Here is a 134003-nt window from a genome sequence, read left to right as displayed (position 1 = left end):
TTAGAGGTAAATTGAAATAGAACTTACACAATGCTGTTCAATAGAAATATGAAAAATAAGGCAACCAGTTGGTTTTATCTATTTTAAGGTTCTCTAACTTTAGTATGCACAGAAACTCCTAGGGAGCTTAAAAAAAAAAAAAAAAATCCCCACCAAAGACTATGATTCAATAGATAGGTTGCTTGAGGGCAGAATAAGTAATCTGAATCTCTTAAGATTTTTATGCTGGATTCTGGATATTTTATTTAGGAGAAACATGATAAAACAATTCAGTACTCCAGCGACTAAACCCGCTGAGGCAGGAGCATTGCAAGTTTGAGACCTGTCTAAACAACTCAGCAAGATCCTGTCTCAAAAAAAAAAAAAAAAGAATTGGAGATGTAACTCAATGGTAAAGCTTCCCCTGAGTTCAATCCCAGTGCACCAAAATAACCAGTGCTAAGAAAAGAAAGTCTTATTTATTTAGCTATTTTTCCTAAATTTAGCTACATAATCTTCAACTAAACTGACATTTGTACCACGCATACATAACTAATGCAGATGTCATAACATTCAGCCTAGTGTGAAGAGACCTTGTTGGAAATAGGGAAAGTTCCTAGGAAATGATGTAAATAGAACCTTTTGGGTAGTGGCCACCATCCTCCTAATTGAAATGTGGGAACAACAGCCTATAAACTTGATTAAAAAGATCCCAGGTCAAGTATGTTGGTATACCTGTAATCCCAGCTAATAGGAGGCTAATGCAAGAGGATTGTGAATTTGAGGCCAGCCTGGACAATTTAGCAAGACCCTGTCTCAAAAGGGAATCATGTGCGGTGGCCTACTCCTGTAATCCCAGGGGCTCTGAAGGTTGAGGTAGGGGAATCAAAGTTCAAAGCCAGCCTTCGCAAAAGCAAGGCGCTAAGCAACTCAGTGAGACCCTGTCTCTAAAATACAAGGGACTGGGGATGTGGCTCGCCTGGCGTGCGTGCGGCCCAGGTTCGATCCTCAGCACCACATACAAAGATGTTGTGTCCGCCAAAAACTAAAAAATAAATACTAAAAATTCTCTCTCTCTCTCTCTCTCTTTAATAAATAAATAAATAAATAAATAAATAAATAAATAAATGGTGATGTGGCTCAGTGGTCGAGTGCCCCTGATTTCAATCCTTGTACTGTCCCTAAAAATAGGTGGGTGGCTAGAAATGTAGCTCAATGATAAAGCACCCAGGGATGTGAGCTGGGCATGGTGGAACACACCTATAATCCCAGCAACTCCAGAGGCTGAGGCAGGAGGCAAATTTGAGGCCAGCTTCAGCAATTTAGCGAGACCCTCAGGAACTTAGTGAGAGCCTGTCTCAAGATAAAAAGGAGATGAAACAGTGGTAGAGCACCTCTGGGTGCTGGGAGCCATTAGCCAAGTAGGTATGACAATTTCCTTGCCAGCGTACCCCATGTTGCAGTGACATTGAATGTAGGTGACCTTGGATTAGGGCGTTCCCGGTTTAGGTTCCAGGTTTAAGGTTTAAGATTATTCCTGCTGGGAATAGGGCGTATCCTGCTGCCTGAGTTCCCCTTGAGTTCTCACGGGATTTAGACAGTATATTTTGGAGATAGAAGCCCAGTGGAGGTGGATTTGGGCAGAGAATGTGGACTTGGGAAGAGAACGTGGATTTCCCCAGAACGTGATTGTAGATGGCTGGTGTGAGTTCGGGAATAAAGAGTTGCTGTTTGAATCTACAAGCTGTGTGGTGGCTCGTGATTGTGTGCCCAGCCAGACTGCTGCATCTGGGTTCAATCCCTGGTACTTAAGAAAAAGGTACCAAAAAGAACTAAAAAACAAGTTGGCTTGCCTCTTCTAGGGCCTTCAAAAAAAATGTTTAAATGTGTGATTTATTTTTTATTTTTATTTATATATTTTTTAAGGGCCTTCAGTTTTGAAAACCGAGAGATCAGGTTCTCTTTGTGGGAAAAGGGCTGAACAGGAGAACTCTAGCCCTATTCTGGGATCCAGAGAGGCAAAGGGGTGGGACCTTCTGTGCCTTAAGACTCCATTGTACCAGGACATAGCTCTGATAGCTCTTAAAGGAAGCCATGCAGGCTGCATTCTTCCCTGACTGTCTGGCAGCAGATGGCAGGGGCAGGAAGTTATTTAGAGAACAGTCTGAGTTTTTCTCCACCCCAGCTTCTATTTGGGGCCATGCTCAGAATCCTTAGGCTCTTGAGTCCTCTTGCACACAGGAGACATGGAGCCCCTCTTAGATTTGCCAGGGTCTCACTCTGCCTTTCTCCTTGAAGAAGCACTGCCTTGACCTTTCTGATTACCAGGGGACAGGGCATAATTTTTGCGCATCATTTCATGTGCACATTTCATGTGCTCAGCTGGGCAAAATAGGGAGCAGGTTCCCTACTCGTTTTCTCTCACACACAAAATCTTACATAAGGGAAACCTTAGTTTTCACCAGGCACTTAACCAAGCATTCTTGAGTGTTGGATTCTGGCTCTGGTGCTTGGCCTTTCTTTCTGCTGCCTTCCCTCAGTCAATCATCAGGCATTTCCTGAATACCTGCCTGTGGGGGGCTGGCATGGCATGAAGGAAAATGGCAGATATCTGTCCAGGTACCTTGGAAGGAAAAAGGAGATGGTTTTCTAAAAGCATGGTGCCGGGGCTGGGGATGTGGCTCAAGCTGTAGCGCGCTCGCCTGGCATGCGAGGGACCAGGGTTCGATCCTCGGCACCACATACAAACAAAGATATTGTGTTTACTGAAAACTAAAAAATAAAAAAAATAAAAGCATGGTGCCTTTTCTACAATGGTCACTACAGCTAGATTTTTTTTTTTTTTTTTTGCTGGTGCCAGGTATTGAACCCAGGGCCTTGTGCATGTGAGGCAAGCACTGCACCAACTGAGCTATATCCCCAGCCCTGCAGCCAAATCTTGAAAACTACAAAGTGATTAAGTGGAAGGTGGTGAAAGGACATTCCAGGCAAATGGACCAGCAAAGACAGAGACAGAAAGATCATGCTGTGATTTGGAGGTTGGTAGAGCTCATTGCCTAAAGATGGACCAGGTAGAGTGTATTAGATGGAGGCAAGACTGCACAGCATACTGGGCTTGGTGGCCAACACGCCTGTAATCCAAGCGACTTGAGAGACTGAGAAACGAGGGCCGCTAGTTTAAGGCCAGCCCTAGCAACTTAGTGAGGCTGTAAGCAGAATGCACAGACTTGCATTGTCAACTTAGTTTATACTTGGACCTCTGAGAGTCTGTCTTGTTCATTCATCATCCTCCATGGCTCCCTTCTCTATGAGAGTCTCTGCTTGATTTCCAGTGACAAAGAACCTGTCCTTTGAAAGCCCTTTTTAAATTTTTTAAGATTTTGAGACAGGTTCTAAGTTGCTGACGCTGGCCTTGAATTTACAAGCCTACTGTCTCAGCCTCCATAGTCTCTAGTATCTAGTTAGCTATACCCTTTCTTCTCTCTCTCTCTCTCTCTCTCTCTCTCTCTCTCTCTCTCTCTCTCTCTCTCTCTTTTTGTGTGTGTATGTGGTACTGGAGATTGAGATTGAATCAGGTGCTCTACTACTGAGTCACATCCCCACTCTTTTTCATTGTTATTTATTGTGGTTTGGGGAATCAAACCCAGAACTTCATTCTTGAAATTTTGAGATGGGGTCCTAAGTAGCCCAGGCTGGCCTTGAACTTGTGATCCTCCCACCTCAGCTTTCTGAATTACAGGCCTGTTCCACTGTGCCTGGCAGCACATACCCTTTTTGTTCCTTTTTTTTTTTTTTAATAGTAGATGGACACAACACCTTTATTTTTATGTGGTGCTAAGGATTGAACCCAGTGCCTCCCACGTGCTAGGAAAGTGCTTTACCAACTGAGCTATAACCCCAGCCCCACATACCCTTTCTTGACTGGGGGACTCCCTAAGATTTTCTTCTTTTTGAGGTCCTCTCTGATTCCTGATGCCTCCACAGGGGCATGTCACCCTCCTCCAACATTGGCCCACTTATGCCTCTTACATATATGTGGTAGAGACCAGGCCTGCCCATCAGCCCTCCTTTCCAAGCCTGGCAGGACTCTGCTGCAGAAAGAAATGGGCACAAATATTACAGCTGGATGCAGGGAGCTATAATATCAGCGCCCAGCAGACGAAGCACCTGACACCAGAACCAGGCAGTCAGTCTCCCAGAGCCTCAAAATAGCAGTTCAAAATATCCACAGGTGAAGCTTTATTTTGCTGAGTCTCTTTTCTCTCTTGGCTTCCTCTTGCAAGCCCTTGGCAGCTCCTCTGAGTCTCATGTTGATCACAACATTCAATCTGATGCAATGGAATGTTCCTTCTTTGCAAAAGGAAGGTGTGGGGGAGGAAGATGACCTAGTCAACTACTTCTTGGGTTACAAGGTTTCAGGTGTGGGGTGACCACAGCTGAGGAGGGGCCCTAGGAGCTCAAAATGCAGCTGGGTGTTTCTTGGCCTAGGCACTGACTGTCACACACATCAGTGGCTTCCCTGATGACCACCAGCTGTTTACAACCACTTTTTTTTTTAATATTTATTTTTTAGTTGTAGTTGGACACAATACCTTTATTTCACTTATTTATTTTTATGTGGTGCTGAAGATCGAACCCAGGGTCTCGAACGTGCGAGGTGAGTGCTCTACCGCTGAGCCACAACCCCAGCCCAACAACCATTTTTTATATGGGAGCTGCCCATGGCTAGTCCCTGCCCTGACCCCAGACCACAGTTGTCCTACTTGAGTTCAGGCAGGCCCATGAGAACTTAGAAACAAACAGGGCTGACCTGCTCAGATTCCAGGAAGTACAAGTTAGTAAACAAATCCTTCTGGCTACCTTGCCTCTGGTCAGCCCGCCAGACTCTTAGGACTCTACCTAAACAACTGTGTCCTGCCCTCCTCTAACACCTTCACACTGGCATCCATGCTGACCCTCTCAGCTCCCCTGCATGATCACCCAGCAGGGGCTCACATCCCTATTTCACAAATGAAGAAACTGAGGCCCAGAAAGGACCAGAATGCAGGTCGCCAGTTCACTGTGACCCCAAGGCCCACAGAATTTCATTTCTAGTCACTTATTCTTTTGTGGCACGTTCATGTATGGATGGATACTCCAGACCTGAATGGCCATATATTGCTTAAAATTAACTGAGGAAGAAGGGAAGGACGAAGGGGATCATTCACTGAATACAAGCCTCTGGAATTTTGTTACCCAGAGCACAGGGCACAGACCCACCTGAGAGGTGAAAGTGCATACTTAAGCCTAGAAACAGATGTCTCACCTTCTCGTCTTGCGCCTCTGGGTCCTGCTCTGTGCTCCACCCTGTCACTGCCCTAGCCAGACCGGGCTATATATATATTTTTTTTCAATCCTTACACAGGCTAAACATGGGGACTGAGCTACATCCCCAGTCTCCCAGACTTGGCATTTAATTCCATGACCACCTCCATACTGATTCTGTGCTCCTAATAGTCCCCTCACCTGGTGACCGAATACCGGTGAACTGAGAACCAAGCCTTCAACACATGAGCTTTTAGGGGATATTTCAGATCCAAGCCATAACAGAATTGTTCATTTTCATCTTGGTTATTGTCATTAATCTCTTACTCATCCTAATCTGTAAATTTCACTTAAAATTTTTTTTTTTTAGTTATAGATGGATCTAATACTTTTATTTTATTTTTTCATGCAGAGCTAAGGATTGAATCCAGTACCTCACACATGCTAGATAAGTGCTCTACCACTGAGCTACAGCCCAGTCCTGTATATTAAATTTTACCAGGGACTCAAGAGGCTGAGGCAGGGGGGTTGTGAGTTCAAAGCCAGCCTCAGTAACAGCAAGGCACTGAGCAACTCACTGAGACCCTGTCTTTAAATAAAACGCAAAATAGGCCTGGGAATGTGGCTCAATGGAGTGCCCCTGAATTCAATCCCCAGTACCAAAAAAAAAAAAAAAAAAATTGTGGATGTAGCTCAGTGGGCAAAGCACGTCTGGGTTCAATCCCCAGTACCTAAATAAACAAATAAATAAACATAAACTTTATCATAGGGTGTGGTATTATTTGCAGTTTCAGGTATCCACTGGGGGTCTTGGAACACACTTATCTGAAGATAAGGGGGAACTATTATACCACAACTTCTTCATCCATTCATCTCAGTGGAATTTTGGTTGCTTGAGAATAGCTAGGGATATAGCTCAGTTGGTAGAGTATTTGCCTCAACTGCACAAGGCCCTGGATTCAATCCCCAGCCTAAAAAAAAAAAAAAGAGAGAGAGAGAGAGAAAGAGAAAATAGTGTTGTAGCCAATGCAAACTCTTTATATGTTGAGCTGAGATGGCAAATTTACTGGGTTCTGGGGAACAGGCTCCCTTCAGGACACTTCAGAGCTTCAATTCCGTCTTGGGTTGGGATGTGAGAGGCATTGGAAGTCATGCTGCAGCCAAGATGGGCACAGCTGGGTTCCCTGTGTCCTGGGCTGCAGCCCCTTCACATGGCTCCTCGCACACTATAGGCTGAGGGTGTCAGCAGATCTGTTCCAGTTTATAAAACTGTGAGACATTGGGCTGGGGATGTGGCTCAAGCGGTAGTGCGCTCGCCTGGCATGCGTGCGGCCCGGGTTCAATCCTCAGCACCACATACAAACAAAGATGTTGTGTCCGCCGAAAACTAAAAAAAAATAAATATTAAAATTATCTCTCTCTCTCTCTCTCTCTCTTTAAAAAAACAAAACAAAACAAAACTGTGAGACATCATTCACCTGCATCAGCCCCCTGCCTGGGACACCATGTAGCAAAAGACAAAACTTCCTACTAGGATTGCCAGGTGAGATGCAGGGTACAATATTCAGATCATACTGACATTAAAGAACTATTCATTGTTTGTTTGAAATTCTAATTTAACGTGTATGTACTGTATTTTTTTTAATTAGAGTATTCCTGTGTTTTTATTTGTTAAATCTGGAAGCCCTCCTTCCTATCCACCTGGTCTTCCTCTCTAGCTAGTAACCAGGACCTCTGTCATTACTCAGGTTCCTGCAGAAAGGGTGGCGGGGATGCTTCTGAACTCAAGCCTGACTTGGATCACTGATGTCCAGCGCCCCACTGCTACAGTAAGCTTGTTCTACAGGTTCCCAGAGGGGTCCCAGGAGGAAGCCACTGTGGCCAGCAGGAGTTGTGGGGTGGCTGACTGGGGACCCCAGGAGCGCCTGGCAGCCCAGAGCCATGAAATCATGATGCTGCAGCGTGTGCTGCGCAGAGACAGTAGCAAAGGGCTGATGAATTTAACAGGACAGCATGGCTCCTCCTTTCTGGAAGTGGGGAAACCAAAGCAGGGTGGGCTCAGGGCAAGGTCAGGTGAGAGGGGCTGTCGGCAAACTTCCTTTCCTTCTTCCCTTGACTCGTAGCAGGGAGTCTTCCTGAACCTCTAAAATCCATATTTCATGATTGACTCTTCTTCTATCAGGCAAACCCTAAATGGTGGTCATGATGCCTCATGTCCCTTTGCCTGAGTCTCTTGTGGGGTCAGACACACACAGGGGTAGCTGGGGGCTGGTTGTAAGGTCCTTGCTTAGCATCTGGACGGCCATCTTAAGTGACAGCTGCCATTTTAAGAAAAATTTCACTTGTCCCACCCAAGAGCATTTCTGAGAAAGGCTCACCACTCCCTCATACTCACCCCACCCTTAACCACCCAGCTCTAATCCCTCAGCCTGCCCCAAACCTGTATTGCCTCTCTTGTCCAAGGAGAGATGGCCTTTCTTTGTCAGCTTGACAAATAAACTCTCGTGTATATGTCTGCCTCACTTTCCTTTCAGCTGGGTCTTCACAGTGCAGAGCAGTTGGCCCTGGCACATGCCTTCGGAAGCCTGGCCACCTGCTTGGGAAACTCAGTGAGATACTGTCTCAAAATTTTAAAAATAAATAAGTAAGTGCTGGAGGTAAACTCACAGGCAGAGCTCTTTTTGGTTCAATCCCCAGTACTGCAAAAAAAACAACACCAATAACAACAACAAAAACCTGGCCATGTGAGGCCAAAATGTGGGGGGTTTCTGTGAAGAGAGAGACAATGAGGAGACCACTTTTGAGCAGCGTGCATTTCCCACCATGGGTAAGGAGCACCTCTGCAAGTCCTGAAACCTGGTCTCCAAGAAAAGGAAACTTTGCTGCCTCCTCTGGTTGCTCTAGACACCTAGAGCTACAATAAAAGGGACAGTGCCCAGGCTGAAGGCTTCCTGTTTAACTCACTGTTGATCCGCTGCCTTGGCAATGGCGAGTCTCTTTGGCCTCCTCACCCTACCCAGGGCTGGGCACCCAGCAGACCTCAATCAATCCCTTTTTCTCCCAAGGCCTCTCATTCCTTAACAGCCTGTTCCTGTAGATGGATGGAGAAGATCCTTTTCTGGCCCTGCTGGCAAAGGGCAGTGGTGTGCAGGACCCTTAGGAAGGACAGGCAGCTCTGCAACTGGGAATGTGTCCTGGCCCTGTGTCCTTGGGACCTGCAGCTGATAGCATCTAGGCTGGGTCCAGGTGATTGGCAAGTGGCACCCGGATCCTACTCCAGGAATTTAGAGAAATAACGGAATTCGGGCCAGGCGCAGCGGAACATGCCTATGATCCCAGCGGCTTGGGAGGTGGAGACAGGAGAATTGTGAGTTCAAAGCCAGCCTCAGCAACAGCAAGACGCTAAGCAACTCAGTGAGACCCTGTCTCTAAATAAAATACAAAGTAGAGCTGGGAATGTGGCTCAGTGATCAAGTGCCCCTGAGTTCAATCCCAGTTCCAAAAAAAAAAAAGAGAATCAGGGAGGGGCTGTGTCATGTTGATGCTCTCCATCAGCACAGTCTCAGTATGTAACGGCACTGGTTTGCCGTTGTCTCATGGACATGTCTCCCACACTGGCCTGGTCTCTCAGGAAGAAGCATATGGTCACTACCATGTCCTAGAGCCCTGCAGCAGGTGCTCAATCAGTGCATACTGAATGAAGAGTAGATGAGTGACATCCAGATTTCCCCCCAACCCTGCCTCCTCTCAGACCCCTGTGTCTTCCAGCTGTGAGAACTGGCTGGAAGGAAATGACTCACCATGGAGAGATGCCACCAGGTCAGCCTCACACTTGTGCTCTTTTGTCCTAGGGGTCCCTTCTCAGGAAACAGGGACAGCACAGGTAACCACAGGGGAGGCCTAGGAGCACAGATAAGATGTGATGCTTGTCTTAAGGATTCTGCCTGACTGGGGACTCAAGGGCGCAGAGCTAGAGGTCCTTATGGAAGTGAGTCATGTGTTATTCTTGGACTGGAGTTGTGGCTCAGAGGTAGAGTGCTTGCCTAGCCTGCATGAGGCACTAGGTTCGATCCTCAGCACCACATGAGAATAAAATAAAGATATTGTGTCCGCCTATAACTAAAAAATAAGAGTTATTCTAAATCTGGGCATGGTGGCACTTGCCTGTAATCCAAGTGACTTGGGAGCCTGAGGCAGGAGGATCGTGAGTTCAAAGCCAGCTTCAGCAATTTAGCAAGGCCCTGAACAACTTGGCAAGAACCTGCCTCAAAATTAAAACAAAACAAAACAAACAAACAGGAAACATAAAAAGGGCTGGGAATGTGGTTAAGTGCCCCTAGGTTCAATCCCTGGTACCAATAAAAAAGAGTTATTCTAAGGGTATGATAGTATATTCCTATAATCCTAGTGGCTCAGGAGGCTGAGGCAGGAGGATCACAAGTTCGAGGCTAGCTTCAGCAATTTAGTAAGGTTCTCAGAGACTTTAACCCTGTCTCAAAATAAAAAATAAAAAGGGCTGGGGATGTGGCTCAGTGATAAAGTACCCCTGGGTTCAATCTCCAGTACTAAACAAAACAAGTTATTCTAGCCGGGTATGGTGGCACACACTTATAATCCCTGCTACTTGGCAGGCTGAGGTAGGAAGGTCTCAAGTTTGAGACTAGTCTGAGCAAGTTAATGAGACCAACTCCCTGACCCAAAATAAAAAAAAAAAATTAAAAAGGGCTGGGAATGTAGCGAAGCGGTAGAGCCCTTGTTAGCATGTGCAAGGCCCTGGGTTTGATTTCTATCACCACACATAAAAAAGTTTTTATTATGTTTAAATAATCATGTTTTAGATAAAATGGGTTAAATAAATTATTAAAATTCCTTTTACTAGCTTTTTACTTTTTAAAAATGTGGCTACTGCTGGGTGTGGTGGTGCACACCTGTAATCCCAGCAGTTTGGAGGCTAAGACAAGAGGATTGTGAGTTCAAAGCCAGCCTCAGCAATTTAGTGAGGCCCTGAGCAACTCATCGAGACCCTGTCTCTAAATAAAATACAAAAAGGGCTGGGAATGTGGCTCAGTGGTTAAGCACTCCTGCGTTCAATCCCTGGTACCAAAATAAATAAATAAAAATAAAAATGTGAGCTGGGCACACTGGCATACACCTGTAATCCCAGTGGCTCAGGAGGTTGAGACAGGAGGATCAGGAGTTCAAAGCCAGCCTCAGCAGAAACAAGGTGCTAAGCAACTCAGAGAGACCCTGTCTCTAAATAAATTACAAAATAAGGCTGGGGATGTGGCTCAGTGGTCGAGTGCCTCTAAGTTTGATTCCTGGTACCCTCCCAAATAAACAAATAAATAAAATAAAAATGTGGCTACTAAGCCAGGTGCATGGTGCATGTCTATAATCCTAGCTATGTGGGAGGCTGAGGCAGGAGGATCCACGTTCAAAGCCAGTCTCAACAAATCAGAGAGACCCTAAGCAACTTAATGGAACCCTGTCTCAATCTTCCAATTTAGATCCTGTCTTAAAATAAAAAATAAAGCTGGGCACAGTGGCTCATCCTTGTAATCCCCGAGGCTTGAGAAGCTGAGGCAGGAGGATCACTAATTTGAAGCCAGCCTCAGCCACTTATTGGGGCCCCTAAGCAACTTAGTGAGATCCTATCTCTCACTTTATTTATTTGTATAAAAAATGAAGGGGGGGCTGGGGATGTGGCTCAAGCAGTAGCGCGCTCGCCTGGCATGCGTGTGGCCTGGGTTCGATCCTTAGCACCACATACAAACAAAGATGTTGTGTCCGCCGAAAACTAAAAAATAAATATTAAAAATTCTCTCTCTCTCTCTCTCTCTCTCTCTCTCTCCCTCTCCCTCTCTCTTTAAAAAATAAAAAAAAAAATAAAAAATAAATAAAGAGGGCTGGGGATGTGGCTTAGTGGTTAAATGTCCTTGGGTTCAATCCACAGAACCAAAATGAATAAATTAATAATATGTGACTACTAGAATAACATTGTGTGGCTGACTGTATTCCTATTGAACAGCGTTGCCTTGACCCTCTGGTGCCTTTGGCTCTGCTGCCCCACACTCGTCAGCTGGGGCAGGTGCACAGGTATTGTTCTTATAATGGGGCTGCAGCGTTGTTCTTCTGGACTGCTGTGGTCAAGTGGTCCCACAGTGGGCCTCGTTTAAGGGAGTCTGTTAGAGGACAGAGAGGCCAAGGTACTGACAGCTCCTTATCCTGTTAGGTGGACTGTCCACCCAGGATCCCTCTTAGCCCCAACACCAGTGTTAAGACCCCTATGCCCTTCCCACTCCCAGCTAAGCTGCTGGGTTCTGGGGTTTGGTGCCCCGAGAACTCTCCAGCAGAAATGAGCCCTCCACAGGCCTTCAGGGCACATTCATAGTCCATCCCAGGCTTATTTCCAATGCCTTCAGTGTTGCAGACACCCAGGATCTGGGTTCTGGAGGCACCCTTAGGGACCTGCTGCCTATTGTGGTGAGGAAAGGGGGCTTTCTCTGTGACAAGTGACTAGGTCAGTGGCCTTAGAAGCTAGATTCTTGGAGTCCCAATGATATCGCCAGTTATCGATGACGAGTTCTGCTTCCTCACATGATGAAGTTTGAGCATTAGAGAAGCACACCGAGGCAAGCATATTCCATAGCTGAAATCCTGGTATCCCAAGAAGCAAGGTGTTCTGCCCTTTTTGTATGTCCTAGGATTCCTTTGTTCTTCTGCCCTCTTCCCCTTATCTCTCTCCTTCCTGCATACGTGTCTAGCCCAGGAATGCTCATGGTCGGCCAAAAGGTGGGACACAGGTGGGCTGAAGGGGGAAGAAGACCAGGATGGAGCAGCCCAGGATGCATTAATTAACAACCTTATAGCTCCCTGTAGTGGAGGGCAATTCCTGGGACAGGTTACCTTAGTAACATGTTGAGCAGGGGCAGGTTCTTCTTCTTTTTTTTTAAATCGTCATAAATGTATTTTGTATAATGATGACCATCACATCAGGGGTAGGTTCTTGATAAGGGTGGAGGAAGGGCTCCGAAAGAATTGACATTTCAATCCCTCAGGCGGCAGCCTCCAACTTCCCGGACTCATTCAAAATTGATCCAACCTGACTTGATTTACCTACTGGCTGCCTATCTAATTCTGGATTCACCAATTCAATCTCTTTTCTGCACAGCCTTCCCCTGGGCCTGCACTCCAAGACCTCTGCTGAGCTCTCTGCTGGGAATGCCCCTTCACCAGCTCCACAGAATCCCGTGAGTTAGCAATTATTGATCCCTGTGGTCTCCATTGCCTGGAGGCTGTGGGCACAATCACATAAGCCAGCATACTGGCAGTGAGGCGGATGTATGGTCAATAGACCAATTGCTGAATGAACAAAGGAACGGTGTCATTTCCTCTGAACTGTGAGCTGACCCAGAGCAGGGAGGGCAGCTATATTCCTCACTCTTTCCAAAACAAACCCAGGCAAACTGAACAGAGAAACCTCCCAAATTCTCCCGCTGTACCAGGCAGGTGTCTGGAGGTGGTGAAATCATGCAGCAGTACTGCCTTTGATGTAGAACTGTCTCTTACCAGAGGTGTGGCTTTGGGCATATTCTGCAACCTCTCTGATTTCCAGGGACTGTACTGTGAAGATCAGTTGAAACGGTGCCCTTAGACTCTGGCCCTGGTGTGTATTTAACATCCACTGGTTAAATACACTCACTGGTTAAACCACTCTCATGGTTCTTGTTTTTTTGGGTTTTTTTTTTTTTTGGTACCGGGGATTGAACTTGGGGGCACTTGACCACTGAGTCACATCCCGAGCCCCATTTTGTATTTTTTATTTAGAGACAGGGTCTCACTGGCTTAGCACCTCGCTTTTGCTGAGGCTGGCTTTGAACTCACGATCCTCCTGCCTCAGCCTCCTGAGCCACTGGGATTACAGGCGTGCACCACTACATGGCACCACATAGTTCTTTAGGAGTTTGCAGTAGGTCTCTTGGGATTCAGGGAACTCTTGCTAAGACCACTGTTGGGTGTGTGCAGTGTAAGGGCCTCAGGTCCCCTACCCACCCAACTCAATGGAGCCTCACACCAGCCAGCACAGAAAACATTGCTTTATTAACTGCATTTGCCAACACACGAGGAGTGCAGAGGGCTCCATAAGACACAGGCCCTGGTGGGGGCCGGGGTCTGGAACCCCCATGAGTGAGCAGGACAGGATGGGGTTGGGAGCTATGCAGCAGCAGCAACACAGAATCATGCAGGGCACAGCGGGCATTGGCCACACCGAGGTGACCATACATTCTATTGCTCATTAAGGGTTGCGAACATGGACAATGTACAAAAAGGAGAAATAGGTCTTTGCGGTAATGAAAAATACATTTTTTTCTCTACAAAGGAATCTTTTCTAATACAAGAAAATAAATATTGCAACATAAGCCAAAAATAATTTAAAATTGCTCTTTTCAATATATTTTCAATATTTCTCTTGTATATTAACAAATGGCACATCACTTTCTTTGAAACAAAGACAGAAGGTGTCTCCTCCTGTGACATTCATATCACCCCCCCCACCGCCACCCCCCAAATGATTTGGAGCACACAGTGTGCATCTGAGGGAGAAAGCGGAAGGAAGTGCCTTAAAGAACAACCAAAGGTCCCAGACTCCAGCCCTGGCTCTTTGGCCAATGTGGCCAGCAGGGCCAGGGACATTGGAGAGTGGCCTCCCCAAGGGCCTTGCTACAGGAATCCAGATCATTCTGCAGAGTTTTGAGTACAGCCAGAGGTTGGCCACATCTGGCAGTGAGCAAGGAAATGCCAAATCCAGCTGCTGCCAGGGTTTGTTAGCATCGGCCAGTTGAATCTCTAGGAATTGCCCCAGCAAGTCCCATGGTGCGACTCTCTGCAATGCACCCAGATGTGCATGTACGGAGACACAAGACATACTCTGGCACACATGCACACCACTAAGGTCCAATGCCCACGTCTGGAAACCTGGGTGGCCTCTCCAAAGAAGCTGAGTCCCTTACATTGCAAAAACTCATATACCGTCACAAAATCAGAGCTCATTTAAGAAAGTAAATGAGCATTCTACCTTTCTTCTCCTTATTTGTTTCAAAATACATTTATAATACATAAAAATACTTTCCTTGCACATTATCCTTTGTCACATAATGAGAGGGAAGGAGGTGGAAGGCAGCGGGACTGTGAGAATGGGGGACTATATAGCCAGAATGAGTTTACGGAGCAGCTTCTGCCTCCCTGTGGAGGAACTATGAATGTGGGCAGATGTGGTCAAGAAAAAGATCTGCCTCTGGTCTGGAAAAGGAACCTTCTTGGTCTCAGAGGGCAACACAGCCCTGTCCATTGTGGATAGTGGGTTAGAAAGAATGAATGAAGGGGCTGTGGCTAATGGGGAAAACTGGGAGCCACTGGGGGTAGGAGGGAGGAGAGACTGGCATCTTTGTCCTCCCTGGAGCCTGGTGGACATCCTGGAGGTGGAGTCAGCTGCCTGGTAAAGACTGCTCTAGGGCCTGGCCTGGGAGCGACTGGCCCAGAGACCCCTGGGCTTTCCAGGACACAGACTGCAGGAACAGTCTAGTCCAAAGCAAAAGCCAACAGAGAAGAGGGGCCAGAATCCAGAGGCCGTCACTAGCAGAGGCTTCCTGAAGAAATGCCAGCCACCCCATCTGCATGCCCAGCCTAGGTCCTGGCTTAGAGGCAAGGCCAGCCCCAGGGCGAGAGGCTAGATTTTTCTAAAATTCACTCACCCCTTGATTCTCCATTCAGAGCCCAGACCCTGCCCCGAGATGGAGTGAACGGGTCGGGGCAAGTGTCAAGACTGCTGAACCCTGAGCCTGACTGGCGCTCCACCCCTGGCAGAGTTTGGTTGTTCTTTAAGCTCACCCCTTTGTTCACCCCAGGGCCAGACCAGGCAGTCCGGCACAGAGAAGGTTGCGACCCGAAGTGACCCGAAGCACGGGGAAGGAAGGTCTGTTCAAAGGCAGTAAACAGAGACTGGGGTTGGGATGCCCATGCTAACAATGCACTGTCACTACTACCAAGGCGGGCAGGCAGACTAAGTCTACGTGGTAGCTCATGCCATCCCAACGCCCAGGATCCTTGGAGCCCACCCACTCCCTCAAGAGTCCACTCGGACTGGACAAATTTGCCCGATCCTCTGAACTGAAGTCATTCTCTTTGTTTCTGGTTTTGCTAAAATTCACGAGATTGAGTGTTGATGACAATGCCACTGTCGTACCTTGTTAAGTTTGGAGTCAGGGGAGGGGTGAAGGTTAAGTTGTTCCCCATCCCGCTTGTTTGCTCTTTGTGTATTCGTGCGGGGGGGGGCGGTGGGAGGGTCCACATGGTAAAGACGGTTTCCACGCTGGTTTCACAGTCAGGATTTCCCCTGGGAGTCTCAGAGTTTAGGAATGCTCACAGTGGCCCAGCCCAGGGTCTGAAATCCAACACCCAGGTACAGAGCAGCAGCAGCAGCAGCAGCAGCAGCAGCAGCAAAGCATCCTGCTCCAAGGACCTTGGGCTCTCCGTGGGTGTGCGCAATGAACGTGTTTCTGTACTTTGTTGCTAAAGAACTCCATTTAAAAAAAAGTCCCAGTGACAAGTTGTCAGGTTCAGACTGTGCTGTATTATGGTCAAAATATTCTTTGGCATCCATAGAATGATTCGACTGATTCACTGGACTTTTGCAAGGTTCTTGTTGGAGAAGTTCTGGCTTTACCAGTGGTGGAAGTGACCCAGGAGTAATTCGTTAAGAGGAAAAAAAAAAAAAAAGTTTTCACGGAATTCCTTTTATGTTTGTTCCCTGAGCTATCACCCTGGGGCCACTCCACGGAAAACTCTTCAGAGCAACTATCTGGGACCTAGAGGTCAGGAAAGGTGGGGTGAGGCAGGGTGGGGTGGGATGGGGGTACAAGGAACAGGATTAAGGCGCCAAGGGACACAGGAACAGGAGAACATCCAGCAAGACTTCAACCAGCCCCAGCAGGCCGACACTGGCCTGCTCTGGCCCCGGGATCCCACTGCTTGTTGGAAGGAGGTGTTTCCAAAAGGAAACCGAGGAAGAAGCTCATCTTTTAGCAGGACTAAGAAACTTGAAAAGGCAAACGGTCTGGTCTGGCCAGCTCCACGTGGGAGTGACCAGACTTTAGCCGAGACTGGCCCCGAAGGAAGGAAGTTGGAGCCCCAGAGTGATTCTCTGCAGTGGGCTGGTCTGAGCCCCACGCCCCTGGCTGGGCACTGGCCCTCCCTTGGAGCCCTCCACCGGCACTGGTGGCTGGCTGTTTGGGAGTCCCCTGAGTAAATGAACAGCTCAGGAAGGATTCTGGGAACCCCTTCCCAGAGCTGCTGGGCTGGGCACTGGCAGGGGCAGAGCATCAAGGGAGGGGAGGGTGGTGGGGTAGGCGGGCAGGCCTCAGATGATGTGGGTTGGTCAGGAACCAGTGGGCCCCCTGCGCCCCCTCAGTGCTTTCTCTTATAAACTCGTTGTGCTTGTGACAGTGAGTAGACTCTGGCTGGGTTAACATTTATTATACTTCCTTGGGGATCAGTGGAGTGCAGCAGGACCCCCCCCCCCCCCTTATGGGCCCCAGTGTGATCTGAGGGCAAGGTGGGGAAGGCCCTGGGCTGGCCCATCTGCCATGAAATAATGCCCAAACGACAGTCTGTCACCCAGTGGCAGCGGGCTTGAGTCCTGAGCGCTTCTTCACCTTGCCTACATCTAACCAGAAGCCCAGCAATGCTGCGTGGGCCGGGACAGAGGTGGCACACAGGACCTGGTATGGTCCTTGTGGCCAGAACCATGGAAGGAATCCTAATGTCCTAGGCCAGCACAGAGGAAAGACAACAGTGTGGAATTCAAAACTCTCTATATTAAAAATAAAACCACAACAGAGTGGCAGCCTCAAGGGTCTGGGACACTCAGCAGAGATTGGAAATGGCAGTTGTGACTGGGCTGAGGCCTTATCAGGGACCAGGGCAGGACCTGGGACAGGGGTAGGGTGAATTAGGAGGCCAGTACACCCATGCGGACCACCTCCTCAGCCCCTGCCTCTCGGGAACCCCGCTGTATCCCGCTGTCCTCGGCCTCTACATCCGAGTCGCTCATCTCCCCATCAGAGAAGTAGCCATCAGTCTCAGTGTCAAAGTGTAGGCTGACCTTTGGCCTCTCGGCCACAGCAGAAGGCGGTCCTGTCCCAGCATCAGGCCTGGCACCCAGTGATCTCCGGGTGGCTTTGCTCTCACGGGGTGGCCGGAGCCGACCCAAGGGCTTGGGGCTCACCATAGGGCCAGGCACTTGCACATTCGAGTCAGCAGCCATGGGGACTGCCTCGACTGGGGTCTCAGGAGCCAGTGGAGGGGGGCTTTTGGGGGCCACTGGGATGGGACAGTCCCCAGCTGTAGGGCTGGACGGCAAGTGAGAAGACGTCCGCCGTGGTGGTTTCCTGGCAGGTGGACCCTGCCCACCCTTGCCACTGCCTGCCTCCTGGCCCCAGGGCTTCTTGGGGGCTTTGTCTGGAGTTGTCCGCGAACCATCCTGCAGCGGTGGTGGTTTCTTCTTGGCAGGCAGGCGGGTGCGGCCCCGGGCTTTCCTGGCAGGGTCGCCAGGTCGCAGGGAGGGGTCCCGCATGAAGCTGAGCAGTGTCTCCTCGTCCTGCAGCAGCTCTTCTGACAGCAGCCCCGGAACGGGGTCCTCACGGTGCCCATTGTTCAGCGACCACTCGCTCATGGCCATGTCCTCTGCTGTGATCTGCACTGACTGTGCCAGCCAGCTGTTGAAGAAGGTGCCGTCGATGGGGAATGAGGTGGACAGCCCTGACCAAGGGAGAGAGAGGGCAGGTAAGATGCAGCGGGGACACGTCCTGCCCTTTCAGGAGCCCTTGCCCACCCTCCTTCACGACTGACCCAGGTGAGCTATCTTGTTGGGCCCATCCCTCGCCACTACTTTCTCCTGAGAAAGATAGCCTACCCCCAGAGTTGGCTTCATAAATTTTGGAGTAGAAATGGTACTTGCCCAAATCACTAAGAATCTCAAGGTGGCAAAAGCAAAGAATAAACCAATGGTAGCGGCCCTGTTTAATCAGGTTTTCAGGGAAGGAAGAACGGAGAAAAACGACCTCTAGCCACCAGGGGGCGCTGCCTCACCATGTGGGCTCTCTTTGAGCACTTGCAGCAAAACACCCAGCACAGTCAGGGTAGGAAGGTATCAGGGCCTCCCTTTAGAGATCATTCAAGTGTCCCCATCTTGATGTGCAGGGACATAAAAGATGACCTGGGGCTTCTGTGCTGAGGTGAGGTCTGGAAGGGAGCTCTACCCTGCTGTCTGAGAAGAACTCTTAAGTGTGTGACATCCCAGAGTCAGAGCCCGTGAGGGCTGCTCCGCCCAATGGGGCAGGAAGAAGGCCTGTGACAGTGACATAAAGGCAGACTGCCACTCCTCTGGATCTCTCTGGGTGATAGTTCCATTAAGGTTTGCTGGAGTTGAAGGATGAGCCCATTTAAGGGACAGGCAGGAAGAGAAGGGGGCAAGGATTTCCGGCAATTCTCCCTGCTTAGCCTGGTGCTGGCCTATGGCCCTCTGTGACAATCTAGCACCCTGGACCCCAGCATGGCAAATGAATGGGTAGTCCCTGAATTCCACAGCCTCTATCCATATCTACAGAAGGGAATTTCTCAGGATGCCAAGTGGGGCCCTGAGACCCATCTCCTTTGTGGCTGGAAGTTGTAAGCACTTGGTCTTATGTGGGAGTGTGGCTGCAAGCAGGTGACAGTGTGAGCTTGTGTCTGTGGGGTCAGTGCGGCCCCTCACTCACCCAGCTGCCCCAGCACGGAGTCTGGCCCAGCCTTCACTTTCTCTTTCTTCTCAGGGCTACTGCCCTTAGGGCCTTCGTGACCTTTCTTTTTTGAGTCGCTCTTCTTGCCCTTTGCTCTCCTCCCAGACCGCTCTGTGTCAGGAAAATGAGAGGAAGGAGATGATTACCCAGGTAGCCTTGGTCTGGACCACCATCACTGAGTGGCAGCCTAAGAATCATCAGCCCATGCACAGCCTCCACTGTACCAAGGTCAAAGCCAGGAGCCTCTGAGCACTGTCAGGGGACAGCTGGTGTGGGACCAAGGGCTAACTGAACACTGCTGCCATTTGGGGTCTTGAGGTGGGCACGAGGCCAAGAGGAAAGGCTCTTGCAGAATGTTAACTTCAGTCTGACCTGAACAACTTAAACCTTGGGAGAGTCCTGGACAGTGGGAAGGACGGCTGGACACAAGGGGGAAAGAACATCATCTTAGGGGCAAGAGGCTTGGATTCCAGTCCTAACAATCCGGTCAGCCCCCTTGAGCAAGTCTCCTGCCTTGATCCCTGGTCTGCATCTCAGGTCAGGCAGCAGATGGGAGATTCAGGCTGCACACCTGGCTCTCTTATCCTTTCAGTCCATGATCACCTTGCAAGTCTAGGGGAAGAACATGGAGGAGGGGTGGAGCTGCCCCGAATCCTCCTAGCTTCTTGGCCACAGGCAGGATGGATTGCTGCACAAGGTTCAGAGTAAGTGGAGGGATGTGGCCCCAGCTCTTCTGCTGGTTCCCAGAGCAACCTCAGGCCTCAGTCTCCTCACCTGTAACATGGACCCCATGTCCGACACTTTGCAGGAGGCTGTCCACTGCCCTTGGACAGTTGAGACTCCTTCCCCTAGACCACAAGACCTGCCTATCTCACTCTGGCTAGCCCACAGCCTCCTACCTTTCCCCAACCTGCAGTCACGTCAGAGTCATTCCAGGTTCTCTACCAACACAGGTTCTGCCTCAGTCTCCAAATACGCTACTTACTTGTCCTTCACCCAGTTCAGATCCAGGTCTCCACTGGGAGGCCCTCCCAGCCCACAGGGACAGACAGGACTCAGCAACTTATGTCCCACCCTGGAGGTCATGGGTCACAAATGTCACACTAGTATGGGTATCAACTTCAGGCAGGGGCAAACCAGTCTTCCGTCCAAATGTCCTGCCTATTATCAGGAAAAGGAGCTGCTGTAAATGTTCCCAGACCCAAGGACCCAAGGAAGGGATGCAAATTCTCCAGTTTCTTGTTTTCTTTCTTTCTTTTCTTTTCGGTAGTGGGGGTTGAACCCAGGACACTTTACCAGTGAACTGCATCCCCAACCCTTTTTGAATTTTTACTTTTTTTGAGATAGGGTCTCATTAGGCTGATCTCAAACTTACAATCCTCTTGCCTCAGTCTCCTGAGTAACTGGGATTACAGGTTTGTATCCTGGCCAGACCCTCCAGTTTCTAGGATCCTATGCCCCAGGGCACTGTCCCTGCCTTGCCAACCTCAGCTTCTTTGGCTGTCGGAGTCTTGTGTGGGTGTCTTTGCAGCCAGATGTGTGGCCATAGTCAAGTGCTAGGGAGTATCAGTGTCACCACTGATACCTCTGTCCCTATACTGCCACTGACTACAGCTTTGGGATACCATTGTCTTTTCTCCAGATGGTGAGGCCTATGGGGACAGGAACCCTGGGCTTCTGAATGATTAAAGAGAAGACAAGGAGCCTGGAAGGAGGCTACCAGCCAGCCTTTGTTCACAGTGAGCTCAGCATGGCATGACCCACCCTGACCCAGCACCTGGAGCTGTCGATGGCAGTTTCTTAAGCCAGAGTGGGTGGCGATCCCAAAGCACATGGAGGCAATTCAGCTTTTGGCAGGGATGTGGGGAGGACCAGTGCTCAGTCGCCTGCTCAGAGGGTAGCCTAGCAGCTCCCCTCCCTCCTCTTCACTCTGGGCCCAGCCTGACCTTAAGGCTGAGCTGGCAGTGGCAGCCGGTGGCTGGCTCAAAAATCTCTCTCCACTCAGCTATTTCTGCTGTGTGCGAGTTCAACGTTAGGGCACAACTGCTTTAGGTTAAGCCCTGCCCTTCTTAACACGTCCACACTCCAGGAAGGGCCCCATGTCTGGCAATATCCACAATTAACCCATAAGATCAAGGTCAAAGCTTCTTTGCTTTCCAGAGCTGTTTGATACATGCAACAGAATACAGAATAAGAATGCAACAGGGAAAATGCTGCTAACTAACACAGGGCCTGAATCTGGTTACATGGGGTCAGAAAGAAGGAATACAAGGGCTCTGACCCAGCTCAGCTGCCTTTCTTGTACTAACTCCCAGGAACATGGGGGTTCAAAGAAGCTCACAAGTTTCCTGCTTGTCCTGCCTCAATTCAGCAGAGAGCTCCTAGGACTTTGGGTTTGTACCTGCTGCTAAGCTGTGGTGACTCAGTGAAACAGTAAAGCCCCCAGCGGGCAGGTCTTGTGCCCACATTTTAAACTCTGGCTCCTTGCCCACCACTACAAGCTGGACCTTGGCAAGGACCTATCTGGGCCTAGTAACTGGATAATGGAAAGAGAGGGGCTAATGCCCCTGGCTTTACACACATGCCCCCCAAACACACCCTCCTTGGGATCCAGCCCTACACCCGAGTGCACACAGAGGTGGCGGGTGGCCAATAGAGAAGCTCCTACCTCGACACAGATCCTGTTCAATAAGTTTCATCTGCAGGTGGAATATCTGCTCCTGGAGCTTGCAGATGGCGTGTTTTGTTCTCTCGCGCCTTGTCACCATGTAGCACAGATTTCTAACCTGAGGAAACACAAGCGAGATCTCCCACCTTACTCATAGCAACCACCCCAGATCTCCCACCTCTGGGGGTCACTGATGAAGAAGGAAGCCACCTGGGATAGAGGTTACTGCTGCTACCCTGCACAGGACATCTGGAAATCAATTCCCAGTCAGTGAGTGCATCCCCGGCCATGTGATCCAGAATATGGAGTCAAGAGGAGCCTAGGCCCTAAGGCCCTGGCTGAGCCAGAGCCAGCAGGGGCTACCTGGTTAGCTCAGCCCAGCAACTGTACCTTCCTCCCCTGGTCTTAACCTTCAGGCCTAGGGCTTGGGATGTGGCTTAGTGGTAGAGCACTTGTCTAGCATGTGCAAGGGCTGTGTTCTATCCCCAGCAATGCAAAAAAACCACCACCACCACCACCAACAACAACAACAATAAAACACATAAAGAAATGAACTTCTTGGGCTGGGGTTGTGGCTCAGCAGTAGAGCACTTGCCTAGCATGTGTGAGGCCCTAGGTTCCAACCTCAGCGCCACATAAAAATAAATAAAATTAAGATATTGTGTCCAACTACAACTAAAAGAAAAATATATTAAAAAAAATTTAAAAGATTAAAAAAAAAAAAAGAAATTAACTTCTAGGCTGAGCCACTCATTCTGTCTCCCAAGGCCCTTCCAACATGGTTGTTGTCCTTTAAGTCCACAGTGACCCAAGGCTCATCAGGGCCTCTCCAGGTAAGTCAAGTTTATCCTTCACCTCCTGTCCCAGCAAAGAAACTCCTCAGACACAAGGACTGTGGCAGACACCAATACTTGTCCTAAGGCACACATGGCCCTATAAATTTGGAGCTAGAGATTAGGCAGAATGGCTTTGAAAGTAGACAGGCAGTCCTAACCCACCTGTGCCCAGGTTGCAGCTGCCCCACATCTACCTGCTGCACTGGGACCTGAGCCAGGTCTGTGCTACTCTGACCAAGGTTCCCACACTGACATGGCCATAGTCACTCAGCCATATGGCAGACTTCCTTAGCAGAAAGTTGCAGAGGTCTCTCTGATTTCCTTAGGCCAGCTGGGAAGAGTCCCTAAAGGGCTTTGAAGGCATCCTACTTATTAGCCCACGGGACATGGACACATCCTTCAGGTGATCTGGAAGCACATGAAAGATGGACCACATCACACTTGCCCTCTTGGCACCTCACCCAGCTTGCCACCATCCCTCACTAGCTGCTCTCTCACAACTTCCTGGGGCACAGATTTGGGTTCCACCCCCGTGAGACCCTTCCATGGTCTGCCATCACCTTCTGCTCAGAATGGAGTCTCCAAGGAGCAACGGCAGTGGCAAAGCTGCTCAGCTAAGTCCTGGGTCCTAGCAGGGTCTTTCCAGCTGAGGCATCTTGGTCCCTAGCTGGGTTTGTCCTCTTCAAGGCAGAGGTCAACCTGATTCTGAACCCGTTTGTTTGGCATGACCACCACTTCTCTGGGGCCTGAGGGTAGCTGTGATCAGACTTCTCTGTGGGGTCTAAGCATCCCTCTTTCCCTCCTGAGCCTAGTCTTGAAGGAGATCCTAGAACAAGGCTTGCACTAGTTCCAAGCCTCTGCAGGACGGGCTCTGTAAGGACTTTCCATGGCATTACAAGGTGGTGTGTCCATCCCCAGCCTACACCATGAATACCAGATCTTGTGGAGTGGAGCCCCAGGTCTACTATTCACATGGCCACCACCTCCTTAAGGGACGGCCTGGGGCTGCAACTACTTAGGAATAGCCTGTAAGTTCTTCTCTCTGGAGTGCTGGCATGGCCTGCCTTCTTCAAATCCTGAGCTTCCTCAGGACTGCATTCTACCCAAAATCCTCCCCATAGCCCTAAGTACCAGCTGAAGCTCTTCTTTCTTGTGTGGGGCCCTGGGCTTTGTAGTTAGCAATGCCATGGGGAGTCCCTTTCTTCCTAGGGCCTGCCACCCAGGAGGGCAGATAAATGCTGACCAAGTATCGGAGAGCCCTGACCCAGAGCTGGGGAGAGGAGCCAGGCTTCCTGGAAAAAGGGACAGCTAGGCCTAGCAGAAGTTGATCACACACACAGCCTGGTGACAAGGGATCCACAGTAAGGCCAAACAGTGAAGGGGCATGGCCAGGCCCAGCATCGAGGGAGCAGCGAGGACAGGTAAGCCCAGAATGGGGAAGGGCAGGCTCTGAGCTCTGACTGAGCCAGGCCAAGGGAAGCTGTGGAGGGATTCTGCAGAGGGGTGAGCTGAAACCTCAGAGTCGTCCTGGATGACCTGCTCTCTTCATCTGCATCCATCACCCCCCATCAGTTATATCCATTGTCTTTCCTTGTGACCCTAAGTCCCTATAGCTCCTAATCCTCCCTCATCATCTATCATGTGAATAAGAAGCCATCAGACTCATCTGCTATCCCATAGAAATCTTGACAAAAATCAGACCACTTCCTTCCTTCCCTTACAACCTCCCATGGCTTCTATACCAGGTGGAATGGTGTCCCCCCAAATTCATGTCTGCCGGGAACCTCAGAATGGGCTTTCTCTGAAACTGGGTCTCTGTGGTTGTCATTGGTTAAGATGAGGCCACACTGAATTAAGATGGGCCCTTAATCTGACTGATGCCCTTATAAAAGACCATGTGACGATACAGGGACATAGAGACAGTCAGGGAGACTATGGCATGAGAGTAGAGGCACAGACTGCAGTGATGCACCCAGGAGTCCAACAATTCCAAGGCTTCCCAGGACCACCAGAAGCTAGGAGTGGAGAGTGGAACAGACTCTCCCTTGGAGCCTGCAGGAGGAACCAGCCCACTGACACTTTGACTTTGGACTTCCAGCCTCCAGAACCGTGAGGACAAATTTCTGTTGCTTTAAAGTCATCTAGCTGATGCTACCTTGATGGACAAAACTAGGATACAAATAGAACTTCCCTCATGTCTCATCTCATGGCTTATGTCCCACAGCCTAGCAGGTCTCTTCTCTCCCTGTCCTGCCCACTTCCACTCTGGGACCCTAGTACACATTCACCCTTGGCCTGGGAGGCTCATCACCCACCTATTCATGGCTGGCCCCTGTCCTTTAGCTTTGGGCTCAAATATCACCTCCAGAAGGTCATCCCTGGCTCGAGCATCTAAGCAACCCAATATTATTCTCCTTCTCACAGCCTGGCCCATTCCTCTCTAATAGCCATATGGACTCGGAGGTGAGGGGGTAGACTTGGAAAGGGAAATGGATCATGGTTGTTTTGTTGTTCCCAGCCCAATCAGGGCTATTTTGGAGCTTAAAATATAAGCTAGTCATATCTAATCTAAAGAGAAATTCATCAAGGTCTAACTTTCAAAACATTTCTAGAACACGCCACCCTGGAGTTTAATCCACTCTTAGACCTAACATCCAAAGGTGAGGAACCACCTTTGAAGTAAGGTCCTATGTTGCAATTTCCCCCCCAAAATCACTGAGGGCCATACTTGATTTCCTTGTAAGATGTAGATATAGTTTGTCTCTGATCTGAAACTCTTTTTATTTATTTATCTATTTATTCATTCATTTATTTATTGTTGCTATTAGCAGTACAGGGAATTGAACTCAGGGCCTCATGCATGCTAAGCAAATGCTCAACCACTCAACCACAGCCACATTCCCTTCTGAAACTATAAAGCAAGGCTTCTTAAGACAAGCCCAGGGGGCTGGGGATGTGGCTCAAGCGGTAGCGGGCTCGCCTGGCATGCGTGTGGCCTGGGCTCGATCCTCAGCACCACATACAAACAAAGATGTTGTGTCCGCCGAAAACTAAAAAATAAATATTATCTCTCACTCTCTCTTAAAAAAAAAAAAAAAAAAAAGACAAGCCCAAATGAATCCCTGGCTTCAAAGTCACTGCAGTGGGTAGTGGATTCTCAGGCTGAGGGGACACCTAACTCTAGGGGTGAAGCCTTAAATACACATTTTAGACAGAACTGCAGACTCAAAGAACTACTTGCCTCAGGTCAGGGCCCTCTATAGCAAAGTGCAAAGGAAACGAGTTAAACAATGCACTGTGGCATGAGAGAAAAGATAGCAGAACTTCTGCTGGTGTTTTATTATTATTTTTGGAACCTATTAAAAAGTCTAGTTATGCTATTCTATAATATGCAGTGGTAGCGAAGAATGAGATACTTAAAATACAACATCCTGCAGTATCAGCTCAAACTCTTTTACTGATAAAGACCAAACTGCCTGGGGATTCAACTCCAGAGACAAGAATGCTTCCTTCTGTAGAATCCCAATGTTCTTTGATTGGTACTTTGGTCACACTTTGACCACCAGATCCACCAGTTGAAGGGGGCTTACAGAGATGGATCCTTTAGCATCTACTTCACCCTGAAATCACCTATTAGTTTTCTAATTTCTTAGTAACATAATAATCTCAGTAACACGGCAACACTTTACTGCATGTAAATACTGAATTCCTTTACCCTATGGCTTCTGGGAGACGAAGTATTATCTCACTTTAGAAGCTTGCATAGACCCATAGGCTCCTTACACTGTCATTTTTTTTTTTTTTTTACTACAAAGTTAAAACATTCTCATTTTAAAGATAGCAGTACAAAAATGAATCAAGAAGAAAACTAGGAAAGTTCCAATAACTAGGGCAGGGAGTGGTAATAAACACAGGTTTTATTTATTTATTTATTTATTTATTGCTACTAGGGATTGAACTGAGGAGCGCTTAAATACTAAGCTACACCCCCACCCTCCCCACTGAGCTCCAGCCCCAGCCGCTTTGGGCCTTGTTATGTCCCACAGTTTTACTGTTTTTTTTTTTTTGTTTTGTTTTGGTACTGGGTGTGGAACCCAGTGCAAAGCACAATACAAGCCCCCGGTGGTTTTTTTTGTTGTTTATGTTTTGTTTTGGTAGCAGGGATTGAACCCAGGGAGCACTTAATCCCAGAGCCACATCCCCAGCCTTTTTTTATAGTTTACTTAGAGATAGGAACTCTGAGTTACTTAGGGTGCTAAATTACTGAGGCTGGCTTTGAACTTGCTGAGCAACATCTCCAGCTCTGTTTTATTTTGGAACAAGGTCTTGATCAACTGCCCAGCCTGGCCTTGAATTGGTGATCCTCCTGCCTCAGCCTGCTGAGCTGCTGGAATTCCAGGTGTGTTCCACTGCGTTGGGCCCAGTCCCAGGTTTTACATTTAAAAAAAACCAAAAAACAAAACACTTTTTTTTTGAGATAGGGTCCTAATTGCCCAGGCTGGCCTAGAACTTGCATACCCCCGACCCCCCCAACTTTTCACTCCTTCAAAGGTACAGATAGATTTATTTAAGAAAGTAGATACAGATTCAAGAGAGAATGGGAGAAATCTCAAGGAAGGGAACCGCTGGGCTAGAGCAAGGAATAAATCTCATGGGGGCTCTCTCCAGAGCCCTCTGGAAAGAGAGCTGAACTTGCCATCCTTCTGCCTCAGCCTTGGATTAAATAGCTTGGATTAAAGCTCACACTGTTGCACTTGGCCAGGTTTATTTATTTTAAATATATTAATTTCTATATATTATTATATTTAATGTAAACTAAATACTTTTAGTTGTAGATGGCACAATACCTTTATTTATTTCTTTATATATATGTGGTGCTGAGATTGAATCCAGTGCCTTACACATGCTAGGCAAGTGCTCTACCACTGAACTTAGACCCCAGCCCCCAGGTTTTATATCTTGATGAAGTTGTACTGTTAATCAATGAGTTTTAGAGAGAGCCTGGGTGTGGGGCTGAGGAGCAGGGAGGACTCAAAGCTGGATGTTGAGCTAGAATGGACCAGTGTTGGGGTGCTCCCAGAGAAGTGGAGGCCAGGAAGGAGCAGGCATCTTTAGTGTGAGATGTTTGAAGGGGATTTACAGAGCTAGAGTTCAGGAGGGAGATATGGGTTGACACCAGTTCTCTGTTACAGGAAAAGCTGTGGAATGGATACTTCAGACAGAGGAGCCAGGGAAGAAGCAGGACCTTAAGGCTGACCTGGTCAGAGCATCCATGATGAAAAGATTAAGGCCAAGGTCAAGCTTGAAAGCACTGACAACCAATGCTTCGGGTGAGGGATGAGGACGGACAGTGGGAGGTGGAGGCTGCTGGTGACCAACACAGAAGGCTCTAAGATGCAGTAGTGGTGAAGAGCCTGGCCACAGGAAGCAAATCCCATGAGGGATGACAGGAAAGGAGAAATGGGGAGGGCAGTGGAGTATCCCACGACCCCAGGGAGGTGGAAGGCAGGACTGATTGAGTCCAGTGCTGGTGGAAAAGGTCCTGAGGAGGGGATAATAAAGGGCAGAGTTGGGTCCCTGCAGGTGTAAACTGGATAGAGGTTTTTTGAGGGGAGGAAGGAAGGCAGCAAGGACAGAGATGGGGTCCAGGGGCTCACTGGCAGGAAGTGGAGGTCTCTGGGCTGAGGAAGAGATGAGCTATCTGTTAATGGACAGGGAGAGCCACAGGGGAGGTGGCAAGGTTGGGAAAACCCACCACACTGCTGGACAAGGCCGCTGGCAGGTGTCTCGGGAATCCTTTGCTCACTGCTATGGGCAGAGAGTATCTTGCATGCATGAGGCTCTTCCAGGGGTGTGGCCCAGCACAGGGGGCAAGGGTACGGGCACCCAGCTAATACCAGAGCCAGGGGTAGGAGTTTGGGGAGTTCTGTGTCACTGACCTGGGAGCAGCTGGAGGTAGTGACTAGGTTTGGGGGGAGGGACAGGGGCAGTAGGTGCTGAAGAAGTCCTGGAGGCTGAAGACGCAAAGATCTGGATAAGGTAGGCTTTGGTAGTGGGAAGTAGAGATGAGGGGACTATAATGTAGGCAGTGAAGACAGTAAACAGAGTGATTAAATGACAAGGAGGAAGGTGGCAAATGTCAGGAAAGGGCAGGACCCATTTCATACTCAGCCCTTCTCTCCCTGGGAGGGCAGCAGTAATGAGGCTGTGAGGGGGGCAGTGGTGTCCATCTTCAGGGCAGATGTGTGTCTAATAGGTACCTCTACCCTCCCGGCCTCTTCCCCAGGACAGGTCCTCAAATAAACTCCTGGGAGTGAGATCCATAGCCATAGGGAGCAACACAGAGCCTGACCACCAGCGTGGTTGCTAGGGGACACTAGCTGGTGTTTGTAAGGCTGATGTTCAGTGCTGCAATTTTTCTGTCAGCCGTGAATAACTCCGGGAGGCGGTGCTGGTCTTATTTTCCTGAGCTGCCCACCAGGGCCAAGGCCTATGGCTGAAATGTTTAGGAAAGTGCATCTTCTGGGATGACCATAAATAAGGGATTTCATGCTGTGGCAGTCCCAGATTCTGCTTCTCTCAGCAACCCCCTGCCTGACTGCAGAGGGACAAATCAATCAGGAAGGCTGCTTCCCACCCCCGGCACCAGGCCTGCCTCTTCAGTTGTTTGTGGGGCCCACCCTTGCAGCCCTAGGCTTGGCTTCCCTGCTAAGAGCTGAACACTGTTCGGGGCGAGAGCATTGACAAGAATCGCAGCCAGCACCGGAGGGCACTGTGATTAACCTCTGTCCCTGGTCTTCACGGTAACCAAGATCAGTTTGATTTTTATTCCCATTTTATAGACACAGAAACCAAAACTCAGATAACATGGAAACTGAAACAAAGAAGGTGCAGAGCTGGGAAGTACTGGACTAGACACAGACCCAGGCCACCCAGGGCTTCGATCTCAAGCCCTGCCCTACACCTCCCCGATGGATCCAGGCCAAGGTGGCCCAGTGCCCAGTCACAGGCTGGATACTCTTGGCTCTTGGCACTGGGCCATGGTAAGAGGCTGGGCCCACTGGCCAGGCCACCACCACCATGGGACTTTGCAGAAAGCCTCCGCAGCAGCAGAGTTCTATGCGTGGCCATGAGAGGCCTTGGTGCAGGAGCACCGAGGGGGTGACCTGGCTCACTGCTATCTCTAATGGTCTTCCTCCTCAGCCTGCCAAGGCTGGCCTCACCTTGCCCTGCTCCCAGCTGGTGCCCACCATCCTAGCCCTGTGGCTGCTGTGGAAGTCACAAGACAAGACCCACATGAGCCACAAGAGCTGCACAGACATCAAAAGTTGCCCTGACTCCTCTTTCTGGAGAGGACACCTGCCTTGGAAGGGGTCTGTGGAAGTCCTACTTGCCCTGGGTCCCCGGGAGCCTGCTCAGCCGGTTTGCTGGCAACTTAGCCTCAAACCCTGGCTCCACCTGTACCAGCTGGACACAGGAGTTGGGAGGTTGGGGCACTGATATGGGGATGCTTTTGCCCGGGGAAATTTACAGAATAGAGAATGAGCCAACGTTGCATTTCCTGACTCAAGCCCTCCCGCAGTTCAGCTCTGAAGTCTCTAGGAAACAAGCTCCTCTAAGGCTTCCTGTCACCTCATCTCTCTGAGCCCCCGTTTCTTCACTTGCTCGGTACAGCTGGGAGGATAATCTTCTTTTCCAGTATGATGATTACAGAAGTGAGACGATTCCTGGACCTTCACATATAGCCTAGCCAGGGTCAGGGCTAGGCTGGAGGGCTGCTGCTCAGCACGACCAGGGAGGTCAGATTTGATGGGTCATTTGGGAACAGCAGGAGCAAAGCAGCTGTTTATACAAGAGACCCTGGGAATGGGAACTTGGGGGTGGCCTCAGGACAACTCTGGAAGTGTCTTGGTCTCAGAGGGCTAGTATCATGCCCTCGCCCTGTGTGACAGAAGGCCAGGCTGCCCAGGAGGTGGTGACTCCAAGGCAGGTGGCCTTGCCCTCTGCCCTGGCTATAGCAAGAAACATGTGACCCCTCCCACCCTCTCCTCTTCCTTTTGACCTGGTTGTAGGCTGGGAACTGCCAGGCAGTAAGTCCTCTCTCAGGCCACTAAGGTCACTTCCCCTTTTGTCTGGGCCCCAGGGCAGATAAATGGGGTGAAGAGGAATGGGGAAATGGGGTCCAGATACCTCTGCACAGCAAAACACTTGCCGAGATGCTTGACCCATTTTATAGATTGCTCACCGAGTTGTGGGTAATAAAAGCAGATACCTCAGATTACACAAAAGCTTCCCTGATGCTTCCACCCAGGGTTGTTTCCTGGAGCATGCCAACTCATTCACGGCAGTCCTGCGACTCCTCCTCCCTGGGGAGGATTTGGAAATTCCAGGTGCAGTGAGACCATCCTTATTTATTTATTTATTTATTTTAGTGCCGGGGATTAAGCTCAGGGGCACTCGACCCCAGCCTTATTTTATATTTTATTTAGAGATAAGGTCTCATCAAGTTGCTTAGTGCCTTGCTTTTGCTGAGGCTAGTTTTGAACTCATGATCCTCCTGTCTCAGCCTCCCGAGCCACTGGGATTATAGGCATGCGGCGAGACCATCTCTATTTAAATCTTGCCTATGCAGCTTGCAGACATTGCGGTCCACCAGCCCAGCCTCACAGGATCTACTGGCCACTCTAGGCTTATCCCTCCACTCCATGCAGGCTGCAGACCCTCAATGCCTGCACCCATGCTTTGTGCCTCAGTTCTGTCTGCGAGGTACCCACTGGGAGCCACATTGACACCTGTATACCCAGACCCACACAGCATAGGTCAGTGGGGCAGCTTGGGAAGTTTCAGTCCCTCTCCTGCCTGATTCTAAAGCTCACATGTTAGGACCAGGTAGTGCCATGGAGGCCAGAAGTGGGGCAGAAGTGATTAGGAGCCAGGCACCTGGACCTCTGACTCAACTCTGACACTTCCCAGCCTCCCTTCCTTGGTAAGGTTACCTTTACCAGAGCCCGAGAAAGCTCTAGGACTAAAGGTATTCAAAGAAGCAAGAGCTGAATCCTTCTGTGTTCTGTAAAGTATCAGTCCCCCCCCCAACCCCGTACTGTCCACAACTTGGAAGCCCTCAGCCCCTTAGCTGATCTTAGAGCCCACAGCTGCCAGGTGAGTCCTGGATGGCTGTCCCAGGGCAGTGAGCCAGAGCAGAAAGGCCTCCTGAGGTGGCCTACCAGGGCTACTCACCCTCTCCAGGTCCTGCCTCAGGTGTGTGAAGAGCTTCAGGCGGCGGTAGAGGACGTCCTGCTCCTGCTGGGCCAAGTTGTCCACCTCGTCAGTCTTGGGCGTCAGCAGCGGCTGGTTGGCATTGGCTTTCCTCTTCAGCTTCCAGTACTGGTAGATGAAGTCGACCAGCGCCTCAGCCAGGTCCAGCCGCTCGGCCACCTCAGCCGGCTCCACCAGCTCGTAGAAGTCTTCTTCCAGCTGCTGCAGCCTCTGCTTGCGCAGAGTCACCTTTTCCATGTCCTCGATGGCCTGGCTGGGCTCCGTGGGCTCGGATGTAGGCTCGCACCGCGGGCCCCCATCACTGTGCTCCTGGCAGAATGACTTGAACTTGACCTCATCGTTGTCTGCTAATATAGTCCGCATTTCTAGGCCATGATCAAAGGCGCAAGTGACATGGAATGCAGTGACACAGGAAGGCATTGAACACTGGAGGGAGAGAAAGGCAGCATGAAAGGAGCCCTGGTGAGAAGGAAAAGGATATGGGACTTGCCACAAAGCTCCACTAACAATGCTGAATGCCTGGGAGTCCTACATAAAATGGCACGGGCTCCCAACGCCCTGCCTGGGATGGAAGGAGTCATAGGATAGGGGAGCCCTGGGACACCTGGAAAGGTAACAGATCGGCACAACACACTCCTGGGGAGTCAATGATTCTGTGACCTCTGGGGACAAGCTGCATTTCTGTGTGGGCAAAATGAGCAGAAGGCATCAAAAGAAAGGCTGATGACGGGCCACGCCTCCTCTACTACTGCGACATCATCTAAGGCGGGGATCCTCATTGCCAATCTGGGAGGAGGGGCTGCAGTCTTGCCCAGGCAGCTGAGGCCTGACCCTCCCTTCCAGCCTTGTTTCAGCAGCAATGCCCCCTAATATTAGGAACCAGCAATGCTGCACTCAGAAACCCTTCTGAAGGTCTTATAAATGGGTGAAGGCACAGGTAGTGTCTGCATCAACAATTCCATTCCTGAAGAGATGAGATGGAAAAGGATGCCCCCCACCCCCAGAGATATCAGAATCACGTGGGACTTTGACAGCGTGCCAATTCTCAGTTCTAGATCTACTAAATCAGAACCTCTGGGAAGGAGGCCCAGCAATGTGTGTTCAATAAGCCCTCCCGGATCTGATGCACACTAGATTCTGGGAACCAAGGCAGACTAGTGCAGTCCTGTGGCAGGAGAGCCCATTAGCTCAGCTGGAGGGGAAATTTGATTCCCATTACTCCCAAGTCAAGCCTGATGTCTAAAGCAAGGTAAATGTCTTTATTAAGCCTAAAAACACTCTCAGGGAAAGCCAAGTTCTCAGCGCTCCAATGGGGTGGTGAGCCACCCTGTCTCTGGAGGACCTGAGGATAAAAAGGAATGCTCACCTTCTCCCAGGAGTAATCTTGAGTCTGGCCCCAGCCCCATACTTCATGGGCCCATCTGTGGTCCCACTGCAGTAGCATAGGGGCAGGGTGGGGTGAGGGCAGGAAGAGGGTAGAGACTGCAGTCTGTTTTCCAGGAGACTCCAGGGGGTGAAATGGGCTTCGTACCTGGATGCAGGTGCCTGTGCACTCCTTGCAGAGGCTGCAGGACAGAGCCCAGCGGCTGGCTGGAATATGTGAGATCTTGGTGATGGGCTCCATCTTCTCTGGACAGCCAATGCTGACCTGAGCAGGACATAGGGAACTGTGTCAATCCCCAGACTGCCTCAGGGAACCTGTCACATGGGGGCTGCCCACAGAAACCAGGTGGTAGGCAGAAAGAACAGTGGCTGAGCCTCTGAATCCCAATTCCTGACCCCAAACAGGTCCGAGTCCCTCCTCACCGTCCCAAGCTATCTGCTGGGCAAATTGTGTGCTCATCTGTGACTAATCCTGGACTGTGACTGAGGGACAATGCACATGAGCATCATGTACAGTTGACAGGATGACTGTGCTGGCCTCCCACAGAAGTGCTTCTGTGTGTGTGTGCATGTGAGAGAAGGGGGAGAATGTGCGAGTCCCTTTTCCTTCTGCATCTCGTTAGCATCTATAACTTATTTTAATTTCATCATTTTTCCTAGACACCAAGAGCAGGCCTTATGGAATCTCCACTTTGGGGTCTTCAGGCCTCTCCTGGCCAAGAGGGATCTACCTTTACTTAGCCCTGCCTAGGGGGACAGGTCTGCATATAAGACCTGTATAGGGCATCGGAGCCAGGAGGCAATACACATTCATCTGGCCATGTCTGAGAATAGAATAAGGGCCCCTCTCTAAAGGGCTCCCATGGTGGGGTCCTTGCTGGTTCTGTCTCTGCTGTGTCCAGGCCAGGCAACACTGAGAGGTAGTCCCAGCCTTTAAGATGCTGCTCTGAAAGCCAGTGGTTTCTGCTGACACAAATGACCACCATCACAGAAAAGTCTGCAATGTGGGCCCCCTGGGCTATGAACCCAGGAAGGAAAGGATCAAATACTGACAGGGTCACCTGGCTCATTTCTGGACACAGGCAGCATAGGAATGGGGTCTCAATCCGCACAGCACACTGTAGGGCTGGGGCTGAAACTCTAATGAATTTCAGCATTTCACATTTTAAAGAAAATGAATGGTATTCTAGGAGACTGGGGGCCTCTGCTGACGTGTGGACCCAGACTGTAGCCTGTGGCCTTCCCACCTGGCCTCAGCCACAGGCAGACCCCTCCTTCCCAACCACAGCCAGAGCGACAGGCCTGCTGTCCAACTTTTCATTAGGCTTGATGCCTGGTTTTCTTTCAGGTCAGTGGGATTATTTGTGATTTAAACTTGCAGGCTGACTGAGGTTGGAACCACTACCCACATTTTGATAGCTACCACAGCCTGTCCCCTACACGCAGCTAACTGACTTCTGCCCAGACTTTAGATCTACCTCCTGAAATCCCCAGCAGTCCACCATCCCACTTGCCTACCTGAACTGTGCCCAACCCTATGGACCGCTGCCTCAGTTCTTCCCAACCCTGTCACTTAAAGACCCCTGGGCTGTCCCATGGGTTCATCCCCAAGTTCTCAGTTCCATGCAAACCCACTTCCCCAGGTGCTGATCCCTGAGCTGCCACACCCCCACACCCACTCACCTCAGGAATCCACAGGGCGCAGCTGACGTGCACCCACTTGGTCCCACTTCGGGTGGGCTTCAGGGCTCCTCCTCGCTTGGGGCAGAGCAGGCACTTTGGCTGGACTCCCAGGGCACACGTCCGGCAGAGCCAGCTGCCTGTAGGCACCTTCAGGATCCCATAGCAAGCCTGGGGAGAGAGCAGGGTGGTCACGGGTCAAAGGCACTAGCCAGTCTGTGCCTGGACAGCAGTCAGCTCCTCAGGGTTGATGATATGAGGGCTCCTAGAAAGCTCTTTGCCTGCTATTTCACAGTCCTCCAGGAAAGGGCTCAGGCCTGCCCTCTGCTGGGAGGAGGCTCATGTTAGCTAGCAGTTCCTAATCAGGACGAACTTGGGAGGGTCCATGATCCCTCACAAGTTGAATAAAAAAATGGTTATCTATTTTCTAGAACCAAGGCCCACAGTTTTCATCTGTTTCTTAGGAATCTGAACAGGGTTCCTCCTGGTCATGTCTAGAGCTTAACAGAGATACTGGACCTAAGAGATGCTGGGTGGAAGGGACATGGATGTATGAGGGTCACACTGATCACCCCACCTGCAGTCCCTCCTGAGCTCCCCAGGGTCTAGTTCAGCAGCAGTGGGTACAGATGGCCTCAAAGTCAGGGTCAGAGTGGGTCTACTGGGTACCAGTCAGTTGTTTAGAAACAAGGCCCAGAGATACCCAAGACCTGGAGCCTGAGGGCCCAAGATCAATCGGGGGTGGGGAGGGGACTATCCAGACTATATCTAGTTTATAATACCAGGAATGGTAGTAAGTACTCACAGTACTTACTCTACTATACTAAGCAAATAACTCACAATAAACAATTTAAATGCCCCCCCTTTGGTACCCAAGAGTGTTTAATCCCTGAGCCACATCCCCCATACTTTTATTTTGCTTACAGAATTGCTAAATTGCTGAGATTGGCTTAGAACCTATGATCCTCCTGTCTCAGCCAACCTCCCCACCAGCTGCTGGGATTACAGTCATGCATCACCAGGGCTAATTTAAAGGTTTGACAAGTCTTTTTTTTTTTTTTTTTCCTTCTCAGGGCTGGGATAGAGCCCAGGGCCTCAGACATGCTAGGCATTGTCTGTATCACTGAGTTACATCCCCAGCACCAATAACTCACTTTTATTGATAGTTGAGGGAAAAAGAGGCCCAGACCCTGCTTGTGTGTTCACTTACTCCTGCAACATTGTCTAGGGTCACACAGCTTGTGAAGGACACAACCATGTTTTGAAACCAGGCAGGCTGGCTCCATGCTTGGCTCTCAATCACTACACTGTGCTGCTACTTCTTTTGAAGTTCAGGACATGAGAAGTGAAGGGAGAGTAGAGTAGGGTAGGATGATCCACGGGGGTGTCTGAGGTAGACGGGAGAAGACAGAAAGGCAACCCAATGGGCATTTGCTCAAGTCTGGCTGTGGGGCTGAGTCAAGGGCCCTGGTATCCCTAGAAGCTCAGGGCATCCATGGCATTGCCTCCCTCCCTCCCTGCTAAGGGAGGTGGCTCACAGCATCCCGGAGCACCTACATACAGCCAGAACGACCAGCCCCGACAGGGGTCCACCCAGGCAGCAGGTACATGCATCACCAGGTCAGGGAGGAAAGGGCTGCCCACCTGGTGCACACAGACGTTGCACTTGTCACAGAAGACCATCTCGTTGCCATCCTCGCCCTCAGGGGAGCGGCACACGTCACAGACCACATCCTCATCATACTCAATGCCCAGCCCCTCCTGCGTCTCAATGGCCCGGGCCATATTCTGGTGGCACAAAGTCTCCAGTTCCTCCAGCACACGTTCTAATGTCAGCTCGTCCAGCTTGGGCCTCTCTGTGGGGAGAACAGTAGTGGGTGGTGTCAGGAATTCTGGGCAGATATATGGAAGATTTTTTTGCTTGGCCACCATGTGCCCTGGGACTCAGCTCCACCCTCTAAAGATGGAACAGGCTGGACCATCCTATCACAAAAGCTCCTAACCTGTGTGGTGTTCTCATTGTAGACAGCTGGCCTGAGACTACACATGTATGTATAGAAAGCATGGAATGCTGTGTGCAGCAGGCATTTCCAAAGGTGGCTGAACAGGGCAGACCTGGTCCTTCCTTGACACATCAGTGGGCTTTAGCCAGGATGGTAATACCCAATGCCCGGGCCCTGCTTGTATGTTTACTTACTCCTACAACATTCATGTCTGCTCCAATAGTCCCAAGAACCCTGTGAATCATGCTATTATTGCAGCCACCTGACAGCTGCAAAATCTTCAGGATGCACAGAGATACTAAATAACTATACCTATCAGTAACGCAGAAGTCACTGTTCCCCAGTCTCAGCCACTGTCTTTCTAGGGGTGAGGATGCTGCGACTGGGAAGGAAACCCTCCCTCCCTGTCCTGATTCCATTCCTAGCACAGAGGGTCACCTACCCATCTCCTTGAGCTCGGAGTTGATAAGCTCCAGCCAGTAGGCGTCAATCTCGTCCAGGTCATAGCGGCTGCCCTCTGGCCAATCAGGCTGGGAGGCCTCACCAAGTGCAGAGTTGTCTGGGGATCCCTGTGCAGGGGGGCCTTCCAGTGGTGGGAGGATCCTAGGAAATCAAGAGGGGTTGTCATGAAGGGAAGGACCCTCAGCCGCCAGGCTTGGGGGCTCCAGTGAGCTGGTCAGTGAGGAGCTGGTGGCCAAGTGTGAGGTCTGACTTTTGATGCCCAGCAGGGACCACTCCTGTGCATCCCCTCCTCCTATTTCTTCCTCCATCATCTGCCCACCCTGCCGACACTCGGATAGCTATGGGTACACAGGAAATATAAGACCTAAAGGGCTATGGAGAAGCCCCAGCTCACTGCGTAAACATCCATGACCAGCCAGAGCCCATCTCCACAATCCCCCCACCAGGGTGGCTGGGCCTAAACGGAAGCCTCCTGATCAGCCTGGGCCTGTAGGAGGTGTCCCAAGTGACATCCCAAGCAATGCCCTGTGCCAGTCACTTGGGAACAAGTAGGATAGAGCCAGTTCAATTCCAGGTCCTTTAACATACTCCTCCAGGTGGGGAGGGGCCAGGGATTGATTAGCTACCCACCTTCACAAGCCCTGGTCCCTCCTTCACCAACAGCCAGAAAATGCCCTGGTCTTGAGTAGAACTGTGGCCAGTTCTCCTCGGGGGTGTGAGGGGGCCCTGCCAGGTTTCAGTGCTACAGCCCCAGCTACAGCAACGCCCAACACCTGTCCTTCCCCAGATCCGGTACATAAGCAGCAAATATCTTGGGTTACTTATGTCCCCACCAACACTGCCCAGGACGGAAGCAAAGTCTCCTGCATACAAAATTGCACCCACCATGGTCCCAGGATCACATCCCAGCTCAGCTCTCCCTTGGGGACACAGCTCTGTCTCTGAGGCAGCTTGGAAAGGCTGTATAGATTACATCACAGCTCCCCCATTGAATGTTCTCATGTTCTCATCCCAAAAATGGGCTAATGACATTAGTACCTACCTTATATAGTTAGTGAGAGGATTGTAAGGATTAATATGTATAAAGTTCTTAGAAAAGTGCCTGGCACACATACATAGTCAAGGGGGAAATTCTGCCTTGTGAGGAGGTCAGTGTCCCCTCAGCTCAGCCCTATGCTGTCTCTCAGATCCTGATGCCAGTTCAAAATGCCAGTGCTTAGCCAGGTGCAGTGGCTACTCAGGAGGCTGAGGCAGGAGGATCACAAGTTCGAGGCTACACTGAGCAATTTGGCAAGATGTTGCCTCAAAGTAAAATAAAAATTTTAAGAAGGGCTGGGGATGTAGATTAGTCACAGAGCACTCACCTAGCACATAGGAGGCCCAGGTTCAATCCCCAGTACCAAAAAAAAAAAACCAAAACAACAGAACACCAAAATACCAGCTCTTCCCACCCCCCACTGGTTGCCATGGTTATTGCCTGGGAGCCTGGCCTCCATCTGGACAGCACTGCCAGGCCTGAGAGGCCCCTCACTTGCCTGGGAGGCCTCCTGGGGTCGGAGGCAGGGCTGCCAGGGGCTGTGACTCAGCGCACACTGTGGAGAGCAGGGCAGGGCCTGAGATGGCAGAGACATGGCTGAGCTGTGGGGAGGGCGCCTGGGCTCCAGGAAATGCCCCAGGTGTCAGCAAGAGAGGCAGGAAGGTGGCAGGGGACAGGGAGGCAGAGGCCCAAGCAGGAAGACAGGCCTCCAGGCCAGAAGGGAGGCCTAGAAAAGGCTGAGGGGCAAAGAGAAAGGGAAAGGGCTGGCACCACCTTAATGATGTCGGTGGCACCCCACCACCACCCTGGGGGTTCCAATCAGAGCTACACCAAGACCCGAGTCCAACAAAATGCTGCCTTTCCCGGTGAAACAGCCATTTGAACTAATGCTTCCTTTTAAGCGCAGCCTGTCATTTGGTCACGATCTGGCTTTGTTTGTGCCCTAAACATATGCTTAGTCAAGGGTTTGGGGCAGCTCTCATCCAAATGCCCAGCTGCTGGCACAATACTACCTAACCCTGCTTGCCCTGTCAGCTGTTACCTGGCCAGACCTCTAGGGAACAAGATCAGTGTCTTCTCTCTGGGGAGCCAGGGCTGAAGGACTCACACCAGAAAAATGCATTTCCTGGGACTCCCATCTTCACCTGTTTGTCCCCTTCTTGCTCTAGCTATCAAGGAAGATCTCCTACCAGGCATGGACTGACCTGACCGTTGGACATGGCATGGAGGTCAGCTGGAGGACCACTGGGTAGAGACCCGTAGGAGAGAAAAGGGTCTCTATCCCATTAAGAGACATTCTCTAGAGGCTGGCTGGGCCCTGGGCTTTCTGGCTATACTAAGGGGGTGGTACAGGCCCTCGCTCAGATTTAGAGGGTAAGGTGGGCAGATTTGCCCAAAAGGCCAGGGAGGGAGGGATAGAGGGGCTGGGACAGTAACTGGGGAGAACAGTTCGAGCTAGCATGCATAAGGCTCTTGCTCTGGGCCCCACACAGATAACCCAGGGCTTGCTCGTGGGGCCTGTGATTTCCTGGCCCAGCCCACTAGGCCCCAGCAACCCTGCAGGAAAGTCCCCAGAATTTCCCAACTTCCTCATCTATAAAATGGGGACAGTACTCTGTACTTTACAAGGCAAGTAAGATCATTAAATGAGAAAATGAACATCCCAGGCTCAGTACAGCAAATCATCAGGCTCAGAGCAGCTCTGGCAATTCTGGCCATGATGGCCGCCACGCACATATTCAGACAAGGGTTGTGCAGTAGGAGGCAGCCAGGGAGATGGATGGGCTGGGCTGGGCTGGGGAAGACACAGATGGAGGCATGGAGAGCTCGCCAAGAGAACACCCGTCTTATCCCTTCCAAACCATGGACAGGCCGGGAGCGCCTGGCTCCTGTCATCCTGGTGCAGCTGTGCATATGCTGGGAATGCACGTCACGAAGCCAAGGCAGCCCGAACATGTGCTCTCCTCTTGATGTCAACAGATAAAGTACCCTACAGGCACTCTGAAACTAAGCTACTGGTGTGGAAGCATCTGCAATTAATTACCTAGGTCTGTGGATGTTTCCAGAACCACCTGACATTGACATCAAGTACAAAGGACAGACTGCTGGGGCAGGCCCGATCAGGACTGGCTTTTTTCTGCCCAGTAAAGTGGCCTGCCCCTTCTCCTTACCCTGGGCCCTGGCACATGTGGTGACAACTTGGCATGTGTATTCTCACCACCACACCATCAGGCAGGTTCTGGTGTTATCCCCATTTCACAGAGGAAGAAACTGGCTCAAAGAGGTCAAGCCAGAGTTTTCCAGTCTGCCTAGGTGAGGGCACAAAACCGATTAGGAGCTTCAGCCATGTTGCTGGCCCTAGAAAATGATGTGGAGAATAATCTCTATTGTCCAATTCATTCACTGATGCAGCATATACTCCCAAGGGGCCATTAGAGAAGTTCAGACCTTCTCTTATTCTCAGAAAGTCCCAGCCAAGGGTTGGTGGCACTCAGCCCTCAGAAGTTATTGGACAAGGAAAGGCCCTCCTCAATAGCCAATCCCCACAGAGCACCCGACAGGGTTGAATCTGCTTCCCTTATGATCCTGTGCCCAGCACAAGGCTGGCACTAAGGTTCTCAATGTCTATGAGCCAGTCACAAGTGTGGTTGCCAGGAATCGATGGTGCCAATGTCAAGGAAGGGAACAGCTGTGATCTTTGCCCCAAGCTTGGTCTACATGAGCTCTAGCAAGAGCCAAGGCTGCCAAGGCCAGAAAGGGGCTGCCAATAACCCAAGCTACCCTGCTCAGGCAGGCTGGTGGGTGGGAAGGACAAAACACTAGGCCCCCCTACCTTGAGGGTTCCTCAGGGTGCAGAAAGAAGCACCTGACTGAGCTCTAGTTGGAGGCACAACCTATGGCAATGTGGCTACATCCTGCAAGAGCACCCAGGAGTCTTAGTACTCCATGAAACTGGAAGGCTCCAAAGCCCAGTTAAGACTTCTCTCTGACTCAGACCCTCTGTAAGAACTCCTTTAAAGGGCCTTTTAAAAGAAGATAAGAGCCAGGCATAACACCTGTAACCCCAGCGATTTGGGAAGCTGAAGCAGAGGGATCATAAGTTCAAGGCTAACCTGAGCCATTTAGCAAAACCTTGTCTCCAAATAAATAGGTAAATCAACAAAAAGGGCTAGGGATGTACCTCAGTGGTAAAGCACTTGCTTGCCTAGCATATGTAAGGCCCTGGGTTCAATTCCCAGTACTGCAAAAGAAAAGAAGGGAAAGAAGTTAAGAGCATGGCAGCTTAGCAAGACCCTGTCTCAAAATAAAAAATAAGACCGGGAGCCAGATATAGTGATGCATGCCTGTAATCCCAGAGTCTCAGCAGGCTGAAGCAGGAGAATCAAAAGTTCAAAATTAACCTCAACAAATTACTGAGGCTCTAAGCAACTCAGAAAGACCCTATTCAAAATATAAAAAGGGGGATGGGGATGGGATGGGGATATAGCTCAGTTGGTAGAGTGCTTGCCTTGCATGCACAAGGCCCTGGCTTCAATCCCTGTTACCAAAAAAAGTCTAGAGATGTTTCTAATCGAGTCCGGAGTGACATCATTCTAAGAGTGACATCCCATTTCTAAGACAAGGAAATGGAGGCCCAGAGAGATCCGGATTCTGACCCAAGGTCACACTGAATGTGAGTGACAATTTGGATCCAAGCAGTCTAGCTCCAGAGCTGAACCCAAGCCAAGGTCCAAAGCCTGAAAAGTGTTTCTAGAGTATTTCTAGAATATTTCAATGATTTATCAGATAAGAGAACTGAATACAAAATAGACAAAAGGAACTCGAGGACTGGTAGGTCCCTTTCGGGAGAGCAGCCTCCCTTTCCTCCTGGGCACTGCCTGTCTCACCTCACCACCGGCTCTGGAATGGCCTCTGCCCCGGCGGGCACCTGCACACCTTTCTCCCATTCCTGTCGCCACGGGTCCGCCAGGATATAGTAGTCATCCGGGCTCAGCTGGTATGAATCTGGAATCTTCATGGCTGTGATCAAGTCTGTCCGGAAAACCTGGCAGGGGAGAGGAGAAGGGGATTTCAGATCACCTTGGGGTGGTCTGGACCATAAGCTGTGGCAAGAGGCATATAAATGCAACCGAAGCGGACTTTCTGCCTGTTCACTTAGAAATAAACCAAAGCAGTAGGAACAACACCTTCTCTGAACCAGCATATGCCCTTCCCATAGTACATGCTCCATAAACACGAGGAACTGAATTCACATGGTTCTAACCTGTTAAAAAAGGACAGAATTTGAACGACCAATGGGATTTTTTTCTTCCTAAAAGGGGAGAAAAAGAATTGCAGAAAAAGGCAAAAACAAAAAAATAAACACAAACAAAAGAAAAAAACCTCAGAGGGCAGAAAAGCATCTGTGAATGTGATACTCACCGATTGGAAGTTTAAAATTATGCTGTAGATTTGCACCCACAGGCACAAGGAGAGATATGAAACAGCACTAAATAGCAACCCCAGGAAAATACCCCCTCACCCCACCCTAGTCCTGTCCTGGAGAATCTGTGTGTGCAAGTCAAGTACTCTATCTCTAGACACATCCCTAGCCCAACTGCAGGAAAATAAAAGGCCACAGTGCAGGGAGAGGATGGAACCTGGGGCAGCCTGGAGAGTAACCATGTTATGAGTCAGGACCTCCAAGGTCCCACAAGAACAAGGACACTGTCTCCCGCCTTCAGTGGTGTTCTATACTACCACCCTCAGTGTGTGATGGGGTAGAAGAGGACAGTTGTCTTCTCTCTTCAATCTGTCCTCATTCCCTCAGGGCCAGCCAGCCCATGAGGCTACCTCAAAATGCTTTTGGATTTCTTGAGCACCTATCTACAGCTCACTCAGAGGGAAAACGGCTGTCCCCATTATTCTATTTGTTGTCCTCCACCTCCGTCCCAGAACCATCTCCAAACACATTCCCAGCTGGCTCTGGCAATGCCTCCAGACTCCACTGCCTAATCCCACTGTGGCCCCCCCACAAAGCACTGCTGTGGAAGATGGTGGTGCCTCTAGATACCATATGACTTGCTCAGGTACCAACTTCCCTGGTAATCATCACTTGAGAATCACAAGTTAAAGAAGAACTTACATCAATGAGACAAGAGAAACCACTTCAAGGAGTATTCCAGTCCTAAATTCAACCTCCAAACCCGTCATGTCTATCATTATGCCTGGAGCAAAGTCAGCTCACTTGGCTTTCACCAGGCTCCTGACAAACCAATTCAGTGCTAACCTCTGCCTGCTGGGGGTGCACTCACCAGCTATATGAGCCCCACTGGAATCCAGAGCCATTACCACAAGGAAAAAACTAAATGGGTGCACGGATGGATCTGGAAGCAGCATCTTGCAGAATCTAATTAACATCTGCATCTAGCTAGAGAGGGCCCTGGCTTGAAAAAGGTCAAGTTTCCTGAAGACTCTATTTGCCAATATAATTTAATTGTTAAGGCTAACACCCTAACATTTAATTAGGGTGCCAGTGTGAAAAAATTAAAATCAGATTACGATTAAATGCTAATTAAACAGAAGATGGAATGTGGCTAAGATCTCACAGCCCTGATAATTTGCATATCTTATTAGCAAGCAGCAAGACAGCTAATATAAGAGCACACACTCAGGCGCTGAGTGCTTTTGGGGCTCCTTTCAGCAGCATCTCTTCAGGAATGGAAGGCTTACTCCAGGGAGGCCTCTGGGGACCCTTGGAGGCCCAGAGGGCTAGAGCTGAATTATTTCCCCAACCCCCCTCACCTCCACCCCCACATAGGACCTAGAGTGAGCTGACCTCAAAGTGACTCAAATTCAGAGATAAGCCTGGTTCTAACAAAGTTCTAAGTTTTTAAGTTCTTGTTTTTGGTACCAGGGATTGAAACCTGGGGCACCATACCACCACTGAGCCACATTCTCAGCCCTTTTTATGTTTTTTATTTTGAGATAGGGTCTTGTCAAATTGCTTATTAGGGCCTCGCCAAGTTGCTAGGGCTGAATTTGAACTTGCAATCAGGTGACTGGACATTACTGGCCCTTTCAGACAGGACTCATGGGAAAAAACTAAATGGGTTTCCACAAGGAGGTCAGCTCTATGACTGTCAGCTATCAAGCAGAGACATGGCTGTGTGACAGACAGCTACTTGTAATTTTGACTTAGTAGTAGTTCCTAGACCAATCTGAGAGGTAGGTATTTTGGACTTGAGAAACCTGGAGAGTTAACCTACCCAAGGTTTACCTGTTGAAAGTGGCAAAAGGCCAGGCCAACACAACTCCGGAGCCATGCTGTACTTCCTTCCCCAAGGCCTCCAGCCACACCACCCCCCAAGCTATAGTCCAAAACCCTAGAATCAACCTTCAGCCAAATCAGGTGGATTCCCCAAGGGGAATATGCAAATCTGATGGTGTCCTTTCTAAGTTCCAAGCCCTTCAGGGGCTCTCCATTGTCTTCCCATAGCCCTCAGGCTGAAGTGCAAGTCTATAGTGGTCAAAGGCATCGAGCACTTATAATCTCCCAAGGGCTTTTTACACGGGAGTCTCCTTCTGAATCACTCTTCTCCCTCACTAAAGTGGGCCTGGCATGCTTCATCTTGAAGGTCTCCAGTTCAGCACAGGAAGCCCTGCCCAATATGAGGCTGGGTTCTGGATGTTGTTGGAATTCTCACAGCACCTGTATTGGAAGCTTCTGGTTTCCCGCCATGACTTCCCTACTAAGAAATGAAAGTATGGAAGTCTGGCTAGACCACAGTGCACATGGGGCTTGGCACACGCTAGGTGCAAACAAATGTTGAAAAACTGGAGATGATTCCATGGATCAGCCACCTCTTCCTTGGGTGCTGCCCCAGGCTATAGCTGGGCAGCTGGGTACTCTGTTACCTTCCGTAGTAGCCTCTGTACATTACCTGACCACAAATATGGCAGCCAGTTTCTAACCTAAACATCTTATTATTTTGATATGCCAGGGGTTAGGCTTGGAAAAGAATAACAACTCTGAATAATTTATGTAAACTGAGTAAAGAATAAAATGGACACTGATGCACATATTGATGAATGGAATTCGTGATGTGGCTGGAAAACAAGCAATTTTCTTAGAACGTGAATGTTTACTACTTTTCTGTCTTTTGGCAGAAATCAACAAATTGTCTTTAAAGGTCTGCTGCCTAGCAACCAAGTTCTGCTAAGCTACTTGGGAAATACTAATTGTAACTTCTTCAAACAGTATGGAGGATGTTTAAAAGGCACAAACTCTAATTTAATAACCAACCTGGGTGCCAGGGGTGCCAATGCAGCCATACAGGAGGCCAAAGACCCTGCTCTGTCCAGATGTAGGGATGTCGCCCCAGGCACACATCACGTGACCCTGCTCTGTGGTTACTTTTCCTGAGACTGAAGACCACAACCCCCACAAATCTACCTTTCTACACTTATTTCCCTAGGAAGAACTGAAAGCAGGTCACGTAAAAATGATCAGTGCAGCTGGGCACAGTGGCGAACGCCTATAATCCCAGCAGCTTGAGAGGCTGAGATAGGAGGACTGCAAGTTAGAGGTCAGCCTCAGCCATTTATCAAGGCCCCAAGCAACTTACCAAGACCCTATGTCCAAATAGAAAGTGAAAAGGGCTGGGGATGTGGTTAAGTGTCCCAGTACCAAAACAAAACAAAAACAAAAACAAAAACAAAAAAAAGAAAGAAAGCCCAGTGGAGCTCAGTGGTGTCTGTGATCTCCTAAAGCAAACAACAGGCAACTTCCAATGTGCAGTGACACTCACAGGTGAAGTTTTAGAACATTATGGTTGGTTCTGTGGCTGCTATTTGAAAAATTCATCCTGGAACCTTAGTTTTTTGCTTCCTTTCCTCATGGGCTGAATTACTGTGTCAGAGTCCTTTGGACTAAGAGGTGCCAAGGAAAGTTGATTTTTTGGTAACAGGGATTGAACCCAGGGCACTTAACCATATCCCCACATCCCCAGCCCTTTTTATTTTTTTTATTTTGAGGCAGGGTCTAGCTAAGTTGCTTAAGGCTTCACTAAATTGCTGAGGCTGACTTTGAACTCACGATCCTCCTGCCTCAGCCTCTTGAGTTGCTGGGATTATGGGCAGCACCACTGCACCTGGCAGGAAAGTTGGATTATTTGAGAAAAAGCTCTAGCATTTACCACAACTATGAAATAAAATTATCTTGGAATTATTTGTTTAATAGCAATCTCCTTTGATAACCGAGCAGCAGAAAAATACATTGCATGTGTCCCGTGTCTCTATTGCCTTTACTGTGCCTTTACTGTTACTTTGTGGTGCTGTGCTTGTGAGGGCTGGGGATATAGCTCAGTTGATAAAGTGCTTGCTTAGCATGCACAAGGCCCTGGGTTCAATCTCCAGCACCACAAAAAAAAAAAAAAAATTGCTTGTGAGTTGGCACAGTGACACATGCCTGTAATCCCAGCCACTAAGGAGGCTGAGGCAGAAGAATGGCAAGTTTGAGGACAACCTTGGCAACTTAGTGAGACCCTGCCTCAAAATAAAAAAGAAAAAGGGTTGGGGTCGTAGCTTAGTGGAAGAGTGCTCCTGGGTTCAGTCCTCAATACAGCATAAAAAGAAAACAGAAATGCTTATGGAATGAGTAAAGGAATGAATGAGTCCCAGGAGTAGCCTAAACAATGGCTAAAGGTTACAATTTCCTGTTTCTGAGGGTGGAGGTAGGAAATTGGCCCTGAAGGAATCTTCCCTACAGAACTCAGAAATTAGGCCTAGTTACTGTCCAAAGCCAATGGAAATGACTTTGGCCAGGACTGCCTATCTTTGACCTGTCCACATCAGGAGGGGCAACCTTTCATCCCCTAAGAAATGTTTAAGGGTCTCCCTCAAATAGCCAACCTCATTTGAAATCGCAGTTGTTTCCCGAGCACCCAACTTACCAGAAATTATAGTTAATAGTTAAGCCACGTCAAGTATTGTGCTGTTACCTAGCCTAATTCACATCACCCCCACTTTACAGGCATGAAGCCTGAGACTCAAGAGAGGTTAAACCACTTGTTTGACGCTGTCCTTTAACCACAGCAGTACTTACTGCCTACAAGCCAGCCAGAGAGTTTATCTGATAAAGGGTATCTCAGCCAAGAGTAAACCTACACTTAAAATTAGGTATGAAATACCAGAGGAAGGCTCTGGGAATAGCCACCCTTTGTCCAGTCATGTTTCAAGCTACCACTAGGCTAAGTCAGTCAGATGCATTTAAAAAAAAGAAGGAAAAAAAAAAAACCCACTCAACATCTCATTCTCTTATTTTCATGAGGATAACAGCACTTCCTGCTCTTAAAGAGAATTTATTACGCACATTTCTTTTGCAAGACAAGTCCCAGAGGCCAGGAGGCCTTTCCAGCTGGCGGGAGCAAACAATGTTCCTGACTACACTAGAAGTGGATTCCGCTCCCCCACTCCAGAGTTGAAACTCAGAAAGCAAGTGCTTGGCCCAGCAGAAAGAGCTGCCTATCCCGCAAGGTCAGGGTCACAAAGGAGCAGCAGCTGGTGGACTACAAATGTGACTCAAAGCCACAGGGGCTTTGGGGGAATTCTCTTGTTTTCTCTCTCAAGTTTGTGGACATTCTGCATATCACTAAAACACAGGCCATCCATGCTTTAATACAAACATCTGGGTAACACCTCTGTTCCTCTAAGAATGCTTCTTATTTATTCCTGTGCTTCTGAGCCCCAAGACAATCTAGCCACCCCCACCTTCACCCCTCTCCTGGGGTAAGTCTTATCTTTAAAAGAATGAATCAAGCATGAGACCAACATATTTTGGAGGGATGTTCTTATATAGGAGCTTTGGAGGACACTAGGTCTCGGGGACACCAGGTCTCAGGGACACCCCTTTAGTGGTAGCAGAGGCTGTTTCACCTCTCTCCCAGTCCCTGTCCCTGAGGACAAGGAGCTGGGCGTCAGAGAAGAGCCAATGTGGAACAGGTAAAGATCCCACTTGTTCCCTCCAGGGACATACTAATTTGTCACCAGGGCCTACAAAAGAGCTGACAGTTGGACCCCAAGCCTTACTTCATCTTATACCTCCAACCCCTGGCCCCATTCACCTCTGGGACCTCCCCTGCTCCCAGGCTCCATGGGTCCCAGAAAAGACAGTCATATCAGCACAACAGAAATTCCATGGCAGGACAGGTTTGTTAGACTCCTAGATCTACAAACACCAATCCTCAGGCTAGAGACAAACAGTCACTTGACAAGGGTCACAGTGTTCCCCAGTGGCCAAGCAGGAGCCTTTTGGCAAAGCCAGCTGCACCACCTCTAACCGACACTTTCCCGTACAGCACCTGCATCCTGCAGGCAGCCAGAGGACAAGCTCCCCAGGGACAGGAGCTGTGCTTTCTGTGTCTCTGGCACAGGGCCGCACACTGAGCTAGGCCTCTTAGGCACTCCCCAGCTTGCTGATCTTAGCATCGGCAGTTCCCAGTTCCATGTCTCTGCCCACCAGATGACTTTCTGGGGACACTGGTTTCCTGAACACACAGTTTTCTACCTCAGGAGGGGAAATCCCCACTGTCTGGCTTGCCCTTCTGCCTGCTTCTCCGCCCAAGGCCTGGGGAAGACATAAACCGCAGGGCTGGCCTCCAGGTCTCTTCAAGAACTGTCCTTCACAGTCCTGGCTCGCCTCAGGCAGGGCAGAAACCAGTCAATCCCCCTAGCACCTGTGGAAAGAAAGGGGGCGGGGCTTTCGGCCCCTGCCCCCAGAAGCTTCTTGGGAAGAAGCCAGGAACTCCTGTCTTAGGCAAATGAGGGGAAAGTTTAAGACTGGAGTGCTCACTGTGGCTCACAGCAGGGTTTTTTGTTTTTTTAAACAAAAGCATGCGTACCTGGGGCCCCACCCCAGACTATTTAAATTAGAATTACCTAGGCAAAAAGTTGGAAGGAGGTCTGGTTTTCGTGTTTATGTATGATATGTCAAGATCATTGTATTGTCTTGAGCAACTAATAAAAAAAAAAAAAAGACTTGTATATATTGAGAATTAATGTAAAAAAAAAAAAAAGAATAATATGCAATTCCTTGAGATGCTGCATCCCACAAAGGATTAGGCACCAACAATGACTACCTTATTTGGTGAGACAGGCCTGGCCAGAAACCCAAGGTTTTAGCAGAATTTACACAATAAAACCAGCCCCTAGGCCAGGTCAATCCCTTTCCCTCCTTCAGGATTTAAGCGCCAAGGGCCAAGGTCCAGATCTCTGTTACGATGGCATTCCACAGACAAGCAAAACAGAGCAAGCTGCAGGCTGAACCTTCTGGTTCAGCATACACACACACCCCTTTTTTTCAAAGCACAAGAGGGTCCTGGGGCAGACTTCAGACTTTGTGAGCTTCCACCAATAATCCTAACCCAACTTCCCAGGTAGCGCAGGGCCCTTTCTTTCAGGCATCCTTACCAAGGTCTGCATTCCCCTTTCCTTCCGGCTGAGGGAGAGACCACCCATTGGGTAAGGGCCAGATGGGAAGCTGGGCCTCATGGCCTCAGCCCTGTCCAGGGTCCTGACTCCTGGTCAGCCCTTCCTTCAGTCCTGGGGCACCTTGCTGGGTGTTAGGAGGACCTTTACCCTTGGTGGTGGTGGTGGGAGCAATGGAAAGGGCAGCCTCTGATATCATCATAGAGCACCCTGTCTCATCTAAACCCAATCTCAGCCACTTCACAGCAGCTGAGTTTACTATGTACCCACAGCTAGTGCAAATCTAAGACTGGAGTCCTCAAATCCCCCCATCACTGTCCAGATTTAAGAGACGAGGAGACCAAGTGAATGGAGACTTCCACAGCTCTGCAACCAGTTTCTATACCACACTCGTGACTCTGCAAGTGTTCCCAATAGGAACTTAAGCCTAACTGTGAGCACACAGTGTGACCAGCTTGACAGCTGCCCCGTAGGCATTGGGCAGTCGGGGCTCCCAAAACACCCTGCAGGCTGGGAAGACCATAGAGGCCTTCCCCTTGTGGCCCATTAAGAGAAAGAAGCAGCCCAGTGAGCAGATTTAGTGCAAATACTCTGCAGCCAAGTCCTGCTTTCCTCTCTGCCTTCTCATGAGCCAAATAATCTGGAAGCTTTCATTGATGGTTCCTTCTCTGTCTTGCAGAATTTATGCTGGGCACAACTCAACCTTCTCACTTAGAGACAAGGAAAACCTCAAAGGCTGCTCTCCAGCCTTCTGTGGGGAGGGAAAGCTTGTCCTTGGCCACAGTTCAAGGCCAGGAGGACTCCTCAGCCCTCCAGGAGCCTGGGGCTTGAAAGGGGGAGGTGCATCCCAGCAGAAATCCGGGCCACCTACAGAGGCTCCTGGTCTGGGACTTGGGCCTACGTGTAGCCAGTCTCTAGCAGGGCCCTTATCATGGTTCTACTCTATTTTTAGATACAAAGATTCTAGACTGGAAAACCCAAGAGGCAGGGGAATTTTCTGCCCCATGCAAATTGTTCTTTATTCTCAGCCTTCAGTAACACCTGTTTCCTCCCAGCCATGCCAGATCCTGGTGTAGGTGGCAGGCCTGCCACAGGGAGGCAGCTCCTCCACCCACCAGTGCCTGGAGGGGGCGGGGCAAGGGAAGAGACTGGCTGGAGCTTATCCAGGAATCAAATGAGCCCGCCCCAGGGGTCCCCCACCCCACTTCGACCAGGGCTATTAAGAACAGTAACTAAGAGGATTCTCAGAAAAGCAGGTTCTCCAGTCCAAAACGGGCATGACGTTTCCTGCCTCCCAGAATCAAGAAGGCACATAGAGATGGCCACTATTTTGCTAATTCTTCCTTAGCAACTGGGGAGCCACAGTGGATCTTGAGACTGCGGGGAGATCTCCTACAACCCCAGGAGGCAGGACCCTCCCAAGGCCCCACCTGCCTTTGGCTCCCCTGGCTGCATGTAAGCACATTCCAACCTCCCATCCTGCATAAACCCCAGCAACTTTCCCCTCCTAAACAGCATTCCCAGAGATATCTCCATCCATCTCCACCCCAACACCCACAGGGCCATGGAAGGCCACCAGATTGGGGTGGCTGGAGAAAAGGTTTCAAAGTATTCGGACCCCACTGCCCAAGGGAAGAACCCTAGGGTAAGGCAGTTCCGGGAGGCGGAGTCCTTTTTCAAAGGGAAGCCTCTGTGGGAGACCCCTCCAGGGGCTGGCTTGCCCCGTAGTGGGGGAAAGGAGAGGAGAAAGGATGGCTTGGAAAGACACCTTCCCCCACACCAAACAAAGGGCACAGTGACAGAACTCTGGGCCTTCCCACCCTTGGTACTGTTAGCCCTGAAGTCTTCAAGTCTCCTCCCTGTGACCAGGGGAATCTTATTTTCCTTTATCTAAAATAGAATTCTCAGGAATCCAGCCCAGTCACCTCCCCACCTCAGCTTAGAGGGACCCTGTCTCAAACTAAAAGGGCTAAGGATGTAGCTCAGTGAGTAGAGCGTCCTGGTTCCAATTCCCACAAATCCCCACAAAAAGGTAGTGTTCACACTACTTCAACTTTCTGTGGGAAACTTCCCAGGTCAGAGCAAGGAAGGCAAGTGCAGGTGCATGTGAAATGATCCTAGGTAGATGGCTCCACACCAGCAAAATCTATGTCCCTTGGCTTGACCTCCAAAATGTCCCAAATCCTCTTGCTTTTTACTCCACTGCCACAACCCAGCTCTAAGCCACCAGTATTCCTTTCTCTCCTGAACAACTGCAAATGGTTTCCTTTCACAGCAGCCACTGGGACCTTTTATTAAAACATCAGGCTATGTTATAATCCTGTTTATGATCCTTGAAAGGCTTCCCTCTCAGATCAACAGGAACAGCTTTACAACAACCTAGGAGGCGTAGGTAAACTGGCCCCCTCATTCATTCCACCCAGTCACACTCGCCTCCCTTTGCAGAATGCTCAGGGCCCTGTGCCAGGAATGCCCCCCTCCCCTCCCCGGCCACATAGGCATGGTTCACTCTCTCACTCCCCACAGGTCTCGGTCTCCAGTCACCTCCCCACCTCAGCTTCACCTTTCTCTGGGAAGCTTGCCACAACCCACCTCTGAGGGCTTCTTTTCGTTTTGCCGGGGCCAGCCCGACTTGGTGCTGCTGGGTAGTTTGGAGCATCTTGATGCTGATGTAGATGTAGCGTGACCTGCAGAGAAAGAATAGCCCATGAGAGAGACCAGCCCCAGAGGGCCAGGAACACCACCTGCCTGACAGGAAGCCCACAAGGAAAGCTCTGGGTTAAATTATCAGAGGGGGACCTCTGTCCCTGCTCTGGGCCTCAGCCTTTCCACTGTTGAATGGGGACATAAGCCCTCCACCAGTCACCTCCCATAAGGGGCTCTGTGCTAGCTTCTCCTGTGACCCCAGACAAGTCCCTGCCTCTTTGGGACAGTGCTTCCTCCTCAGTCAAGGAGTGTTGGAACAAGCCTTTTGTGCTCTCTCTGGCTGGTAGGAACATGATGCTACTCTGGGAAGATGCCCAGGTGTCTTCGGAGTAGGGCAGGGCAGCAGGAAGCAGTGATCCTCTGAAGTGGTCAGACCCAGAGACCATGAGGCTTGATACCTGATACAGCCTCTTAATAGCTTATCTCCATGGACAAATGATTTGGTCCCCAGGATGGCACTATTAGGACTATTAGATGGTGCCTCATGGGAGAGCCTTAGGTCACTGGGGCCAATCAATCTTGGACTGAAATCTCCAAAACTGTAAGCTAAATAAACCTTTCCTTCTAGAAGTTAATTACGTCAAGTACTTCTAATAGTGAGGTGAAGCTAACACAGGGGTCTGAGATGAACTGTCTTTCAGGGTTGACTGATTTGCCTTTGAAGTCTTAGCACAGTCCCTAGCACACAGTGATAAACATGGGACTCTAATTACTATTAGGGTCTAAGGTCCTTGTTAAACTATAGCACTGTGGTCTCCACCCCTGTGAGTCAGAAGAGCAACAAGAGGGGCCAGAGAGACCCAATGCTTTGGTTGAACAGAAACAGCCAACCACAGTGGGCACAGGAGCTGGTGGGGAAGCATTTAACCCCAGGCCTGGCCAACCCTGGTGCAGCTACAGGGCTCAGCTGTCCAGATGCCTGCCCTTGCAGGTGCCTGGCCCTCTCAAAGGGTTCCTCTGCCTACACCAAAGGTAGAAGCAGAGGACGTGGTTCTTGGTTCTACTGAGCCAGGCCACAGTAGTGTGTTGCAGCCACAGAAGGGCAGATGCTATAATCTGCTGCATAGGGGGATGGGCCAGCTTGAAACAAGGGTCAAGCCCAAAGGACAGTGAATGAGACCCTGCACACTGGAAAGGGACTGGAACCTGAATGACCATCCTAGTGCATCTATCCTTGGGCTCTTGGGGGCTGTGGAGCTTTGGGAACTAGGAGGGGCCTTGAAGATTCCATTAATCTATTTGCTAACCACAAAGGTTTGCATGAGAAATCAGGTCTAGAGGTAAAGAGCATCAGGCCTGGCCACCCTGCCAGTATGGCCTCTTTCTTAGCCTGGGCCTCCACCAAGGTGACAGCTGCTAGGTGGGATCTTCTTGTGAGTGTATCCCTCCAACCCATGGTAGATGGAACTCCTTACTCCAGGAGGCAGTGCCTGGCTTCCTGGGTTATCTGAGAGGAGCAGCCCATGACCTCAGACTGGAGAACGGCTCTGCCCTGGCATGAACCTCCTTCCCTTCTCTGCTCCAAACTTCAGAGGAGGCTCTTTAAACCCCATTATCTCCTTCACAACACAACTGCCCCACCAAGACACCCAAATGACACCCACCCTGAGCATAAGCCTGCAATTCTATTGCCAAGATCCCATGAAAGTTGGGTTTTTTCATTAATTTCTTTAGCCAATGTTTACTAAGCACCTACTATATGCCAGAATTAGAATCTGGGGAGTTAGAATTGGGGATACAGCACTGAGCAAGAAACAGGCCCTTTTATCTCTGGTTAGAAAATGATACTTATCTGATAATTATAATGAAGAGTGACAGGTTTTCTATCTGTGAGGCAGGGACTTCCTAAAAGGGCCCTGATACCACAGCAAGGGCAAACAGAGGAACTTTTTCTTCTAGCAGTCAGAAGTAGCAAATGCAAAGGCCTCAAAGGGAGTTGATCTGCTCCAACCACAGCAAAACAAGTGAAGGTAAGACCTGAGGAGGAGGCGGGTAGCATGAAGGAGACAGGGGGCCCTGGAGGCCACAGTAAGGTGCAGGGACTATCTCAGGAGCAAAGGGATCTGACTTGATTTATGCTTTCATCAACATGCCCTGGATTGAGCTGAGACCACGAGGTGGACTCCTTCCACCCGGGCCTGTGGGCCTGATCATCATTCAAATTCTTCCCCTATAGGAGTTGTGAAATGGAAGGCCTTACTGTCACTAGTGTCCGAGTTGTCGCTGCTGATGGAGTATTTTCGCCTCTTCTCTTCCATCTGCAACAAAAGGAAGTCAGATCATTATATTCACGCAAGATTTGGAAAATCCTCAAACCTTTTAGTTAACCACCCCATTCTCTACCTCCCCACACTCCCTTCCATGCAGAGGAAGGAGAATGAGGCTCAGCCCTTCCTAGTGTCCTTCTCAGCCAGCCTCAACCTATCCCTACCCATCTGTAGAGGCCCAGCAGCTGGGACGATCAGAAGTCTGGCCAAAGAGGACAGAGGGAGAACTAAAAGGGTCAGCAGCTCCAAACTGAACAGTGACCATAACCTGTCCAGTCCCAGCATCCACTCAATGAAACTCAAGCCCATCAGAAAACCCACGCACACCACAGAGGCCTCCTGAGTGTCTCTGGCAATCCCACAGGGGGTGAGGAGATAGAGGAGAGGAAGCAAGACTGATTCTTTCATGAACACCAGCTATCTAAGCAAGGCACAAGCCAGCACTGAGGGCACAATCCTGAGAGTGGCAGCCAGCAGGATGAGGAAACAGGATGGGGGTAGTAGGACCCTGAGATACAGACCAACCGTGACTGGCCCTGGGTGGGACTGCCCAACTCTCCTATACCTCACTGTCCTCCCCAGATTAAAAATAGACTCACTTTATCTTAATAGGAATACCTAACTTCAAGATACCAAGGGCAGCTCTTGCACACAGGCCTCAGGGTTGCCCTTATCTACAATATCTTGTGCTCTTGACAATCTACTGAGCTTTAGAGTTCTTAGCTCTGTTTGCAGGCGAGGCTCAGCATCTTGCCTGCTGGTAACTGGCTGAACTGAGATTTGAATACAGGTCTGATCCTGGAGCCACGTGAGCTATCCATGTGCAAACCATCAATTCTGCTTATTGGAAACCTTTTCTCATCCACTTCTTCCTCTTAATCCCGCAGAGCCCTGGGTGGCTTGATAACCTGCTCAGGGTGTCACTAATGCTCCGCGGCCCAAGTCTTCACATGAAGCGCAGGATCCAGCTTCACGTTCCACCCTGCCATACTCCTGTTAGTTATAAATGGCCTCATTGCTCACAGCCAAAGACAGGGAGGGAGTCTTTGTCTTCAGGAAGCATGGCCTGTGGCCCAGCCTATCTGTAAGCCAATTAGCCTCTCTACCCCTTCCTGGGGACCTATCTGTAACGGATGACCCACTGCCCTAACCCTAGTGATCCTACTAAGCCCAGGGGTGCCCCCTTCTTACTGCAGTCCTACAAAGACAGGGACCATTTACTTAGTAGGTGACTACCCAGATCTCTGTACCAGAATGACCCTTTTCCCTCGTACATGACCTTAGCTAGGAGCTTCTCTCCACCTCTGTGGAGAGAGGTGTCCTTCAACAGAATGGCAGGAAGGCTCAAATTGCTACTTGCTGCTCAGCTCCAAAGGTGCAAAGTGTTCTCCAGAAGGTGAGGGACCCAGGGATAGCTGGTAGTGCAAGCAGCAGGGATGCAGGAGGTAGCAACGACAAGGCCGCTAAGCACTTCTTGGGGCAGGAGAGAATGCTCTGGTGGGACCTTACTGAGCACTCCAAAGAGCCCTTAATTGCAGGTGAATATGATGACTGTCTTGCTTTTACAGATGAGGAAACAGAAGCACAGAGATGGGGTGACTTGGTCAAGAAGACAGTGCGTGTATTTGACACAGGAGACCAAGCTATTGTGACCTTCAGACTTCTTCGCCTCTATGCAGCAGAGAGCAAGCAGCCAAGCAACCACAGCTGCGACCCTCCATGTCCTCCAGGGTCTGTGTCAAGAGTGTAAAGGTGACTTTGACAGAACCCAGATGCTAGTCCACATCTTGTCCAGCCAGGCCCAGCCCTGCCACTGGTGGGGTAGAAGAGGGAAAGTGCTATAAATGCATCCACCTGAATCCTCCTGCAATCCTGTGCAGGAATTCCATTTCTTTTGTTTTTAGCAAAGAGAGTAGTAGCTCCAAACCAGGGGCTCCTACAGCATTAAAAAAAGCCGAAGCTGTGGGGGTTCAAGGTATTGCTCAATGGTACAGCCTATGCTTAGCATGTGTTAAGACGCTGGGCTCCATCCCTAGGCCCATGGTGTGGGGAGCAGGAACTGTGGATTCAGGGGTGCTGAATTAAAATCCTAGCCGTATCACTCCTCAGGCCAGGAACTTTGGCAAAGACATAATTTCTAGGAGGTAAACTGGATCTAGATTTTCACAAAGATCTCCTGAATTTAAATGTTGGCAACATTTTAAATTTTTAAAACACTTTGAGAGGGCCAAACTAAACACATTCATGGGCCAGAATCAGTTAGCGAGGCAAAATGAGAGCAAAGTACAGCCCTTGGTACAGTGGGGCTGGAGCTCCATGCAGATGCTAGATATTAATACCATGGTAGCCTTAGACTAGGGTGGAGAATCCTGCCAGTGACCACCTGGGACCCCCTTGAACAGAAAGAGCAATGACACTATATATTATGAAGGGGCCCCCGGCAGACTTCTCTGATTGCCCACACCTGTCTCATAATGCTATGTCCTACTGCCCAAGGACCAACAGGCAGGTAGACCCACACCTCATCTAAGCCACCTCCCCATCTAACCTGTCCTTCATAAGAACATCTGAAGAGCATCTAGGGATTATTCTCCTGGTCGGGGCTGCCCCACTGGAGGCAGTTATTAGGGAACAGATTTTGTGGTAGCTTAATTGGAATAATAACTAGGCTTCAGAGTTCCCTGTTTTGTGAGTAAAGCTTCTTTCCTTTGAACTAAGTCCATGCCAAAGGCCTCCCTGCCTCAAGTGAGCCCCCGGTCACAGTGCCTAGCAAAGCCTCAAATGAGTCAGGGCCCCTGCGAGCCAGCCCCACAAATCACCCTCTCCTTTATCTCAACAAAAGGGGCCGAGAGGACTCCATTTCCAAAGCTCAAACCTGAAGATGCAAAAGCAAGTAGGATGTGGAAGTGCCTTCACGTTGGCCTTTGGTTTTCTCTTTCTATTGGTCCCTCCAGCCTCTCCCAAGAGCAAAGTCTGCTCTGGGAGATGACCTCAATATCACAAGGCACTTACTTTTTAGGGGCAAAACATGAAACCTAATCTATAAAGGACAGTCTAGAAAAGAAGCATCTCCTTTCCCTGCCATTCACAACTCCTACAGTACCCCCAAAAGTGACACAGGCTGGAAGCTGTCCTTCAGGACTGTGTGTGCCCTAGAGCACCTTCAAAGGGGCCCGGTCTCTCTGTGCATCTTCCACCCCACAGCCAAACCCTGGCAGGAACCATGGGCTCGCCCCCAGAATACACTTTTTCCCACCTTTATTATTACCACTCCCATCTAAACCCATCTTGAGTCTTGCCTGGACCTCTTGCTCATTCCCTAGCTTTCACCACTGTCCCCCCATAATCCAGAACTCCACACAGCAGCCAGAGTGATCTTTAAAAAGCATGAATCAGATCACAGCATGCCCCTACTGAAAATCTTTCAAAGGCTTCCTCCTGATCAAAGGACCATTTGCAAGCTCCTGACCACAAGAGCCTACGCAATCTGGCTCCTGCCCACTTTGACAAGTTCACACTGACCATGATCCCCTTCCTCAGCACTTTATAGCCACATGGGCCTCTTTTCATTTCCTCGAACAAGCCAAAGATTCCAGGCTTCGAGACCTGGCACAAGCTGTACCCTCTGTCTGGAATGTTTCATATGGTCTACGCACGTCTGACTCTTTACTCTCCAGGTTTGGGTTTAAGCATCACCTGTGTCACCCTATCTAAAGAACTTGACCATGTAGTCACTCAAGGTCTCCAGGGCAACCATCACAGTTGTGTTGGCTGAGCTACTTGTTGGCTGTCCTCCTTGTGAGTGTGTAAGGAGCATGTCTGTCTAGATCCCTGCAGGAGCCCCAGCAACCCCATCACACGGCAACCAGTTCATCATAGGGAGTGCTGAGTGTGCTCTAGTCCCCTTCGGAAGTGTCGGAACTACACAGCCCAGCTGGCCTGCCTGTGTCTTGCAGGAACAAACACCCCAGCCCAAGATTCCGTCCTATTTTCACAGCCTGCCTTCCCTGTCTTGACCTCACACATTTTCCACGAGGCTTTATTTGGTTGGGCTCCTGGCTAATGATCAATGTCAACTCAGTAATAGAGCAGCAATTTGGTGGCAGATGTTTTCTTGGCAGCCCTAGCTATTGGTCTTAGTGGGGGCCTCAGGTCTGGCCTTGGAACACCACCACCCAATGCCAGCCCCCTTTAAAGACTTCTCCGCAAATAAACTCAAATAAACACCCTGGGCCTCCATTAACGCCCTTCCAGCTGACCCTGGGAACAGTGGGCCTTTCAGGTCTGCTACTGCAGTCCTCCCTGGGCAGTTAAAACACCCCAATCTGGCCTCCGGCCTCTCCTCTCCAGGGGCCACTAGGCCTGCCCTGCCCGCCACCACACACAGCAGGATTTCGTCCTCCTCCTTAAAAAAAGGGGGAAAGGGCTTTCAAGCAGGCAGTTTACCATTCCAGACACAATCTTTCAAAGAGAAACAAAAACTCTCCCTGTCTGAGGCAGACCGCTAAGGCGTGTGTGTAATAAGATGCTAATACAATTTAATGATATTTCCGCTGGAAAACCTGTCCTCAGAGCCTCCTTGTGTCGGGAAGGCCAGACATTCAGAAAACAAGAGCTGCACACTTTTAAAACCGCTTGAAACGGGGGTCAGAGCCCCACTCTTTCCTATCTCTCATTAACTTTAATGCCTTCTAGGGGACAGTAAATTGCAGTTACAAAAATGATTTTGTGCACACAGGGTAGAGAGCTGCTGCCTGCAATCCTCAACCCTGCTTCTCCAAGGCAAGGGAAGCTCAAATCTTCTAACACCATCGCTGCCCACCTGCAATTCCAAGTGTCCTAGAGAGACCCAGCTTCCCTAAAATGTGCTGCTTACACCCACCCTCCAAAGAATGAAAGGGACTTTGCTTTTAGTAGTTCCTCACCCTATTCTTCACCTCAGAAAGGACAAAGCTCCATTCCTTTGCTCCAGGATCTGGTTGCCCAGTGGCATCTGCAGGATCCTTCGGACCTCTTCTTTAGAGAAGGGAGCTGGCTCTCTGGCCTAGCCTAAAGGTGAGAGAACAGGTCAAAGCTGCATTGAGACCCTGCCCAGGTCATTAGTAATAACAGTAAGAATGGCTAATGCTAATCAAGTGCTTACCACATGCCTAGCTTTGCGTTTTAGACTTTTTTTTCCCCAGTGTTGGGGCCTTGCATATGCTAGGCAAGCACTTTACCAGTTCTGGGCTGAGTCCTCCCCCACCCTCTTTTTTCTTTTTAGTACTGGGGAGTGAACCCAGGAGTGCTTTGTCACTGAGCTACATCTCCAACTCTTTTTATTTTTTTTATTTTGAGATAGGGTCTCACTAAATTGCTGAGGGTCATACTAAATGTCCAGGCTGGTCTCCTTGTGGCTCAGCCTTGGGAGTAGCTGAGTTGATGGGATTACAGGCCTGTGCATCTTAAGTCTTTTTGAACGGGATCCTCAACTGTTTCAATCCCATTGGCAGATGAAGGAACTGAGGCCCAGAACCATTATCAAAGCAGATGATCGGGCAGCCAGGGTTCAAATCTAGGCTGTGTAACTCCAGAGGGGATAATCCATCCCCAAAAGGTTAATGTGAATATATAGATCTCCAATTTGCAGAGTTTGGGTAGGGTTATTCTCTAGTACTGAGAGGAGGACGATCTAGAGTCCCAGGACCAACCTCCCTGGGGTCCTAAGTTTTTAGTTGGGACCTGCAGTTGTAAGCTTTTGAGCCACATGGGTGGGGGGGCTAAGTGGGGGGACATGGTAAGGCAGGGGTATCCTCTCCTCAATTCTGATCTATTAAAAAAACTGTCAGGTTCCCAAGCAACCTACTGCAAGGAAATCTCTGACCTGGGTAATGAGCATAAAGACAACCGCCTCCCTATTAACAGAAACAATGGTTATAACCAGAACACCCTGCCCACAATCTCAAAGACGTAGCAGTCAGTGTCAGAAGCCTAACTTCAAGACTCCAAAGTGCATGTGGGGCCTGAGAAGCAGCAGTCCCTCCATCACCTGTCAATGAGAGCTAAGTGGATGGGATTTCCGACAGTCTCTTCCATGTATGTTACTGGCCATCTAACCAGGCAATTTAAGGAAAGGAAAAGCATGTTGGATAGGAAAACATTCTGGAAACATCTGCTTCATCCAGAGCCCAAACAACTCAGTCCTTAAACACTTCATCTCCAAAAGTGCTGGGAAGACCCTTGGTCAAACAGTTGCAAAACCAACATTCTCTGCTTGAGGTGAGGAGTTCCCTCTGAGAGGCATTTGCTGGGGAACTAAATGCTTTTCCACTCAAAACAACAGCCAGCAGCACTTGGGACAACTGAGAAGGCTCCAGATCAAACAAGCTTTCCTTTTTTTTCCCCCTACCATGCTAACTTTCTCAATAAATTATTCGCCCACTTCGGATCAAAGCCTGTTTTTGCAGCCTGTGACCTAAAAAGCAAATAGCATCGCTTAAACATGAAAGCCCTCCTCCCTGCCTGGGTCAGCTTTATTACTCATTCCTTCCCCCCTTACAGTTATTCTGTTGTTATTTTCCTCCTCTGCTTGGTAGATCTCCCTGCGAGTCCCAACCCGCCTGAAGAAGACAAGAGGGATAGTGCATTCGTTTGGGGCCCTAAGGTGAGAAAGGAAGTCAGGGTACGGGAGAACCCAGCACTCTGGGAACCCAGGAAACAGGGCCAGGCCCGGTTGGCAGATCTCTGCCTGGCCCTTTTGCCAAATGTCCTACTGGGAATTTTACCAGTGAAAAAGGGAGTCAGTGCCACTCTGGAAGGAGGGGCCAGGAGATCCTACCACCTCCCAAGGCCGGGGACTAGATTTGCAAACATAAAAGTTTAGGGATTATCCAGTTTATCTGGGCTCAGGGGTACTCTTTCTTTCAATGAAGGGGCTCAGACCCTTCTAGATCCTTTGGCACTGCTCTGGATACAAACATGACCCCTCTTGATGACCCCCTACAAACTGCCTCTGGATAAAACTTTGTGCCTTGGAACCGTAAAAGACCAGCCGGGGTGCTATATGCAGGGGTGTGGTTTAGAAATCTGCAGAGACCAAGGATGCGGGTTGCAAACTGCCTTTGGCAAAAGAAAGCTGGCGCCCCTCCCCCTCCCCCAGCACGAGGTTGGCGGCCAAGCCCGTAAAAAAAAGTGCCCCGGCCCGGCGGCAGTGGCTAAGGGGATTAGAAGGGGGCTTGTGCGCGCCTCTAGCCCGCCCCTGGAGGCAGTACGCGGGACCGCAGGCTGGAGGCGCGCCGGCGTGATTCCGACCGCGGGAGCCTGGAGGAGGAGCCGGAGGTAGCTGCGGGGTGCTCCAGCCCAGGCGAAGGAAGGGCAAGAGGCGGTTCGGACCCGGGAGGTGGGTGGGCTTGTCGCCCCTGGCGGGGGAGGGGTCTAGAAGACTCCGGGTAGGGCACTAGAGACCCAGAGGTGGGGGTTGGGGAGGGAGAGCGGGGCAGCGGTGTGTAGTAGGGGACAGGGTTGGGGGGGGGGCTGGGCCTCTGGAAGCTAGAGTGAAGGCTTCCTGCCTGTCTCACAGACATCCTCATCCTCCGGCGGAACAGCTCCGAATGGCCAAGCTGACCCCCTCTCATCCCTTGGCCTGAGAAGGGGTGCCTCAAGACCCAGGGATGGGCGGGAAGGGACCATGGGGAGCCACAAGTCTGCACCCAGGCGGGGAGAAGGCGGGAGGGAGCCGCTCCGCAGGCGCAGGCGAGTGGGTGGGAAGGAGGGAGGGAGAGGGAGGAAGGAGGTGAGGCCGGGAAGATGCCACTGCCGGGGGCGGGGCGGGGCCGGGGATCCGGCGGAGGGACTGCAGCAGTGCTCGGTGGGGGCGGGGGCTGCAATGTCGCTCATTTGGGGGTCAGGTGTGTGCATCCCAGCCAGGGTCTGCTGCCAGTCAGCACCTTCCCCATATCACCCAGGGCCTAAGGGCGGAGGCGGAGGGCAGGGGACTGCGGAGCTGTCCCTGGAGCGGGACGCGAACCGGCAGAGTTGGGAGAAGGTAAACAAGGGCCACGCCCCCTGCCGTCGCCCCGCGGGCGCGCACCCGCCGCTCCGGCCGCCGCCGGTACATTTCCACTCTCCCAGCGCTTCTCCCCCGCCGGACTCCCGCGCAGCCCTGGGGGTGGGGGGGCCTGTCCCCGACCCCAGCCCGAGCCCCAGGCGCCAAGGCTGCGCACCCTCCACACTCACCTGTAAAGGGTGTCCCCCGACCCTCCAAAAAAAAAACCTGTCTAATTTGTGCAGAGCCTCTGAGCCCAGGAGCCGAGCATGCTGCCCCCGCGTGCGGCGCCCGCGTGCACCCAGCCCGGAGAGGGGGCGCCGGGCGGAGGCGGTGGCCCCCGGAAGGTGTCTGGGACCGGACCGGCTGCACGTGAGCCCAGCGCCGGGTCATGTGCACCAGCTCAGCCCGGTTCGGCGGCTGGACGTGCTGCGTATCAACAAAATGAAACTCAGGAGGGCAGATAGCTCCAGGTTCTCCGAATCCCCAATCCCGGACGCTCGGCCTCCCCCCGCTCCCCTCTCCAGCCGCAGCCCCTCCAACCGGCCGGAGCCCGCGGGGCAAGTTGCAACCTCCGCGCGCCCCCGCCCTCCCGCGCCCCCTCGCCGGCCCAGGGGCGCTTTGCCGCAGTCATTAATAAAGAAGGTCGCCAGGCTCACCCTTCCAAAAGTTGTTGTTGCATGCGCCCCTCTCAGCCTCCCCGCACCGTACTCTTTAAACGACTGACCAACATGCGCAATCTCTCTCCCTAGTGCTGTGCATCCCCCCCACCCCCCGCGCTGGCTTCCTAGAACAGGCAGCCAGCAAGAGAGAGAGGGAGCGAGCGAGCAAGCAAGAGAGAGAGCGAGGAGCGCTGGCAGATCTGTTGCAAAAACACAAAATAATGCCGTGGAGATGCGCAGGGCCCAGCCACCGGGGGCTGGATCTTACCTTGCTCCGCGGTGCCCTCCCGAGGGGCGCTGCCCTCGGCTACGCGCCGCGGCGGGGGCCGGCGCGGGAAGGATGCTCCCGAAACCAGGAGCTCCTGGGGCCGGCGCGGGAGGGCGGGGGGCGCGCATCCATCCGGGGTCGTGGCGAGGGAGGCGGCCGTGCCCGCGGCGTCCCCAGCCCCGCGCTCCTGCTGGGGACGGTTAGCCCGCCAGACTCGAGCTGGTGCCGCTAGGAGTGGGAGCAAAGTAACTCCATGGACGCTACTCACCCCCCCAAAAAATAGCCTCCAACTGCGATGGCCGCGGTCGGCACCATTCACCAACCCCCTGTGTATGTTTCTGTTTCTTTTTAAACCAAGACTTCCTTGTGATCTCTTTAGAAAAAAAAAAATGTGTTGGGGTGGGGGTGGGGTGGGGGCGGGCAGGAGGAGCGAGGGAGGGGGAGTAGCCACTTTTTTCTTATTCACTCGGATCTCCGCTCCCGACACCCCCCGTCACCGCCCCCCCCCTTGCCCAGTTGTTTGGCTCCCGCGGCGGTTCCAGGTAGTGTTGCGGGCCCCAGGGGGGGAGGGTGCCCTGCCGGGCCCCGGCCTGCCTGCAGCGGGGCCCCGACTCAAGCACTCTGGGGCGCCCCCAGCCCGCCCTGTCCCCAGGGCCGGGCCCGAGCGGCGGCTGCGCCCGTGCAAGTCCCATCAGGTCTGCTCACACTTCACACACTCACACACATACCCCGCCCCTCCACTCTCTCACTCACACTTTCTGCTCACACCCCGCCCCCTTCGCGCCCCAGACCCGGGCGGCGCCCCCCGCAACCTTAAAAAAAAAATAGCAAGCTTATACTTAAAAAAAATCTTTTGGCGCCATATTAATGACGTACTTAAAATTTGCCATTTCTCCCTGCGTCAAAAAGACGTTTCTTTGCAAATAACAGCCTGGAGGCGACACTCGCGTAGGAAACGAGGTTTGCACTGAGCACCCCGCCCCCCGGGACTCCAGCGCTGGGAGACCCTCACCCTCGGCCCCGTTTCCGAATCGCTGGTTTTAAAATGTGAATCGAATAAATCGCGTGGCGTTTTACAGCGCCAGAAGTGAGCAGAAAGTGCTGGCAGGAGCGGAGGGGAGGGGCGCGTACTAGTCTGGGGGAGGGGGCGCAGCCTTCCTCGCCCACCCACACCAAATGGAAACTAACATCCCGGGCAGGGGAAACTTGAAATTGTAGGCGACCTCACGAAAAGAGGGGCGGTCCGTAGAGAGGGTCCCTCTAGGACTCGTCGCCCCCTCCCCCCTCTCGGGTGCCTCCAGGCGCCCGGAGCTGCCCCGTATTTCCGGAGGGTGAAGAACGCGGTGATGGGTGGTTGGGTGATTGCACGTCCTGGGTCCAGAAGGAGTTTGCCTCGGGGCAACCCCTTCCCTTTTGCTCGTCCCGCCCATTCCCCTTAAAGGGTTAACAACTGAGGGGCAACTTCCAAGGGCTGGCACTTGGCTAAGAAGCGGGGCTCCCCCCTCCCCACCCTTCGCCTCATCGCCCCTCCTCCGCCGGCTCCACTTCCCGACTTGACCTTGTGGTGCACAAACAGTGCGCTTGGATCCTCGCAGTTTCTGGAAGAAGAGCCTGCGCTCGCCAGGCGGGCGGGCTGTCGGGCGGCTAGCCGGCGGTGGCGGGGCCTTGGGTCGGTTCCCAGAGCTGCGGACCACACCCACCTAACCCGCTGCGCCCGCCGCGCTCACCGCGCTCACCTTCTCTCTAGGAAGGAGAAGGGCTTGTCTCTTGGATGGGGATGGTTGGGGGCAACCTTCAGCCTCCTCGAAATGCCTCAGCCAGCGAAGTAGTCTGGCCTTGGCTGGCGGTTTGGGGGAGATCCGGGAGGCTAGCCCAATATTCCCATGGCATAGTTGCCAGCTTTTTCTCCACCCCACCCCACCCCCGCTCTCTTGGCTGCCCCTCCAAGATGATCCAATGATTTTTGCAACTCACCTTTTGGTTTTGAAGGCATGTGGGTGAGTTGTGAATCCCTTTCCCTCTCCAAGACTGAAGGTTGTTTATTCTTCCTTTTCCCGCCACCGACTTCCATGAAAACATAAATATTCAATTTACATAAGATGACATTTATGTGACAATTAAGAAGATTCCCCCATGGACTGTTGTGAACACATTTGCTTATAGGAGAAATAAATCTAATAATAAACAAACTCATAATAACAGCTCAAATCCGACAGGGCGGATTGTCTACACAACAAAGAGGGAGATGATGGGTGCTGAAATAAGCACTTTTCGCAACAAGAAAGAAATATGAGCTCAAAGGGAGTCACTGCAACATTTCTCTTCTGTGGCCTTCATTCACAAAGTATGAGGCAGCTTATCTGGCAAGAAGAGGGGACTGGGTGCCACCTCAAAGTTAGACCTGGCTCCTGCTCACAGTGGTCAGTTGGTAGGATTTTCCCAGGCCAGGGTCAACGCCTGAAAACAGGTGTTGGAGGCTAGGAGGGTTCAATTCCTGACTTTGCAGTTGAGAAGCTGTGTGATCTGGGTCAGTGAATTCATCTCTCTAGGTCTGTTTTACCTCTTCCTATAATGAAGTGGTGGAAGATTCCTGAGGCCATGTGTGCATATATACATATATGTAAATATGCATGTATACATGCTGTGTGGGTAAAGCAGAACCAGACTCAAATGCATTGTGCACAGAGTACTTTGACCCTTCCCCCTTTTTGTTTGTTGGTATTTGGTGCTTGAATTAAACCAAGAGCCTTGCACATGCTAAGCATATGCTCTACCACTGAGCTGTCACACATACCCTCTCCTCTCTTACCTTGTGCCTACATATTTTGGGGAAGGGTGAAAGCCCTCTTCAAAAGCACTACACACCTGAAAACAGCAGGATGATGATTTCTGTCTTTCCCTCTATGAGGACGGGTATAGGAACTCCCAGTGTGGGTACAAGGAGGGTCAGGAAAGGAAACTGTGATAAATGGTGGGCTTCACTGTCAAGGTCCAGATAACAGTCTCAGTCACATGTTGGAGGTTGGGGATCAGAGTGGTGGCATCAATTTATAGAGGCAGTCCTAAAGGGGGCTGCTCTGGTTGGATCAAGTTGCAGGAGGTTAACATGCCTTGGAAGACAGGACACGGCCCTTCTCCTAGCCATCAGGAGCTGAACTTGAATGGGAAAATGCATTGGCAAGCAGTTATAAAGTGACCTGCTGAGGTGGAAGAGGTTGTGGATGATCATTTAAAGAGCACCTGCTCTATACTGCACCCTGTGGGGGCCATTCCATTTTATCCCCACAAAAATCCCATCTTGCCGGGCGCGATGGCGCATGCATGTAATTCCAGCAGCTCTGGAGGCTGAGGCAGGAGGATCGTGGGTTCAAAGCCAGCCTCAGCAATGGCGGGGCACTGGGCAATTCAATGAGACCCTGTCTCTAAATAAAATACAAAATAGGGCTGGGGATGTGGCTCAGTTTTTGAGTTCAATCTCCAGTACCAAAAAAAAAAAATCTTTTCAGAAAGTTTAGTAACTTACCAACAATTACATAGCTAGTAAGTGGTAGCTGACCTATAGGGTTGCCAGAAATAAAAAGTATTATTATATTATTGATTTGATTGGAGTTGGGGAAGTCTGCTAGCTACCTTGGCAAGAAAGAGTTTTATGAGTGGCACTTTGCATCAGAGATAGTTCCTGACATGGAGTGAAACCCAGGCCCCCAAAGCATCCTTGGAAAACAGGACTGGAAGCCTATTCAGAATGCTAAGAAACCTGCAGCTCTGTGCCACTGTTTAAGGTTAATATTGGAAGTTAATAAAATTATAGTGATGAAGATAATTATAACTCCTTAATCTTTATTAAAAGTCTCACCAATCATTCATTAACTTTTTGCAGGAAAAAAAATGAGAAGACACAGGTCATACAGATTTAATCATTACTTATTTTCAACAAGTACTTATTGAGTGACTTCTGTATGCCAGACACCACACTAGAATGTGTCACCATTTGACAAGTGCCTAGTGTCTGTTTCTAGTGGAAATAGCAATAAATAAATTAAAAATCTATATGTTTGAAAATAATTAAGTGATGTAGGGAAGAATTAAGCAGAAAAGGGGAATGGAGAGAGTAAGGGTATAATTTTAAGTAGAATGGTCAGGGGAGACCTCACCAGGAATATGATTCTTAAGCAAAAGGAGAAGGAGTGAGTTGTGTGGGACAGTATATGTGAGTAAGGGTACATTGAAAGCATAAGAGCATTCTAAGCCCAGGCTTCTTAACCTGGACCCCATGAACCCTCCCTTCCAGAGGTCAATGGGTAGAACTCAGGGGGTCAGCACCTTTTATGAGAAAAAGAATTGCATCTTTATTTTCACTAATTAAAACATAGCAGTTCTTCAATTATGAATGCAGATAACAAATCAGTGATATTAGCAGCACCTGTGACACTGCTGCTAGTAAAAATCACAGATATTTTCATATCACATTACAGTTGTTGAAAATACCTTAAAATATTACATTCATCACTACCTCAACATTATGCTCCAATTTAATGAATTAATAAAGCACATATATTACTATATTATACATTTAAAAATATTTTTGAGAGTAGTATTTCAATAAAATTGGTTTTCTTTGTAATTTATGGAACTTTTTTTAAAACTGGATTTAAAGATCTTAGAGGAGCTGGGGCTGGGGCTCAGCAGTAGCATACTTGCCTAGCATGTGTGGGGCACTGGGTTCGATTCTCAGCACCACGTGTAAATAAAAAAAAAAATAAAGGTCTATCAACAACTAAAAAATAAAAATAAAAAGATCTTATACTCAGAAAGAGTCCACCATACAAAAAAGGTCAAGAACCCCTGTCCATCCCTACACAAAACAGCAGGTGCAAGGGCTCAAGGCAGAAGCATGCTTACAATGTCAAAGGAAGAGGTCACCCAGGACACTGTAAGGAACTTGAATTTGACTGAAGTGATATGAGGGGGTTGTCATTGGTATCATGAATGACATGATCTGACACTGGATTTTACAGGTCACTCAGCTTTCATACAGAGAGCAGACCAAAGTGGGGAAGGCTGAAGTCGAAGGATGTATGGGAAGACATGTTGATTCACTCACCAAGTGAGGGAAGATGTTACCTTGGACCAGAGTGGCAGTGGTGGAAATGGTGAGAAGTGGTCAAGTTCTGTGTATATTTTGGAGAATTTGCTTATGGAATGTGAGAGAAAGACACTAAGGATGACTACAAGAGTTTGACCTTAAGCCCATGGAAGGATGGATTGCCATTGGCTAAGGCAGGGGAAACTGGAAGGAATAGGTTTTAGAGGAGGATAAGGAGCTCATTGTTGGACATACTGAGCTCGAGATGCCTGTTTGACATCAAGTGCAGCCATCCCACAGGGAGCTCAACATGGCAGCCTTAGTTTGGGGCAAGGTCTTGGCTGAAGATATTATTTAAGAATTATCAGCAGGTGGATGGTATTTAAAGCTACAGGAGATCATCCAAGTGTAGAAAGAGAAGGGACTCAAAGATGGCTGGAAGACAGAGAGGAATCAGCAAAGATGTCATCAAAAAAGAAGCATCTAGGGACTGGGATTGTGGCTCAGTAGTAGAGCACCCACCTAGCACATGTGAGGCGCTGGGTGTGAATATATAAAAAATCTCAGCACTACATGTGAATATATAAAAAATAAAGGTATTGTGTCCACCTGCAACTAAAAATAAATAAATAAAAAGCATCCAAAGAGATAGAATGCCCTGGAAGCCAAGGGAAGCAAGAGTTACAGGAGGAAAGAAAGCCCTACGTCCAAATCTGCGGGGAATCAAACATTAGGTTCAGAAACATGGAGGTCAATGGTGACCTTGATAAGAGCCATGTCAATGGAATGGTTCAAGCAAAACCTTGATTGGACTGGGTTCAAGAAAGAGTGGCAACATTTACAGTTGCTATCATGTGTTCCAGTATGCTACTAAAAATAAGATAGCCAGGGCTGGGGTTGTAGCTCAGTGGTGGAACACTTGCCTACCACGTATGAGGCACTGGATTCAATCCTCAGTACCTCATAAAAATAAATAAATAAAATAGAGGTATTTATTATGTCCATCTATAACTAATATATATATATTAAAGAAATAAGACACCCTTTGTATGTTTGTGAATATGTATAGAACAGTATAACCACGTAGCTGTAGAAATTCAGCTTAGACAACTTTTAGTGAGGATCTTTCTGTTCCTTAAGCATGGTAAGGGATGTTCTGAGAGAAATAAAGCACACTTGACTGCCTTCCGAGTCTATAAAATTTTGTTGACAAACGAAATGTACACAAAGCCATATATCTGGCTAAATACACATATCAGCCTGACTATTAGTTTTGCCAGTGTAACAGACAATATGACGAAAACTATGCATTCCAGAGTTAGACAGTCCTGGGTTTGCATCCTTCCTTGACCATTCAACAGCTTTATGACTTTTCATAGATCAGTTATCCTGTCTGTGCCTCATTTTTCTTCTCTGTTAACTGGGGATGAGTCATTTCCAAACTTCATTGTGCTGGGGAATGGTGATGCTCAGTAAAAATGTAGACTTCTAGACCTTATCCCCAAAGGCTCCCAGTGGGCAGGTCTCCGAGACCTGTTCTTGATGCCCTTACCCATGAACCACAGTTTGTGAAACACAGACAACATGACCACATGGTTTCAAGTACTGGCCTGGTACTCAGTAATTGCTTATTAGACAATAGCTGTTCTTCCAGGAGTCCTTAGTGGGAACAAACATCCTTTTAAAAATAACTTGCAGGGTTGGGGATGTGGCTCAAGCGGTAGTGAGCTCGCCTGGCATGTGTGCGGCCAGGGTTCGATCCTCAGCACCACATACAAACAAAGATGTTGTGTCTGCCGAAAACTAAAAAATAAATATTAAAAAATTTAAAAAAAATAAAAATAAAAATAACTTGCAATTTATATACAGAAGCAGAAGGTCCAGCATACCTTAAGAACTTTAATTGAAAAAATAGCATAAGAACTTTAATTGAAAAAAAGCATAAGATTTTGGTGTATACACACACACACACACACACGCATACACACAATGGAATACTACTCAGCATTAAAAGAGAATAAAATTATGGCATTTGCAGATAAATGGATGGAGTTGGAGACTATTATGCTAAGCAAAGTAAGCCAACCCCCCCAAAACCAAAGGCCAAATGTTTTCTTTGATAAGTGGATGCTGATCCATAATGGGGGGGGTGATGGGGAAAATGGAGGAACTTTGATTGGGCAAAGGGGAGGGAGGGAAGGGAAAGGGATGGGGGCAGGAAAGATGGCGGAATGAGATGGACACTATTACCCTAGGTACATGTGTGACTGCACATATGGTGTGATCATGTACAGAGAAATGAAAAGTTGTGCTGCAATTGTGTACAATGAATCAAAATGCATTCTGCTGTCATATGTATCTAATTAAAATAAATCAATAAAATTTAAAAATCACATCACCAGGGCTGAGGATGTGGCTCAAGCAGTAGCGCACTTGCCTGGCATGTGCTAGGCGCTGGGTTTGATCCTCAGCACCACATAAAAATAAAGATGTTGTATCCGCCGAAAACTAAAAAATAAATATTAAAAAATTCTCTCTCTCTCTCTCTTTAAAAAATAAAAATTAAAAAATCACATCACCTTATTCTAGTGTTATGTATAACTAATTAGAACAAATTTTAAAATAAAAATTAAAAATAGCCTAAGACTTGTTCAACATTCATGTGTTGAATATTTATTGAGTGCCTGCTATGTTCCAGGCAGTGTTCAAGGACTGGAGAGAGAAAATATCTGACTCAATAATCTGAGTCATGGAGGTAGGCAGAAGTCCCAGATGTAGTTATCCACACTCCCCAACAGCTTGCCTCTGTGCCAGGTGAGAAGTCCTCATTTGGGTTCCAGATCGATGTTCATTCACTTGCTGCTGGAGGCATTGCTTGTCCAATGATGACATGATGCATGCAGATCACCTGGGATCTTGTTCAAGTGCAGATTCTTGAAGTCTGGGGTGGAGCTTGAGAGTCTGCCTTTCTCAAAAGCTCCCAGATGCTGCTGATGCCGCTGATCCACAGGTCACACATGAAGTAGCATGAGTTCACAGGTTAGGAAACACCTGCCCTAACCTTATGGTTTCTAGAGAATTCCTGGGAACCTGAAGGAGTTGAGTCTGGGAAGACTTGCTGATTGATCAGATGCAGGCAAGTTTTGCTCACCCTTCCTTCTGGGTCCTCTGTTTCTAAAGTCCACTCTCTCCCCTCCCACCTGTAGTCAGTGCCTTTACGTGGCCTCCTCTGAAGAAGAGTGAACATTCATTCCATTGGTTGTTCAGTAAATATTTCCCGAGTGCTTACTCTGTGCCAAGGCCTGTACAAAACACATAATTTGGCATTGACGGGAGGACAGAACCCAGCAGCTCTTGCCTCTTGGGCTCCAAGAAAAAACTGCATGCAGCTGGGGCTTGGGAGAGAGGGACAAGCCACCCAGAGCTGTCTGTGGCTGAAGACATTGGCCTGGCAGGATCCAGACTTGGCTCTACCTGGAATGTACGATACTGCATGCCTGGGAGAGGTGCCCCTCAGAGCACTAGCCTTCCAGTTCAGAGATGGCACTGACCAGTCCCAGGAGATGTCTGCAGAATGTGCCAGCCAGGCCACCTGTCCCTTCTTAGACTCTCAGACTTAGCCTGTTGGCCACAGATGGCAGAAGGCAATGAAGATCCCTGGGGCCTGCAAACGCCTCCTCCAAAACTGGCAGCAGCCAGTAAGTCCAGCCAAGTCAGGGGCCTGCCCAACCAAGTCAAGTGTGACACACCCCACTCAGAGCTGAGGGGCCCAGCCCAATCCAAGAGCCACCAAGAACCAAAGGCACTGGCTCTAAGTCAAGTTGAGCAATGTAAACAAAACCCTTTCACCTTTCCCAGGGTTTATGAAAAATCAAAGCAAATCTAGTGCTGGGTAAAGCAGTCACCCTGCATGTGTGAGGCACTAGGTTTAACTCCCATTACTGCCAAAAAAAAGGCTACAAAGCAAATCTTCTCCCCATCTGACAGTCTTAAAAAGATTCTTTCCATGTATTTACTGGTGAACTCACAGTCACACTTGGGGTACCTTGGCCTTTCAAATAGCACATATACAAACAACCTACAGAAACAAAGCATCTATATATCAGGACAGATTTTCAGGTTCGAATTCTGCCTTTATGGGATGTAAGCCCATTTAGGAAGATAGGTCCTTAAGTATATGCAGGGTTACTAAAATAAAACAAGTTGTCTTAGGAGCCTGGGGGTTGAAATAGGTAAAAGATTTTTTTGAGGCAAGCTGTGGAGATGGACCTGCATGAAGATGAGTATTATTAGTTCATTTTTCATTACTATAACAAAATAGCTGATGCTTGGAAACTTTATAAAGAAAAGAGGTTTATTTAGCTCACAGTTCTGAAACTTTAAGGACATGGCACCAGAATTATTTCCGTTCTGGTGAGCACCAAATGGTGGATGGCATCTCGCTGACAGGAGAGCACACAAGAGGAAGAGATCACATCTTAAGACAGGAAGCAAAGTGGGCGTGGTGGCACACACCTGTAATCCTAGCTACTCAGGAGGCTGAGGCAGGAGGATGGAAAGTTCAAGGCCAGCTTGATCAACACAGTGAGACCCTGTCTCAAAATCAAATAAAAAGGACTGGGGATGTAGCTCAATAGTAGAGTGCTTGCCTAGCCTGTGTGAGGTCCTGGGTTTGATTCTCAGTACTGCAAAAAATAAACTAAATGAGGCAAGAAGCCAGAATGGGAGATCAGGATCAGTTTTTAATGACAATGCTCTTTCCAGAACTTTCTTCAGGGCACCAGCATTCCCTTCAGAGGACAAGACCCCCAATGGCCTGAGGACTTTCCACTAGGCCCTGCCTCTTTATTTCTTTTTCTACTTGTTTTCTTTATTTTTTCCCTCAGTACTAGGAATCAAGCCCAGAGCCTTGCATAGGCAAGGCAAGCACTCTCCACACCCCAGTCCTATGCCCCAGCTCTTTTTTTTTGGTACAGGGGATTGAACTCGGGGATACCGAGTAACTGAGGGGCCACATCCCCAGCCCTATTTTGTATTTTATTTAGAGACAGGGTCTCACTGAGTTGCTTAGCACCTCATTAGATTGCTGAGGCAATCTTCCTGCCTCAGCTTCCCAAACTGCTGGGATTACAGGCGTGTGCCACCAGCGCCCGACAATGCCCCAGCTCTTGAAGTTTTCATCACCTCCTACATTGCCACACTAGGAATCATACTTCCAACTCATGAATCCATAGGGAACAAGACACATCCAAATGATAGCAGGTGGTGATTTAGATGAGACAGGGATGGTGAAGGATGTTCCAGAGAGAGGGATGGTATCTTCCTGGTTCACCTCAATGCAGTTGGGTACAGTGTAGGATGCTTCTCCGCAGGAGGGAACTTCCCTCTGTCCAGGAAAATCTACTAGGAGCTGCCTGAGGTGAAGGTAACCTGAAGGTACAGGCATCTGCCTGTAGGTGCCCCAGGTTGCAAGGAGGAGATGAGACTGTGCAAGTCAACTTCCAGCAATCTCCTCCCAGGAGATCTTCTAATGTGGGCACAAAGAGATCCCTGTTTAAAAATAGTGTTATAGGGTCTGGGGATGGGCTCAAGAGGTAGCACGCTCGCCTGGCATGCATGCGGCCCGGGTTCGATCCTCAGCACCACATACAAAGATGTTGTGTCTGCCGAAAACTAAAACATAAATACTAAAAAATTCTCTCTCTCTCTCTCTCTCTCTCTTTAAAAAATAAAAATAAAAATGGTATTATAGCATTCTTTATAACAGTGAGACCCTGGGAGCAGCTGAGTGTCCATTACTAGAGGACTAACTAAATAAAGCACAATGCAAACAGGACAAGGATGCAGAGGAGGGAGTGGCAATGTGTGGACACACACAATATGTGGAAAGAGTCCCAAGGAAAGCATAAATGACAAGCAAGTTGCAAGGTACTAGGTACCATGTGGTGTCATTTGCAATAAACAACAACAACAAAACCAATCACAACAAAAACCCCTACAAAATGAACCCCCCCACACTTTTGGTTCCGTGGATAAAACTTCTACTTGCTAAGCAGGCCCTCTGCTACTGAGCCACCCCTACCCCAGCCCCGAAGTGTGCATTTTTATCTGAAGACCTGCAGAAACACATACATATGTGTAATTTGGTCTTGGTGCGGGGAAAGAATCTGCAAAAAGACACATCAAAATGATGCTTGTTGCTTGTATTGGAATGTAAGGGGTGGGAGAGGAGTCGATCCTGTGGTTGTTGCAGGACACCCAAGAAGCCCTCTGCTTTTGGGTGCTTCTGGTTGCTCTACAGATGCTTAAAATCTTCCAGGGACAGAAGCATTGTTGGGAGGCACCATGCTCTTGGAAAGCTGTCTTGGGGCTAGTACTAGTGCTGTCCCTTGTGTAGCCCAGGGCCTGTTGGCTCCAGGGTCAGGGTCTCTCTGAGTTGTTCCAGCTGGACCAGCCTCAGACCCTAACTACATTCCAGAGCCTTCTCATGAACTTGAGCTCCAGCAAGTGCATAGAAAATCCGTACTTCCCTTTGACTTGGGTAGACTGGGCTAGGGCTGGGAACCTGTGTAGAAAGAAGAAAAAGTATATATATAACAGCAGAATGTTTTGACGTTATACATAGAGTGTAACTTCCCATTTTTGTGGTTGTACATGATGTGGAGTTACACGGGTCATGTATTCATATATGAACATAGGAAAGTTATGTCCGATTCATTCTACTGTCTTTCCTATTCCCATTCTCTCTCCCTTCCCTTCATTCCCCTTTGTCTAATCCAATAAACCTCTATTCCCCCTCCCCACATTGCATATTAGCATTTGCATATCGGAGAGAACATTCAGCCTTTGCTTTTTTGAGATTGGCTTATTTCATTTAGCATGATAGTCTCCAGTTCTGTCCATTATGGCAAATGCCATAATTCCATTCTTCTTTATGGCCTAGAAATATTCCACGGTGTATATATACTATATTTTCTTTATCCATTCATCTGTTGGAGGTCACCTAGGTTGGTTCCATAGCTTAGCTATTATGAACTGAGCAGGGAAGAGGAGATCCCTTCTTCGGTAGGTAGAGTTCCATTTTTTCCCAACACATTTAGCTTGAAAGTACCTGGCCCAGACTGCTCCTGAGGCCGCAAAGGTAGGGATAATTCATTACCTGGTGGACCCCAAGTGGTTAATGAGAACCCCTAAGTGGGTTTTGTGGGCTGGCTATAAGGGAAAGATAGATTGCATGAAGCCAGGGCTTGGGCTCTAGGATTTCATTGGCTTGCGTTGTGCTAAGGTTCGTATCTGTGCTGCTCTGGGCCCAACCCCTGGCTGGCTTCAGGCTTCAGAGATATGTTAAATGAGGTCCCTGCAGGAGGAAACCACAGGATTTCAGAGGGGCAGACACTGGGTTTGAACAGGGTCAAGCATGTGGCTGAGAATCAAGGTTCATCACGGGGCCAGGGGCTGTAGGACCTGCTGGCCCTGATGTGCCTCCCCCAGTTAAGCCTTCATTAATGGTGTCTTGGCCTTGATAGCCTTCCACTGTGGGAAGTGCTCCAGGGAGCAAGGTGGTAGCCTTGGGATCCTTCTTCAGCCTTGAGTAAGGAAGTTGTTCCCCCCAAGGGCCTTGGAGAAAGTGACTTGTGAAGCTGGGGTGGCCCTGGGCGCTATGACTACCGGATGTCCAGGACTTGCAGCCTAGCAGATGGCGAGCCCCTCCAAATGTGCTTGCTCTCCAGCGGTGGCCCAGGGGAGAGCCCTGGACAGGAGCTGTCACTCAATGCCAGAGCCACAAATATGCTTAGAAACAAGGGAATTCTTGTTGAGCAGATCCCCGTGAGGCCAGCTCCAGGCAGATTATCTGGCTGACACAGTTCCTCCAGGCAAGTTCCACGGAAAGAAGAACCCTGGCATCCGGGCTGGGAAGACCAGTTCCAGGGTAAGGTAGAGAGGACTGTGTTGGGTCATGGGAGATGGCCTGGAGAGCATCTGTAGTTCCCCTACTTATCCTGAGTTCAAGGAAAGGCCAGATGTTCCTGAGTGTCCAGCCCTCAGACCAGCCAGGCCTGGAGGGCATGTGTTCAGAGAAGCAGGCTTGTCGTACCTGTAATTCCAGCTACTTGGGAGGCTGAGACTGGAGGACTGACAGTTCAAGGCCAGCCTAGGTAACTCAGTGGGACCCTGTCTCCAAATTTAAGAAATAATAAAAAGGCTGGGAGGGGCTGGGGTTGTGGCTCAGCCTTAGAGCTGAGTGTGCGAGGCCCTGGGTTAGATCCTCAGCACCACATAAAAATAAATAAAAAAAATAAAGATATTGACAACTACAACTAGAAAATAAATACTTTAAAAAAAAAAAGGCTGGGGATGTAGCTCAGTGGTAGAGTGCCCCTGGTTCAATCCCCAGTATTACAACAATAAAAATAAAAATAAAGAAGAAGCAGGCTCTAACCTTGCCCTGGAAGACCTGGCTGCCCAGGGGGGAGGAGACATTCTTAGACTGGGAACCAGATGAAGCAGGACATGAGCTGGCGCTGAAGTGTCTGCTCAGGCCCCTTTGTGTGAGCAGAGGGGAGAAGAAAGCCAGGAAGGAACTGCTGGTGTGGTAGCTGGAGAAAGAGGAGGCACGTTCGTGTGTATTTGTGTGTAGCCACGTGGGCGTGTTGTGTGCCTGCGTGTGCCTGAGTGTGCCCGCACATGCCTGAGGCCACATCTCTGGAGTTCCCATCTCCTGCACTATTTGCCCAGACAACCTAAAAATAGTTTCCACTTAACTTTAGGACTTGTTATTTGATGTACAAGATGCTTGCCCAGCAGATACACTTTTCTACCCACATTTTATCTAAGATCAACATCAAGTAAAATGAGTCTGCATTATTTATGCATGCACAGTATGGCTAGCGAGCACAAGGCAGAGGACAGCCACCTAGGTTGGTGGGAGTCCACAGAGGACGAGCCCTGTGTGGATGACAAAATTGGACAGTGTGCATGGATTGATGATGATGGCATGACAGTGACAAAGATATAATGGAAAAGGACCCTGTATGGCTACTGGGGTGTCTGCCCCTTATTGCATCCACAGAGAACATAGCAAGCCCTCAGTGAATATTTACTGACTTTATTTGTTGGGAAAGAAAGTCCACGTTTGTGACAAGTGAGCAGATATGACTTAGATGATTGGAAATTCATCATGGACAGAAGACAACTAAATGATAAGTTGGATTTAAAAGTCAGCTTATCGAGGGCTGGGGATGTAGCTCAGTGGTAGAGCTGTTGCCTAGCCAGCGTGAAGCCTGGGTTCCATCCCCAGTACCACACAGACACACACACACACACACACAGGGTACTAGGTAGATGGCTGAAGGGTGATAATGCAGTTCTCAGATAGAAAGATCAAAGCATGGAGGAATGATTGATAAATAACCTGTTAATATTTGATAAAGGGACAGGAAAAGAGATATATATTGTGGCCTGGTGACAGGTCAATAGATACACATTCAGTTCCAAGTAGGTAGGTAGGTAGGTGGGTGGGTAGATAGATAAACAGAAATGGAGAACAGGAGAGACAGATAAGAGGATGAGAGAGAGATAGTATGGTAGGCAGAATATGGCCTGCCCTTGGGATGTCTGTTTGTTCCCCAGGACCTGTGAGTATGTTACTTTACATGGCAAAAGTTACTTTGCAGATATGATTAAGCTAAGGATCTCGATGGGGAGAGTGTCTCCTGGATGATCCAGGTGGGCCCCATCGAATCTCAGGTCTTATCACTGACCTCTCTCTTTCACTCTGCTCCAGGCTCCCCTGTGTTCTTTTTAGTTCTCAATCATGTCAAGCTCATTCCTACCTCAGGGACTTGGTACTTGCTGTTTCTCCTCTCGGGTCCCTTTTATCACTCAGATCTCAGTTTCAAACGAGCGTGGCCTCCCCATATCCAGATTTTTGTCCTGAAGCCTTGAGTACACTCTGTTCCTAGGGACTGGGTTAGGGCAACAGGATGTCCAGGCTCCTGGCTGAGCTGGCTGGCACCATCCCCAGCACAAGTCCCGCCCAAGGTTGCGGGATGGAGCAGTGTGCATGAGTCATCTGGGCCACAGACACAGTCCCCTTGTTGGAGGGACCTGAGCAGTTACGTTGTGGCTGACTCCAGGGGCCAATGGCCCGATTGAAAGGAAAGGTTAGGAATTTCCCCAAGTTCTTCAGAATCACAAGGAGCCAGGAGGGATCTGGAGAGTGGAGGAGCTGGCAGTGGCCCGTATGGATGATGCTGTGATCTCTGAGGACTGCCAAGTCCCCAGCCTAAGCTAGGTCAGGCTCACAGGGGCTCATCATTCCTGGGCAGAGCCTTCATCCATCTCCCATTTAAGGAGCACCTACTATGTGTCAGGCATCAAGCTACAGCTCAGGCCCTACCTTCAAGGAGCCTGCAGTCTAGTCTGGAGACAGGCTGGCAGGAAACCTTACAGATCTACTGCAGAAGGAAGGGCTCAGAGTTGGGGCACACAGAGGTGGGTGCATGGAACAGGTGATGGAAAGTAAGAGACTAGAGGATGAGCTCGAGGGGTGTGGTCATTCCAGGCAGCAGAACCAGCCCGGGTGTGTTAGTGTCCCAGGACTGCTGTTAATAAAGTCCCACCGACAGGATGACTTAAAACTTCAGAATTTTATTCTCCAGTTCTGATGACTGAAAGTCTGAAATTGGGATAAATAAGAAAATAAATTTGGAAATGCTCCCTGCAAAGGGTTGAGAGAGGATCCTTCCTGGCCTCTTCCAGATTCTGGTAGTCATAGCCCTCAACTAATTCCACATGTACCAGCCCTGCCAGGCTTCTCACCTGTGCCTGGATGTCCCCATGACAGGGTCCACAGCACCTTAAAGGCAAAGCCATTAAACATAAACAGCCCTGACTGTTGCACAATCCTGCTCCAGCCCAGTCACGCTGAATCCTGCCGGAGCTCTCTTCTGCCACTGAGAACCCTGTGGCCCCACCTGTGACCAGGGATGCCTCGGAATGCAACCCACCTGAGGCCACGTGGGGGACCTGCAAATAAATGTGACCCAACCCTCTCCTTAACCCACCTGTCAGGTGCCAGAAACTCCATGATTAGCAAGTCTGACAGCATCTGATAAGGACAAATGAATGCCCTTGGGGGAGGAAAGTAGCAGGGCAGAGACTTGCTTCAGGCCTGCAGTAGCCTGGTGACATCTCACTCAAATCCTACAGGAGATTTGTCCCCCAGATGCAGGAGCAGCTGTTCTGGGAAGCTGTATCCAGAGGTAGCAGGCTGCAGGGTGAGGGGAAGCTGAGGCAGCCCGGCCAGCAGGCAGGGAGGTTCCCAGGCCCCTCAGTGGGCTCTGCGCTCAGCCTCTTCCTCTCTCCCTCCTGCTCCCGAGTGCCCTGCACCTCCCTGGCTGAGAACCACCCCTTCACACACTCCCAGTGGCTGGGCTGTTGGTGGCCTTTGGACTGTGGAGGCCCCACACCCAGGCTGGCACTCCCCAGTATACAGGCGGGCACAGTCCTGCAGGGTCCTCAACTGGCCAGTCCTGTTCTGCCCTCTCTCCTAGGGGAGGAGCTGGGGGCTGGGCCAGCTGAAGCCAGGGGGCAGGGAAGAGGGCAGGGCCCGGACCTGCCCGCAGCCCGGTTCCTCCACTTGTCCTCCTGTGCCCATGAGTGTGTACTCTGGGCCGAAGCCCTGGTTGGCTCCTTCTTTCCTTCAGAGGGCCTGGAGGGCGCACGGGGAGATGTGCTCCCCACCAGACCCCAGGGGCTCGAAAAGACTGATTTAGGAGGGCGAGCCAGCCATGTCTAATAAAGAACTATTTCGGGTTTGCAATAATCAAGTCTAGCCCAGGGCTGCCCAAAATAGCCAGATAATGGAAGCCAAATGTCTGCGAGATGATTTGGCTCCAGAGGCCTAGCAGTTCAGGGCAGTCCCGAGGGGGGTGTCAGGAGGCTAGCCTTAGTCCCCGCTCCCAAATTCCAGGCCCCCTTCTCATCCCAAGGCATTGTCCAGGAGTGCCCCTAGTAGGTCCTCAAGCTAATGAAGCCCCTGGAGCCCCATCCTTATCAATACTAGTCAGTGCCCATGAAGCAGACAGAAACAAAAGGCTTCTTAGATTAAGGGCTTCTTGGGGGGATTTTATGGTGCCCCGGAGAGGGTAAGGAATGTGCCACCTTTGAATCTACTGCTCCCAGGGGAGAAGACACCTCTAGGTCTGGACTGATCTCATGCTGGGATCCAGTTCCTGGCCTGGGGCACCTAGATTGGCCTCTTTCCCTGGAATGGTCTGCCAGCTTTGTTCCTGAAGACAGCAAGCTGGGGCTTGTCCCCATGCCTAGAAGCCCACTGAAACAGACCCTGCCAGTGGCCCTATTGGCTCTGGTCCAATGGGGCTTGGTCCTCTGCTCAGGCTGGTCAAACCCTCATGAGCCCTCATTGTCTCCTAACTCACAGGGGAGGAGGGAGACCACAGAGTGTGCAGCGTAGGGCTTGTGGTCCACCGTCTGAGCCTGAGCATGGCACCCATACTGAGTGGATAGGGACCTATCCACGCCTATCCATGGCGCACCCTTGGAGAAGCAGGGCCAGCGCTTTTGCTCAGAAAGGAAATGTTCAGTTATTCTTTGTAGCAGAATTCTGCTAGGTGTCCCAATTCCTCATCAGGCCTTGGGAGGTCATCCGAGAGTCTGCTGAACATGATCCTGCTTGTCTGGGGGTACAGTCACCAAGTCCAGCAGATCCCAGATTTCTTACTGTTCTTAGTTGTCTTGTGCAACTACATCCTACACTTGAATTCTCTAGGAAACTCATCCTCCTCCTGATACCTGTGGGCTTTCTGAGTCCCTACCTCCCAAAGATGCAGCCTAACATAGGGATTAATTAGAACTGCACTACTGGGTAGCTGTGCACCCTTGGACAACATACTTAACCTCTCTGAGACTCATCTTAATTATAATATAGAAATAATGATAATCCATTTATTTGTCTGCTTGCTTGCTTGCTTATTTATTTATTAGTTGGTCCTGGGATTGAACCCAGGGTCACTCTACCACTGAGCCACTCAGTGAGACCCTGTCTCAAAATAAAATACAAAATAGGGCTGGGGATGTGGCTCAGCGGGCGAGTGCCCCTGAGTTCAATCCCTGGTACCACCCCCTCAAAAAAAGATCAAGTAAGACCACCCAGGGGCTAGGCACCTAGGAAGTGATTAATAAACACAGGAGGCATGATTATTATTGATATCTGTGGGTAACCGTCTTTTATCTGGTCCTTCTTTTCTGTCCCTCTTCTGCATTCCCCTAAATCCAGACTTCTCAGTCTGCACTTGGGTAGTTGTCAGATCCTGTTCCCAGGCAAGCAAAAGATGGAGTGTGCATCTGAGCACCCCCTGTGCCTGCTAAAGCTGAGTCCTCCAGAACCCACAGCACTCTCACTTTGGTCACCACTTACGCTTTTAATTCTAGGGGATTTCAAGAATCAGCATTTCTCAAAGCCAGGAAACAGAGAGGCAAGGGAGTCACCGAAAGCCACACAGTGAGTAGAGACCAAAGCTGGGTGGAAGTCCAGATCAACCTGCCATTCTCCCACCTCACTCAACAGCTCTCATTTCTTAAGTAGCCTTACTCTGGAGCTTTCCTGTTCAGAGAGGGAGCAACAGAGTAAGCAGCCAGCCCTGTGGGCCTGGAGCCCTAAGCTCCCCAGGCAGACCCACAGGCTGCCTGAGTCGTTACTGGCGTTGATGATTCAACTTCCTGCCTTTTGAGAGCGCCCAGACCACAGATTTTTTTTTTTTTTTTCTTAGAGGATTGGAGGATGGGCCACCTCCCTGTGGAGGGCTGGCCACAGTGGCACGAGGCCCTAAGGCGACTGGCAAGGACTAAGCAGACCCTAGGGGCCACACGAAGGCCCTGGCTGGCTGCTTCCTGAATCCTGTCTCTTTCTGGGGTAACCATAACCATGGAAGGTGACCAACTACCCTGGTTTACTTGGGACTGTCCCGTTTTTAGCACCCCAAGTCCTGAATCCTAGGAAACCCTCAATCGGGCAAACCAGGACTGTTGGCCACTCTATCACCACCTGTGTGATAGGACATAACTTTCTGCCTCAGTGATTCTGGGGAGTCCCAGCCCCAGGACAGCACATTCCAGAAGAGGGAATTGGCAAACTGTGGCCCAAAGGCCAGATCTGGCCTGTTGCCTGTTTTTGTACAGCCCGTGAGCTAAGAATAGATTTTACATTTTTAATGGTTGAAAACAAACCTAAAGAAGAATAATACTTCATGACATGTAAAAATTACATGAAATGCAAATTTCAGCATGCATACATAAAGGCACACGGCCATGCCCGTGCATTTACAGACTGTCTCTGGCTGCTTCCAGGCTCCAGGGCAGAGCTGGGTGCCTGTGACACAGACCTCAGGCACCTATTGACTGAAAGCCAACAAGGTTTACTAACTAGCCTTTTACAGAAACAGTTTGTGAACTCCTGTGCTAGAAGCAGGCAGAGGCTGAGTGTGAGTGGGCAGTGATGCTCTTCTGAGGAAACTCAGAACGGGAGAAGGAGGCAGAGATCAGAGGAGTGGGCGTGACAGCACAGCACTAAGTCAAGGTTCAGCACATTACCTGTGAGGCAGGGACCAACTCCAACCTCTTCCTTCTAAGACTCAGTTTGCCTGTCTGGTCAATGGGGTAAAGGGTGGTAGGGAGGCACTTCTTTTCTTTGGTCCACTGCCTTGTCTTCTAAGCTGAGATCATCCTCTTCTCCAATACTTGGTTGCACACCAGAGACTACTGTGTGACCTAGGGCAGGTCCTGCCCTCTCTGGGCCCAACCTGAGGTGTCTCCAGTCCACACAGTGGATTCTTCTCTGGCATTAAGGTGGACCCAGGTCCTGCCCCCAGCACTGGAAACTCCATCCCATGCAGACTTTTAATAATGATCCAGAAGCGCCTACTATGTGCAGGGCACTCTTAGGCCTTTTCCACATGGGGTGGGGAGCTTGCCCCTGACAAAAGGTGCCCGGGGCAGGGCACATTACTCCAGCGGCCCCCCTCCCCCACTTAGGTGAACATCACTGGAAACTGGCCAAATGCTCAGCCTTGCCCTGAGTCGTGCTGAGCCAGCAGGGACTTGGCAATCTGGAAGGCTTCAAGCGATGGAGAACTGTCAATGCCAGCTCTGAAGTGGGCTCAGCGCCTCTGCCCACCCCTGCCCTAGTCCTATAATAAAATAAACTCTCCTTTGTCTTCCAGAGGGCTTAGGAAGGGGTTTATCTTGAGCAGCACAATTCTTGGAAGGCCTGTGGGGAACTGACCTCAACTTGGCCTTGACAGTGGTCTGAATGGTCTGCTCAGGCAAGGACGAGGCCAGCCTTCTGCAGGCCTCCTCTCTGCCCTCTGACATCCTCAACTCCCTCTTGGGAACAGTCACTCACTAGGCCACCTCCCTCTTTTCCTGTGTCTCTACAGCTCTGGTTGCTGGCATTAGATGTGAGAACTTTGGAGAACCCAAGTAACTAAGGAACAGCAGAACTCACCACTGAAAGAGGTGGCCCATTTCCTGGCTCTCCCTGGAGTTCCTGCATGGGGTAGGTTAGGTCAGAGGGATAACTTGTTTTTCTTTTCTTTTTTTCCATACTGGGTATTGAACCCAGGGCCTTGTGCATGTTAGGCAAGCGCTGTACCAGTGAGCTACATCCCTAGCTCTGTGCTGGAGGTTGTTTTGTCTATCTATCTATCTATCTATATTTCTGGAGATTGAACCCCGTACCTTGCACATAACTAGCAAGTTCTCTATAACTGAGCTATACCACCAGTCATTTTTAAAAATTTTTAATTTTGAGACAGGATCTTGCTAAATTGCCCAGCCTGGCCTTGAACTTGTGATCCTCTTGCCTCAGCCTCCTGAGTAGCTAAGATTACACGCATGTGCTGCATGCCCAGTGCAGACTTATTTATTTATTTTGGTGGTGCTGGGGATACAACTCAGGACTTTGTGCATGCTAGGAAATGCTCTATCTCTGAGCCCCCAGCCCCTATTTTTTTTAAGTAAACTTTTCACTGAAGTATCATATATATGCAGAAAAGTGCACAAATCCTAAATGTACATTCCTTTGATCACATTTGGGTGACCAGAAACAGAGCATCCCCAGCCCCCAAAGTCCTCTGTCCCCTCTCCAAGTCACTGTCTTAGGAGTAACCAACATCATGCCTCTGACACTATAGATTAGTTTTGCCTGTTTTTTGAACCTTATGTCAATGGAATCTTATAGTATGGACTATTTTTATGCCTGGCTTCTCTTGCTGAATGAAATTCACTCATGTTGTTGAGGATAAAATACTTTGCTTGGTCTCATTGCTATATTCCATTTTATGACTATACCACAATTTATTTATTCATTCCACTGGTGATGGAAATTTGGGTTGCTTCCAGCTTTGGCTATTACAACTTGTACATGTCTTTTGGGATATGCATGTGTGCCTCTCTGCTGGGAATGCATATTTAAGAGTGGAATTGTGGAGCCATAGGACATGCCTATGTTTAGCTTTAGAGGTTATGGCTGAGCAGTTTTCAAATGATTTTACCTGGGGTTAATATTTTTTTTAAAAAACATAGTCTGAAATTTCTGGTGATATTTCTAGAATTCCCTATATTGGTGGGGAAAGGCAACATCACAACCTCATTTCTCATGCTGCAAATACTTGCTAGGCAAACTACCAAAAGTGGTTTGGAAATGCTAAACCCTGAAGCCTCTGGTGGGATCCCATCCTTACCCTGCTCAACAGCTCTGCTGAGCTCAGGCTAGTTGGAGGTGCTTGGGGCCTGCAAAGCACATGCACTACTGGACCTTCAGCCTTCTATTATCCCTCTTCAGGCATCAGTGGAGCCTCTAATATCAGAACTCAAATCAGAACATGTGTTTTGACAATTGGACAGAATTTTTTGGAGAGGGTACTAGGGATTGAACCCAGGGGTACTCTACCCCTGAGCTATTTCCCCAGCCATTTTTTTTATGTTTTTATTTGGAAACAGGCATTTATTAAATTGCCTAGGCTGGCCTTGACCTTGAAATCCTCCTGCCTCAGCTTTTGAAATTGCTGGGATTCCGAGTGCCACAGCTCCTGGCTAACATTCATATCTTACTTGATTCTGTTTTCCCTCTTGGCTACCCAGAACCTGAGCCCTCTTCCTGTGATGGGAAGTTCCCCTCATTATGAGGCGGAGCCCACTTCCCACCACAGAGGCCTGTGGCTTTTCCCACCCTCCCAGTGGCTGGGCAAGGGCACCTGATCTAGGCTCTGACAGCAAACATGCAGGCTCCAGTCTGACCACCGAAAAGCAAGGACCACAGAATTCTCTGTACTATGGATGCAGCAGGCTGGCACTCTCAGGGTGATGGAGATGGCAGCACTGGAGGATGTGGGAGGGGTGCCCACTGCCTTGGCTGCAGAGTCCGCATGGTGGTGGCTTTGACGATTATGGCAGTAAGGCCTTGACTATGTTAGTTCTGTAGTGTGTGATTTGGGGCCTTGTTTCTGGCTGCCTAGCCTCTGGGAAAGCTACTCTGCCCAGAGATCTTCTGAGCTGCCTAATCATCTTATTATTTTCCTGCTTAATCCAATGTAGCCAATTTATTACTTAAGAGTCATTTTCAGGGCTGGGGATATAGGTCAGTGGTAGAGAACTTGCTTAGCATGCATGAGGCCCTGGGTTCCAGCACTGAAAGAGAGAGAGAGAGGGGGTGGTGGGGAGACAGAGAGAGAGAAAACGAATGAATGAATCATTTTCTTTTACTTGCAATTAGGAACCCTGACTGTGATAATTCTTGAGGCAGGACAATTGGATAATACCTCCCTTTTTTTTTCAGTTGGATAGACTGAGGCTTAGAGACCTGTCCTTGTTTATGCAATGTAATAGTTTTTGAGTTGAGACCAGAATTCAGGATGACCCACAACTGGAAGGTGGGAGCCCCCAAAGAAAGAACAATCTCAGAAGTAGAGATGCTCCACCAGGTAACAAGCTCCCTTCCTACTGGCGGCATGTCATCAGATCTGGGGGACTTCAGCAGGGAGGCCATGCAGGGCAACTCCAGGTTTCTTCCCCTTCATGGATCTTTCACCCAACCTGGATTTACTCTTGTGAAAACAGAGTATGTTAAGATGAACACAGCTCCTGGTGCTGCAATCTCTAGTCCCCACAGTCTCTTTACCAACAGGCTTGTCCCTGGTCCATGACTCAACTGCTGCTAGTGCTTTGTCCCAGGGCAAAGTCATGGCATTTATTGGCCTCCGTCACTTTAATGAAAAAGCCCCTACACCAAACAAATACAAGCACAGACATTTGCAACTAATTATGGTATTGCTGATCAGTCAACTTTCATTGCAAATTGCATGTTGAAATTGATAGTGTGCAAGTCATGAATAAACTAGTTGTCTGGGAAAGTGACACGGGCACACAGGACTAGATTAATAATTCAATTTAGACACTGCCAGATAATCTGAAGATAAGGAAAAAGCAGATTAGCATTGCCCCAAGATTGCTCATGTACCCAGGTACCTCTTGCCAATGTGCCTGACTTCTGAGGGAAGCAGATCCAACATTAGGATCCTCCCACTTTGGGAGACCGCAGGGCATTCAGTATTCCAGGCTTTAATTCTTGGTTTGTAAAATTGCAGCTTTGAGTGGTTTCAGGAGAGGAAGACAGCCCAGTTGCCATCCACTGCTGCGAAGCCCACTCAGGAGGCTTCTTGGAGGATAGATACCTCCTTCTGTGGCAAGCAGCACTCTGGGGCTCACATCTGTGGGTCCCAGGATGCAGGGGACACAACCCACCTTGAAAAAGCAAGATGGATTCCCTCCAGAAGAGGAGCCAGAGAGGTCAGCCATACAAAGCTCCCCACTTGGCCTTTCTCCTGTAGGGTCCAGAGGAGATGATCCCAGCATGGCATGGAAGCCACAACATAGATGGGCAAAGTCCTTGGGGTTGTTACATCAGCAGTGTCCTCCTAGAATGTGTCATTATGTCCCAGTACCTGGGGAGAAAAGCAGGAAGGAAATATAACAAGCAAAGAATGCAAGGTCAAGGGGCAGGCACTTGTATACCTGTGAGTTGTGGAGATGCAGTCACAGTGGCCCTGGCGCTTGGCCAGGAGTGCTGCACGTGAGGCAGCCTAAGGCAGAGAGCTCCATCAACCAGCCCACCATGTTCACTGAACCACTGCCTCTGCTCCAGGGGGCACACAGGAAAGGTCTCAATTTTCATACTCTTATTTTTCGGTCCTGGGGATTAAACCAAGAGGCACTTGACCACTGAGTTACATCCACAATACTTTGTGTGTGTGTGTGTGTGTGTGTGTATGTAGTGCTGGGAATTGAACCCAGGGCCTCGTGCATGCGAGGCAAGCCCTCTACCAACTGAGCTCTATCCCCAGCCCCATCCTCAGTATTTTTTATTTTTTATTTTGAGACAGGATATTGCCAAGTTACCCAAGCTGGACTCAAACTTTAGATCCTCCTGCCTTAGCCTCCTGAGAGGCTGAGATTACAGGTCTATACTGCTGCTCCTTGACTTCGTCCTCTAGATTGAGAGTCAAAACTCAAGCACCTACAGGAAAGCAGGCCAGTTGTGCACTGGGGAGAACTGGCAAGCTGAGCTTGGTTGGAAGTGGGTGGCCATGATTCAGCTTCAGGAGATTGCCTAGAAACAATAGGAGATGGAATCCAGAAGAAGGTTCAGGCCAGGGATATAAATTTGGAAGTCATCTGCAACAGAATGGTGTTTAAAGCCAGGTCCCTGGAGGAGATTATGAAGGGAGGAGAGTAGACTAAGATGAGAACAGACCCTTGGAGGGGAGCACCCATCAGCAGAAGACAGAGGGAAGGGGCAACTTTAGAGGGAGGAAGGGTGGCTGAGAGTCTGACACCAAGGAGGGAGAGGTGAACTCTTACCTGCTACAGAGGTGCAAGGAAGGCCAGGCCCAGAGATTGGCCACTGGACTTGAGGACATGGAGAGGGAGTCCTTGGCAAAGGCAGTTTTGGGGTAGCAGTGGGGGGCGGATTCCTGATGGGAGCCGCAGGGATAAAGGAAGGGAGGAGAAGGCTTGAAGGTTAAAGAAGGGCCAATTCCTTCTAGTAATTATGCCACAAAGGGGAGCGGAGACAGGGGTGAGGAGGATATAAGGTCATGAGGAAGTTTTTCTTTAAGAGAGAAAAATCACAGCCTTTTTTGTGTGCTGATGGAAATAATCCTGGAGAGAGGGAAGTTTGGGTGGTATGGGTGAGAAGGGGGTGAATGTTGGCAAGAAGCCTTTGAATAGGCAGGTGGGGACGGCATCTGGTGCCCAAAAAGGGGGCTGCCCTGACAGAGGAGGGGCGATTCAGCCGTCTTAGTGGGAGGGCAGCAGAGTGGATGGGCACAGATGCAGGTGGGCGGGGGAGCGGTGGAGCCGGTGCAACTTCTGTTCTGAGGGCTTCTATTTTCTTAGCAAAATCGGAAGAGGTTGTCAGCTGAGAGTGAGGTGGAGGAGGAGGTGTGAAGCAGTCGTCTAGGAGAGAGGGTGTGAATAGACTTGGGGATGTAGTATAATGGTTAGGCAGCTTTGAGGTCTCATTGATGGAGGGGTGTGGTCATTAATTTAAAGTAAGACTGGGGGCTGGGGGTGAAGGTCAGAGGTGGAGAGCATGCTTAGCAAGCATGAGGCTGTGTCCCCATTACCAATAAATAAATAAGTAAAGACGGGTCAGCCCAGACCTGGGTTTGTCTTCAGTCCTAGCCAGCCGGAGCTGCATGTGTTGAGGGGGTAGAGGGCTGAATTTAACCAGGGGCCTGGCTTTGCCAGGTGATTATACTCTAGCAGAGAATGTAATGTAGGATCATGGACTCCAAGCTGAGTCAGGAGTGAAGTGGGGCGATAGACCAGCGAAGGTGAGAACATCTGCTTCAATTGGTAGGTTTCAGGAGCCGACACTAGGGTGTGCGCCTGCAATATTAACGACTTGGGAGGCGGAGGCAGGAGAATTGCAAGTTCGAGGCCAGCCTTAGCAAGTTGGCAAGGCCCTAACTCAAAATTCAAAAGTGGGCTGGAGATGTAGTTCAGGGGTAGAGCACTTGCCTAACAGGAGCTAAGGTCCTGGGTTCAATCCCCAGTATTGCAAAAGAAAAAAAGAAGAGAGGTTCCTGGAAGAATTGTGGGTTGGGGGTATTAGAGGAAGTTAACTGGAGAAGACAGCCATGTTTTCCTGAAAGCAGGATGCATGAAACTAAGATAAAGAAGGGACTGCACTGACAGATAATGACTTTTTTTTTTTTTAGTTGTCAATGAACCTTTTTTTTTTGTTTATTGATACGTGGTGCTGAGAATCTAACCCAGTGCCTCACACATGCTAGACAAGCACTCTGCCACTGAGCCCCAGCCCCAGCCCAGATAAAGACTATTTTGAAGTCTGGCTCCATGAACCAGAGAGGTTGAGATACTGTGGAAGCCCAGATCTTGAAGAGGACTGAGGGGCCAGTTCGTCTACACTAATGCTGAAATGAAAAATTTCAGCCGGAGTGCCACTGGATGTCGAGACCCTGGGCAGGGAGCTAATTTCCTCAAGGAATGGGAGCAGGAATAATGGGTGTTCTTATCTGATGATGTGACATTCAACCATTGGTGTTTCTTTTTCTTTTTTGTGGGGCTGGGAATGGAACCCAGGGCTTCGTGCGTGTTAAGAAAGTGCCTTACCACTGAGCAACACTCCCAGCCCCAACCACAGGGGTTTCTAAGGAGGAGGACAGACTGTCTGGAAGTGGCATTGAGAAGCTAAATGGTACTTCCCCATCTCTAGATGCAAGGACAAGATCCCACAAGAGGGGAGACAGGAGCCTCCTGAGAGATTGGAGAGGAAGCCGAAGGCTCACAGGAGAGCCAGTTTCCCATGAGAACAAGAAAGTGAAGGGGACATTCAGAAAGGAGTTGGGAACATGGGAGGTTTTATTTGAGGCAATTCAATAAGTTTTAGAGAATCCCATTGTAGAATTTCTGAAATTGAGTAAGGTGGGAGATGAGATCAGAAGAGGGATAGAGTCACATGGGGCCTAGCATTCTGTGGAGAGGGATGTCTGAGATTTCTGGGTCTCTTTTGGGGGCTTATATGGACAGGGTTAAAGAGCCTGATGAGAACAGTCCTAATGGGCCAGGGCAGAAGGCAGTGGCCAGGCTGGGTGTGTTACAGGGTGGAGGAAAGAGTTCTTTGCTTGTGCTGGTAGTATGAGGAAGGGAGTCTTCCCAGAGCAGGTGAAGGTTCCTGGCTCCTTCTTGACTCCCTGGTAGGATTTTTTTTTTTTAATTGAGCCCAGGATGTACAGCAGGCTAAGCCCGTGTTTTACCACTGAGTTATATCCACAGCACCCCGGTGGGAATATTAATTAAAACTCTTTTCAGCCGGGCATGGTGGTGTGCACAAGCAATCCCAATGGCACAGGAGGCTAAGGCAGGAGGATTGCAAGTTCAAAGCCAGCCTCAGAGGCTGGGGATGTGGCTCAAGCGGTAGCGCGCTTGCCTGGCATGCGTGCGGCCCAGGTTCGTTCCTCAGCACCACATACAAACAAAGATGTTGTGTCCGCCAAATACTAAAAAAAAATAAATAAATAAATATTAAAATTCTCACTCTCTCTTAAAACAAAAACAAAGCCAGCCTCAGCAACTTAGTGAGGCCCTAAGCAACTCAGGGAGTCTCTGTCTCTAAATAAAATACAAAAAAAAGGGCTGGGGATGTGGCTTAGTTTTTGAGTTTCCCTGGATTCAATCCCTGGTATCAAAATAAAACAAAACAAAAATTCTCTTCACAGAACTGATACTAAACCACAGACATCTCAATGAAAGAGAATTGCCCAGAAATAGACTTACATATGACATAATAAGTCTATAGATAACATAGATTATTATCTATAAAACAATAGGGATAAAGAAGCATGATTCCTTGTAGAGAGGGATAGAGAATTGGTTAACTAAGTGGAACAAAATAAGTCCAGGTCTTTACCTCAGACCTTGTTGGAAATGAATTCAGGTATATTAAAAAAGCTAGTGTAAAAAATGTGTCATTGGTATAGAGATAAAAGTAGACCCACACACGTATGGCCGATTGATTTTTAACAAAAGCTGCCAAGACAATTCAATGGGGAATGGACAATCTTTTCAACAAACGGTGTTGGAACAGTTGGATAGCACATGCAACATGATGAACCTTGACTCTTATTCACACCATGCACACAAACATTAACTCGAAATGGATCATGCAGCTGTAGATACCAACTAAAATGATCAAACTTCTAGGAGAAAAGAAAAATCTTAGTGACCTTGGGTTTGACAAAGACTTCTTAAATAGAATACAAAAAGCACAAATTATAAAAATTGATATATTGGGTTTCATCAAAATGAAAAACTACTATGAAAGACAGACTGGGAGTCAATGCAATGCCCTCTCTCTCTCCTCTTTCTCTGTCTCTTTTGTGGTGCTGGGGATTGAACTCAGCACCTCAGCCTGCCCTGTGTGCTCTGCCCCTGAACTATACCCCCAGTCCCCCACTTTCCTAATTACCACAGCTTTATAGTTACCCAGGAGAACGACTGTTTTAACCTCAGTCTTTCTCTGCAGTGACATGGCCATTCTGACCTTTTGCATGTCCATATAAATTTAGAAATAATTTTATTAGGTTTCACACAAAAAATCCAAATGAGTTATTAAATATTGCATTGAATATTTAATAGGGTGTGGTGGCCTGTAATCCCAGCTACTCAAGAGGCTGAGACAAGAAGATCTCAAGTTCAAGGCTAGTATCAGCAACTTATTTAATTATAGATGAATTTTAATTATCTATAGATTAAAAAATTATTCTGTACACAATCATAATATCTATAAATACTGGCAGTTTTGCTTCTTCCTTTCCCAAGTATTATTATTATTATCAAGACCCTTGGCAACTTAGTGACACCTGTCTTAAAATTAAGAAAAAAAAAAAAGGATTGGGGATGTAGCTCAGTGGTAATGTATTCCTGGTTCAATCCCCCTTCCTCCTTCACCAAAATAAAATTGCATTTAATCTATGAATGACTTCAGGAAGAACTGATAATCTTTGTAATATTGAGTTTTCCAGCCCACAAGCACTATATATTCCTCCATTTACTACAATTGTCTTTAATTTCTGTGAAAAATACTTAATATTTTTCTTCATAAGTTAATAAAAATATATTTCTAATAATTTGGTCTTTTAAAATATTAGAAATACTATCCTTTTAGGATATAATTTTCTCTTTGTTAAAATTAAATACATTGATTTTTGTGTATTGATTTTTCAAAGTCCAGGAAACTTATTTAATTATAGATTAGTTTTAATTATCTATAGATTTAAAAAATTATTCTGTACACAATCATAATGTCTATAAATACTGGCAGTTTTGTTCTTCCTTTCCCAATTATTATTCTCTTTGATTCTTTTTCTTTCTTTGCTGGGCTGGCCAGAACCTTCAAAGAAAGTGATAGCAAAAGACACAGTGGCCCCGCCTGTAATCCCAGCAATTTGGGAGGCTGAAGTAGGAGGATCAAAAGTTGGAGGTCAGCCTCAGCAATTTAGGAAGACCCTATAAAAACTAAAAAGGGCTTGCCTGTATATCAGTGGTAGAGCTCTTGCTTAGCAGGAGGGAGATCCTGGGTTCAACACCACATACTGCTAAAAAGAAAAAAGAAAAATCGATATCTTTGCTTTGTTCCAGTATTCAAAGAGAAAACATTGAATGTTTCACCATTAAGTATGACGCTTATTTTAGTTATTTTTAAAAGACAGTCTTTATAAGATTAAGGAAATTTCTTTCCATTTCTGGTTTGGCACACACACAAAATTTTTTTAAAAAATTATTCATCCATTTAATCCAAACAATGTTGATTTTTTTTGTTTTCCATCCTGGGATTGAGCTCAAGGGTGCTCTACTAGTGAGCTACACCCCCAGCACTTTTTCAGTTTTTTTTTTTTTAAGAATTTTAATATTTATCTTTTAGTTTTCGGTGGACACACATCTTTGTTTGTATGTGGTGCTGAGGATCGAACCTGGGCCGCACGCATGCCAGTCGAGCGCGATACTGCTTGAGCCACATCCCAGCCCCACTTTTTTAGTTTTTATTTTGAGACAGGGTCTAGCTAAATTGCTGAGGCTAGCCTTGAACTTGCAATTCTCCCACCTCAGCCACCCGAGTACCTATGATTACAGTCATGCACCACTGTGCCCAGATCAATGTTAAGTTTTATTAAGTGCTTATTCTGCACTCATTGAGATTACCATATGAATTTTCTCCTTAAATATTTTGTGACAGGGCTGGGGTTGTGGCTCAGCGGTACAGTGTTTAACTAGCACATTTGAGGCCCTGGGTTCGATCTGCAGCACCACATAAAAATAAACAAAATAAAACTATATATATATATATATATATATATATATATATATATATTTTTTTTTTTTTAATATGTTGTGACAAATTATATCAACTGGTTTTTGGGTGTTGACCATAGCTTGCATTCCTAGGATCATATAAAATTTGTAGGTCATATGTTCTATTCCATTTATAGGTGGCCCAACTTTGTTTAGGGCTTTTGTATCTGTGTGCATACATGAGATTGGCCTTTACTTTTCCCTTATTGACCTTGTAAGATTTGGAGGTCAGGGTCATGTTTATTCCATAAAGTGATCTGAGGAGGATAACTTCAGTTCTTCAGGGGAGAAACTTCCAGATTTCAAGAAGAGTTTGTTAATGAACAGAATTATTTTATTTCTTGAGTATTCAACATCACTCATAGGTAAAGCTGTTTAGGTTTGGAGTTTCTTTGTGGGAAGATTTTTAATTACTGTTTCAACCTCTTTAAGAGTTTTGGGTGGGGTGTGGCAGCACACTCCTGAATCCCAGCAATTTAGGAGGCTGAGGCAGGAGGATCGCAGGTTTGAAGCCAGTCTCAGCAATTTGGCGAGACTGTAAGTAATCTAGGGAGAACTTGTCTCCAAAAAAAAAAAAAAGGTTGGCAGTGTGGCTCAGTAGTTATGTGCCCCTGGGTTCAATCCCTGGTTAAAAAAAAAAAAAAAGAAGAAGAAGAAAGAAATAAAAAGAATTATGGGATTTATGGGATTATTCAGATTTTCCATGTCTTCAGAGTCACTTGGTAAATCACTATTTCTAGAAAAAATATTTCATCTAAATCTTTTACATTTATTGGCATTAAATTGTTCATAACCTCGTTTTAGTATTTTTTAGATGTGCACAGTAGCTCTTGTAATGTCTCCTTCTTCATTCCTAATAGTTATTCATGTTTGTTTGTTTGTTTGTTTTCTTTTTTAAACTGAACAGTTTTATCACTTTAAATAGTCTTATTGGGAGCTGGAGTGTAACTCAGTGGCAGATTATGTGCTTAGCAAAGCCAAAGTCCTGCATTCAACCCCCAGAATCAAAAAAATCTATTGACATTGAGTGCAGTGATGCACACCTGTAATCCCAGTGGCTCAGGAGACTGAGGCAGGAGGACTTCAAGTTCAAAACTGGCCTCAACAATTTGGCAAGGCCCTAAGCAACTCAGTGAGACACTGTCTGTAAATAAAATACGAAAAAGAACTGGGGATGTGTCTCAGTGGTTAAGTGCCCCTGAGTTCAATACATGGTACCAAAAACAACAACAAAAACCCAAAAAACCTAAAGGTCTATTGAAGAACAACAACAAATTCTCTCTATTGTATGTTTGGTTTTGTTTCATTAATTTCTTCTCTTATGTTTATTATTTCATTTTTCCACTTTCTTTGAGTATAACTTCCTGAAATGTATCCTTGGCTTATTAATTTTCTTTTTTTCTGGGGGCTACTAAGGATTGAACCCACGAGTGCTTTACCAGTGAGATACCTTCGCAGTTCTTTTTAAAATTTTCACCTTTTTAAAGTTGTCAGACAAGGCCTCACTAAGTTGCTGAGTCTCGATAAGTAAGCTGCCCAGGTGAGCCTTGATTTTGTGATTCTCCTTCCTCAGCCTCCCAAATAGCTGGGGTTACATGTGTGGGCCACCACACCCACACCTGCTGTCTTACTAATTTTCAACAATTCTTTTTAAATATGTAGACTTAATGCTATAGGTTTCCCTCTAAATTCTGCCTTAGCTATACCCACAACTTTTTATATGTAATATTTTCACTATTATTTGATTCTTTTTTCTCAGGAATCATTAGGAGTTCTTCATATATTCTGGATACAAGCCACTTACTAGTTTTGTGTTTTCTAAATATTTCCTCTTACTCTATCACTTTTATAATGACATTTTGATAAACAAAATTTTAATTTTTGTATAATATTATTTATGTATCATTTTCTATTTTATTTTTTGTTTTGTGGTGCTGGGATAGAACTCAGGGTCTTAGACGTGCTAGGAAAGGACTGTACCACCGAGTTATACTCCCAATCCTGTGCATTATTATTGTTTTTGCATGTGTTTTGTTCTTCTCTTTCTCCTTCTTTTCCTCTTCTTCTCTCTCCTTCCCCTTTCCCTTTGTAGTGTTGGAGACCAAACTCATGTCTTCATGCATGCTAGCTACACACACGACCCTCTTATAATAACTTCTAAAAGCTTCATATTTTGCCCAGCAAAATTTTAAAAATATAATAATTCATAATGTTAGCTGAAACTGTGGGGAAAAATTGGCAGTGTACTTGAAAAACCTTTACAAATGCTAACCTTTCTGCTTTGATCTAATCACTCACTTCTAGGAATTAATCCTAAGGAGATGACTTTTAGGAAGTAATAATTCATTCCTTTGAAACAATCATAAAGACACTCATTAAAGCATAATACATAATAAAAAAATTTGGAGGGCAGAGTGGCACACCCCTATAATCCCACCTACTCAAGAGGCTGAAGCAGGAGGATTGAAGGTTTGAGGCCAGCCTGGAAAAATTAGCAGGACCTTGTCTCAAAATAAAAAATAAAAAAAGGTGCCAGGCATAGTAATCCCAGTGATTCTGGAGGCTGAGGCAGGAAGATCACAAATTTGAGGATTGCCTTAGAAACTTAGTGATCTTGTCTCAAAAATAAAAAATAGAAAGAACTGGAGATATAGCATAGTGGTAAAATGTCCCTGGGTTCAGAACTAACACATAAATACATAGATATATGAATACAGGAAGAAAGAAGGAAGGAAGGAAGGAAGGAAGGAAGGAAGGAAGGAAGGAAGGAGGCAGATAGACAGACAGGGGACATAGTTCTGTGGTAGAGTGCCCCTGAATTCAATCTCCAATAACAAAAACCTCAGAGAGGCTGGGGATATAGCTCAGTTGGTAGAGTACTTGCCTCACAAGGCCCTGGGTTCAATCTCCAGCACCTCCCCGCCCCCCTAAAAGAATATTGTTTTAGATGAGTTAAGTACACAATAAAATAAAGCATATTCCTAATAAAATATTTTATAGATATTGAAAAATCATAATGGGCTGAATGGTGATTGACGAGGCTAAGACAGGAAGATGGAAAGTTCAAGGCCAGCGTCAGCAACTTAGTGAGGCACAAAGCAACTTAATGAGACCCTGTCTCAAAAAAATAAAAAGGTGGGGCTGGGGCTGGGGCTCAGCGGTAGAGCACTTGCCTGGCATGTGTGAGGCACTGGGTTCGATTTTCAGCACCACATATAAATAAATAAAATAAAGGTCTCTCAACAACTAAAAAATATTAAAAATAAAAAATAAAAAGGGCTGGGATGTGACTCAGTGGTAAAGAGTCCTTGGATTTAATCCCCAATATCAAGGAGAAAAAAAAAAAACATGGCATTTTGAGATTTGCACATAAAACTTAACTATTATTATAATTTTTCTAAAATAGTTTTTTTAGTTGTAGATGGACACAATACCTTTATTTTCTTTATTTATTTTTATGTGGTACTGAGGATGGAACCCACTGCCTCATACATGCTAGGCAAGTGCTCTACCACTGAACTATAACCCCAGCCCTTAACTATTATTTTACTTCACCATAAGCAAATATACACATATTATAATTTAAAAATCTAATAAAACATTTTAAAATCACACTGCAAAAGAGCTTTAAATCTGAGTAATTCTCACAAATGTAGTTTTTTATTAAGATGAAATTCACACAAAATTAATTTGGTTTTCTAGCATTTTGCTGAAAAATTTTATATCTATATTGCTAAGAGGTATTGGTCTATAGTTTTCTTTTTTTTTATTTTGCTATCCTTGCCTGGTTTTGATATTAGGATAATACTAACTTTTAAATATAAACTTTAAGATGAACAATTCAGTATCATTCAATACATTTACAATGTTGTGCATCTACCATCTTATCTAGTTCTAAAACACTAGCATTGCTGCAAAAGAAAACCCTCCAGCAGTTGCTCTCCACCTGACCCCCCAACACACGCCCTTCTCAGTCTGCATTCTGTCTCTACAGATTTATCTCCTATACATATTTCATATAAATGGAATCATATAATAAACAATGCTTTATGTCTGGATTTTTTACTTTGTGAGTTTTTTTTGGGGGGGAGGGATACTGGTGATTGAACCCAGGACACTTAACCACTGAGCCATATTCCCACCCCTTTTTATATTTTATTTTGGACAGAGTCTAAGTTGCTTAGGGCCTCATTAAGTTGCTGAGGCTGGCTTTGAATTTGGGATCCTCCTGTCTCAGTTTCCCTAATTGCTGGGATCAGAGGCATGGTATGCACCACTGTTTGTGAAATGTTTTTGAGGTTCATCCATGTTATAGAATGTATCAATACTTCATTACTTTTTATTTATTTATTTTTTATTTTTCTAGTTGTAAATGAACACAATATCTTTATTTTTATTTACTTATATTTATGTGTTGCTGAGGATGGAGCCCAGGGCTTCACATATTCGGGGCAAGTGCTCTTCTAGTAAGCTATAATCCCAGCCTGAAAACTTCATTACTCTTTAAAATGTGATGTTAACATTGTGGGGGGACAGCATTCTAAACTTCATATGATAATGCCAATTTAGTAGTTTTAAAAGTATATAAGCACCTGGGCTCTTTTGTGAACACCTATAATCCTAGTGACTCAGGAGACTGAGGCAGGAGGATTGAAAATTCAAGACCAGCCTGGGAAATTTAGCAAGATCCTCTCTTAAAATAAATTAAAAATATATTTTTAAACTTGTAGAAGGATACAATATCTTTATTTTTATTTATTTATTTTTATGTGATGCTGAAAATAGAACCCAGTGCCTCACGCATGTGAGGCAAGCACTCTACCACTGAGCTACAACCCCAGCCTAAAAAAATTTTTTTCAAAGGACTGTGGATGTAGCTCAGTGGTAAAGCAGCCCAGTACAAAAAAACAACAACAAAAAAGATAAACAGTAGGGAACACCTACCACTTACCAGCTCATTCTATGAAGTCAATATTTCTCTGGTAATAAAGCTGGACAAGGATATTAAGAGAAAAGAAGGGCTGGGGCTGTAGCTCAGTGGTAGAGCACTTGTCCCTCACTCGTGAGGCACTGGGTTCCATCCTCAGCACCACATGAAAATAAACAAATAATATAAAGATTTAAAAAAAAATCCTCCTTAAAAAGAGAAAGATAGAGAAAAGAGAACTACAAACTAATCTCTTATGAATACAGACATTAAAATCCTCAACAAAATGCTAAGATTTCAAATCCAGCAACATACGAAGAGGTTCATATACCATCACCAAGTGAAATTTGTTCCAGAAATACAAGGTTGGTTTAACCTCTATCAATTAATGTAATATAGCATATCGGTGCAATAAAGACAAAAACCACAAGATGATCTTATAGCATTTGAAAAAATTGAACATCCCTTCATGAAGAAACCAATCAACAAGGTAGAAATAGAAAGAAACTTCCTCAGCCTGATGAAGGGCATCTACAAAAAGTTCAAACTTAATGATAAGAGAACAAATGCTTTCCTCCTAAGATCAGGAACAAGACAAGAATGTCTGCTCTTATCACTTCTACTAATCATTGTAGTGGAAGTTCTGGTCAGGGCAGTAGGACTAGAAAAAGAAATAAAAGCACTTAGACCAGAAAGAAAGAAGTAAAACTATCTCTATTCACAAGGAGCATGACCTCAGATATAGCAAATCCTAAGGAATCCACAAAACAACTACTAGAACTAATAAAACAAGTTTGCAACATATAAGTCCAATATACAAAAGTGAACTGTATTTATGTACTTTAGCAATATAATCCAAAATTCAATTGAGAAAACATTCCAAAATAATAAAATACATAGTAATAAATTTAATCAAGGAAATACAAGATTTTACACTAAAAAATACAATGTGTTTTTGAAAGAAATTAAAGAAAACCTAAGTAAATGGAAATTCATCCCATCCATGTTCACAGATCAGAAGACATAATGTTGTTGAGATGGCAATATTTTCTTAGTTCACATACAGATTCAATCTAATTTTCATCAAATTCCAACTGGTTTATTTGCTTAAATTGACAGACTGATCCTAAAATTCCTATGGAAATCCAAAGGACCCAGAATTGCCAAAACAATCTGGGAAAAAAACTACAAAGCTACAGTAATGAATACTGTGTGTTACTAGTACAAGGATTAGACATACAGATCAATAAAATAGAACAAAGAGTCCAGAATTAAATCCTTATATTTAAAGCCACCTGATTTAAAAAAAATTTAAATATTTTTTAGTGGTAGATGGACACAATACCTTTATTTATTTATCTTTATGTGGTATTAAGGATCAAACCCAGTTCCCCACCTGTACTAGGTGAGTGCTCTACCACTGAGCCACAACTCCAACCCCTAATGCCAACTGATTTTTGACGAGAGTGTCAAGAAAATTCAATGGGGGAAACAGCCTTCTCAATGAGTAATGCTGAGACAACTAGACATTCGCATGCAAAAGAATGAAATTTGACCCCTACCTCCCACCATATGCAAACATTAACACTAAATGAATCAAAGACTTAAATGTAAGAGCTAAAGCTCTTAGAAGAACAGATTCATGTAAATTTTTATTACTTGGATTAGGCAATGGTTTCTTGGCTATGAAATCAAAAACACAAGCGACCAAAGGAAAAACAGATAAATTGAACACTTCATCCAAATTAAAAATTTTGTGCAGCAGAGGGCATCATTAAGAAAGTATAAGACAGGGTTGGGGTTGTGGCTCAGTGGCAGAGCGCTTGCCTCACATATGTGAGGTACTGGGTTCGAACCTCAGCACCACATAAAAATAAACAAACAAAGGTATTTTGTCCATCTATAATTTAAAAATTAAAATTAAAAAAAGAAAGAAAGTATAAGACAACCCAGGAAATTATAAATTATATATGTCACAGGGCATTTATATCTAAAATATATAAAGAACTCTTATAGGCTCTCTACTCCTCCCCCTTTGACAGGCAATCACATCTTCCTATCTGGTGCAGTGCCAGCCACATCTCTGAGACACAATGGTGAAGGTCATAGTGAATAGATTTGGCCATATTGGGTGCCTCGTCACCAGGGCTGCTTTCAACTCTGGCAAAGTGGACATTGTTGCTATCAATGACCCCTTCATTGACCTCAACTACATGTTCTACGTGTTCCAGTATGATTCTACCCATGGTAAATTCCATGGTACAGTCAAGGCTGAGAACGGGAAGCTTGCCATCAATGGAAAGTCCATCTCCATCCGCTAGAAGCGAGATCCCGCCAACATCAAATTGGGGTGACGCTGGTGCTGAATATGTTGTGGAGTCCACTGGTATCTTCATTACCATGGAGAAAGCCAGGGCTCATTTGAAGGGTGGTGTCAAAAGGGTCATCATCTCTGTCCCTTCTGTTGATGCCCCCATGTTTGTGATAAGCATGAACCATGAGAAGTATCACAACTCCCTCAAGATTGTCAGCGATGTCTCCTGTACTACCAGCTGCTTAGCCCCCCTGGCCAAGGTCATGCATGACAACTTTGGCATTATGGAAGGACTCATGACCACAGTCCATGCCATCACTGCTACTCAGAAGACTGTGGATGGCCCCTCTGGGAAACTGTGGCATGATGGCTGTCGGGCTGCCCAGAATATCATCCCTGCATCCGCTGGTGCTGCCAAGGCTGTGGGCAAGGTCATCCCTGAACTGAATGGGAAGCCCATTCATTGGCAAGGCTTTCTGTGTGCCCACTCCCAACATGTAGGTCGTGGATCTGACCTGTCACCTGGAGAAAGCTGCCACATATGATGACATTGAATATGTTGTGGAGTCCACTGGTATCTTCATTACCATGGAGAAAGCCAGGGCTCATCTGAAGGGTGGTGTCAAAAGGGTCATCATCTCTGTTCCTTGTGGTGAAGCAGGCATCAAAGGGCCCCCTCAAGGGCATCCTGAGCTACACGGAGGACCAGGTCATCTCCTGTGAATTTAATAGTGATACTCACTCTTCCACTTTTGATGCTGGGGCCGGCATTGCCCTCAAAGACCACTTGGTTAAGCTCGTTTCCTGGTATGACAATGAATTTGGCTATAGCAACAGGGTGGTGGACCTGATAGTCCACAGGGCCTCCAAGGAGTAAGAGCCCCTGCACCACCTGCCCCAGCAAGAACACAGGAAGAGAGAGGTGCTCAGGGTAGTCCCTGCCCCTAACTCAGTCCCTCAACATGCTGAGAATCTCCCCTCCTCCCAATTTCCACCCCAGGTCCCCTGAAGAAGGGGGAGGAGCTGACAGGCTGATCCTAAAATTAATATGGAAATCCAAAGGACCCAGAATTGTCACATACCCTGTGACCTACTGTCACATACCATCAATAAAGTTCACTGCAACCAGAAAAAAAAAAAAAAACTCTTATAACCCAATAACGAAAAGAAAAATAACCAAGGGGCAGGGGCTTTAGCTCAGTGGTAGTGTTTGCTCTGCCTGTGTGAGGCACTGGGTTCCATTCCCAGCTCCACATATAAATAAATAAAAGTCCATCGACAACTAAAATATATATATATATATATATAAAGAAAAATAACCCAATTTAAAAATAGGCAAATGATCTGAACAGACATTTCTCCAAAAAAGATATAAAAATGGCTAATAAGCACACGAAAAGCTATTCAATGTTATTATCTGTCAGAGAAATGCAAAGAAACCAAAATCAGAAACCACTTCATACTATTACAATGCTATATTCAGATATTAACAAGTGTTGGCAAGGACATAGAGAAATTGGATCCCTCATACATTGGTGGTAGGAATATAAAATGATGCTTTGGAAAAACAACTAATAGAGGTTAACCTCAGAAGGTTAAACATAGAGTTACCACATGACCCAGCAATTCCACTCCAAGGGATTTCTTTTTTTTAATATTTATTTTTTTAGTTATAGGTGGGCACAATATCTTTATTTTATTATTTTAGTTTTATGTGGTGCTAAGGTTCGAACCCAGTGCCTCATGCATGCTAGGCAAGCTCTCTACCACTGAGCCACATCCCCAACCCTCCAAGGGATTTCAAGAGAAATGAAAACATAATGTCCACACACACACAAAAAATGTGTACGTAACTTCATTATTAACAATGCCCCCAAAGTAGGAACAATCCAATGTCTATGAACTGATGAATGAATAAACAAAACATGGTATATGTATACAGTGGCATATTAAATATCATTTGGTCTTAATAATAAGGAATGAAATTTTGATACAAGCTACATCATGGAAGAATCTTGAAAACATAAAATGAAAGTCACACAGTGACAAGATATATATATGTTTTTGTTGTTGTTGTTAGTGCTGGAGATCCAATGAACTCAAGGCCTCCTGCATGTTAGGTTCTATCACTGAGCCACATACCCAGCTCTGATTCCATTTAAATGAAATATTCACAGTAGGAAAATCAAAAACGACAGAAAGTAGGGCTGGGGCGGTGGCTCAGTGGTAGAGCACTTGCCTAACACGCATGAGGCACTGGGTTCGATCCTCAGCAGCACCACATGAAAAATAAATAAATAAATAAAGGTATTAAAAAAGAAAAAAAAAACTCTAGAAAGTAGATTAGTGGTTACCTAGGGTTGGAGGTGTGGCCTGAGGGGACAAAGCTGAGGAATTGCTAATGGGTATAGTTTCTTGAGAAGGAGGGTGATGACATGATGGTTACACAACTCTGAATATACACAAAAAAAATTGCACTGTACATTTTAAATAGGTGAATCATATGTGAATTACCTCAATCAAGTTGTTATTTGGAAAAACTATTAAATAGATCTGGAAGCCAAGTTTCTTGTGATCTCAGCTAAAGTCATTTGGGCTGGTAGGAAGTGGTCAGAGCAAGCAAGAAAAGAAGTCAGCCAGGTGCAGTGGCCCACGCCTGTAATCCCAGTGGCTCCGGTTGGATCATGAGTTTGAAGCCAGATTCAGCAAAGGCGGGGCACTAAGCAATTCAGTGAGACCCTGTCTCTGAATGAAAGACAAAAAGGGCTGGAGATATGACTCAGTGGTAGAGTGTCCCTGAGTTCAATCCCTGGTAAAAAAAAAAAAGAAAACAGAAAAATCTCAAGAGGCTTAGCTAGTTATGATAGCAGATGAGGCTTTATGGACGATAGGGCTTGGGGGTGTATATTCTGCAGGACCCCCTAAGATATCATCACAGTCCACAGACTGAGGTCCAGAACCTCAAAAAAACTGACAAAGCTGATTCTGTAGGCCTCTGTAGCCTTCTCTTGTGATGCTGGCTAGACCAGCCAGGCCAGTCCTCTCCTACCACTAAAATTCTTCCACCTGGAAAGGCTTACCACGCCCTGCTTCCTCTTGGAGCCCTAGAGATGTCGGCTCCCACTGACCACTCCATTCTCAGCCTGCCTTCACACTACGTACAAGATGACATTGCCATATTGTAGTTTACAGTTTCCACATTCTAAAACTTACAGATATGGGAAGAATGTAGGCACATACACACTGCTTCTCCAGCTGGTAAGGACAAGAGGATCAGCCATGCTTCCAGCCTATATACCCTTGACTCTTTCTCCCCACCTGCTCAAGCAGGGATTCTGCAGCCCTTTACTTGATGCTCCAGAGATTTCAGGTAGACCCCAGGAATGCTGCAGTTACCAAGAAGTTACCATGTCTACATTCTCTTTCCTCTGCCATTCTTCTAGTCACCCTCTGCCTTCCAGAGGAGGTACAAGTCTTACTGGTGTTGGTCACATTTGGCAAAGGATTCCTGAGTAGCACAGCTCGGGTGCTTCTACCTAACCAAATTGGTGTTGAGAAAACCCACTTTTGGAGATCAACTTTGTTCCTGTGCTTTTAGGGGAGTTGGGAGTGCAGCATCTGGGGCTTAGCTCAGAATATGTCCTAGAGAGGAACTACACTGAATCCAGCCTCCAGCCGTGATCCCTGCCACTATCTACAACCTCTGGTATGTACTTTGCATAGACCATGAAATTCCTCAGCCATGATCAGGAACCCTAGATTTTCTGATGCTGAACTGGGAACCCAAGTTGGAGAAGAGAAGATTGCCTGGGATCTTGGACCTGGAAACTTTTTTGTAAAGTCTGCCAAACTCATAGATTAACATTCTTTTACATAGATTTAACATTTTACGTCTATCATCCTCTGCCCAGGTTTGTGGCAGGCAGGTCTTTCTTTGAGGAGGTGCTCATTGAATCTGGCTTTCTAGGAAAGCTGTGATATATATATATATATATATATATATATATATATATATATATATATATATATATACACACACACACACACACACACACATACATACACACACACTTTTTAGTGGTAGGTGGACACAATACCTTTATTTTATTTTTGTGTGGTGCTGAGGCTCGATCCTCATGCCTCATGCATGCTAGACGAGCGCTCTACCACTGAGTCACAACCCCAGCCCCAGCTGTGTTTTTCTTGATGCCTACATATGCCTACTCATTCTATCGTGGCTAGAGTCATCAAGTAAGAAATACTTGTGAATCCTTGGGCCCTAGAGATTTTGGAACAGCACAGGCCCCATGAGAAGAAGCTTTCTGCGTATTGTCCCTCTTTTGGAGAGCAAGGATGTTCTTAATTAGCATTGAGATAAAGGATCTGAGAAAGCCTGCTATAAGTGGTGTTTTGCTTTTTTGAAAGGTGTTTCCTGAACATTTTTGCTCATCCCATCCAATATCCTGGAGCACATCTTGGGAAGTGCTATCCCCTTCAATGAAGTCCTGTGTCTAGCACTGTGCCCTTGCCAAGCTCTCTCCTCCCACCCCAGGACTCCTCTCCATATCTTACCAGAGGCATAACCCACAGGTGCCTCCACCCACTGGGTGCCAGTATCTCTCCATAAACACCAGGGACCCCTCTCCCCATCTCATACCCACAGCTACTCTTGCTGGGGTATCCTGAGTTGCCTGTGCTTCCCCACTCCCTCTCCAGGGCATTCCTTGTCCTCTAAGCTGCCCTTGTGAGGCCACAAGCATGGGATATCACACTTGGCAATAAGCCAAGGGGCCCTTGAAGGACTCTCAGAACCTGAGCCCCTTTTCTCAGCTTCCCTACCCCCCAAAAGGACTCTGCCTCAGGCAGCAGAACAACAGGGGACAGGATGGAAGGTAGGGATGGGGGTTGGGCGACAACCCTGCACAGCCTTATCCTGAGGCCGACCTCCAGAGCTTGGCACTTGATGAATGAACAACCATTGAGGTTCTTGAAAAGAAGCACCCCACCACCCCACTCCCCCACCCCGCCGCACACACCTTCCCCACACCTGGTTCCAGACACATTTCCCAGGAGGGAACTGGCCACTTCCCCAAACTCAGACACATCCTGGCTGGAGCTATCTGTGGGCCGGGCACCCCTGGGGCAGCCCGGCAGGGCGGGGTGTCCTGGAGAGCTGCGCGGATGGGCCTCACACCCAGGCTGGGCCAGGACACCCAGTCCTTGGCCGAGGCCCAAATCCGCTCTGTTTACAGAATCTGTCAGCTGGGCTCCCCATCCCCCACCCACCACTTCCCCTAGAGTCCTGGGGACTGGGAGGAGGTAGGCGGGGCCGAGGGAGCCCAGGCCACTGCCCTGCGAGTCCCAGCGGCCCCTCAGGCCGCCTTCCCCTCTTGGCTCCTGAGACCATCCAGTCTTCTGGTTTCCTCTTCAGATCCTCGGGTGACCCTCACCCTGGGGGAATGTGCTTTTCTAGAGAAATCTGCAGACACAGTGCTTACCCCCGAGGAAAACGGAGTAGTGGTGGGCAGATAGGCACGGTGCCCACAGGCCCTGAGGGGTTTCTAGGCCAGGGGCTTCCTGGAATTCCTTCCCACAGACGGGAGGAGGCTCCCTGCTTCCTCGGGACCTGCAGTCCGTGGACCCTAGGGAGCATTTCCAGAACTGATGGAGGGACTTGGCGCAAGTTGGATGTCGCCTGGCGAGCAGGGCTAGGGTCGAGGGCTTTTAGTAGTAACGACGTCCTGAGATAAGGTCAACGGCCGGCGGGGCCGTGGTGACTCAGATCCAGCTGGCGGAAAGCAAGCCTCGCAGGCCTGGAGGAGTGGGACCGGGGGGCGGGGCGGGGCGGGGCCAGCGATGCCCCGCCCCCTGGATCCGGGAAGGGCTGCCCACCACCCCCAACTTCCCAGAGGCATCCGGATTTCCCATGGATTTCCCCACCTGCTTCAAATAGTAACAAAGGCTGGCATTTTCCAAACGCTCACTCTGTGCCCTGTGCTCACTTGACAGGTATCTTGTCGGTAAGTTACTCCAACAAGCCTCTGAAGCAGAGACATTATTACCTCCATTTAGAGACAAGGAAACTGAGGCTCAGAGAGGCCAAGTGATTCGTTCAGCATCACACAGCTACTGAGTGGTAGGGATTACAGCTTCCAAGCTTTCAGACCTCTCCTGCGCCTTCTCACTCCCCATGTCCCACTCTGCCAGGTGCCAGAAGGTTCCTAGGTGATGCCTTCCCAAAGCGAGACTAGGAACCTGGATATCCCCGGCCACGTCGGGGGACTAACTCAATACAAATATCTATCATTTCCAAACAAGTTAAGTGTTATTGATTAAGCATCTGTTGAATTCCCAGCCTGGTTTCCAGTGGTGAAAAAGTTCTCCAGCCTGAGTTTCCCCATGACCTCCCATGAAGGAAATTCCCAGATGCAGGGCTGGCCTCAACCCCAGGGGATTACTGCCACTCCAGCACCCAGCCTTGCTCCCTGGGGAAATGTAGTCTCCAGAAAGCCCCTGATTTGCTTAAAGATTAGCCCCCGATACCCTACTCCCACCAGCAGGCTCCTGCTCATGTGGGTTGAGGCCAGGACAGTGCCACAGAAAGGCAGTCTGAACCCCAAAGGGAGTCAAGGGGCAAAGAGCAGCCTGCACTAGGGGCCACCCTGTGAAGGAAGGAGCTCCTGTCATGTGGAGTGGAAGCATCTGTAGAGAAATGATTCAAAGAGAGGGTGGGGTGAGATGACCTCACAACCCTGAGCTCCTCTATCCTATAGGTCAGAGGGTGTCCAAGAGAAGGCTGGTTCCAACCACTGCTTAGATGGAAACTTTCTCAGGCTCTCCCACTTCCTTCCCCTTTGACCTCTTTCTGCTGGGCTCTGTGATCTTCCCCCTGGAGACTCAGAGAACATTGGGAAGAAGGACACTCCCACGTGTCCCTGCCTCAGTTTGTCACTCAGGTTTACTGATCAGTGGGTGGGTGGGTGGGGCGCTCTGGGAGGCTCTGATTCATGGGAAGGATGGAGGGAGGGAGGAGAAAATCTTGAATTGAGACTCTGCTCTGTGTTTGCTGGTGGTCTGACCTGGGCCCGAGTGGTGGCTCCAATCTCTTTCCCAAATGTATGAACTTGAGCAAAGCTACTTCACCTCCCAGGGTATCTACAAAATGAGAGAATTCAAATGTCAGCCTCCTTTCTGGGGAGATTGTTGGTAGCAACAATGCTAGCCACGGTGACCAAGCCTGAGGGAGCGATGGTGGCAGCCCAGCTCTACAGTAGACATAATCATCCTTCATAGTTCTGTCTGGAGGAGGCAAGACTTCAAGAACAGGCAAGTTGGGGTGGAAAAGGAGGGAGAGAGAGAGGGACCTGAGCAGGGAATGCAGGCGATGCACTGTGGTCTGGGGTCAGGAGGCCTGTGTCCTGAAGATTCTAAGTGCAAGGCATGGTGGCACGCGCTGTGATCCCAGCTATGTGGGAGGCTGAGGCAGGAGAATCACATGTTCGAAGTCAGCCTGGGCAACATAGCAAGACCCTGTCTCCAGAAGAGGGTCAGGTTACTGCTTTTTAATTGTGATGATACTGGGGATTGAACTGAGGGCTTCGTGCATGCTAGGCAAGTGCTGTATCACTGAGCTGCACTACTACCATCACTGTGGTGCTCAGCTAAGTACTGTTTTTGTGTGCAAGGCATGGCACCAGGTGTTCTCATACATTGTCACATTTAATTCTGTCAGTAAGACAGGCACTGTCACCACCCCTACTCTACAGATGCCAAAAACCAAGATTTGGAGAGGCTGAATGACTTGCCAACAGAAGAGCAGCATTCAGACCCAGACTGGCAGATTCTGGAGCCCTGTCCTTCCCAAATCCTGGTTCAGGCCCCTTGCCCATGCCCTATCCTCTTCCCCCACAGTTGTCTTGGAGGCTAGTGCTCAGTGGCCAGGCCAGTTGTGCCCAGTCCTCCAAGATCCCTGCCCTGCCTGGCACCCTCCTTGCTCCCTCCTTTCAGCTGCCTTGACCAGCCAGGGTGGCTTTGGCCAACCTAAGACAGTCTGGCATCATGGTTATGTGGACCTTGTTCAGAGAGAGCAGAGTTGACAGCTCATAGGGTGAGGGGGAGGGGTCACACAGCAAAGGAAACTGGGAGGGAAGATGGCTGCCTAAACCTCCAAACTAAGAAGTCGTCTCAGGAGCTGTTACCAGAGACCAGATTTGGTTCTATAGTGTTGGGGAATGTTCTAGACAGTTTTTCAGGGAAGCTGTAAGACTGAGGCTGCCTTAATTATCAGGATGATACTAGAAGACCCCAAGGCCTTCCCTAAGCCCCCCATATACTCTAGTACAGTTCACATCTCCTGTTCACTGCCCTGATTGTAATCCTCCAGCTATCACAGAGCCCCTCAATTCAGGGTACTGATTCACCAGAGGGAGTCTTCCTCCCTGAGTTAGAACAGCCCCATCCCAGCCCTCTCACCTCAGCTCCTAGTCAACCCTTCATCTTTCTTTGGAAACAAATAGCTCCCAACTTCAAAGCATCATAATTCCCCCCCAAAGAGCAATCTCGAGAATGTCAAGGGGAAATTATTGAATTATCCTGGTTGGCAGAAAAACCTAATTTATAGCAAAGAATTTCTCCTGAAGTTTTAATAGATTTTTTTTTTCTCCAATGGATTTTAATGCACAATTGTTTCCTGGGCCTGGAAAATTTAGTTTGAAGCACTAACATCGCTTTTCAGTTCTTGATTTATTGCCAGCTCCCTGCTCTTGAGCCCGATAGGAAATCCAGCATCTATTTTCCCTTGAATGTGGTAGGATTTTGCTCTGTGGTCAGCCTGCCTGACCACATGTAGTGGCACTGCTACCTCATTAAAGCCCAGAGACCCAACTGAATTCTCCCTGCACTCCTTGCCCTGCTTCCAGGGTCAGTTCCCTTCCTTGAGGATTTTGCTGGAGTCAGATCCTTAAGGCCATGTCAGCGAGGATGCTGGGGTGGTAGCATGGCTAACCCTCCTCTCTGCCCACTGCCTGCCTCCCGGTCTATCACCATGCCTGGCACACGGTTAGAGCTCTGTAAACAGGTGTCAGATGGAATAGAGGATGGCATGGCTGGGTGTCAGTGCTCCTGCTTGGGCCAGTGACAGCTCAGCCTCCCATTAGCAAAGGAACATTTGTGTTGAAATCTTTGCCTAGGCTCTGGTCCAGTGGCTTGGAACCATCTGGGCACAGCACAGGGAGCAGCAGGCAAGGGTGCTTCCGGGAGGTCTCCATTTATGGGGCAGGGTCAGCTCAAGGTCTGGAGGGCGCTGCGGAATCAGATAAATGTATCTCTCCCTGAAAGATGAGAAGCCCGCTGTGCCCTCAGCTACCTTTCAAGAACATTTGCAAGGGCAGCTGCACTTGCAGAGGGGAGGGGAAGCTTTTGGAATGAATGACAGACAGAGAAGAGAGAGATTTGGGGATGAAATAGACTTCTTTTAAGCCCCTGGAGTGGAAACAGAGGCTCAGAGAGGCTTTAGCAAAGCCTTTGTGAGTGGCCAAAGTGACGCTGAGATGCAGGTGTTCAAGTCCCTGGGGGCTCTTCTAACACTGCATGGGAGGCTGTCTCAGGCCCTTCCTAGCCTGACCCCTGCACGGCTCAGTAGAGATCAGGTTCCCTGGGAAGAATGGGGGTTCCTCAGTCCCAAAGGAGCCTGCCCATTGTCCAGTGTTACAACAGCTGATGGACCCATGGCAGTTTCTTCCTGAAGGTCAATGCTGTTCTCTCAGGGTTTCTTCTATCAATCCTTCCATCCCTGACCATATCTGTCCAAATGCTTAAAGCCTCTTTCTTCCCAGAGATTGCTTTTATGATGCCAAGTGAGAGCATCACCTGAGCAGAGAAGAGCGGTGAACAAAGCTACCTTTATACCCTTCCATGAGCTTCTTCCCTCTACACTGGGCCCTTCCCCACCCTTCCCTAACTGCCTGATCCTCAGTGCTCAGGGAACTTGGGTTTCCTCTTACAGCACAGTACCAAGGATAAAGAAGCAAATGACTAGATCCCTGGGAAGCCTTGAGAGGGTCCCTGGGAGCAGAGGGCTGCCCCTGACTAGAGTCATTGTCTGGACAGGGAGGTGAGAGGAGTAGCCCAGGGGGATCATGGGACAAACTCCCATGGACAGGAGAGTCCTGGTGAATAACATGTTTACCACAAAGTAGGATGGCAAGTGGAATGGGCAGAAGGATGGAAGGGAGGGACAGAGCAGAGCCAACTTTGCCCGACTTACCAGCTGGCTCATCTTGGGAGTCTGCTGGTCATGCCAGTGGCTAAGAATGGAGATGAAGGGGACTGTGTGATTTGGGGAGCCCCTTGGAGCCATGTTGAACTCCCATGCTGGGACAGAGGTAGCTGCTGGGGAGAACACTGTGCCTGGATGTTCTAACCTACCTTTTTCTTAGTGCCCTTGCTGGTCCCCAGCAGGCCTTGCCCCCATAACCTGCCTCAATGGCCACCCGTTCTGTATATGGCCAGGCCAGTGCCCCAGTGCCTGAAGTGGCACTGGACACTTTGTGAGGCCCCTCCCCTCCATTCAGCCTTCAGGAGCAGCTTCAGGAGTCCAGCCAGAAGGGAGAGGTCTGGTGGAACCCACAGGGCTGTGGGGTAGGGGACAGAGACATTTCTGTGTGACTGCAGGGGCAGAGCTAGGCAAGTGGTGACGATGCAGAAGGACTGCATCCTCCCCACTCAAGTAGCAGAAGTGCAGGACAAGATCTGGGGCGGGGGTGGGGGTGGGGTCAGCCCAGGGAGAGAGCTCCCTGTCACAAGGCTGTTCCTCTAGAAGTCTCTCAAGGCTACGAAAGACACATCCCTGTTCAGGAGGGAGGGGCAGCGACTACCCCTGTGAACCCACTCTGCACCTTCAGATTTCGTGATTCACAAAAATGCCACTTCCACTTGGACACCTGCCCAGCCTCCCTCAGTGCCAGCAGCTGGAACCCAGGGTCACCTAATTCCATTTTGCAGTGCTCTTTGCTTTATTCCCTGGGTGGCACGTAACCATACTACTCATGACGTTGAGCCAGGCCTGAGAAAGCTGAGCATGGTGGCGGGGGGAGGACAGGGGCTTCTGTCTTTTTGAAGTAAATGGAGAAGGTAACCTGAGTAGGCTGGTCATCAGATCCTAGCTACTAGGGACAGAGAACTCATGAGAAGCCAACCTGGGATACTTTCCTGAGGGGTGCTGGGGAGCAGTCTTCTAGGTTAGGGGCCAATATAGCACTGACTGACACTTTCCAGAAGGGTAAGTTGGGGATTGGGGTCAGAAAGCTGCTGACAGTATCACATATATATGGCAGGTCAATCATGGGTAGGTCTGGGAGCTCTGTGGTTCCCAAATTAGCCAACTAGAGGGGCAGTTCCAGGAGAGAAGAGGCACTCAGCTCATGGGTCACCCCTTAGTCCCCAACTGCATTTTGTTAAGTTGAGGCCTAGTGTGGAAGCCCTCTGTTGACTCTGACAGCCCCCAGGGCCTGGGCCCCTTGCATGGGTTTCTGAAGCTTTGCCCTCTGGTGAGTAATTTCTTAGGGTTTATGTCTGGCATCAAGATCAGAGATTTTTTTTTTTCTTTACCTCCTACCTCTGAAAGAATCACTAGGAAGAGCCTATCTTGGGGGCCCTAGGGGATGCTTCTGATCTGGGAGCAGGCTCCAGAGGTAGGATGGTAGGGCATGTGTGGACCTGAAGTGCTTAGAGCAAGAAGCTCCTGTACCAGGTACTCCTGCCCACACACCCTGGCACAGCCTCACTGGGTCAGAGTCTGATGGGCACCAGAGGTTGGCTAACCCGATAGCGGTCATGCAGGAGGCATGCCTACCATGCAAACCCTTGGCCCTCAGCCCATCCCTCACTTCCATGGTCTCTCAGCAATGGGTAGACTCAACAAAGGCCGTGTGGATTGGCCTAAACTCAAATGACAGCTGGAAGACCAAGGTTAGACTCAAAGAACTTTCTGACTGTTATGGCTGTGAACATGTAACTGGAAAAGATGGGGGAAGAATATTGAATTTTAAGCAGTTAGGGGCCAGTCTTGTCTTTTCAACCCGTTTTTCCACTGGTACAATCTCAGGGAATGGAATTAACCCTTAATCCATTCCCCCCAATCCCCTGTGTACCAAGTCCCTCCCACCCCATGGCCAATTCCAGCAGCTGCTCTTGCTTGGCCTCTGTTTCAGCTTTTCATTGCAGTGATCAAAATACCCGACATGAACAACTTAAAGGAGGAAAGTTTATTTGGGGCTCATGGTTTCAGACGTCTCAGTTCCCAGGCAGCCAACTCCATTGCTCTGGTCCTGAGGTCAGGTATACAGCTTGGTGGAAGGGCATGGCAAACCATAGCATAGGGCTGGGGATGTGGCTCAAGCGGTAGCGCGCTCGCCTGGCATGCGTGCGGCCCGGGTTCGATCCTCAGCACCACATACAAACAAAGATGTTGTGTCCGCCGAAAAACTAAAAATAAAATAAATAAATTCTCTCTCTCAAAAAAAAAAAAAAAAAAAAAACAACCATAGCATAGCTTTCCTCTTCTACTGCCACTCCCTGCCCAGCCACCACCATCTCTCTTCCAGAATCTGCAGCAATCTCTTCATTATGTACCTGCTCATAATCATGCCCCTTGCTATCTCTTCTTCACTCCGATGGACAGAGTAAGCTTCTCAAAATGCAAGTCAGATGGTCTCTCCCTGCTGAAAACCCTACAGAATGGCCTTGATCTGGCTCTAACCCTACCCAGCTCCTGCCATCTTGACCACTACACTCAACCACAGAGACCTCATCTCTATGCTCCTAGCTTCTATACTGTCACTTTTCCATCCACCTGGCCTCTTGACTGTCACTTATCTTTTAAGATGGGGGAAAACTGTCCAGATACATTAACTCCTTCCAAGGCTCTGAAAATCCCTGATGAATCCATCCTCCAGCACCTGTCACCTCTTATTATTATATCACTTTATTCTTAAGTCTTCCCATTAGACGACAGTCACAACCAGACATAAGTACTGATGGTATAGCTCAGTGATAGAGCACTTGCCTAACATGTGCAAGACCAGGGATTCTATCTCTAGCACTGTAAAAAACAAACAAGAAAACAGCAAAACAAACAAATAACAATAAATACAAAATGCACACAGATCAAACAAGTGAAATGACTTCAGCCTGTCCTCATTGTCACCATTTTTGGCATCATCTCCATCATTACTGCTAACTCCTATTTTATGTTCCTCCAACTCTTCTAGGCATTTTATTTAAAAATTTTGTCTTGGCCTGGAGATTGAATACAGGGGCACTTTACCACTGAGCCACATCACCAGTCCTTTTTATTTTTTATTTTAATTTTTTAAAAAAATTTTAATTATAGATGGACACAATATCTATATTTTGTTTATTTATTTTTATTAGGTGCTGAGGATTGAACCCATTGCCTAACATGTGAGAGGCAATCGCTCTACCCCTGAGCCACAATCTCAGCCCTTTATTTTTTATTTTTGAGACAGAGTGTCACTAAGATGCTTAGGGCCTTGCTAAATTGCTGACACTGGCCTTGAACCTGCAATCCTCCTGCCTCGACCTCCTGAGTCACTGGGATTACAGGTGTGCACCACTGGTATCCAGCACTTCTAGGTATTTTACATGACTTAAGTTATTTAATCTTCATGGGAATCCTATCAGGTCAGATTTTCTTAAATTCTAAGATGTTCCATAAGGGGTCAATGGGATCTGAAATGGTCATAAATGCTTTGTGATGGGGTTAGGAGTGGAGCTAGGGCTCATGGGATGAGGGTAGATTAGATGATACTGGGAGAAACATTCCAGGCCAGTAGGAAGAATAATCCCAGCAGTAATGATAAGAATATACTGAGCACTCACTTCATAGTCTTCATACTGCTTGAGAGCTTTCCATTTATTGTTTCATTGGATGCTCCCAACAACCTCAAGATATCAGTAGCCCCGCCCTATAGACAAGGAGACTGAGCATCGACTGTGGGCCTCCTCCAGCTGGAGACGAACGCATATCATCCTTAAATAAAAGGGGGACTGTAAAACACCATGTCCCTCAATGCCCCCTTTCCATTCCTAGAAATCTAGCCAAGTTAAGGGAACCATGAGAGCAAGCCTGGACCAGAATGTCCAAATATGTATTATCTTGAAAGACACTGGTTTTCTCTTCTGCTTACTGGGATCTGGGGCAAGTTATCTGTAGGAAGCTACTTTCTTGCATGTGCACCAGGACAGTTGTTCCCTGGGATGCTGGTCATACGAGTAAACTAAGGCAAGCTCATGCTGATGCTGTCACTGCTCCCGTAGCCTGACATAAAACCCCTCTCAGTGACAACTGGGGCAGAACTGAGGGCACTGTGGAAAGGATAAGTGTCGCTCACCCAGCGGGCCACCACTGGACAAAATGCTGTGAGGGAGAGGAGGTACACAGTGAGGGACAGAGGTGCTATTTGTTCAGCCAACTGCCACTGGACCTTCCCCATAAGCATTTCCCCATAAAGTTTTCTACCTTGTGCACTGTCTCCGGGTACTTTATTTTCTCTCTCAGCCATCTATGCCACCATGATGGCACAACTGGGTTGTGAACCTGACATAGCAGAAGCTGACCCAATCCTAGGGAGGCTTTGGTCCCCCCAAGAAAGGGGCCCAGGAGAAAGGAGTAGGATTATCGGAGCAGGAGAGAGTGGGCGTCCCAGATGTGCTCCGAGGGGGAGCAGTGTGGGCTGGAGGTCCCATCCTGGAGGAAGTGGGTGATGATCAGAGCTGGGCTTTGAATGATGGACAGGAGTTAGAGAATAGGAATGAGGCCACTGGTGTAGGGATGAAGGATGGACAATCCTAGAACTGTTGGCAGGCCCCTTCCTTTGTCTCTGCTGGCTGCCCCCGGCCAACCCTACTCTCTCAAAGCCCTGAGTAAGCACACACCTCTAATCCCAGTAGCTCGGGAGGCTGAGGTAGGAGGATCAAAGTTCAAAGCCACTCTCAACTACTCAAGGCTCTAAACAACTCAGAGAGACCCCATCTCTAAATAAAATATCCTGGGGATGTGACTCAGTGGTTAAGGGCCCTGGCTACAATCCCCAGTACTAAAAAAAAAAAAGCAAAAAGCAAAACAAACAAAAACTATACCCATTAAACAGTAACTCCCCAATCCTTCCTTCCTTCCATCAGTGGTAGTCAGTATTCTACTTTCTGTCTGTATGAAATTGAACACTATTGGTACCTTGTGTAAGTGAGATCACAGTATTTGTCCTTTTGTGTCTGGCTTACATCACTTAGCATAATATCCTCAAGATTCATCCATGTTACACATGTGTCAGAATTTCATTCCCTTTTAATGCTGAGTAATATTCCATTGTATACATTTACTATATTTTATTTATCCATTCATTTAATGATGGATATTTTAGTGGTTTCCACCTTTTAGTTATTGATAATGTTGCTATGAACATGCATATACAAATATCTATTTCAGTTCTTGCTTTCAAATATTTTAGATACATAGCCAGAAGTGGAATTGCTGGACCAGATGATAATTCTACATTTAATTCTTTTGTAGAACCACCATGTTTTCTGTAGTGGCTGTACCATTTTACATTCCTAACAGCAATGCACAAAGGTCCCAATTTCTCTATGTCCTTGTCAATGCCACTTTTCTTCTCTCTCTCTCTCTCTCTCTCTCTCTCTCTCTCTCTCTCTCTCTCTCTCTCTCTCTCTCTCTCTCTCTCTCTCTCTCTCTCTCTCTCTCTCTCTCTCCTCTAATAACTGTTCTAATGTATCTCATTGTGGTTTTGATTTGCATTTCTCTTCAGATGGGTAATGTTGAATATATTTCCATGTGTTTCCTGGCCATCTGTATATTTTCTTTGAAGAAATGTTTATTCAAGCCCTTTGCCTGTTTTTGAAATTCAAATTTTCAAAAATTGTCGTGGAGTTGTAGGAGTTCTTTATATGTTCTACTATTAATCCCTTATCAGATTTGCAAATATTTATTCTCATTCTTCATGGGCTGCCTTTTTACTCTTTGGATGGTATCCTTTGATGCACCAAAATTTTTGTTTTGGCAAAGCCAAATTTATTTATTTTTTTCTTTTGTTGCCTTGCTTTTGGTATCATATCTAAAAAATTGTTGTCAAATCCAGCATCATGGAGCTTTTTTCTTATTTTTTCTTCTAAGAGTTTTATAATTTCAGCTCTGACATTTGGGTCTTTGATCCATTTAGTGTTAACTTTTGTACATGATGTAAAAATTAAGGGTCCAATTTCATTCTGTTTGCTTGTTCATTTTCAGTGTTTCCAACACCATCTGTTGAAAAGACAGTTCTTTCTTCACTGGATGATCTTAGCACCCTTGTCAAAAATCATTTGACCAGCCAGGTGTGATAGTACACACCTGTAATCTCAGCATCTTGAGAGGTAGAGGTAGGCAGATCTCATGTTCAACTTGGCAATTTAGTGATAACCTGTCTCAAATTAAAAAATGAAAAGGGCTGGGGATATAGCTCAGTGGTAGAGTGACCCCGGATTCCCAATAAAGAAAAAAACGATCATTTGACCACATATGAAGATTCATTTTCATGTTCTCTAGTCTATTCCATTGTTCTGAATGTCTGTGTTCATGCCAGCACCACTTGTTTTGATTACTAGAGGTTTCCAGCACTTTCAAGATTGTTTTGGCTATTCGGAGTCCCTTGTGGTACTATATGAATTTTAGGATGGATTTTTCTATTTCTGAAAAATGCTGTTGGGATCTTGATAGTGATTTCATAGTGATAGTATTGACTCATGTGATTTTAAAGGAAGGAATGGACTAGCTAAGGTTATTCCAAGGTGACCAGGCACCAGCAGTAAAATAAGGATGCATGGTGATCTGAGCAGAAGGGGAAGGCACAGACTTGGCACATCCAGGGGTGAGGGCAAGGGACCACCCTTTGTTAGAATACTGAAAGTACTGGATGTTCCCCAGCTTCCTCCATCAGAGAGCGGTGCTCATGGGCAGGAGTTTTTCATGGGTATTTTTTAAGGCACTAAAAAGCTTCTTCCTTTTCCTCATTCAGGTTTTTCAGCTCTTGCTGATTTGTTGGAACACGGGTTCCCTATCCTGGCTTTTAATAGCATGGACACTGTTTTTGATGTGGCTGGGCACTCTGCCTCACCCAACCCGGGACAGGTCATACCTCCAGTCAGCTGGCTGGCCCTTTCAGGAAGAACATGTTTACTTCCTCAAGACTAGGAGGCACACTGGGAGGGTAGCTCAGTGGTATGGCAGTAACCTAGCATGTGCAAGGCCCTGGGTTTAAATCCCCAGCACACACACACACACACACACACACACACACACAAAAGGGAAGGGAGGGAGGGCAAGAAAGTCAGACTAGAGAGAAAAGGAATAGGTGATTATAAAGACAATCCTCTCATCCTGGGGCCTCTCATAAGCAGAACCAGATGTCAGTGGATGTGGTAGGTCTACCTGTAGCAGTGAAATCAAATGTGGACACAGGTAGGTAGCCTTCTTGAACAACTTATACCCTGGGGAGATGACTCATTGGGCCCTAAGCCAGACCTCTGACTTGGCCTCAGAAAAACTTCACTCAGCTTATCACTGAAGACAGACAGATGAACAGATTAGCAAAGAGCTCCTTGGGCCCCTCCAGGGGCACAATTTCCAGTTCTGAGCTGTGATACCCACCCTTCCTCCCTGCCTGGCCACAGGGACAAAGAAGGGTCTTTATTCCCCTAATTTTAGGAGGCCTGGCTAGGGCTTCTGGAAACTTAACTGACAGGGAAACTGCGGTTTGTCTCCAGTTCCCTCAGTGAGGCCTGAAGTTCACATATCTGTAACTGGTGTCAGAAAATAAGATCCTTGAGTTAAATACTCCATGTATGTATAATATGTCAAAATACACGTCAGTCTAAAAAGAACAAATGGAAGGAAGGAAGGAAGGAAGGAAGGAAGGAAGGAAGGAAGGAAATGAGATCCTTGAGCCAAGGGGAGACTTTATCCAAGTTGTTTTTAGAGCATCCCAAGCTTTATCAGGCAGACTTGAGCCATTTTATACACAGAAGTAAAGGAACAAATAGAAAACATTCATCCTATTTCAGAATGAAGCACGCAGCCCTAGAAAATTGTATGAATGATGGGAAGGATCATATCTGATCATGCCTTTTGCTTTGCCATGTACAATCTGTCCATCTGTTCATTCATTCTTTCATTCATTCATTCATTCAGGGTCTACCCCTGGGACAGGGCCCCTTGGCAGGAACTGGGATATGGCAGTGAGTAAGACAGGCAGAACCCCTTCCTCATGGTAGGCACAATCTGTTGGGGGAGGCAGATGGTAGCGAACAAGCAAACAACCCTAATGAAGGGGAGGAAGTAATGGAAGTAGTGTGGGGATATTTCATTGTGGAACCTGACCTGGATCAAGAAATCTTTTTCCCTGAAAAAGCACAGATGTGAAGAATAAACAGGAGCCAAAAGGTAAAGAAGAGAAAGAGTATTCCAGACAAAGAGAACAGTATGTACAAAGGTCTGGGGGCCTGGGGAGGTAGAGGCGTAGAGAGGACAGGCCATGTCAATAGTCGCCTGGGAGCTGAATCTAAAACTGAGGCTTTGGATTCTTATATTCCTCCCACCACCACCACCACAGCCCAATGCCCCCAAGATTTATGACCTCAGACAGCACCCCAGTCTCTACTGGGTCATCCAACTTAGGGTATCCTGAGTTGCCCAGAAGAACTCAAAGAAAACCAAAGAGTGCAGAATATTAGAATTTTGTAAAGAACATAGAATACTGGTTGTTGTGGTGCACACCTACAATTCCAGTGACTCAAGGAGACTAAGGCAGGAGGATCCAAAGTTCAAAGTCAACCTCTGCAATATAAAAAATTAAGCTGAGGGTGTAGGTCAGTGGTAGAGTGTCCCTAGGTTCAATCCCCAGTTCTGGGGATGGGGGAAGACCAAAGATAAAATGATGAGTAGAGACAAGTTTCACTACCAAACAGGGAAACTTCCAGCCCAGAGTCTAGGTTCAGGGGTGTGTATGGAGGGAGGGGAAATGAGGTTTGTCATGAGCTATCTCTGTTCTGTATTCAAAATGCAAGTTTTCTGAGAATTGATGATTGATTTGGGAAATATTGGGTCAAGCAAATATTGGGTTGGCTGGAAGTCACCAGCTCTGTATCTAGGGCATCTGCTCCAGGATTATGGTGTTCAATAACATCCCAAACAAGATACACCCAAATTAATATTTGGGAACTCAGGTGTTCACTAATAGAGGCGGACTAGACCGCCAGGTTGGGGTTTAGTACTTTCCTTTGATTCTTCACCTAAGATGAGGACCCTTAACTCCCCACATCCTAAGTCCAATCTAGTTAACAGTTGTTTGCTTAATGTAGCCATAGATCTGGGATCTGCATCCTTAACAACCAAGCCACGATCCCCTTCTTCCTTCTACCCCTCCCCCATTCTGTGTTGAATCCTTCCTCTTCCCTGTGTTCCACTGGGTCCACCCTAGTTCAGGTCACTGTTACTGCTCACCCACAGGCATTCACTTCCTCTAAACTTATCTCCTCCAGCTCATGCTCTATGTGGCAACCAGAGTCATCTGTCTGAAATTCCACCTTCTGCTTAAAACCCTTCCTTATTCATTCTACTGTAAAAAACAAAAACAAAACAAAAAACCCCACAAAGACAATAATAATAATAAAAACAAAACAAAAACCTTTCCTGCCTCCCCTTGGCCATCAAGACAAAGACTGACATTTTGTGAGAAAACACGTGCACACCCAGGCAGTTGGCCTCTGTAGCTACCCTCCTATACTTCTCCCCACACTAGGCTCAGCAATAATGAATTTTCAGCTCCTCCAAAGTCATACTCCTCTTACTCTCAGGTCTTTGCCCATCACATTTTCTCCGCAAGAATCCCATTCCTACCTTTGCCACATCGTGCTTACCTTTCAAGGGTTGGCTGAGATGCTAATACCTGGAGAGAATCTTTTCTGACATCCCTAAGTTGGGGCTAGGTGTTCCCAACTTGGTATACTCTAGTCTCTTCTCCCCACTTAAATATTTATTTGGATTGTGGTGTGGAGGAGAGATGTGGTCTGCCTCTCAAGCTCCTTAGAAACATGGCTGGAGCCCCTTGAGAAAGAGTTGTCAGCACACCCTTAGTTCTTTGCCAGATCCTATTCTAAGGAGGTCAGGGTCCATTTATCCCCCAGACTACCCTTACCTTGGGCCACACTAAGGAGAATCACCTCTGCCAGCAAGGGATACTGGCATCTCTGTTGTTTGGTGGTAGAGGGACTACAGACAGACCAGCCAGGTCACAGGGCTCAGGGTGATCAGGCAAAGGCCCAGTTGGAAAAGGGAAGACCACGGCCCATGCCCTGCTTCTTTCCATCTGACCAAGTGACCATATTGTTCGGGCTTTGGCTCAGCTCAGTTAGTTGCTAGTTGTTCTAAACCAGGGGGATTCTACAGAGGTCTGGTTGCTTTTTGAACTTTAGTTTCTGGCTCTTGGGTGAATAGAATGAATATTCCCACATGACCTAGGAATATCTCCCTGGGGCACTGTTCTTTGAACTGTCTTGTAAAAAAAAAAAAAGAAGAAAAATCAAGGGGTCCCATAGACTCACTTTGGGGAATTTCTTTCAAAGTTGAACCTATGTCACCACTCTCCAGAGCCTTCCACCAACTCTGCTCATGCCCACCATATCAAGTAATTAGAGAATGTCCCAAGATCCCCTCTCAGGTTGGATAAAATGGATAGTCATGCACATGTCTAATTGTTAACTGGATTACTTCTAGGGGAAGCAGGGTTGGAATGACATACTCTCGTTTTACTGTGTACGCTTCTGTAATGTGGGAATGTTTTTACAAGCATGTATCACTCCTATAATTAAAGATGAAAATCTAATAAAATGCTGCCTCCCTTAGGCCATGGGTTCAGAGGGCAGAATATGACTAGGAAAACTTGATAGGTGAGACAACATTGAAGCTGGGTCTGGGCCTGGTCAGCTGTCTAGAGCAGTAACAAGGGGGAATTTGGACCAGGTAAATGCAAGACCCAGGCCCCCAAATGAAGATGGGAGATCTTTGTGGGTAAAGTATAAAAAGATAGGCACACACTTGGTTGGAAGAGGAGTATGTGGAAGGTCTGATGATAGGTGGCTTAGTACTATAGTGCATAAAGCCTTGAATGCCAGAGCATACAACTTGTAATTAAATGCTGAACCTGAGCTAGGCCTTGGGATCAGAGCTGGCAGAGGTGAGAGAGGAACAGGGATGCTAGGAGGTTATCAACTGGGGGAAAGGGTGAATGGACGAGCTGTGCTGGCCAGGGCCTGGATAACAAGGGCAAGGCACGCCCTCCTGCTGCCTCACAGGTTCTCTTCTCTGATCGCTGACAGCTCTGTGCCCAGCTCTGGACATACAGAGCCATCCCAATGTGAATTGGTTCAGTCTTACTTGCTCACCTTGCTTCAGAGAGAAGGTGGTGCCTGCTGGACCTCTAGGAGCTTGTGATTCCTTCTGCCTTCATAGAACAACTCCAGAGCAGCTGTTTGGTGTGGGTTTGCCTAGAGATTTATTTGCATCTCACCTTTTCCTGCCTCCTGGAGGTAAAGCAAGCTTGCATACCACAGAAGAGTGACTAGAGTGTGCAACATAAGCCAGATCTCTTTCTTCATGTTGTAGGACCAACCAGCTGAAGATGGGTGCTTTGGTGATCCTGGGGGTTCCCATGGGTTCTGAAGAATCCAGAAGCCTTGGGGAACTGGGTCTGACAGCAGGGAGTGGAAGGCTGGAATGCTTTACCAGCTGTAGCTTTGGCCCCACCTCCTGCTCCATCAGAACTGGCTGGGGACAGGCAGGCCTAAGAGTTCATCCACAGTCAATGGGGGACCTCCAAGGCTGAAGAAATCCTACTTTTTCCCCACTGATTTATGGCACCTTTGACATCATGGTCAGGTACCAAAGACCCAAAGATGGAAGGCAATGCAGCAAATGCTGCAGAGAGGGTGCATCTTCTCCCCTCCCGATACCACTGTGTTGCTGCATGGAAGGAGATCAAGCCACACTGCACCCTGGGGGAGCCCAGAAACTTTTGAGCACGGTGAACACATCAGGCTTGAAAATTCCCTTGCCTCTACCCTAGGCCATTTCTCAGCTTGGGACTCCAAGCCCTGCTTCCCACTCAGCCTGGGATGCCGGGCCCACTGTTGGCCGAGGACTCCTGCTCGTGGTTGCACTTGTCAACTCCCCTGCGGTGCTTTCCCTCTCAACTCTTCGAGCACGCTCTTGCATCATTTCTGAAACTTGTGCTTAACCCATCCCTGCATAGTGCACCCTCTGCTGTTTTACTTTACTTATGTGTCTGGGATGATGTCATACGAGCCTTCCTCTGTTCTGTGTCCCCAGGGTATAGCTGGTGTCTTCCCTGATGAGCAGGTGCTCAGTAAGCATTGGTGCAACAGAGCCAGGACGCACAGTCCCAGGTTGCCTGCGTTGATTCAGGCTGTTCCCACTCCCCAAGCACACTATTGGCTCCCTGTCCACCCTTAGCCCCCTGTGGATCGCCCCCTCTGTGTAAGTCTGGCCTCAGCCATGCCTGATCTCTTGAAAGGGCCTTTCAACTATGAATCTGCAGAGGTCCTCAAAGGCCTTGTTAGTGAATTTGGGATTCAGGCCAAGCCAGAGTGGGAAGGCTGGGAGCTTTAGTGATCAACTCAGTGCTCTGGAACTTCACCCTTGTGCAGCAGCAATTCAGAGATGATTGACAATCCTCTGTGAAAGAAGGAGCATGGGTGGTGGCCTGAGTGAGTGAGCAAGCATGTGGCCTGCCCAGGATGTCCTGACTACCCCATCTGGAGATGACCCAATGGTGACGCAGGACCCAGGACCTCTTCGGCTTGGGCTGTCACCCAGACCATGAGGGGGGATTGTGGGACACTCCCAGCCACCCACCCTCCATGCAGTGAAGTATCACTGAGTCCTTAGATCCCCCACTTCCATCCTCAACTCCAGACCACATTCCCCTATTCAGGCTGGCGGTGGCCAAAAGGAGGGGGTAGTGCCTGCCAGAAGGACTTTAGCAGTACCTCTTGGGTATCACTGTCCTCTTGGATGCTCGAGCCCCAGGCTTCTGGCTCTGGACTTTGCATTCCTCTAGGATCATAGTGCTCACTGTCATTGGTCACTTGGCCAAGTTAGAGCCTTGTCTTCCTTCTGTCAGGGCAGCTTTTCTTCCTAAGGACCTAGAGGTCTCTCACCAATGGATGGCTTATTTTCAGCTCAGCCAGGCCTGGACACCACCCACCCCTCCCCCTTCTCAGGCTTGAGTCAGCGCTCAGCTGGCTGCTCCAGCCCTGGCTCCGGTCTCTAAGAGGTCTCTGGGCAAATCTGCTGCTCAGCTCTAAACACTTCTGCATTTGGTCTCTTCGGTTCATTGATCAGGAATCATATGATCTTTTAAAAACACAGCTGGTAGAGTTGCCCATCTGTGCTTCTGCATTTGGATCCATAAATCAGGCTGCTTGGAATTTATTTAAACCTGCAGTTCTGCATATAGAATGAGGCTGCCCTCACTATGCCTCCTCTGATAATCTTGCATTTTCTGGATCTTCTGCATTTTTAGGACCATCCTTGGTTAGGCTTCTAGGTCTAGATTTGTTTTTTATGTTACTTTGTCTCTTGAGCTCCTCTAAGGACTATTTTCTCTTTACACCAAGATTCACTAATTACAGGGTGAAGTACTAATCTGTATTCCTCCTCCATCCCATAACACACATAACACACTTATTTTCTAGTCAAGATGGGTCACAAGTCTTTAACCAGGTCAGTAACTCAAGGTACTGGTGTTCTTTATACACAGAAACATTGCTGATGTGGCAGAGACTGCCAACTGTCCCCAGTATCTGGTCTAGCTTAGCACATAGCCAACCAGAATAATACTAAATTTGCCAGCCTCTACTGCAGCTATGTGACTACATTCTGACCAGTGAGATAGAAGTAGCATGGTGTATCCAGATTTTGGACAACATCCTTAAAGGGAAGAGGCACACCCTGCTTTTGTCCTTCCTTCCTTACACAACTAGAATTTATTGACTGCGATGTGATAGCTGGAATTGGGGCAGCTATCTTGGAATATGAAGATGAAGCCTCACTTTGAGGTGGCACATGTGGTTGCCAGTCTCTGAGATAACCCTAGTGACTCTGACTTTTTGAATTACTTGCCGTTGGCTAGCAGAAGTCAGTGACCATGTTTGAGGTCCACTCGGTCAACCTTATGGAGGATTATAGGTGGTGCAGAACCAAGGCATCCTACCAACAACCAGAGCCATCTTGCCAGCCATGTTGCACCCCAGTCAAGCCTTCAGTTGATCACAGTTCTACGGGTCCATCTGAAATCCTGACACTGACCTCATGAGAGAGTTATGCCAGAGCTACTAGCTAAGCCACTGCCTAATGCTGATCCTTAGGAAGTTTGAAAGAATAAATGTTTATCCTTGTTTTAAGCCACTGTTGTTTTGAGGGTGTTTTTGTTTTTTGTTTCAGAACTGGGGATTGAACTCAGTGGCACTCTATCACTGAGTCACATCCCCAGCCCTTTTTATTTTTTATTTTGAGATAGGTTCTCACTAAGTTACCCAGGCTGGCCTTAAACTTGTGATTCTCCTGCCTCAGCCTCCCCAGTTTCTGGGATTACAGGCATGTGCCATTGCACTCAGCCACTGATTTTTTTTTTTCCTGCAGAGCTGGGAATGAACCCAGAGCCTCATGCATGCTGGGCTGGCACACTACCACTGAGTCACACCCCAAGCCCAAGCCACTGAGTTTGGAAGTAATTTGTTAGAAACAATGGAGGAGACCAGGTCTGGTGGTGCAATTTTGGAGGTTGAGGCAGGAGGATCGCATGTTTGAGTCAAGTCTCAGCAATTTATCTATCTTAAAAAAACAAAGACAAAAATTAGGCATGTGGCTCAGTGGCTAAGCACTCCTGGGTTTCATCCCTTGTACCAAAAACAAAACAACAAAATAAAACAAAACAAAAACAACGGAGTAGAGCAACTACATAGAAGGAAACTTGACCTCTGAAACTATGCGGGCTAACAGCAACCCTGGATACCTTCCTCAGAATTCTTTTGTTGTTTTGTTTTTATTTATTTTATTTTATTTATTTATTTTTTGGTGGTTTTGGGGATTGAACCCAGGGTTTACTCATGCTAGGCAAGTGCTCTATACCTGTCCTCTGTCATTTGTTATGTTGTTTTAACAGAGAGAAATGCATTTCTCTTATTTTCACAACTATTACTTTGCGTTTTCTGTCGCTCCTATTCCTATTTCTGTTCCATTCACTCAGAAACTCCTCCAAGAGTCACTAGCTGAAAAGGCCTTAGAGGCCCTCTCAGCCAACCTCCTGCCAATGGCCCCTTGAAGCTAAATCTTCCTAAGATGATGGACAGTGTATGGCAAAAAAAAATGCCTGTAAAAGGAATTTTATAATGAGGACTGCCTCCTGCAGGGTCTCACCTGTCTTTATCTGGTACAGATTGGGATGCCCACAAGGCACAGACAGATCTGTGAATAAAGTGCATCAGAGACTGCCAAGTGGCTTTCCTAGCTAGCGAGAGCACCGGGCTGCAGGTCTGCCTGGTTCAAGTTGGAGTTAGCCCACTTTAGCATTTGCAGGTGACCCTTCCATGGACCAGCATTCAGGTACGCAGCACAAGTGGCTTATGGAACAAATCCTCCTCAGTGGTGAGATGCCTTGTTCAGCACTATTCAGCCATGGCAGCTGGCAGGACTAGGAGATGGTAATCCTGCTAGTCCATGCTTTCACTCAATCCTTCCAAGTGCCCTGGTTGCAGTAATCATGGCCAGTTCCTCTGAGGCTTCCTCTCTAGCCTATTCCTGCTTCATCAGACTCCAGCATCTGTTTGGAGTAATCGGGTAACACAATTCCTAATCTCCAGCCTCAGCATTCCCAGATCTGCTTAGTGTTCTTCAACCTCTCCCACCTGGCTCTTGCCACACAGTTGGATCTGAAATCTTAGCCTCCTGCATTGCACTAAAGGCCCTGCCATCCACTTTCCAGATTTTTCTAGTCCTCCCCCAACTCTGCTCTTGAATGTTAACAAAGATCTTCTGTCTTTAGAAGCTTCCATTGTTCCCCAGCCTTATTTGAACCATCTGGAAAGCCACCCATTGTCTCTAATCCTACATCAGTCAAGGTAATGCGAGATGTTATAACAAACAAATCCCAGACTGTATTTTGGCTTCGACAATGTAGTTGATTTCTTGTTTACAAAACTCTCAAATGAGTGTTCCTGATCAGTGATGTCTGTTCTCTAGGGATTCCAGATCTTCCTCGTGGTTCTGCCATTTCTAACTTGGTTTCCAAAGCTGTCTTAGTTCAGGCTGCTCCAACAAGTTGGCTTATCAACGACAGAAATTTATTTCTTGTGACAATGGGGCCAGACATCTGAGATCAAAACACCAACACGCTCAGGCTCCCGTGAGGCTCCGCGTCTAGGTTGCAGACTTCTGACTTCTGCATCCTCACATGGTGGGACGAGAACAAGTTAGTTCTCTGGTTTTGTCTTGTAAGGAAACTAACCTCATCATGAAGCCTCCACCCTCAGGACCTAATTATCTCCCAAAGGTCTCACCTCCAAATACTATCACATGGGGGATGAGATCTCAACATATGAATTTAGAGGAGAGGGTTCATAAACATAGCAGGGGGACATAAACATTCCATCCGTAAAAAAAGGGGGGCATCAAATTGGAAGATGGGAAAAGGAAAGGTGGAGATGGCACATCTCCTTTGTGACTCTTGGGCCAGAATTGATATCAATACGTTTTATCCTGGTCAACAGCCCACTGGCAAGAACTAGTCCCTTGACTCTTCTTAGAAGTAACAGATGTGTGGGGAATGCTCTCTCTGCTGGGAAGCCCCTTTCCAGACTTAACTTTATTCTATGGGAAACAGGGGTGCTTCTTTGTTAAATTCTTTTTTTATTTTGCAGTCCTGGGGAATAAACCCAGGGTCTCACACATGCTAGGCAAGCATTTTACCACTGAGCTACATTCCTAGCCCTTTTAAAAATTTTATTTTGAGACAGGGTCTCACTAAATTGCTGAGGCTGACCTCCAACTTGTGATCTTCCTGCCTCAGTCTCTTGAGTTGCTGGAATTACAGGCATGTGCTACCTTATCTGGCTGAGATCTAAGACAGGGAACTTTTGTTGTTATTGTTGTTAATGGTTAACCTTCTTCTCTGTAGCATACCCTCACTTTCTTCAGAGCCTAATTTGGAACTTCCCTGGCTTCCATGTCCCAGGGACAAACCTGGGTGGACCGATTTGTGCCAATTCAGACTCATGTCCTTTGAAGCCAGCAAGGCCCCTCGGTTGCTAGGTTTCTCTCCTACTTCCCATAATAAGTGTTCCATGCCCTTGTTGCTCAGCAGCTTCCCCTAACCCTCACTCTCAGCAAGGAGAATTTTAGGGCCAGGAGGCATGATGCCCTTGCACTTTCCCTCTGCTCCCCACCCCCTGCACTTTTATAAACAAGCTCATGTGTACATACACTCCAGCCGCCTCTCTGCAGTCTCCCAGCATAAGTGTCTCCCCAGGTTTCAGATCTATGTCCCCACCTGCCTGCCTGGTACTTGCAATTGAATGCCTGAGCTCTTCCAAACAGAATGCATCATCACTCAGCAAACTTCCTCTTGTGGTTTCTTTCTCCTATGGTGACACCCTGACCAAAATACCTTCCCAAATGAAAACCTGGAGAGAGCCTGGAGTTCTTTGTTGTCTTGTTTCTCAGGTTAAATTCTAGCTAAGACATTTGCTTGTCTGTTTTTGCAGTACTGAGAACTAAACCCAAGGGGCTCTACCACTGAGCATCATCCTCAGCCTTTTTTTTCTTTTGGTACCAGGGATTGAATCCAGGAGCACTTTACCATTGAGCCACAACCCTAGCCCTTTTTTATTTAAAGACAGGATCTCACTGAGTTACTTAGGGCCTTGTTACATTGCTGAGGCTGGCTTTGAGCTCTTGATCCTTTTGCCTCAATCTCCCAAGCCATTGGGATTACAGGCATGCGTCACTAGTCCAACTCTACTCATATTCTTAAACCTTCTAATTTGCAAATGAAGCTTAGACTATCTTCTGAGTTCCAAGACCCACTAACTGGCCCCATTGTCCCGTTGAACCAGCCCCTTATTCCAGAAACACTGGACTTTCCTCTGCATCTGCCCTTCATCTGCCCTGGACCCCACTTTGGGGGCATGGATGAGGCCCTAGAATAGCCTTTGTTTTTCCATGTCTCTGCTTAGACCTCTCCTTGGTTAAGCTCTTTTTTGTCTGCTTTCAGCTCCATAAGGGCAAGAGCCCTTATCTCAGTACCTCAGTGCTTGGAACAAGGTTTGTCATATAGTAGGTGCTCAATGAGTACTCACTGAACAATGAAGAGGGTGAGAAGGTACCTGTTAAAGGGATAGAAAACTTGATTTTGTCTTGCCTTATGCTGAATGAACATTTCCTTCTCAAGAGAGCCAAATTTTATGTGTGTGTGTGTGTGTGTGTGTATGTGTAATCTGATCCTCCACCTGAGAGCCTCCCTATCAATTAATCATGACTGGCTATTTGCACAAAACTTTGCATGGGGGGCCAAGCTGCTTGCCCTGCCAGAGCTGTGAGCTAACTTCTGGCTGACTTGAGCAGGAGATTCACATCCATGGCTCTTGCTGGACTGCTGCCCCGACCCCTCCACCAGGACCCCAGGACAAAAGCCAGGAAGTACCAATGACTCCCCATTTTCCATTTCTCTCTTTTTGCCCCCCAGATTTAGGTAAGAAAACCTGTCCAAAAAGAATGGTTGTCCAAAGGTCAGTGCAAGTCAGGTATCTGATTATTTCTGCTCTGCCATAGACCACGATCCCTCCTGCCCTCTCGGGTGACATAAGGCCCCATGGTGCTAACACAGACCCTGGATGGTGAGCTGGACTCTACAGGAAACTGCCCATGACTGGGGAGGGTTGAGACATGTACCCCAGATCCTTAGGTCATCTTGTCTGTCAGCTATTTTCCTTAGTAGGCAATTATTGCAACTGACACCCACCCCAGCTGACTGGACTCTAAATGCAGGAAATCATCCCAGAAATTGATGGCTCATTGGTCAGGCATTTTGTTTTTCTTACTGGACCATAGTCTTTTCTCTTTGCATTCCTAATCTATTCCTCTTTTCACAAAAGCCTTCACCATCTTTTACAAGGCCCATCATGACCACCAGCCCTGAGTCAGCCTGACTCACAACTTCAGGGCCCACTGCCATGAAAGCAGGCAGAATGGCAAAGCAGAGGAACCTGCATGTGGCTTGGTTCCACCTATGCGATGAGTTGTTTCTCCTGGGTTAGGCTTTCAAGCCTGGCTCATCACCAAAACAGGGGAGGAGGGGCCGGGTCAGCTGGTACAAACAGAATAGCAGGGATTGTGCAGAGGGAAAATCCTAGGAGGCACTTGTGGGTAAGGATCCAATTACAAGTATAGGGAAAAACTGTGAAAAATGTTGAAATGTAGTGGGTGTCTGAATAACTTACCTACACAGGTTCTCTCTGCTTTTTGTTGTCTTTAACTAGACTATTTCTTGACTCTCTAAAGATAAAAATTAAACTGTAAAAACTTGGGGTGGGGATGTAGCTCAGTGGTGGAGCACTTGTCTAGGCATGCACTAGGCCAGGGGTTCCATTCCCAGCACTATGGGAAAAAAAAAAAAGGCAAATTGTGAAATTGTGTCTGGTGGAATGCAACTGACTATCCTTATGACACTGACCAGTTCTGTATTAAGTTTTTTTTTGGGGGTGGGGTGGGGTCCTGGGGATTGAACCCAGGGGCACTGAGCCACATCCTTGGCCTCCCTTTTATATATTTTATTTAGAGAGAGGGTCTTGCTGAGTTGCTTAGGGCCTCCCAATGTTGCTGAGGTTGGCTTTGAACTTGTGATCTTCCTGACTCAGCCTCCCCAGCTGGGTCATTTCTAAAATCATTTCAGCATTCCTTATCTGACAATCACGTGTGATCATTTGAGTTCTCCTTTAAATCGATTGCAGTATTTTAGTAGTTCCATCATGAACTAAAAACTTAAATATCATCTTTGACACATACTAATTTTATATTATAAGAGAGTTAGGATGACATACTCTTCTAAAATTTTCAGTAAGCTGGGTGTGGTAGCCCACACCTATAATCCCAGTTACCCAGGAAGCTGAGGCAGGAGGATCAGAGGTTAGAGGCCAGTCTGGCAATTTATTAAGACACTATCTCAACTTAAAAAAAAAGGTCTGGTGATGTTGCTCAGTGGTAGAGAACTTGACTGGCATGTACAAATCTCTGGGTTCAATCCTTGGTACCATGAAAAAAAAAATATATATATATATATACATATATATCTCAATAAATATGGACAAAGCCTGTATGAGCACGTTCTTATTTTAGAAACATTACTGCTGTAGAGAGAAAAAGTATAGAAAGATGTACAAGAAGTCATCTGTGGGAAAAAATGGAAGGAGGCACTTATTTGTCTTTTTAGATCATTTTGTGCCATTTTAATCTTTTAACTGTATTTAAAATTGTTCAATTTCAGTGGACATTATCCAGGCAAAGGTTTGTGTATCATTTATGGATTGTTTTTTAAATACTTTTTTATAAAAATAGCATTTACTTTATGATTGTTTTTCTTTTCTCCCTCCTCCCACTTTTTTTTTTTTTTTTTTTTGGTACTTGGGATTGAATCCAGTACCACTAAACTACATCCCTTGATTTTTTTATGTTGAGACAGGGTCTCAGTTGCTGAGACTGGCCTTGAACTTGTGATCCTCCCAAGTTGCTGGGATTGCAGGCATGAGCCACAGTGCCCAGCTTTAATTATTTGTTAAATTGTCTGTTCAATTGTTTGGACTTTTATGACTATATGTTTTATTTTATAATTAAAAAAAACCCAATACATATTATGACAAAATTTTGTAAATTTCAAAGGAAACAGTAAAACAAACAGTCAAAACTACATCTTGGCATATTGCTACAAAGCAGCTGTGAGCAGCCAGGGTGGTTATGACATCCTTGTGACATGCTGCTGCCCTCAGGGAAGAGGTTCACACTTTACCACAGGCAAAGGATTCCAGGCACCAACTACACTCATCTTGCATCTGGAAGTGTTCAGGTGACAGGACTTCCTGCACCTGCCCCCTGGCAGCCCAATTCCGGGAACACTCCATGGAAGATCCTGCCAGAGCAGGAACATCCGTTTCACCTGCCCCTCCTCCCCTGGCAACTTGAGAGGCATCTGTCCTCAATGGCTTGCAACTGAAACAGGAGAATCACTGCCAAACCATTTCTTGCACAACAGTGTACTTCCGAGGAACTACACAAAATTTTTGTCAACTGAATTGTATCTTCCTCCTGACTTACATGATAGTCCAGATATGCTCTGACTTCCGTGTTCATGGGTGGATCATTATTGGTAATGGCTCCCAACACTTCATATTCTTTGATTTCCACTAAATACCTATAAAACAGCATTTACTTCACAATGCAAGGGTAGAAACTTCCTTCTAGGAATTCCTCCATCAAGCAAACTTGAATGTTTGTCTCTGCTGTTTTCTTAGTGGGGAGCAGATAGAGAGAGATGGCTGGGGGTCTATCTATGTCTCAGCCCCAACAGCCTCCTCCACCTCTGGCCTGAGTGTGTGTAAGCCTCCGCATTTGGCACATCTGCACACAGGTGTTTCATTCATGAACTCCTGACCAAGGAGGTCAGAAAAGAGGGAAGACATTGGCCTGGGGGTTCCCCTGGCTCACCATCAATCTCAGCTGGCCTGACAAGGACTGATCTTGGCTCACCAAGCACAGAGCCTCAGTCACCTCCCAAATCATGAGACTGGTACCCTAGGGGGTCAAGAACATCTTATCAAGCTGCAAGTCACCTCTTATCAACTGTCATGGGAAGGCAGAGCCTTACCCTAGTGCCATTCCTCAGGGATGTTTGAGCCCAGACCTTTCCATTTCACTCTCTCCCTGAAGGCCTTCAGGGGCTCCCCACTGTATCCAGGATGCAATCCACACTGCATGGTCTGGCCTTCAGTTTCCTTGCTTCTCAACCTGATCCTTGCTATGTCTGTGGTACCATCTATACACTGCTGTGTACCTACCCCTTCACCCCACACACCAGGAGTCCAACTCATACATGGTCTGCAGGCTGTTTTCCAAATCTTTATAGTTGCCAAAAATACCTCATTTCAATGGCTGCCTCTTTCTTATTAACTGATGCC

At 47.9% G+C, this 134003-nt stretch overlaps 1 protein-coding gene, 2 long non-coding RNA genes, 1 other non-coding gene and 1 pseudogene across 12 annotated transcripts; 3 read left to right on the top strand and 2 right to left on the bottom strand.

Annotated features, from left to right (window-relative positions):
* Nucleotides 1–13364: 13364 nt before the first annotated feature.
* On the bottom strand, nt 13365–65436 carry Jade2 (jade family PHD finger 2). Of its 9 annotated transcripts, none has more exons than XM_046467609.2 (13): nt 65413–65436; nt 59827–59950; nt 54835–54892; nt 52521–52615; nt 42350–42507; nt 37407–37567; nt 36606–36817; nt 34965–35132; nt 33430–33546; nt 31860–32324; nt 21787–21904; nt 19098–19229; nt 13365–18099 (listed from the first exon to the last, which is right to left on the bottom strand). In XM_046467609.2, exons 3-13 carry the CDS (start codon nt 54890–54892, stop codon nt 17291–17293), a joined length of 2493 nt encoding a protein of 830 aa, XP_046323565.1. In that variant the 5' UTR covers nt 59827–59950; nt 65413–65436; the 3' UTR covers nt 13365–17290. The 9 variants fall into 9 exon arrangements, with proteins under 9 accessions (XP_046323565.1, XP_046323562.1, XP_046323567.1 ...); XM_046467606.2 differs by lacking the exon at nt 65413–65436 and adding an exon at nt 63855–64220; XM_046467611.2 differs by lacking the exon at nt 65413–65436 and adding an exon at nt 63855–64220 and having other exon boundaries at nt 59839–59950.
* On the top strand, nt 62712–63593 carry LOC124109103 (uncharacterized). Its single transcript, XR_006856871.1, has 2 exons — nt 62712–62924; nt 63170–63593. It is a non-coding gene; the product is annotated as an uncharacterized LOC124109103 (long non-coding RNA).
* Nucleotides 64365–102839, top strand: LOC124109102 (glyceraldehyde-3-phosphate dehydrogenase-like; annotated as a pseudogene).
* Nucleotides 75129–80341, bottom strand: LOC124109104 (uncharacterized). The gene is made up of 2 exons (XR_006856872.2): nt 80007–80341; nt 75129–75505 (listed from the first exon to the last, which is right to left on the bottom strand). It is a non-coding gene; the product is annotated as an uncharacterized LOC124109104 (long non-coding RNA).
* A 1009-nt stretch (nt 102840–103848) lies between the features above and the next one.
* Nucleotides 103849–103917, top strand: Trnav-aac (transfer RNA valine (anticodon AAC)). The gene has a single exon. It is a non-coding gene; the product is annotated as a tRNA-Val (tRNA).
* Nucleotides 103918–134003: the final 30086 nt, after the last annotated feature.

The sequence above is a fragment of the Marmota monax genome, unplaced genomic scaffold (assembly GCF_021218885.2).
Source record: "Marmota monax isolate L192 unplaced genomic scaffold, Marmota_monax_Labrador192_F-V1.1 WCK01_AAM20220418_F8-fsc00199, whole genome shotgun sequence".
In the NCBI taxonomy this organism is placed as follows: domain Eukaryota; kingdom Metazoa; phylum Chordata; class Mammalia; order Rodentia; family Sciuridae; genus Marmota; species Marmota monax.
This window is presented reverse-complemented; position numbering and strand designations above follow the sequence as displayed.

Excerpts from the sequence above, each read along its gene's own strand:
- Jade2 (XM_046467609.2), bottom strand. The coding sequence starts at position 54,892 with ATGGAAGAGAAGAGGCGAAAATACTCCATCAGCAGCGACAACTCGGAC. Across the intron at positions 52,616-54,834 it reads CAACTCGGACACTAGTGACA|GTCACGCTACATCTACATCA; the intron begins GTAAGGCCTTCC and ends CTTTCTCTGCAG. Across the intron at positions 19,230-21,786 it reads TGAACAGGATCTGTGTCGAG|AGCGGTCTGGGAGGAGAGCA; the intron begins GTAGGAGCTTCT and ends TTCCTGACACAG.